This window comes from Topomyia yanbarensis, chromosome 3 (assembly GCF_030247195.1).
Source record: "Topomyia yanbarensis strain Yona2022 chromosome 3, ASM3024719v1, whole genome shotgun sequence".
Classification (NCBI taxonomy): domain Eukaryota; kingdom Metazoa; phylum Arthropoda; class Insecta; order Diptera; family Culicidae; genus Topomyia; species Topomyia yanbarensis.
The window spans coordinates 229109075-229253253 of NC_080672.1; the positions used below are offsets into that span (position 1 = coordinate 229109075).

A 144179-nucleotide genomic window follows, 5' to 3' on the forward strand; every position below is an offset into this window, starting at 1 on the left:
AATCTTAAACGACGCCGCCAAGGAAAGAAGAACGATAAGGTCGAAATAAAAAATGATGGAAACACTAGAAAGTGCGTTGTATATTAATTGTCATTTTCAAATAATGGAATTTTTCAAAATATTTTACAACTTTCCGAAGCAATGTTCGTACAATTCGTTTTACTTATTCATTTTATTTAGATCATTTTTTAAAATTCATTAATTTATTCATTTCATAGGTTTTATTTGTTTTGTTTATTTTATTCATTTTGAATACTTGGCCAATCTTGAATATATGTGATAATTTCATTTCAATCATTTATGTTATTTAGCATGCCTTTTGTTCATTTTGATCATTTGGGTTCATTTTATCAATTAATTCGCTTCCTTCTTTGGATTCATTCTGATCAGTTTATTCAATTCATGAGTTTATTCATATCATGCATTTAAATTATTTTATGCACTTTTTTATTCTATGTATTATATTTATTTTCGCCTTTTATTGATGAAACTATTTGTACAGTCGAACGATATTAGTGATTTCAGAATTTTAGTCACGGTTTTTTAATATTTTAGTCATGAGTATTGTGATTTATGTTCAATATTTCAGGGACTTTATCATTATTTTCATAATTTGTATTCACGTTGTCGTGATATTTTTGTCACGAGTAGAAATTTATCTTTATTAATATTCATGATTTCAGTATTTTAGTCATGATTTTTGATATTTTTGTCACGAGTGTGATTTATGTTCATGATTTCAGGATCTTAATCACAATTTCCGTAATTTCTGTTCACGTTATAGTGATATTTTCTTCCAGAGCTTAATTTCGAATTTGAACTCATGATATCAGCAGTTTTATCATGGTATTGGTAATTTTTCTTCGCCTTATCGCGATCTATTATTTTTTGGTTATCATCGGTTTTTTTACGCGGAGTAGCGTCACAATATGAACTGTCATAAAATTTCGACAGATTCGCGGTATCTTGTTCTGTGAACTATATTACGAATATGATTTGATGTGCTCAGCGCGTTTTCTATCCAGGCATCACACTGAACTTTATCAAATGAATATCGATGTTAGAGGTCTTAACAGTTTTCTTATATCTACTGCTTGTACCTATTACTGGTCGGTAGCAGCTGGACATTTCATGAAAAAGATCATTGATCAAAAATAATTCCACGAACAACACTCCAAATTTTGTAAAATAGTTCACGTGAAAATTTCATTATCATATTGCATGAAATTGAAAATAATTAGGGATACCTTCTAAATATCACAAGCACGCAAAATCAAATGTAAGTCATGTTTAAGGAATCACGGATCATGAATAATATTTCATGATTATGTGAGCTATTTCACGAGCTATTTTATAATCCGACGTGACTATTGTTCTAGGAATCAAGAACCAGTTCACGAATACATGAATACTATTTTAGGATTTCGTGAACAATTTAAAGGGAATGAATGGTATGTCATGGTTGTTATACTAAGTATCATGATCCAGCTCACGAGAAAAAATAATATTTCATGATTTTGTGAACTATTTCATGAGAACGGATATTAGATTATAACTCTTATACTAGGATGCATGAATCAGCTCACGATGATCCTATCCCGCCTCGACAATTGAATCGAAACAAATGGCTTACTGTCAGATACACAATTTGGCTTTCGCAAAGGCAAAGGGACGAACGATTGTCTTGCGTTGCTCTCAACCGAAATTCAAATGGCCTATGCTAGTAAAGAGCAGATGGCATCAGTGTTCCTAGATATAAAGGGGGCATTTGATTCAATTTCTATCTACATTCTTTCAGAGAAGCTGCACCAGCATGGTCTTTCAGCGACTTTAAAGAACTTTTTACTAAACTTGTTGTCGGAAAAGCACATGCATTTTTCGCATGGTGACTTATCGACATCACGATTTAGCTACATGGGCCTTCGCCAGGGCTCATGTCTAAGCCCCCTGTTATACAATTTCTACGTCAACGACATTGATGAATGTCTTGACAATTCCTGCACGTTAAGACAACTTGCAGACGATGGCGTGGTGTCTGTTACGGGACTCAAAGCTGTCGATCTACAAGGACCATTACAGAATACCTTGGACAATTTGTCTGCATGGCCTATTAAGCTGGGTATCGAGTTCTCCACGGAGAATACTGAGCTAGTTGTATTTTCTTGGAAGCGTGAACCAGCACAACTACAGCTTATATTAATGGGTCAAACTATAGCTCAGGTCTTCACAGTAAAATATCTAGGGGTCTGGTTCGACTCTAAAGGTATTTGGGGATGCCATATTCGGTATCTGAAACAGAAATGCCAGCAAAGGATCAACTTTCTTCGTACAATAACCGGAACATGGTGGGGTGCCCACCCAGGAGACCTAATTAGGTTGTATCAAACAACGATACTGTCGGTAATGGAATACAGATGCTTCTGCTTTCGATCCGCCGCGAACATACATTTCATCAAACTCGAAAGAATTCATTATCGTTGTTTGCGTATCGCCTTAGGGTGCATGCAGTCGACCCATACGATGAGTCTCGAAATCCTGTCGGGCGTTCTCCCGCTGAAAAATCGATTTTGAGAACTCTTATCGATTGCTCATTCTATGCGATATCTTGAACCCGTTGGTGATTGAAAACTTCGAAAGGCTTGTTGAGCTCGATTCTCCGACCCGTTTTATGTCCCTGTACTTTGACTACATGGCGCAAAATATTAATCCTTCTTCTTACAATCCCAACCGTGTGCATTTCATAAATACTTCTGAATCTACTGTTTTCTTCGACACATCCATGAAAAATGAGATCAATGGAATTCCGGACCACATACGCCCACAAGTGGTTCCAAATATTTTTTATAATAAATTCCGAGAAGTCGACTGTTCTAAGATGTTTTATACTGACGGATCAAACCTCGAAGGGTCCACTGGCTTCGGTATTTTTAATCAAAAGTTCACCGCTTCCTACAAACTCAGTGACCCCGCTTCAGTTTACGCCACAGAACTAGCTGCTATTCAGTATACCCTTCGAGTCATTGACACATTACCCGCAGACCATTACTTCATCGTCTCGGATAGTCTGAGTTCTATTGACGCTATTCGCTCGATGAAACATGAAAAGCATTCCTCGCATTTTTTGGGGAAAATACGGGAGCTACTGAGTGCTTTATCTGACAAATCTTTCCAGATTACCGTGGTGTGGGTCCCTTCTCATTGCTCCATTCCGGGCAATGAGTAGGCGGACTCCTTAGCAAAGGTGGGTGTCATTGAAGGTGACGTTTTTGAAAGACCAATTTGCTTCCACGAATTTTTCAGTATTACTCATCAGAGAACCCTCGAAAGTTGGCAAACCTCGTGGAGCAATGGGGTGCTAGGAAGGTGGCTACATTCGATAGTCCCTAAGGTATCGACGAAACCTTGGTTCAAGGGGATGGATGTGGGTCGTGACTTCATTCGTGTGATGTCCCGACTTATAGCGTACCATTACACGCTGGATGCACATCTCCGACGTATTGGGCTCGTGGAGAGTGGTATCTGCGCTTGTGGCGACAGTTGTCACGATATAGAGCACATAGTCTGGGCGTTCACCGAGTACAGTTCCGCCAGGTCTCGGCTTATGGACACCCTCCGGGCCCGAGGAAGCCAACCCAACGTCCCGGTTCGAGATGTGTTGGCAAGCCGCGATGTCCTCTGTATGTCCCTTATATACACCTTCATAAAAACCATCAATATCCAACTTTAACTGTCCCTTTTTCCTTATCATTCTCAGAAGCGCTCTCTTCCACCTGTACCATACACCCACCATGGTTTGATGCGACTCCAAGGCGACACAAAACATCCCTGTCGAATGAGCCAACAAACACGGGACCTAAAACACGAACATCACATGCACAACTCGAAATGTAGCCGATCAACATCTGAGCCGCACTACGAAATCGTCTGGAGAAACCCCTGCCATCTTGAGAACGACCACCCGGCGTCACAGTACATGATTCTTCCTGATGAAGGCCACCCTGATTCTGTAATCCATCCGTTGATCTCCCGAAGCCTGAAACTGAAATAATGTTCTCCCCCTGCCATCTTTGTCCACCCTATTTCCCCTGACTCTTATACACAAAAGTAACACCCTTGTCCTTCTTTACTGTGAAAACCGACGTGATATTTTATTCTTGTGACTTATGTTCATGACATCAGCAGTATTATAACGATATTCATAATTCTTCTTCGCTTTATTGTGGTATGTTATTTTTGGATTACTATTGGATGTTTAACTCGGGGCAACATATCAATATGAACTGGACCATAAAAGTGTAACCAATTCGCGGTAACATGTTTTGGGAAATGTGCTGCTAAAGCGATTTGTAGCTCAATAGTTTATTTTGACCGCTCAACTCAGTTTTCATTTTCCGCTCGGACACCTCATTGAACATTATCACGGGAATAACGATGTTAGAAGTCCTAATATATTTCTTACATTCACTACTCGTAAATATGGCTGGTCACTACCAGCTAGACACAACCATATTGTATTTCATCATAAACATTTTCGAATAGTTCACTCAATTTTTTTTTTTTTATTCATTTCGTTTATTTGATAGGCACAAACGCGTTAGCTTGGCGGTGCCGAATTCTTTTGATTTTACATTTTGAATACCTTAAAACTAGGAGGTTACAATGTTGAAATATTTTTTTTTATAAAAGAGAAAAAATTTACAGCTATCTTAAGACTAGAAAAAAAATTCTATATGTAAGAGAGGGGGCAAAAGATTTTTTTTTATGAAAAATTTTAAAACAAGGAATTCAATAGTAATAGTTTTTTAGGAAATATTTACAGTTATCTTAAAACTAACAATATAGTTTGGTACACAAAAGGGGGAACAAATATTTATGAAAAATTTCACAGATGTTTTAAAACTAGGGATACAATTCTATTTACAAGATGGGGGACAATAGTTTTAACAAAGAGTAGAAATTACAACTATCTTAAAACTAGGAATACGGAATACAAATTTGAATTTTTATCGGATACTTATGCTTGGTCATTTCCAAAATCGGTGTAGAAGTAGTTGTATCAAGGACAGGGGAGAGAAGGCGTAGATGGTGACCGAGAGAGAAGAGCAAAACTTGCAACTTTCGGGCAAACGGGAGATCAGCGAAACAAATTTGCGCCTCAGTCTAGTAGGTCGGATTGGCGGATGGTATTCTTCGGACCTCGAGTCGCTCTCGCTTCAGATTCCGTAGTGATAAGGGCGACGGCGGTTACATAGCGGCAGTCTGAAGCTTATCGGTTCCACACGGCATGAGGAAACTTCTAAAAACGAGAAATAAAAAGAGAGGGGCTAAATTGGGATATTTATCGTTTTTATGAAAGTATAAATAAGGGACATATAGGGGAAATCACGATTTGCGAGCATATCTCGGACTGGGACATTGGGTGGTCTACCTCGGGCCCGAAGGGAATTCTTTAACTGAGACCTGGCGTCCAAATACCCGGCGCATACCCAGACAACGTGCTCGATGTCATGATAGCCCTCGTCACAAGCGCACAGACTACTCTCCGCAAGCCCAATACGCCGCAAATGTGCATCTAAGGTGTAGTGGTTGGACATAAGTCGGGACATTACACGAATAAAATCCCGACCCACATCCATCCCCCTGAACCAAGGCTTCGTTGATACCTTTGGGATAATCGAATGTAGCCATCGTCCAAGTTCACCATTGCTCCACGAGGTTTGCCAACTGTTGAGTGTCCTCTGACGACAAATACTAAAAAATTCGTTGAAGCAGATTGATCTTTCGTATATGTCACCATTTAATGCGCCCACCTTTGCTAATGAGTCGGCCTTGTCATTGCCCGGAATAAAACAATGAGAGGGGACCCAAACAAAGGTAATCTGATAAGATTTTTCAGATAACGTACACAAGGACTCCTGTATCTTCCCCAGAAAATACGGGAATTGCTTTTTAGGCTTCAACGCACGAAGAGCCTCGATAGAGCTGAGGCTGTCCGAAATGATGAAGTAGTGATCTGTGGGCAGAGTGTCGATGATCCCAAGGGTGTACTGAATTGCAGCTAACTCTGCGACGTAAACTGAAGCAGAATCATTGAGCTTGAATGAAGCGGTGATAGTATTGTTGAAGATACCGAAGCCAGTGGACCCATCGAGATTTGATCCGTCAGTGTAGAACATTTTGTCACAGTCGACTTCTCGGAATTTATTATAAAATATATTGGGGATCACTTGAGGGCGTATATGGTCCGGGATTCCACGAATCTCTTCCTTCATGGATGTGTCGAAGAATACAGTAGAATCAGAAGTATCTAGGAAACGAACACGATTGGGAGTATACGTAGAAGGATTAATGCTCTGTGCCATGTAGTCGAAGTACAAGGACATAAATCGGGTTTGAGAATTAAGCTCGATGAGCCTCTCGAAGTTTTCAATCACCAACGGGTTCAGAATGTCGCATAGGATGAGCAATCGATATGAGAGTTCCCAAAATCGATTTTTTAGCGGAAGAACGCCCGCCAGCACTTCGAGACTCATCGTATGGGTCGAATGCATGCAACCCAAGGCAATGCGCAAGCAACGATACTGGATTCTCTCCAGTTTGATGAAGTGTATGTTCGCAGCGGAGCGGAAAGAGAAACACCCGTACTCCATCACCGACAATATCGTTGTTTTGTACAACCTGATCAGGTCTCCTGGGTGAGTACCCCACCATGTTCCAGTTATTGTTCGGAGAAAATTGATCCCTTGCTGGCATTTCTGTTTCAGATACCTAATGTGACATCCCCAGGTACCTTTAGAGTCGAACCAGACCCCGAGATATTTAAATGTGAAAACCTGGTTGATCGTTGCACCCATTAATAGAAGCTGGAGTTGCGCCGGCACACGCTTCCTAGAAAAAACAACCAACTCAGTTTTCTCCGTGGAGAACTCAATACCCAGCTGAAGAGCCCAAGCAGACAAATTGTCCAAGGTATTTTGTAATGGTCCTTGCAAGTCGGCAGTTTTGGACCCTGTAACAGAGACCACGCCGTCGTCTGCAAGTTGCCTTAGCGTGCATGAATTGGCAAGACAATCGTCAATGTCATTCACGTAAAAATTGTAGAGCAGGGGACTTAGACATGAGCCCTGGGGAAGACCCATGTAGCTAAATCGCGATGTTGTTAAATCGCCATGCGAAAAGTGCATGTGCTTTTCAGACAACAGGTTTAGCAAAAAGTTATTTAAAATTGGTGAAAGACCATGCTGGTGCAGCTTCTCTGACAGAATGTTGATAGAAACTGAGTCAAAAGCCCCCTTAATATCCAAGAAGACTGATGCCATCTGCTCTTTGTTAGCATAGGCCATTTGGATTTCTGTAGAAAGCAACGCAAGGCAATCGTTCGTCCCTTTGCCTTTGCGGAAGCCAAATTGTGTTCTGACAGTAAGTCATTTGCTTCAACCCAATTGTCGAGGCGAAACAAGATCATTTTCTCGAACAACTTCCGAATACAGGACAGCATTGCAATCGGACGATACGAGTTGTGGTCGGAGGCTGGTTTCCTGGATTTTGAATGGCGATGACCTTCACTTGCCTCCAGTCATGAGGGACAATGTTGCCCTCAAGAAACTTGTTAAATAAGTTCAGCAAGCGCCTTTTTGCAGTGTCAGGCAGATTCTTCAGCAAGTTGAATTTGATTCTGTCTAACCCTGGGGCGTTATTGTTGCATGACAAGAGAGCAAGTGAAAACTCCACCATCGAAAACGGTGTTTCGTTCGCGGTATCGGGAGGAGATGCGGCGCGGCACGTTTTCTGTACCGGGACAGAGTCCGGACAGATCTTCTTGGCGAAAGCGAATATCCAACGGTTTGAATATTCCACGTTCTCGTTGGTACTATTACGGTTACGCATACGTCGAGCCGTACCCCAAAGAGTGCTCATCGCTATTTCTCCCGTTAACCCATCGACGAACCGGCGCCAATAACTGCGTTTTTTGGCTTTCATTAGACTCTTCATTCGCCTTTCTAACGACGCGTACTGTAGATAGCTAGCGGGTAACCCGTCTTCCCGGAATGCCTTATACGCAGTGGACTTTTCCGCGTACAGCTCTGAGCACTCTTTATCCCACCACAGGGTGGGAGACCGTCCATGGGTATTCGCGCTGGGTACTGGTTTAGTCTGAGCTTGATTCGCACTGTCGTGAATCAAGCCAGCCAAAAACCTGTACTCTTCCTCCGGAGGAAGTTCTTGAGTGGATTCGATTTTAACGGATATCGCGGTCGCGTAACTCTTCCAATCAATGTTCCGTGTGAGGTCATACGAGGCATTGATTGTTTTCGATGGTCTTGAACCGTTAGCAATTGAAATCACGATAGGCAAATGATCGCTACCGTGGGGATCAGGGATCACCTTCCACATGCAATCTAACTGTAGCGATGTCGAGCAAAGCGATAAATCCAACGCGCTTGCGCGTGCTGGTGGTGTAGGAATCCGCGTCATTTCTCCCGTGTTTAAGATGGTCATGTTGAAATTGTCGCAAAGATCTTGGATTAATGTTGATCTATTATCATCATGAAGACAACCCCATACCGTACCGTGCGAGTTAAAGTCTCCCAGAACTAGCCGCGGTGCCGGTAAGGATTCCGTGATATTACAAAGCGTTCGGTGCCCTACCGAGGCTCTAGGAGGAATGTAGATGGAAGCAATGCAAAGGTCTTTACCTTTGATTAAAACTTGACAAACGACAATTTCAATGCCTGGTGTTGAAGGGAGGTTAATTCGGTTGAAAGAATAGCACTTTTTGATCCCCAAAAGTACTCCTCCATAGGGGTTTTCTCGATCCAGACGAATTATATTAAAGTCGTGGAAGTTGAGATTTATATCGGAAGTTAACCAAGTTTCACATAATGCGAAAGCATCACACTTTAAACTATTTAGTAAAAATTTAAAGGAATCGATTTTCGGGAGGATACTTCTGCTGTTCCACTGTAGAACAGTGATCGAATCGGTGACCTCGTTCGATGACTTAGCCATCGAAGGATACGATCGCTGCAAGGAGGGGCCATTTAGTAGTCAACTGCTTCAAAAATGTTTGCACTATAGGGAGAAAACGTATCAGAAGGCTTTTAAGAGGATCAGTAACATTGAAAGCTGTGAAAATTAAGTCCACTATGTCAGAAAATTTCATTAGTCCGCTACTGGACTGAGTATCTGTTTGAAAAAAGGGGACACTTGGGGTTTTTGATGTCCCTGGAAGTGGTGGGTACTCCTTGTTAGAATTAATATTTCCAAGTCCTGGAGCAAATTGCTTCGGCTGTAGTGCATCACTTCCGTTGGATTTATTGATTGTAGTTGGCGCATTCTGAGGGGACGACACCTTGGCACCCTTCAACAGATCTTCGCACTTTAGACCCGGTTCGGCGACTATTCCATCGATCTCCACTGCCCTACAAGGCACATACACTCTGAATTGTTTCGTAAAACGCTCGCTGCGAGCAATCTGGTTTGCCTGATCGAGGTCATTTACTATAACGCGTATCTTATTAGCTCGAACACGTGTTATCTGAGCTACGGCCGGGTAGTTAGCAGTCAGTTCCCGTGATATTTCTAGAATATTGGGCGATTTCATGTTGGGCCGGAAATACACCACCCAGGGTCCATTTGAACTGGCTGGGTATGTTTTAATACGAGGAGGACTGGGGGAATCAGGGGAGGGAGTAATATCGGGTTTATCCGGCAAATCCATGGGAATATCATTCCCATCCAATGTTCCTTCGCCCTCGGCCATTTAGGCACGAGGATAGCACGTGGTGTAAACGAGAGATGAAACTTGTATTCAGGGGAAGGGAAAAGTAGACCGATCGGGGAAAGGGAAACGAAAGAAAGAAAAATAATACTTAGCTTATATAGCGGCGTGTCCGGCAATTCTCGTATTCACTTCACCAGCCTGGGCACCGGCGAACAAAGACTGCCTCAAACAATAGTTGACCTTCACTGACAATATATATATATATATATATATATATATATATATATATATATATATATATATATATATATATATATATATATATATATATATATATATATATATATATATATATATATATATATATATATATATATATATATATATATATATATATATATATATATATATATATATATATATATATATACATATATATATATATATATATATATATATATATATATATATATATATATATATATATATATATATATATATATATATATATATATATATATATATATATAATATATATATATATATATATATATATATATATATATATATATATATATATATATATATATATATATATTCTTGTTCACTTTATGCACAGCACCAGAAAACGAATTGCTTCGATCGAGAGCTCGGAGAGTTATGCACTCAAAATTTTCAAAAGTTATATGAAAGTGAAAATGATTAGGGATATCTTCTAAATATTTTCAAGCATACAAGATAGATCGCGAATAATGTGCTATGAATCAAGAACCAGATCACGAATGCCTGTTAACTTATGATTTTGTGCACTATTCCACCAGGACATGGTGAGTCATGACTAATATACTAGGAATCACGAGTCTAAAAATAATATCTTGCGATTATGTGAACTATTCCACGAAAACAAATAGTGAATCGACGCTTATATATTAGGTATCATGAATATGTTCACGAGGCATGAGGAAAGTCATGAATATTATTCCACGTTGAGTGGAAGAGTTCAACTAAGTATATTCAGACTGTTTACTATGCCAAGTTTCTCCTTAACGAAAAACAATTTTGGTAAAAGAAACTATTTTTTTCTCCATATTCAAACTGTTTAGTTTTTGTGAACTAATGCATAATTCCGAAAACCAGATCATGATCAAGATGCATTAAATCATGAATTCGTTCACTGTCAGACTGTAAATGTTCCTTAATTCTAAAAAGAAAATAATCGACTAGACTTTTGTTTTATTAATGTTCATAAAGTTGTTAACTATTGCACTGTTTTTGTAATGTTAAAACCTAATTATTCCAAAATTCACTATTTTGGGAACCATTAGTTCCGTGTTGCATTTATGCCTCGAAGAAAACACCAATGAATTGGGTAAATACATCATTTCTCAATAGTTAGACATGAATCATTCCTATGAACGACATAATAAAATGTACGACTAAGTCGTGTTTGTCGTGTTTGAGTTGAATGTACTGCGAGCCCGCATTTATCCTCAGAAAATTGTGGATAACTAAATGTCGAATAAATGAAAATGAATTTTTGTATGTGTGTCCCAAACGCCTTACCGATTGCCATAAAAATGTATACGTAGTAGACATTTGTTATCTGCCCACCAGATGGCACTTCGGAACAAATTGTGTTTCACTCCTATTTCGTTGAAAGCCTCAGCAACGCGCGACTTGTATTAGCTAGTATCGAATAAAAAAGAAACAATACCGTTTTTAGCAAAGCTTCTTCATTCGACGAATATGTTATAACTTCATCAAATGAACACCTACATCAAACATTATTGCAGATTCGGAAAGAAGAAAAAATTTCACGAAAGATTCAATCAACATTAACTAAATATACTAGAATTTGATGATTTGACTTTTATTGAAATACGTTGAAAGTTCTAATTTGTCACGCGTTGAAACGTCACGTTCCATTATCGGTCATAAAACAATCCTCTTCCAGTATATTCAGTTAATGTTGATTGAATCTTTCGTGGAATTTTGTCTACTTTCTGAATCTGTAATAAGTTTTGACGTAGGCCTTCATTTGATAAAGTTATAACATATTTGTCGAATGAACATTCGTCAAATCGTTGTAACGTCACGAAAGAATGTGAGGAATACCACGAAGATCCATCCGAAAATATTTAAAATCGTGACCATCTTAGATTCCTATGAAACTTTAGGGGCCGTACACAAATGACGTAGCTTTGTTTCGGCGATTTTTGACCCCTCCCTCCCCCCTCGTAGCATTTGGTCACAAAATTCCAACCTCCCCCTCGTAAATAACGTAGCATTTACCTACCCCCTCCCCCTCGTCGGTGATGAATAAAAAATTACATATGTTTTTCAATTATTTTAAATACATGTCCTTTCAAAATGTTTGACGACTTTTATCAACATTTTCATTATAACAACAAATTGCGTGCAAAATAAACCCATTTCATGACAAATATAGTGTTGATAGTTTTGTTTTGAATTTTATATGTGAAGGAGAGCATGAAGACAAGTTCTCTCAGTTCACAATCGTGCAGCTGCTAATGATTCTAAGAACCATACGTTCATCTAAATTACTAAATTTTGTTTGGTTAAATCCGAAGTGAAAATTTAATTCAGCTTCCAAACTAAGTCTACTAGTTAGCAACATTAGCTAACTAATGCAGCAAGTTAAATCCGCATACAAAATCTTTTCGTATTATTGTAATTCCGCGAATCGTAAAATTTACCTCATGAAAAACCGCATCAAAAGTAACTTGTTTGAATTTAAATTCATTTCTTTTGAAAATGGAGGATCATTAAATTGTTTTCTCTAAACAATGGGTTTTAAACTTAATGCTACGTCGCACACCTTCTGACCCTACCCTCCCCCTCGTCACACTTCGTCACAAATTTGGTATACCCTCCCTACCCCCCAAAATGCTACGTCATTTATGCATGACCCCTTACATATTTCACCGGCATGGAGGACTAAAAATTTTCCACAATCAGTAAAATTATTTTGACTAAGGAATAATCTTTTAAAAGGGTGTAAACATTTCTACGTGCATTATTTTACAAATTTTTTTGTTCGATTATTGTATTTTATACAGCAAAACTTTCTAAGAGCGAGTTTCAGGGAATAAATATTTATGCATGAAAAAAAAAAATGCACTGAAAAAAATGTTGTGTCGTTTTTCACAAAAACAAAAATTTGTGTTAAAAATTTAAATTGCAAAAAAAAACATTTTTTTCTAATTTTTTATATTTTGTCAAGAAAAACCTAAAAAGAAAAGAAACATTTTGAATGTGATTGTATGATAGAGAACTTAACGGTAAAAAAGTTTTTCTAGCAATAATTTAATGTTCTTAAATTTCATACTAATTGACATACAAAACTGTAATTTTATTACAGACTATAATTCTATGTATCATTTTAAATCGAAATGCAATTAACAAAAATTTTCCAAAATGCGATAGTTTTTGAGATATTTGGAATTTTGTTCCAACAAAAACAGTTAATTCGTGTGATTATGCATTTTCTAAAGTTATTCGCGTTACGCTATCATACAATGTCAAAAATCATATGTTTATCGTTTTAAAGAAGTAAAAGAAACTTTTTTAGTGTATTTGGATCATGGAGAAGCTTTCAATAAAAGTTTTCCTAACAACAACTTTTGACATATATTTATAATTCATACTATTTGCAGTAAAAAAATACATTTTTTTCAATATGATTCTAAACGCTATTTTAATTCAAAATGCTCATAACAAAAAATTTCTGAAATGTAGTAGTTCTCGAGATATTTTAAATTTTGTTTTAACAACACATTTCTTTTGTTTTATTACGACCTTTTCATTTACGTATTTCAAAAACTTCGTATTCTGAGGTTTTTTTTAATACTTATATTTTTATGGTTCCGCCGAAAGATATCGTTGAATTAGGGTTTGACTGTATTCGCATTTTCAGACTAGAGGAAAATGTGGGGAATAGCCGGCTTAGTCATAATACACTGAATACCCGCTTTCTATAACTACAGTAGAAATTCGGACAGTATTGAGTAGCTTAAATCAAACTAAGAGTTAGTATTTATTGTGCATAATATAAATGTGCAAACAAATGTTCGATATTAGCAAACTTACCAAATTTTGTTGACAAGTGAAATTATCCGTCAAACTATATAAGTGTAATTTTACACATTCTAGTGATTTGTTTGTCGGAATGTAGACAAATATACGGATGCGCAGCACAATAGATGCTTTGAATATCATCATAAGGAAATGATATGAAATACTATGAAAACTACCAATAATTATATTACTTAGGGTTTTGACGTCAAGTAACTCAGACAAAATCGAAGAATCGAAGACCACTTGAGCAAGATGCCACAACAGGTACTTGTGATAAAATGTGAGAAAATCGACTTTTCTGAAACTGTGTTCCGAACTAAAAAGATATTTTTGCTAACCACGCTCCTATGATTGTTAGATGTTTAAAAGAAATCGTCTCATTCAATGTTCTAATTGAATTACAGCTATCTGCGTTATATCAGACAGTCAGTCGATATTCCGTTGAATATTTTGGAATGAGCAAATTTTCATTCACTTCCTCCGAGAAATCGAGCCGGCATCAGTGACCTTGTAGTAAATAAAACTATTTTTAATCTTCAATGTTCTAGACCACCAAATCAAAGTAATTTATGTCTATTCAAATAGGTTATGCAATTTATACTTACTCCTCATCCCATAATTATAATAAACAATGCTTACTCGAACACACGTGCCATATCTCGTCGAACTGAGTCGAATCGTACATCGTACTGAGTAATCCACACTTCGGATAGATGGTCAAAATGGTAGCCGGGTTGAATTGGTTTTATTGAACGTAATTATTCTCAATTTTTATAAAAAAAATCGTATTGTCATGAATTCGCATGCTTAACCCATAAAAAATCTTTTCTCAAAGTGCAATTGCGAAAAGTGTCGGGAAAGAATATCTTTACACGCCGTAAACTGGAACATATTAGAATACGCACAAGAAAATTGAATTTAGAGTCAATCTCAGGATTTCCTGAGTTGTTCAATAAACATCACCGCTTCCATTTTCGATCAATTTGAGTATTTTTTTTATATTTCAGATTAGAAAACATTTTCGCTATAGTCGCAGGATCGCGAATTAGTTGTGCGCCTCTTTTCAACATGTCAGCTAAGATATTAGTTTACAGTACTAAACATATTCCGAGAAAAGCTCATTTGAATATGTCCTCATTTGGTTATATCGCCACGAAAACCGATCAAGAGCTTTGCATCCGTACTAAGTACATTAGAGTTTCCGAAGATTTTCGCAGACAATGGCCTCCGGAAAATACAGATACAGAAAAAATTATAATGATGTCCTCTTTTAGCCTTTATATGGACGACAAATAACTTCCTAATACAGAACCTGTGCCTCAATATCTCAGGCGCAAATTGATACCTTGCGATATTGTGGAAAATCTGAACCTTTGAAACTTTTTGGAACTAGTATGAGAAGTTATTTTGGTAATTAGAAATAACAGTTTTCCATTTCACTCATTACTCCGATCATCCACGCGCTGCTATAGCTATAGATGTATCCACGTGCTATAGGTAGCAGCAAGGAAGCCGAGGTTGTCACATACACATGCACGTTGAGCCAGGCGCGCTAACAGTGGTGTAACTGCGTAGTAGCGCGCGCTTCCGCAAATAAAGAAATTCTCGATCAATAGATGTATTTGCAAGCGTTGAATGTATTTTATTCAACGCATAACAATGTAAAAATCGTATTCTGCATTTTTTGGTAAACTACATGATTACAAACAGTTATAATCCATAAATGAACTAGTAATATACTACGAAGGAATAGGACGGAATCCTTATTGATACAACACTGGTTTTGGTGGGGTGGAAACCAGAGAATGCAGAGAAATGGGAGAGGCAATTTTGTTTTCGGGAGAGGAATCATAAAGGATTCGAAATTTTCGCGATTTTTTCTACTAAAACCATCGATAACTTTGGAAGTAATTGGAAATTTGAAATAGATTTTTCACCAATGCCTTCGGTAATTATCCTAGTTTATTGGATACCATTTATTTTTTATAATGTTGGTTTATTTACAAAGATATTGCGAGATTAAGGCAAAAATGTACCGATTTGCTGCCCTATGGGCGCGGAAATGCAGACTCCCACGAATGTAGACAATATAACTAATTTGAAGTGATACGGCTGATTTTTATTTTTAAATTTGTAAACACCAAAATAAAAAGTGTGTTAAATAACAATTCACAAGACCAAAATTGTCAGCGCACTTGTAAATATGTATTATCGCTAAAATCAAAGTGCGCAGAAAAAGGTGTCAATTAGGCAAACCTAATTCCGCTCATATATATTGTAGTCACAGCCAACAAGAAAAGCATAGAATACACTCTAGAAAACGTCAAAAAGTATTGCTTATGGTCCGGCAAGGATATTCCACCAGAAGCAGATCCAGAAATTATGTTCGGGGAGAGTCTGAAATTTCGATTTTGAAATGAATATTATACAATTCGTAATACTTAATAACCATATTTAATTGAAATCGCTTTTTTTATCCCTTTACAGGCAGCTAGGGCCGAGGGTGGTGGCTAGCGGGTTTCATACATCCTTGACCTGACGGACAAAGCTATGGTGCCTTGAACACAGGCAACGCAGATTCAAGACCATCATTGAAATTAGAAGTTCTGCGTTTGAGATGTACTTCCCCCGGTTGCCAGACGAATACCTGTAATTATTACTTGTTGCTTTGTATGTATGAATCTAATGTTCAGTCCTGGGTGGTGTATGCGTGGAAGGTGTGGTTTTTCAGCGTTCGAGACCAGGAGTGCATATCTGTCTGGGTTAGCGTGGGCGTTTACCAATTGTGTAATAGTGTGATCACTAAAGGCTCGAAAATTTGAATGCTAGCGTGTCTCTAACTTTGCGTGCATAAATTCGATTTTAGATTCGTGTGGCCATTCGCATATTCACGTGTATTCTTGAACGATAGCGCGCGGACCGTGAATCTGATAATTAATTTTTAGTGTATGATAGAGGAACGTGTTGTCTGGTGAATATGAGCATCATTCTTGATTGGTCCAACTGAAGCCATGAGTTTAGGCTGATCGAGAGTAGAGAATTCCGAACGTAGCCGGTCTATGATCGCGCGAGTGGTGGGTTAATGCTTGAGACCGCGATTGTAAAGTTATAGGTGCTGAAAAGTTCACTTAAGTAAGAGGGTGTTTTAATGTTGGCGAAATTGCGAGCGTAGGTGTGTGTGGATGATTGAAATTGTAATGTAAGTTCGCGTTATTGGCCAGGTTTGTGTTATCGCGAAAGTTAGGGGCGTTTGTGTGTTTTGGATGTGAGTGTATATGGGAGAATATGCAATTGATTGTGTTAGTGAGCATTAGTATGAACCTAACTTAAGATATAGTAATAAAAGGAAAAATAACATGGCGAATTTTTTTTTAGGTCACTAACCGTGCATTGAAGAATGCCCAAAAAACTCTGAGCTAGGCCCCGTCGAGTCCAGTCTGTCCGTCTCGTCCTGTCGTGTCTGGGGTTTCCAGGTTACATGCATTCACCAGATAAGACTAGCTTGTCAGCTTACTTGTGCACTGGTTTCGTAGAATCGAGGCGATCATCGAAATGATAGATCCTACGAGTGAATGCACTTGGCCCAGTCACCTGTCAAGCATTTGTGTATTTGTGTGTGTTGAGATATGTGTGGAGCCTGTAAATAATATTTTAATACGAATAATATTTTATACGTTAAAATAAGAAATGTGTATATCTACTTGCAGTTTGTTGATCGTTCCTATTTATCTGATTCCATCGAGTATGAGAATACATCTCCATTGTTCTAAAACCTGGCGACGTCTGATGGCAGAGAAGAATCATTGTTGGCAGCAATGTTGCTCTTCTTGGATGTATGAGCTCGAAAAGGTCATCACAAGAATATAACGCATGAGACCGAAAATAAATAAAAATAAAATAAAGAGAAGAGTTAGTATTGTTATTGAGTATTAATAATATGCCGATTTTTTTTCGAGAGTTGTCCTACTGGAGCTGTCGAGCTAATCGATTCAATTAAGGCATGGACCTAGACTTCTGGAATCGAGGATAAAGACTCCCAGACGTGAACGATTCATGAACGCACGAGTGCGGGGGACTGTAGGTTCACGCTTAAGACCGCGTCCGAGTGATTACAAGTGCTGAGACGTTCATACTATCACCGGGATGTTATAATGTCTGGAAGAGCGGGAGTATAGATTGCGTGGATGGCCGCGAAGGGCTCAAGCATTTTTATATTTGTCTGTCGCGTGTATGTGACTTTGTGTGTATACATTCGATTTTTATGTAGTTTAGTGTATATGAGCACTATATCTTCGATTGATCCACCTGAAGGCATTGGACTTATGCCACTAGGGCCGAGAATAGGGGATTTCGGTCGAAACCGATTCATGATCGCGCAAACACGGGCATTCGAAGGTTCACTCTCGAGACCGGGATTGTTAATTTTTAAGTGCTAAACCATTCACTCAGTCACCGGGGTATTATACTTTTTACGAGATCGTGGGTGTGGTCGTGCGTGGATGATCGCGAAGGACTCGAGCGTTTGTATGTGGACGTTTTTGTCGCGTGTGCCAGTATGTATGCAACTTCGCGTGGACGCATTATTTTTATAAACGTGTGGCCATTCGCATATTCGCGTATTCTTCAATTATCGCGCGTGGACGGCTTGTCTAGTTTCTACCTCCATTGGTCCAACTAAAGACATGAATTTGGGCTGCTAGGATCAAGGGCGGAGACATCCGGACGTGACCGATTCATGATTGCGCGAGCTTAGGTTCTTAGGTTCAAACGTTTACCTAATCAATCGGGGAGTTTGAATATTGGCGAGATCGCGGGCGCTCGTACTTGTGAACAGGTTTGTGTTATCGCGTAGGCCACGTTTGTACGTTTGGAATGAGAGACTGTTAGTGTACATGAGCGAATAGGCAATTTGTGTTAGTGAATGTTAACATGGATCTAATTGAAAATACAGCAACAAAAGAAGGGCACCTGGATAATAAAGGTCGCCAAGTTAAGTACTAAAATTGATCACAGTGTAGCTTAACTAAAAAGAAAATAATCGTATCTCAAGTTTCTGTGATATAATCACTGTAATACTGCTTTGGTGGAAAAGCCCCCGGACCACACCAAGGTACAGTATCATGCCGAGGGCATATTTAATTGAAATCGCTTTTTGTGGTCAAATCTGGTTTGAAACGCTTTTGAGTTTGAGACTAATATAAAATTGAAACTAATTTTGAACTCTCATCAAGTTCGAAAATTTCGGGAGGGGTTCGGACCCCCAGGACTCTCCCCCTGGATCCACCACTGCATTCTACCCAAAAAACTGCAAAAATTCCGAGAAGGTAATGAATAAAAGTTTTCTTTCAGCGCCATCCAAACATATCTGGAAGATTACCAAACCTGTCTTCAAACATCGAGCCGTAGTTCTGGAAGATTCGAACTAAAGCGAGGATATAACAGAGTACGTGTACTTACCACGCACTCTTTTACGTCTTTCCAAAACTTCTACTACCAACGGATACTGGAAACAATTTCTGAACCTTCTAGAATTAACAATGTAAATGAGGCAGTAATCCGCCCAGTATCCAAGGACAGAGGTTGTTCTCATTAGTAATCTGTGATTGAATTTCAATACGTTATCAGATAAACTCAAATTTACAAATAGAACAAATTCTGGATGTTTTATTCTGAGTTGATTTCAACTTAATATTATTTGATTACAGAACGTGAAGACAAAAGATTAGCCCGTAAGATTTTCTAATGACCCTGCCACTTCTAGTTTTCCGATCTGTATATTTCACCTCCTTGTTCTCCCTTGAGTACTATGGCACTAAATTTTTATAACGTTCCCTACTCAGTAATCTCTTGCTTATTAAATGTCGCTAAATAGTAAAAAAGAAAATGTGACTACATGTTAGTAGAAATAAATAAAAGGAAAAACCATAAAATTCATTCAATATATTTTTGTGCCCTTGATGATTTTACAAACGTTTTAGAACTGCAGCTGGTACACCTTTCCGCCTTATTAATTCACTGCCCCTTGCGGAACTGATTCCCGCCAATGTTGATATATGCACTGGACTGGTACATATAATTCCCCCGATAAACCCCCTGCAGAGGATTGTTTTTGATAGGATCCGAGTTTTTCGTCGCTTCAGCGTATCCGGTCCGGCAATGGCACCCCGTCGACTGAATGGCGTCTGACCTGACGGCTTTACTGAGTGCGATTGGCCCGGAGGAGGTCGTTGCTGCTCTCGATAGCGTCAGTTCGATATCCTTGCTAGCGTATTTGGAATCTTCCGACTATGTGCCGAGCAGGGCTTCCGCTTCACCTAGCGAAGAAAATGAGAATTTTAATAAAATTAGGCCATTACAAATCTTTTTTAAAAATTATGTCACCCCCCCCCCCCCCCCCCCTTAAATTCGCTGGAAAAAATCAGGGTGCAAATAATTTTTTTAATAACCTGAATTAAAAAAATTGTCAATTTTTATAAAACAACAATAGCGTTCATAGAGTTTTGCTTTTCGTCATTAAAAACTATTCTAGTAGTTTTGGAAATTGCCATCCCATGATTTTTGTTTATTTTGACCAAGAATGGTCAACATGGTAGATAGGACGTCCGAATAAAATCGTCGATCCAGTCTAACATCAAACGAAACGTTTACTGTTCGCGGAACAACATCTCATGGCAAGGCTAACAGACCGACTTCTGAATCGATTCCATTATAAGGGGTTATACACAAAGTTAAGCCGAAAAAAGTTAAGTTCGTGATTTGGTTCTATGCAATTTTTTTTGAAAATGCGAAAGACAGCTCGTTGGTAATGCTATCGAAGTTCGAAAAAACAAGTTGAATTAAAAATAATATTGAAGGATGGCGGAGTTATGGGCCATACCCGGAGCGAGTTTTTTTGGCAGAGGTTTGCGGTGAACGCTCTCCAAGCCGAACCGCTCAACTGATATCAAAAAAGTAAAAAGACTATTGAAGAAAAATGTATTGTGGTGTACTTGAATGGATTGGTTTCACAATAATTTTTTATCCTGTAAATAAAATGTGTCGAGCTCAGGATCGCTTCACGGTACATATATGCATACGTTTGAAGTTGGCTGAAAGCCTTCATGTATCAACCAGTAAATTGCTCAAGGAAGCATATATTGAGAGTGGGCGAATTACCCAATAATAACAAAAGGCCTCATGATAGCCGTAATTACTCATCGACGCTCGTGTCCCAAGCTGCATTAATTGCACCATTCATACGGTGGTCTAAGCTTCCACTAGGGACGAGACTCCAGGTAACTGGTGAAATTTATGATAGTAAGTTACTTGGCAAGGACCATGAGGAAATGCGAAGAAAGCAATTATCGTCTAGAAGGGACGATAGTAATAAAACTCTCAGACGGTTGCCAAATAATACAGCATTGTGTACGTAGGCGATCCCGGCGAGGCGCAAGTACCGCCACGAAGGCCGTAAAAGAAAAAAATAATAATAAAGTGATCTAGCGACGGTCCTGAGAAAAAATCCAACGTAAAGGTATCCGGCCTAGACCGATACCAAATAGATAATTTTACCCGCGCCGAAAGATATAGAATTGATTTGTTTACCAGCGCAAAGGGTTTAGGATTTGAATTGTTTACCCACCCTAAAACAGTCTAGAAGGCAGGAACATAATTTGCCGGCCGTACCGAATGGACGGCGGAAGGGAATAAAAAACACATCACGGTAGGAGTGAGCGAAAAGGGTGGATAGCTAGAACTAAGTAGGTAGGTGAATAGTTAGATTAGGAATTTGTATATATAGTTTTAAGAATATGAAATTAAATCAGTCGTTCAGTCGCTTTTTCCCATAGCAGGTGTTTAGTCGTTTTTCTTTCTAAGTAGAAACCGATGACACGTTTTTCCTTTGTAGTGATTCGCAGTTAAAGAGGTCCCTACCAGCGCCCAGCAGACGTCAATCAAACCAACAGAGGAGTTGGTAGTGAAGTATACTTTATCATATAATCTATTTCTTTTTCTCCTTTCCAAGGTACAACCCGCTAGGAAAACCGTAGTCATCATAAGTCGTACTTCCGGCTTATGACCTGCTAGATTTCCCTCCGGGTAAAAGAAACTTTAAAAACCAAAAATAAAATAAATTCTTTATCAAATCCAATAAGGAAGTAAGTGCGAAGCTCAGTAACACGTCGTTGCTAAGCTAGAACCAAGTCGGTTCTAAATCCCAACGACATTTTGGTGGCTCCAGAGAGGAGCGGAGCACAATCTTCCTTAAAATTTTATTAAAAGTATTTTGAATAGTTTTCAACTATTTAAAATTGAGTATTTAAGTTACGTTTTCTACAATTGGAAAGATTGATTGATAAATACCTCTAAGCAAATATGGAATTCGTGTCGAATCCCAACGGCCATTGTCGGCTTTGCACAAGGAAAGATCGAGCAAAGGTCGACATGATAACCTGCTCCGATTGCGATAGATATTTTCATAAATATTGCGTAAAGATGAATAAACGACCCGCAATACCAGATGTTTGGTATTGTGTAAAATGCCAGCAGCGCAACCAAGAAGAGGTTAAGCTGAAGAAAGACATCGAGATGTTAAATATGGCCATCCAAGACAGCGAAATGATGATTGAGCTGATGAAGAAGAACGAGAGGAAAACATTATCCCTCGTGAACTCCCTTCTAAATAAGAATGGGATGGAAGACTTGAAGATGAATAATATTGCACTTCAAGCATTAGCATTAGATGGTAGCAAATCTATGTCTGAGCTGTGGAAAATTCATGAGAGGAATTTGTTATCCATCGTGAACTCTTTTCAGAATAAGATAAGAGCAAAAGACTTGGAGATGAAAAATGTGACACTCCAAGCGCAAGATAGAAACAGTGAAGCAATGGCTGAGCTGACGCAAATACGCGAGACGTTGATGCGAACAAGCGAGAGGACAGTATCACCTTTCGAACCTTCCTTTCAGAGTAGGAAGATAGTAAAAAGTTTACTTTCCACAGGGCATTTCGGAGCTACAGCAATTCCAAATACGCCTGAAACTAAAGAGCCTAAGTGCTCAAAGGAAATAATTCGAAGTTCTCTCCAAAAGAAGGAGAGCATTTATGAAATTGGACAGCTTTGGAAAAATGATGATGTCAAATTTCCAAAGAGTTATGCCTTGAACAAACTCAACATAATGAAACAAAATGTGAATGTTAACAAAAAGGAATGGGCAATGGCATCCTTTAATAACTATGAATCAAAGAGATTCATTAGAGAATTGAGTAAGGAGGAAATTGAGTATCCGTTTGAACGAGTACTTTGTATACCTCATTTTAGTAAAATTCCGCCAAAATTAAGATTAGATTTTGATGCGGCACAAAAGGTTCAAGGTATATTGTTTAACTCCAATTTGTTGTCGGGACTAGATGCTTCTCTGTACGAAGTATTATTGAAGGTGGCGGTTTGTGGAGACATTAAGAAAATGTTCCACCAAGGCCATATAAAATCGGTTGATCAGCAAGTTCAACGATTTTTATGGCAGAGATGCCGAACCGACAAAGAGCGTGATGTATACGAAATGCAAGTAATGATTTTCGAGTCGATTAGTTCGCCGTCACGCGCACAGATGGCAAATGTTCAAATAGAAGCATTTGCGAAAGAAATGAAAAGGATGCTAAAATATGACATCCAAAATGATGAAAAAATAAAGCAAATAAGGGACGATATGCCCAAAAATAATTATTTAAAAAAAGTATATCCCCTCATTGACATCAACACTGGAGTCATGAGAGCGCGAAGTGAATTAGAATACAGATGTACTCTGAAGATTTTATATTTAACAGTTCCAGGGATGACTCATATCCCGCTTATAAGAACTAATTTAAACGCGTTTCCGTTTGAATATAGCGGAATCGATTATTTTGGACCTTTCTATTTCCAAAAGGCTAGAAATGTCAAAGAAAATAAATGGAGAGTAATTTTCAATTGCTTAATTACTCATGAGATACATATTGAATTGGCAGGCATTATTAGTACCAATGCCTTTTTTGTATGTTTTAAGTGGCATAGAGGTAAAGTAACTCAGCTTTACAGCAACAACGAAACCAACTTCGTTGAGACCGAAGAAGATTTAGAGCGGCTTCCCCAATATCTCAATTCAACAGTGAAACGAGGAGAGCCGACGGAGTTTGAAATTTTCAACCCTCCAGCAGCTCCACATTTTAGAGCCGTCTGGGAAAGGTTGAGCAGAGCTATAAAGAAAGTGCTCTGTGCCAAGATAGACGATATGTCTAAAAAGACACCTATAAGTGAAGTGTTGCGATCAACCTTCATTCAAGCAGAGTGGTTTGTCAGTTTGCGACCACTAATCCATAAAACATTGAAGGATGTGAATGATCAATCTTTGACTTCCTTCTATGCGATTTTAGGAATGGCAGGCGTAGTTAGACAGGCTGAGATTCTTAGCAAAGGGGCAATCCGTGAACACGCGATTGCTGAACTAGCAGTTTTAGACGTCGAAGGAAAGGATTTAATCCCAAAATCGGCGAAGAATAGACAGGAATCAGAGCATGGTGTAATGCATGCATCTGAACTTGGATCCGTTGATCCTACTTTTAAAGATCGCCGAATTAAAATGAAACGAGAAGTTGTGAGAATTTCTCAGGCAGAGCAGAGAAAAAGTAGTATATTAAATGAGATAATTAGGCCATTCATTCGCTTTTCTACAATTTCTATATTCACAGCTATGGTAACTGCGGCAGCAGTTCTCAGTATGGCAAATTCATTGTTGGTCAGAGTCGTCCAGGATGGAGTATTTATCGACCACATAGACACGAGTCTGATGAAACAGGATAAATGGCGCACCAATATGAACACGATATATGCTTTATATTGCTCGCTTGTACATCCTATTGCCGAAATCGTCTCTCTAGTTTGGTGCCCGTACCAATTGACTTGGAGTCAAATAATTGAACGTGTCCAGAGAAGATTCATCCGGACGGTATTATGGAATCTTCCGTGGCGTGATCCGTTAAATCTTCAACCGTATCCTCACCGCTGCAAGCTTGATATGTTGAAGCGCCGCCGGCAAATACAACAGGCAACGTTTGTCGCAAAATTGAACAATGGAGAGATGGATTCTTCGTGTCTTTTATCAGTATTGGACTTCAGAGCCTCGCAAAGGCCACTGAGATCAGTTGCCCTACTACAGCCCAGATTTCACCGTACCGCAGTTGGATATAACGAACCAGTATCATACATGTTCCAGCACCGGAAGTTACTCTTCCACCAGCAATGGCAGCATCAACAATGGTAGTTCTCATCAACAAGAAAATTACCAGAAAATCGTGACAGAATGTGTCACGTGAAATACAAAAGGAGCTAGCAGAAGAAAAATTGACAGATACGTTCTTTCACTGTAGAAGAAGACGTTTTCGAATTTCGTGAAAATTCCTATTGATTTAAAAGAGAGATTATAAAACTTTGCTGTTTCAATTAAGTATTAAGACTTCGTCAGATGGATAGGTATCCCCACCTGATTGACAGAGCAAGATGTAGATCAACCTGTTTTGAAATATGTGATGAGTACAGGATTGATAAGTAGCATATTTGAAGTATGTAGAATTTATATTTATATATATTTGGAATGTTTATTAATGAATGGATAAGTATCATATTTTGGAGCATGTAGAATTGATAAGAATTATATTGTTGAAGTATGTAGGTTTGAAGAAAAAAAAAAATTGTTTTCATTTATTACGAGTTAAAAAAAAAAGAAAAAAAAAACTTGTGCTACAATCAGGGATTCCACATGTTTAGGTGACTATAGAAGAATAATTAAATGTATGTAGAAGTCTTTAGATGGTTATGTAAAGCCTTTATATCTTGGGACATTGCTATAAAAGTAGATTTAAACTAAAGAAATCAAAATATTCAAATGCAGTTATTCTAGTGTAAAATCCTGTAGATGTCTAGCCGCGTCTGTATCAGACTATCAAAAGTCTGTAGAATACAGCCATGTTTGTATATCTGGCACCACAATGTAAAACCAGAAGTACAGTGGATCATCTGTTTCCACTTCTAGAAATATTACAGAAAGCTCATTGTAAACAATAATAACGAGTTATAATTATTATAATTAACAAACAAATTAGACAAAAAAAAAAGTATAACTATTTTTATATTCTGCGACAGTCGCTCGATCATAAACAGTAGTAAACCTTCAGGAAGATTTACGGGGCCGGGAATGTCGAGCTCAGGATCGCTTCACGGTACATATATGCATACGTTTGAAGTTGGCTGAAAGCCTTCATGTATCAACCAGTAAATTGCTCAAGGAAGCATATATTGAGAGTGGGAGAATTACCCAATAATAACAAAAGGCCTCATGATAGCCGTAATTACTCATCGACGCTCGTGTCCCAAGCTGCATTAATTGCACCATTCATACGGTGGTCTAAGCTTCCACTAGGGACGAGACTCCAGGTAACTGGTGAAATTTATGATAGTAAGTTACTTGGCAAGGACCATGAGGAAATGCGAAGAAAGCAATTATCGTCTAGAAGGGACGATAGTAATAAAACTCTCAGACGGTTGCCAAATAATACAGCATTGTGTACGTAGGCGATCCCGGCGAGGCGCAAGTACCGCCACGAAGGCCGTAAAAGAAAAAAATAATAATAAAGTGATCTAGCGACGGTCCTGAGAAAAAATCCAACGTAAAGGTATCCGGCCTAGACCGATACCAAATAGATAATTTTACCCGCGCCGAAAGATATAGAATTGATTTGTTTACCAGCGCAAAGGGTTTAGGATTTGAATTGTTTACCCACCCTAAAACAGTCTAGAAGGCAGGAACATAATTTGCCGGCCGTACCGAATGGACGGCGGAAGGGAATAAAAAACACATCACGGTAGGAGTGAGCGAAAAGGGTGGATAGCTAGAACTAAGTAGGTAGGTGAATAGTTAGATTAGGAATTTGTATATATAGTTTTAAGAATATGAAATTAAATCAGTCGTTCAGTCGCTTTTTCCCATAGCAGGTGTTTAGTCGTTTTTCTTTCTAAGTAGAAACCGATGACACGTTTTTCCTTTGTAGTGATTCGCAGTTAAAGAGGTCCCTACCAGCGCCCAGCAGACGTCAATCAAACCAACAGAGGAGTTGGTAGTGAAGTATACTTTATCATATAATCTATTTCTTTTTCTCCTTTCCAAGGTACAACCCGCTAGGAAAACCGTAGTCATCATAAGTCGTACTTCCGGCTTATGACCTGCTAGATTTCCCTCCGGGTAAAAGAAACCTTAAAAACCAAAAATAAAATAAATTCTTTATCAAATCCAATAAGGAAGTAAGTGCGAAGCTCAGTAACACGTCGTTGCTAAGCTAGAACCAAGTCGGTTCTAAATCCCAACGACAAAATGTGTTAACCAAAAAAATGAGTTTTGGGGTGTTCAAAATTTTAAACAAAAATTCATCGCAAAGAATCAAAAAATTTTGGATAAAAAAGGAACCGTTCAAGTACACGAGAATGTAAATACAAACAATTAAAAAAAAATAATAAAAATCGGATGAATAGTTTTTGCTATATCACGTTCACCGTAACGGTACTTTTCAAACAACTTAGTTTCGAGATAATTGCGTTTAAAGTTATGTGTTAACTTCATACGTGGAAGAACCAGCGCGCTGCGAACGGCTATAGTTTGAAATCTAATGCTCCGATCTGGACGAAATTTCGCACAGATATTTTCAAAATCATGTACTTTCAGAATATTCAATAAAAAAAATTTCCGATTTTTTGAGTTCGAACTTTGTATATAACCCCTTAAACGCAACAGTCGATAGAGATCGGTTGTTGCATTCTAAAATAATTTCTATAAGGAAACAATCTGAATTCACATAAGACTCCTGACGATTTATATGTGGTTCAATATTCAATATGCATGAGATTTACCGAAAGGCTTTTGAAATTTAAAGATTTAATAGGGGATCGCAGTGTTCATAACATATTTTCGCACCGATATGTGCGATTCGTATGAACTTCACCAGATTAAAGTCTGCTACTAAACCTTCCATTTAAGACCAAGCGAAAATCGAATTAGCCGTTTATCAAGGAACGGAAGAGACTTTAATTCTGAAATATTTCAAGCACTAGGAACTTGCAAAATTGTCGAGAAGGACGCTGGAATTAAAAGGACTTTGTCTGACCATCAGCGATCAAGAAGGATCTAGCAAAACTAAATGTAGATCTTACAAACAAAGGTACCATCAGCACTTACCGCAGGGAGAGCGGGGAATCCATTATCCATGTTAATGTTTGTAGCATTGGAGTGACGGGAAAGATGGACTGAAAAGTGTGCGAGGATATACCCACAGCGACCATCAAGCGAACTGGTACAGCATTGGTAACTGGACACGGTTTGAATAACGAGTGAAAGTGGAAAACAGCGATCTTTGACAAGGACGTGTCCGTCGAAGAATTTAAATTTAGTTAATGGCAGTACTAACAAGGGCGTGTAATGCGACCATACCGAGAAATGGGAAACCAAGAAACGGTCGTCGGCTGCAATACGACGATTACTGATTTACGTATAAGTTATTCCGATCTTGGAGAAGAAGTTAGAGTGCTCGTAGTGACCACGAAAGAGGGAAATGAGCTGCATGAGGCGCTCTTAACAAAACAGTCGAGCTGAACAAGAAAGCTTGAAGTGATGAGGTTTGCCACAAAGCCAAAGCGAATGCGCCGTAAATGCTTACGCACCGTGGCGGAATTGAAGAGAAACACAAAAGATAGGTAGAAAAAAAACGATATATTTTCCCTACTTTTACTTACACTTTCTGAACTACCCTACTGCGCGAATTCTTTCGCACCTACGCAATCTATTACTCAAATTGATCTCGGTTGTTGGCAGCCAGAGGTACGCACAGTACATGGGGCCCAGCCTTGATCGAGTTAATTGAAAAAGGGAGAAAAGAAAAAAAAAGCCTCGATTCTAAATCTTCTGAAGTTTATATAGTAAATTTCTTGCTTACTTCAGCAAAATTTCAATTATTGACTATCTATCCCTGTTCATCATGCGATTGACATTATATTTGTATTAGTGTCGCATCGCTTTCTATCTTTCTCCTTCGTTTGTAATTTTTTATGTTAATGTATTCCTATTCTCCTCTATCTTAAAGTAACTCTTGCTGTCTTCTATTATTTTACGAAGGTTCCCCGAACGTGAGTACTTCCTAATTGGTTTAGTGTTAGTGAGCCTTCGGTTCTCGCTAGAACCTCGTGTTCTCTTGTTCTAACTAAAGCTATTCGTAAGTAGTTGAACGCTCTATTTCCCGAACATAATTATGCATTTGTATCGATGCGCTCACAATCATAAAAACGCCACGCCTATGTAAATAATTACGTTAATTAATATTGGCACAGCCAAATTCTATACAATCGTATAAACACCTGCAGCCGGTGTCATTGGAAATCGATTATTTACCGCGGATACCTATAAACAATCATTAATTCTTCGAGCAACACAGTGACTCACGTTTGTTGTGCTATGTGCACCGCGACTTAAGCCGCTGCGTTTGCAAATTCGCTAGTGGCGAGTTCATTCAGGTCAACCTTAGAATTGTTGGTTGCGCATTTTTAGGTGTTTACCATTGTGGGGCTGTTCATCTCCCCTTTGTTAATGAGTTGATAATTATCTTGAAGAGATCATTATCAATGTTACGTGTTGGTTTTATATTAAATTCTTTACTGTTCTCCTAAATATGTTACCATGCTGCCCTCCCAGAAGCCGTTGTAGTTGCTGTTGGTTGAAGTCTGCCTTGGGATGTCGTCTTCTGGGTTGTTTGTTCATATAGTACTGCCTGTACATATGTTCCGTGTATCATGGGACTTATCAATTGGTCGACTTCGGATATCGGGTGTGGGTGTTTCGACTGCCATCTCGTGAGTCCGGGGTTGGTTTTCCGTTCGTTTGCCTCAGCTTCCTTCATCTATGCTGCATCTGGGGCTTGGTTTGCGTCCTGTTCGAGTGGATTATGTGATTTCGTTACTTCGTTTCCTTCCTCTCCTTCTTCTCCGTTTGTTGTTGTCGTTTTTGTGGTTACCGAGGATAGGATATTTGACTTATCCTGCCTCGTGAATTGTAAAATGTTGCAGACGAAATGCGATGTGTAACTTATCTCAGTCGTCTTTGCAATGCGTAATCTGTAGCTGACTTGCTAGTGTTACGACCTTTCCTACTGGATTCTTTCTACTGACGTTTAATCTGCCTTGCTGATTTCCTGATGGCTACTTTATTCCTGCCATCTAGTTTGTAAAAATGCTTCCCACATGATGTGGTGTTGATGCGTTTCTTTAGTTCATTGTTTATATATTTTGTTGGTGTTTTAGCTCCAGCCAGAGTTTGACGGTTCTGACTGCGCTTTACTGAACACTACATAATGACTGGCAGTATGTCCAGCTTGAGTCAATTTTTTTTCAGTGGTTGCGACTCCGATTCTTTGCTATGGTTTTTCTTTTACTTGCTTCATATTGCGGCTTGTCTTGCGACCATTCTCTACCTTCGATTTATTTGCCCGCTCCGGTCTTGCCCTTTCGTTCGTTGGTCCAGTTCTCATCCTTCACTGTTGCTCCGCCCTTGCCGTCACAACCCAACACCTTCAACCCTCTGTCTTCCGCCTGATTCGTCCTTTGTCATCATAAATTTTCAGACCAAAAGTATGTGGTGATGTTGGCTTCCTGGGGGTGAAAAATTTCTTTTGTCCCTGATCTTCAGATTTCACTTGTTTGTTTGTTGCTTTTCAAAAAAAATTCTTTGTGGATAATAAATTGATATTAAATCGTGTAAAAAAAAAATTTTTTTTTTCGCTTATTAATGTTATTATGTAATTTTCATCGCTTATCAAATCATATATTGGCGTTTGGGCATTCAATCTAGTCTATCTTCACGTTCGGGTATTCTATCTGATCTATTTTTTTTCGAGCAAGTGGTTAGTAATGTTAGTTATGTTATGTTTTTTTTCATATGGAGAAATAACCGTTTGTTAGTACTATGCTGTTTTCTTTTTTTTTATATATATGAAGACATAGTAGTTTGTTAGTAATATGCTTCGAATTATTGTGATTAGCTTAGTTTGTTAGTGCGCTGTAAATGTGATTGAATGTTACCTATGTTTCCTTCTTTCGGCGAGATTGTGGTATCCTTTATTCGGATTGGTGTGGCCTTCTCCCCCCTTTCCAGTAAGGTGGTTGCAGGTGGGACCTGGTTTTACTGAAATTAGACTTAGATTCTTTCTTTATTATTTTGTTTTATTTATTTATTCATAATGCTCCACTTTATTTGTTTTTCTCTTGTTTCCCGTTTCCCGATATGTTGTCTGTTAGGTGTTTTTGTTATATTACTTAATTTCATCCTATGAAGTTCCCTGCTATAGGGCATGGGTTTCTGATTGATTCGTATCCAGTATTATTTATATATTTTACGTGTTTGTTGAAACATTCCTTCAACCATTGTTTTTCCATCTGTATCCTGTATGTCATTACTCCTTTAATTATTCCCCTCAGACGCTTTTCTTCATTTCATCTGTTACCTCTTAATTCATATTCTTCTCAATTTGACAACCCAGGGTGATCCTATAAAGATACCGTAAAAATATTATTCCCCGGAAGTATGTAAGCTTCCTATTATTAACCCTTCTATTTTGTTTTCTTTAGCCCCCCTTGAATACTTTCTTTGCTTTTTCATGATTGCATTGGTTTTTATCACTTTTGCCGTTTTTAGTTAAACGTTCCTCTTGTATAACCTTTTTTTCTCTTTATTGTATTATCTTCTCTGTAGGTCATGTTATATTTGTGTTTCTTCTTGTTGTGTCCTTCTGTCGCTGCGTTCATGTTTTACGTTTTTCTTTTTCGTGTATATTTTAATTCGACTGCGATTCTTAGTCGTCATGTAAATAGAATTTGTCATCACGTTCATAAAATAAAGACATTCATACTCATTCCGGGTTCCGGTTCCCTTGTCCGCTCATATGCTTTCATACTTGTATTAAGTGATATAAATGATTCTTAATCAATATTGCATATGTTTTATCCGCTGGCCAGCGTAGGGTGAGAAAAAATAATTCCAATTAAAAATTGTTCATTCTTTTCATATATTGTTGTCCATGTTTTCTTTGTGTCTAGGTTCTGCTTCATGATTTCCAGAGTGAGTCTCCATCTTTTATTATTTGTAAATCATGCATTGTAATTCTGCGTTACTCGCAGGCGTTTCCCGCTTCCTTTTATTGCAGCTTTTCTGATATGCTTTTTCATTCCAATGCTTTTAGCCTCTTATTTATATTGCGCCGCATGTGTCTTTATAATCTAAGAGTTTTCAATAAATTCTGTCTTTATCTTTTCATTCTTATATTGTAGTATGTTCTTTATTTCTTCCATACTTTTGCTTCTGGCTTTGCAAATATTACTTTCTTAGTTGCAAATAAATATTTTCGTCAATTATACTCCTTTTTTGTATTCGCATTTTAAAAGCTTTTCTTCATCTTATATCAAACGAACTATTACCCATTTCGTGGTAATTTTGTTCCTTTGTATCATATTTGTATACCTTTACCTTTATCTAATTTTTTTTTATGTTATGTTTATGTTTTTTATGTTCTCACTGTTGATTATTTACTCTTTATTTTCCTTTCACTTTCGCTTTTCCTCATATTGTAAATTGCTTATATCCATGTTAATTAATGACAACGATTATCATGTTTATTTAATTTGCATTGTGTCTCTTATTGCGTTTTGTTGCTCAATACGTTCTTATTCCTCCTTGCATTTTTTTAGTGCTGGTTTACTAGTATGCGCTGTCGTAATATTTTGCGTCCTTTGTTGATTGGGTTGCATTGTACCCCCTTCTTTAGTATTTGGCGTTGCCTTCTGAATTTTTTGTTGTTGTTTATTTAAGCGCATGTTCATGTCTGGTTGTTTCTCTTTTTTCTTCTCATTTATGGTCTGTAATTTCGTTTTGCTTATAATGTTCCTATCCAGTGTGTGTTTCGTTTGTCTTCTGTTTTCCCTCTGTCCTATATTTGGTATGTGTGGTTCTATAACGGTTTTCCGTGTGCAGCATGATATCTCCCCTTTGAAACATAGGAAGAATATGCCTAAAGCTCCTCCTATGACCAAGAAGACACTAAATGTCGTCCATGGGTTCTCTAGAGGGGCATATGCTAAATTTTCTAGCGTGGTTTATGGTTTTTTATTTCGTCGACTTCTACCCCTATGTCGAAAAGTTTCTTTGTGTCAAATAACGAAACTATCTTATTACGTTTTGAAAGAGACGGTATCCCCTTATCCTTCCATTTACTAGAAATATTTGGTATGTCCGTATGTGGTATGTGGTATGTTGATTTTGTTTCACCTTGTGTTTCACTGAAGTGTGTAATTCTTATACTATCCGTCTGTATCATCATGTCCGGCAGTAATTTTATATTTCCTTTGCCTTGTATTGTAGTTTCCGTAACGTTCTTTCCCGTGAAAACGGATACCTTCAATTTGTTAGGTGTAATATACGTCCATATGTTTCTATTTTCAGTTTCCAACCATATGTCGTGGTTCAACTGCAGCACTTTTGTTTTGCATGTCGTCGTTATGTTTCTAAAATATAGCGCGGCCATACATGTGTCCTCTTGTTTGAGGTCTCTTTCTATATTGCTTAATTTACAAAGCCTAGTGTCTCCTATTCTATCGCAGTTGTCATAATCTGCCTGGGTTAATACATATCCCCAGTTGTTTTCTTGTTTTATTATTATGTCTTCCTCTAAGTGCAATATTGTCAATATGGTTCCGGTTATGCTTGGCTCGATTGTGCCTTTATACGCATACCATTTGCTTTTTTTCACGAGCGGAATTTAAAGTGTCAAAATTATATCTAAGTCGTTGGTGAGGTTTACGTAGTAATGAAGTGTATTTAATATCTCTGGCATAATTGCCCCGTCTGCTCTTCTCGGGAAAGTAAGGTTGTCGTTCAGCGTTGCTTCCTCACTGTCTAATGTTCGGATTAGTTGTACTGGGTTTATTATTTCCGCTAGGTCGAGGCTCTTTGTGTTTTCTGCGTGTAATATTGCTATCAACGTTTTTTGTTTTAGTTTTAAGTTTTGTCTCATACTGTTATACCACATGCCTATCTCCATGAGTGTTGCTTCTAGGTATAGGTCTTTATCTCTGTCATGGGCTCTGTTAAGAGTGTTCCTGATTTCTGTTTTTGAAGATTCGAAATTTTTATTGTTGCTTTCGACTGCCTTATTCATGGTGATTGTTGAGTTGCTCACGAAATTGTATATTTTTTCGATTGCTGACGCTTGATGTTCTGTATTTTTGTTGAATCTTTCTTCGTTTCGTCTAAGTTTATCCATATTTTCGTCTATTCTAGTTCTGTCGTCGGAGTCCATTGCTCCAATTGCTGACCAAAACCCTCTTGGTGTTCTTGTTTTAAAGAAATACCTGATGTACGTATTTATGTTCGCAATGTCACTAGTGTCTTTGCTCCAAACCGAGGTTATGACCCCGCATTTCAAATTCGGAATTCTTTCTATTAGCGCTGTACAGGTTTCATTAAAAGCATTTAGTGCCAATTCTAATTCTGCTTGATCCTCTACAAGACTCTTATACGTTAGCGTTACCTTAAAATCGTAGACCCCTTGTGCCAGTAATACATCATTGAGTCTTTCCAGAATCAACGCTGCGTTCGCCATGGCCAAGAAAACTCCAGCGAAAATAGTTCTAAAATATGAAAGATAACGATACTTTCTTATGTATAGAGTCGTAAAATCAATTATTTTTCTATTGCTTTAAACCAATATGCATATGTATATATGGAACGAAAAATCAACGCAACGCGTTGATCTTGCATCATTGTCTTTAAACTTATATTGATTCAACTGGGGCAACAATTTTATGCCTTAAGTCTATGTATATGTAATTCATGTGACAAAAAACTTGTTACCTTAAATCTTTATTGATGCGTCTTGTTACCTTAGGAAAAAAACTTGCTATCTTGTATAAATCCTCGCGCGGCATATGGAAAAGCCCCGCAGAAAAAGGATGTCCAACAGTACAGTGTTGAGCCTATATCTATATAATGCTTATCTAGTAAAAATGTACGCTGCCAATAAAGATTGAACTCGAGTCTGGTTTTCCTTTTGTTTTACTCCTGTCTTAGCTAGATAAACTTGCTCTTATATGATTGCTGAGCAAAGCGGTGCGTATTCCGGTTACAATCGTATTCACTGTCAAAATGCCCTCATTACCCTAGCATAGTTACAATAACTCGCTTCATTAGATTTATAACCGTATTGCAAAACAAGAAATGCTGTGAACGTGAAACGTGAACCGCCTCCTGAATTTTCTTTCTCGTGCACTATTATGTGCAGTGTAAGTGGTATAGACTTTACTAACGCGCCTCTTGCACCTTTTTCTGTTCCGATTTCGGCATTTGATGTCAATCGTTTGCGACGAGAGCTACGGTTTAATAATGAGGTAAGTAGTGCGTTTTTATTTCTGATTGATTTTCGGTTCCAAAAACTTTTTCCTTTTTGTTCTTTTAGTGCCTTCGTTGTATATTCACCCAATGCCCGTGGCCTCCACAGGTCCCGCACCTGGTGTCCGGACACCAGGTTTTTGGCGTGCGTCATGCATTTCGGCCCATTGCCGTTGTACCCACTAGGAACCGCCCTGCCACGCGTAGTAGCCGAGATAGGTTTTTTTCGTTTACTGGTGACCCGCCCTTTGTTCCTCCACGGTGTGCGCCACGCGCTACATGAGGCCTGGATGTGGCTGGTCCGCCGCTACCAGGCGACCAGCACACCAGGGCCGGTTTTTCGGGAGGATTGGCTGGTTGTCAATTCCGCGTGCGAACTCGTAAGTGCCGTGTACGACGAGCCGATTACTTTCTGTGTGCCGTTGCGCGCCACTCCCTGGCGCATTGCTCGGCACATGGTGTGGAGACCCCGTTTAGCGTGGGTCTCCGATATTTCGGAAGTGGCGGGCGTGTGCGTGCCGCTGTTCCGTGCCTGTCTTCGCCATTTTTAGGTTAAGGTAAGTATCCTATTATTTTTATTTATTTTTCGATTATATATTTATATGTTTATTCTTTGCAGGGTCGGAAATATAAATTTGAAACGGATTCACTACTGCGTATTGTATGTTTCTAGGCTCTCCGAAAACCACCCTCCGAGACGTTTCTTTACTTTTTTTTCAGCTATGGTGTCATGTATGGTAAGTGTATTTCTTTTAATTGTTTTTTTTTTTCGTTTGTACTTTGTTCTTCCTCTTTTTAGGGTATTTTCTTCTTGCTCTGGTGCCTTCCCCCTCTCGACGGATACTGTAATAATTTACAGGATAATCTGGTGAGTGCTACCTTAGAAATAATTTTTTTGATTAGATTAGAGCTTTTTTTAAGGAGTGTTAAATCTGAGCTTAGGCTCGTTCGCCACTTGAAAAGCTGCTAGTTACTTTGTGTTAATACTTATCATCGGTGTTTTAGTTTCCTTTCACTCTTGCTCGCTTGCGAGATATAGGGTGGTGGATATATTTCCACCGTTGTCTACGTATTTTTCGATCGCGTTTAGTTTCCTCTACCATAGTGTTTAATATTTGAGTTTCGTAAAATGGAATATCTTTGATCATGGTCAATGGTCTCTCATTTTACGGGTAATGTACATACTTCGAAAAAAAATTCTTGTAATTTCACGTCATCTTACGCTGACATATCCCAGCGAACAAAATGACTGATTATTATGTTCATTCTTATTTTTACAAGACGCCAACTTATTCCAAAACCTAATTTTACATTTTGCAACGTGCAACATGTAAATTTACCAGAACGCTGTGAAATTACATTTGTCTAGTAAACTTTATATATGTATTTACAGTATATCTATTTACAATATGTACATTTCTCCTCCTAGAGTTCAATCCGTGTACTTCTTGAGACGGTTATTATGAACCTTCTCTAATCTGTTTCCGTTTTTAATCACGGTCGTGCATTCACTCGGGAGTTCTACGACCTCATATGGGCCTCTCCACAGGGCTTGCAGTTTTTGTCCTGTACCCGTGGGGACGGATTTTACAAGTACCATATCGCTCCACATAGGCTGCCACTCGTTGGCGTTTTTATCGTATAGGTCCTTCCTCTTTTCTTTTGACAATATTAGGTTTTCTCGTGCTTTTTTGTGCAGGTGTTTGAACGTGGACCGTATTTCGTTGACGTAGTCCTCGTAATATAGCCCATCATTGTTCCATTTATAAATTGAATTAGGAATGTTGGCGTTTTTACCATATACTAATTCAAATGGTATATAGCCCGTCGATGAGTTTGACGTGGTGTTGTATTCGAATGTAAAGAAAGGCAAATGTTGGTCCCAAGTTTTCGGGGCATTTCCAACATATTGTCTCAAGTACATTTTAAGTTCCCTGTTCGACCTCTCCACTAAATTTGCTTGTGGATGATAGGTGCTCGTAGTGATTTTCTTAATTTTTAGAATTTTACAGACGTTTTTCATTAGGGAGCTTACAAAATTTGCTCCATTATCTGTCACTAACTCCAAGGGAGCTCCAAATTTACAAATATAATTCTCAACAAATGTTTGCGCGACCGTTGCGCTTTCTTGATTCTCCATCGGTGCTACAATCAAGTATCTTGTTAGGTCGTCTTGCATAACTAGACCGTATTTGTTACCCCAATCGGATTCTGGTAATACCACAATGTCCATATATAACTTTTCGAATGGTTCGGACGATGTGGTTGTTATTTTCATTGGAATTTTGTTGGATCGTCCAATCTTGTTCTTTTGGCACGAATCACATTGTTTGACGTAGTTTTCTACATCTCGTCGCATATTTTTCCACTCGAATAGTGGGCTTATGCGTTTCAACATTCTTTTACTGCCGACATGTCCACCCAGCGGAGAGTCATGAAACTCTTTAAGAACGGTTTCTCTTTCTCCTACTGGTACATGCATTCGGTCTTTCTCTGGCGCAAAGAGGGTGAATACTTTATTGAATTTACCTGCTACAAATCGTAAAATGTTAGTTTCTGGTGGCGTTTGTATGTTTCTAAAGGAGATAATTTGAATATTCTTATCTTCTTTCATGTGTTCGGGGCATTTCCCGAACGCGTCAACTAATCCTTGGAAAAATACTTTTGTGTCAGCTCTTGATCGGCTTGACCCATTTAGAATCATACCCCATATTTTTCTGTTTGGGATGGCAAATATTCTACCATTTAGAAAATGTTTCAACCCATGAGGGAGGTCGACCAATTCGCTCAGCTCTTTATAGGCTGACCTACTATTAACGATAACGAATGTGGCGTCTGTTTCGCTCTCGTCGATCTTGCTTTTTGAAAACTTTAATAGTTTAAAATCTATACGTCCCTGTTCTAGATCATTTTCAAAATCTTCATGTGTTATTGTTACTTCTAGATCATCTTTTTCGTCCCATTCAAAATCGATATTTTCTAGCCCGTCCATGTGAGGGTTCCATTCGGATTGCTGTGTGTCCTTGAATAGCCCAAATCTTCCGGATGGGTCTGTAATCTGTTTCGTGGTCTTTGTTTCGGTTTGCTGGGCAAGTTTTTCGTCTTCTTCTTGCTGTTGTTGCAGTTTCTGTTGCCGTGTGACTACAGCGACCGTGTGAGTTTTTTCATCTATCTCCGCATCAGGATTAAGTCTAGATAGAAAATCTGCTACAACATTATCTTTTCCTTGTTTGTAGCGTATGTCCATTTCCAACCCTTGGAGCTTTAAACGAAGTCGTGTCAGGGTGGGTGATGTTTCTTTCAATCTCCAAATAGAGACTAAAGGTCTATGATCTGTGTAGACGATAAATTTCTGATTATAAATAAAATGTTTGAATCTGTTCACTGACCATACAATTGCGAGTAATTCTTTCTCTATCGTATGGTATCTTCTTTCTGCACCTACTAGACCTCTGCTCGCATAGGCTATGGGTCTATCGGTGGACTTTTCATTAGAAAGTACTGCACCAATGGCATACTCGCTTGCATCTGTTGTGATCACAAACGTATCTTTGTAGTTTGGTCTTACCAACAGAGTATTTGAAGTTAAAAAGTCTTTCAATTCTTCGAATGCTTTCTGACATTCATTGGTCCAAATAAATTTTACATTTTTCTTTAGCAGATCGTTCAATGGTTTACGTTTTTCTGCTATTTGTGATATGAATTTACCATAAAAATTAACCGTTCCTAAGAACGAACGGACTCCTTTAACTGTTTTTGGCACAGTCATTTCTTTGATGGCTTTTATATTATCCTCCATTGGCCGAATGCCTTCAGCATTAATTGCATGTCCGAGATATTTAATTTCGGTTCTTAAAATTTGGCATTTTCCTGCCTCAATTTTCAAATTGTGTCGGCGCATAGCCTTCAAAACTTTTATGAGGTTTTCATTGTGTTCCTCAATAGTTGACCCGTAAATGATAATATCGTCTAAGTAAACGATACCTTTCACACCTTCAATTTCATACAATATTGTGTTCATCAACTTCTGAAATGTTGATGGACTATTTCTAAGGCCCATAGGCATTCTTGTAAATTCAAAATGCCCTTTAGGGGTTGAAAAGGCTGTTTTAGCCGCATCTTTTGGGTTAATTGGGACTTGATAAAAACCTGATTTCAGGTCCAATGTTGAGAAATATTTAGCTCCTCCGAGATTATCAAGTATCTCGTCGATCAGTGGGATCGGATATACAAACGGTTTTGTTATTAAGTTTAGCGCTCTAAAGTCAACCACAATTCTATACTTTTTATTTCCGTTTTCATCGTCCTTTTTGGGTACGCACAAAACCGGTGCATTCCATGGACTTTTACTGGGCTTAATAATGCCTTGCTTCAACATTTCCTCGATTTCTGCATTTATATGCTTTTTTGTTGCTTCGGGAAATCTATATTGTCTTTTATTTATTGGTACGTTCGACGTCGTCTCTATTTCATGGACAGCCGCGTCTGTAGTTGTTAGATGGTCTCCCTTTTGGTAAAACACATCACTATATTCCGCCATAATTGATTCCATGGCTTGGAAATCGTTTCTTTTCAAATGATCCAAATTAAGGTTCTCTAATAATTTTTCAGTTCGTTCATTACCACGTAACTGATCGTACTTTTTATTGTCAACCAGACTATAGTCCTGGTTGTCATCCAAGTTTTCTAAAACCTGTTCTCCATAGTAGGAATCCATGTAATTTTTTTCGTTGGACTCATTCGTGTAATTCTTTTTATAGTAATCTTTCTTGTTTGTACCATAATCATTAAAATCTATCCTATATTCTGGTCCGCATTCCGGGATCATGCTAGTCATGCACTTTCTTCTGTGAGATGTGTCTGATTCAATAAAACTTTTCTTTGACGTTTTATTGTTATTTCTGTTTTCTATTAGTTTGGTCATATCTGTTATATGATTCATTTCTTCGTTATCATACTGTGTCTTATCATCAGTGTATTTTGTAATTGCCTCTGTCTGGCATGCCTTCTCAGCCAGAATTTCGCATTTTCGCGTCATGTTTGAGGGCATTTCATCATCCCTTGCTATTTTATTTTGATATCTATTATTCATCCCATCCTTTCCTCCGGGGATCTTGTTACGTACTTCTTCAATGTTTTTAGTTGAATTCATGTCACCCGCGTAGTTGGGAATATTTTCCTCTCTTGACGCAAAAGTATCAGGACTTTGTATTTTATCTCCATTTGGCTCATTGTCGCTCCTATTCGATTTACGGAGGGCGATGTAGTTCAATTGCTGAGATATAAAAATTGTACATTCCTTAAGAAATTTCGCTCCTATAATTCCCGGGACGCACAAATCCTTTACAATATAAAATTTTATTGGATACTTCGAGTTCCCAATTATTAATGTGGTTTCTACTGATCCAATAGTTTCTGATTGTGTCAGATTAAAACCTGTAATGTATAACTTATCCCGATAGTTAATAAATCTGGCTCCAATTTTCGCGACCGTATCCCATCTTATTACATTAAGAAACGCTCCTGTATCAAGCATATATTTAATCCTAATGTCAGGCCTTTCTATTGAGGCGATATTTACTAGTAATTGATGATTTCTGGTACATTCTATGTCCAATTTTTCATATGGAGGCATGGTTCCTTGGAATTGATTACTAGTGTTTTCTTGCAAAGTGGTGGGCCGTCCGTGGCCATTATATCGTATATTGAGCGACTTAGTACTCAGTCGTTGTCTAGTTGTATTATAATTTCTTAAATTCTTATTTGTGCTTGTTTTACTGTATGTACCACAATTTACGAATACTTGTCGGGGTTGTTTAAACGGTTTATCTTCTGGCCTGTTATTGTAGGGGGTCCTGCCATCTATCTGCCCGAACTCCCCATCGTTCAGTTTTTTCTTTGGTTTTCATCTCTTCTATGCTCCTGCTTGTATGGTGACTCGCCTCTTTTCCAGTCTGGTTGTTCCCTCCATTGCCTAGGGTTTGAGTCATTCTGTTTCCAGGGGGGTTGCTGCTCCCTCCACTGGTTTTGCCCAGGCTCGTTTTGCCTCCAACCTGCTTGTTGTGCTTCTCTCCATGGTCTCGGGCCAGATTCATTTTGCCTCCAGCCTGTTTGCTGCGTTTCCCTCCATGGTCTTGGGCCCGGTTCATTTTGCCTCCAATCGGTCCTGTTGTTTCCGTCTGGGCGCATGCTCCTCTGGTTGTTGTTATTCGTTTGGTAGTTGTAACTACCTCCTGGGCGCCCACTCTCTCCTTGTCTATTTTGTTGGTAGCTTCTATTGTTGTTTGTTCTTGGTGGCTGATAGCCGTTTCTGTATCTACCACGCTCGTTTTGGTTATCCTCGCGTCGAGGTCTATGGTCGTCGTTCCTAAACTGTCTTGGTGGATTGTTAAACCCCCCGTCTGTCGCCCATCTTCCTTTGAATTTGTTTGTATTTTGTACTAATTCCAATGATTCCAGTCTATTACCTATTTCCGTCAAATGCTCGCATTCTGCATGTCTTTCCTCTAAGTAGTTCAGTAGCTCGACTAGCGGCATTTCACGTTGACTCTGGGCTATTTGCTTAAGTTCTTTATTATATAAACCGCATATGCAGTGTAGCCTCAAGCTTTTTGTCATAGCCCTGTCTACTTCCCCTGGTCCTTCGTCATAATATTCGAGGTGGGTATTTATTTCCATCACTCGTTTTTTGTACTCTTTAAATGTTTCCTGTGGTTTTTGCCTTAGGGTTTCTATTTTGGTAATTATACCTTCGATGGATACATTATCCCCAAATTCTTTAATCAAGTTCGTCTTTGTTTCATTCCAAGTGTCGCCTTTGATTTTAGCGATTGCTGCTGCCGCTTTTCCTTTCAATTTCAGTAGTACCACATAGACTAGATCTGTATGCGGTTCGTCTGCTGGTATTTGTTCGGCAAAGTGATCGACGTGGTATAAAAACGCGTCTAATTCATCCCGAGACCCGTTAAACTCAGGGATACACTGAATAGCCTCTGTTTTAGGGAAGCGGTATTGCGCCTCTTGTGCATTACGCTGCATGGTGTTGCTTTTTATTTCGCATCCACTGTCTGATAAGCTTCTTTGTTTGGTTATTTTTGCTTCTGATAAGCGTATTTGTTTGGGTATAACTCCTTTTATATCTAACTTCTTTTCGAGTATTATTGTCCTATCAAGGATTTTTATTGACTGGTCGTATTTTTTCTATACTATGTCTAATTTGTCGGTTAGTTCATTCCAAACACTAACTTCGACTCTGTTTTCGTATTTACTTAATACTGCTTCGAACTCTTCGAAGGCTTCCTTAAGCAATTGTTTTTTGTGAGGATTCCTTGGAGCGTTCTGGCTCTTCCTTTGTTTTTGTTTAAATTCTCGTATTCGCGTAAGATGTATTCACTGATTTCATCTAGCCTAGACATTTAGGGATTAGTATGTGCATCCAATGATTTGGCCTCCTAGCTGTTTTTTCATTGCTTCGTGGTGTGTCATTACACCGTTTCTAGTGTTCATTATGAGATTTCCGCATATTGTTGGGAGAAAGGTTCTTACGTAGAATTTTAGCTGGTTCGCTGTCGCTTTAATGGGAGTATGTGGGGTTTGAATGAGTATTAGTTCTTCGTGTAGTTTTACTTGGACTATTTCACCCTGCTCTTTGATTATTTCAATAATTTTTTCCCTGCGTAGTAGTTCAACAACCTCATTGGTGTTAGCTACGCTAGTATTAATAAGTACAGTTTCCGATATGAATTGTATGTTCACTAATGCTTTCAATGTTCTTCCAGCCCTCATTATTTGTTCAATAACAGTTTAAGGTAATTTGTTTTATTTATCCAATCGTCTTCGTTTTTTCACTTTCCATGAGAAACGAACGTTTGAGGAAAAAAAAGAAAAAGATGAAATGTGTTTTAATTGCAATCGTATCGCCTCAGCGCGTTCAGTTCCTTGCACCCACCGATTGCGTCACGATTGTTGATATATCTTCTCCCGCTGTTTAATTATTTCGTCATCAACCACAGTCTCGGTCTCTTCGTCGGTACCAGCTGTTTCAGTACATGGCTGCTTGCTAACGTAAAATGCTTATTCTGCTAGTCCGTTCTCGCTTCATGGTGTAAGGTTTCATTTACTTCTCGTTCGTCGTGTTATGGTCGTCACTATATGTCATCATACATTGTCGAGTATATTCACCGTGTGTGGTGGATTAATTAATTAATTAATTAAGTAATGCAATGTACAAAATTAACCGTTTCTTCGAAAAAAACGAAAGTAGCCAGATGTAGTTCCTATGATCCTACTATCGCGGCGTAATAGCTCAATAAAGTTGATCTTTTTATATTGTCCCTGCGTAGTATAAAAGAAAATTTCTTTTTCTCACTTACCTGAGCTGCATTGTTGATCTACTCGTTAGTTCCTGTCGAGATGATGTAGATCGATAGTTTAGCTGGTGGTTGGTATAACCTCCCCCACCAAACTGAGGAACGACACTCTAAAGTGCCGAGGTAAGCGCCCGACTTTTTCTATCTCACCCTTTTTCGTCTGTTCTTTTTTTTCGTGTTATCCACCTGACACATCGAGAGACACTTATCAACTCACCAAATATATATTTTTACCTCTCACTTTATTTTACGCTTACTTTTGTAATTAGTTTTATTCGATAAAAATTAATTACTTCTCTTCTTTCAACTTTTTTTTCGAACAAGATTATCACTCGAGTTTGAGGCGGGTACGTCAAACTAGTCATTTGATTCCGACGATAGCTCGCATTGCTCGCTTATGGCTCCGTTTGCCGTTTCACTCTGCGCACAATTTTCTCAACCCACCAACGCCTGTCTCGATGTTTTTTTTTCTCTCTTTGACGATAGCAGTCGGTAAAATGCCAACTTATTCACATTTACAATTCCCACTTTTGTACTAATTGTCACTTTTTTCGACAGAGTTGCGTTTTATTCGTATACACTGATCTGAAGACATTGCTGATTTTAGGCTCCAGTCATAAATGCGTCCTGCAATCTCTCAGGATTGCTAAACCGCTGTCACCACATGCGCCGTAAATGCTTACGCACCGTGGCGGAATTGAAGAGAAACACAAAGGATAGGTAGAAAAAAAAACGATATATTTTCCCTACTTTTACTTACACTTTCTGAACTACCCTACTGCGCGAATTCTTTCGCACCTACGCAATCTATTACTCAAATTGATCTCGGTTGTTGGCAGCCAGAGGTACGCACAGTACATGGGGCCCAGCCTTGATCGAGTTAATTGAAAAAGGGAGAAAAGAAAAAAAAAGCCTCGATTAAAATCTTCTGAAGTTTATATAGTAAATTTCTTGCTTACTTCAGCAAAATTTCAATTATTGACTATCTATCCCTGTTCAGCATGCGATTGACATTATATTTGTATTAGTGTCGCATCGCTTTCTATCTTTCTCCTTCGTTTGTAATTTTTTATGTTAATGTATTCCTATTCTCCTCTATCTTAAAGTAACTCTTGCTGTCTTCTATTATTTTACGAAGGTTCCCCGAACGTGAGTACTTCCTAATTGGTTTAGTGTTAGTGAGCCTTCGGTTCTCGCTAGAACCTCGTGTTCTCTTGTTCTAACTAAAGCTATTCGTAAGTAGTTGAACGCTCTATTTCCCGAACATAATTATGCATTTGTATCGATGCGCTCACAATCATAAAAACGCCACGCCTATGTAAATAATTACGTTAATTAATATTGGCACAGCCAAATTCTATACAATCGTATAAACACCTGCAGCCGGTGTCATTGGAAATCGATTATTTACCGCGGATACCTATAAACAATCATTAATTCTTCGAGCAACACAGTGACTCACGTTTGTTGTGCTATGTGCACCGCGACTTAAGCCGCTGCGTTTGCAAATTCGCTAGTGGCGAGTTCTTTCAGGTCAACCTTAGAATTGTTGGTTGCGCATTTTTAGGTGTTTACCATTGTGGGGCTGTTCACGAATTCTCGAGGAGACGCCTACAAAGTTGGCATGGCAAAGATAAAAGGCCCAGCTGCACCACCTGAAAGGTGTCCGGAGAAGCTAGAGGTCACCATCGAAAGGTTTTCCCCGCAACTTGAACCAGTCTTCCGCCGTACAGTGAGGAGGATGATCACGAAGAAGAAGCTCGAATTACCGACAAGCAGCTGATCGAGATGGCGAAAGCCATGAGTAGAAGGACCAAGTACCAGCCTCTCATATATTGCTGAAAAAAGCGATATATGAGAACCCGAATATGTTCAGAATGATCCAATAACTGGAAGCGAAAGAAGCTGATGTTGCTTCCGATGCCGGGAAAACTTGGAGATCTTCCAGCGCATAGGTCAATATATCTCTTGGTACTGTTAGAGAGAGTAATTCTGAACAAGCTAACCAAGTACACGGACCGTGAGAACGGCATGTCATTCAATTCGACTTCGTTATAGGCAGATCTACAGTGAATTCCACCCGAACGGTTGTGGGAGCTGTGATGACAACAGAGAAAAGTATTATGCTATATTTCACCCTAAGGAGGAAAATTTGGTAAAAAACCAAAATTTCTCACTAGGGTGTAGGACAGTTAAAAGCTGAAAGAGACAGAGTCAAAGATTGCTTAACTGCATATGTTGTCACTTACGATGAGTGTAAGTGCACAGTGTGATTCCATAGATGTCCGATATGGGATGCACTGTATAATTAGAGCTCTTAAGTAACCCACCCAGTGTAGACTAGCAGCCGAAAGACAGCAACAGGCGAAAATCGCGGTCGGAGAACATATCATCGACTCGAACTTTTAAAGTCACGACAATTATGCTAAGGGGAAGACTATGAGAGTAACCACAGCTTTGGTTGATGCACCAGTGTATCGGGCACCACGAACCATCTGGAATCGCCGGACCGAAGCCCGTGAGCAGACTAGTTACACCGCCAGGAACTAGATCGAGTGAAGCGCTAGCGGTTCATCGTCGAGTTTTCAGCGAACCAGAAGCTACGCTCCATCCGGTATCGCCGAACCAACATCGCCAAGTACTGGTTGGCCATTTGAGTAGGATTTATGGATTATCTGAGTAGACAAAACTGGGAGCTAATTGACTCACGCAACGGGCATCGGTATCGGGAGAAATTCCGCCGCTGAGGAATAAATGACTAACTGAGATGACTCGCGAAAACAGGAACTAAATGGCTTACAGAAACGGGAGCCACATGGCTCACGAAAGTTCACCACGGCGATTAACCGAATAGGTGTTCGGAGCTAAACGGCTCAAAGTATGCTCTATTGTACCATTTTATCATAACTTGTCCTGGAAAATATATAATCATTTTTATACAAAGACATACCTTAAGTACCACCATTAAAGTTGAAATAGATTGTTAAAATCGTGTAAATGGAAAAAGCTAAATTGAAATTTCAACAAAAGAACATTCTATTCGATATATCTCGTGAGCTCGATATTGTACAGGGTATCTATCTACGGAAAACCTGTTCGGAAGATCAAGAGCTGTGGAATACCAAATAGTTTTCATCTCTACCACTAGGTTGTGCCAGTGATCATGCTATTTTTGAGTTCACTGTATCTCAAGACCGAATCAGCCTCCCCACGATATAACGCTTTGATGCAGTCTCGTGGGGCAGAAGGAAGAAAGAAATGTAAGGACTATTTTAAGTGGTTATGCACGAAAGTGGTTATGCAGTCATTGTCAATGCACTTTTAAAACTTTTCAACTTTATTATAATAAACACACACAGACATTTTCACATCTCGACGAACTGAATCTAGTGGTATATGACACTCGACACTCCGGGTCTAGCTTGACAAATCGAGTTTCAGAGTGATTGCATTCCTTATATGAAAAGTATTTTGAAGATGTACACGGATTATTCGTAACCGAACTTTGTACCGAGAAACAAGTGCTTTTTGTTCTCTCCGGTGTGGCTTAGTTTTTTCGGTAGTACGAAGGTGCTTGCTGTGGCAGAGGCTGCAGTACAGAATTACTAATAAACAGTCCCGCGAGTGATAATTATTACCTGCGATATCGGTGAAAGTAGTGCAGTGAAGTGCGTTACTAAACAGTTTTCTTGCCTGAAAGACGGCTTTGTTTAGACGAGCTATATCAGCTCTACTGTGTGAAGGTCACGCGGGTGACGGATAAAACAAACGAAGGATCAATTCACCTACCAGCTCGTCAGGAACCAACTGGTGAAGTGTTTCGTTTATTACCTTTCTTATCGATTTTTTTCTTTTTATTGCTTTTGATTTTTTATTTTGATTTAAGTTAAACAGTGCGGTCGAGCTTGTTGCTCCCGCAACAAAATTGAACAAACAGAAGGATCACCCTCCGAACACGAATCTTATGGGGAAGAGGAACGTATATCTGATTCGGAGACAGATAATGTTATGGTCGATCAACTTTCCCCCAATGTCTCCCAGCCCCCCCGAGTCAAGGTTTACCAGGATGGATCCGCTGGTCCTTGGGTGGTATACTTTCGGCCCAAAAATAAACCGTTAAACAGCATAACTGTTGCACGGGAGCTGACAAAACGTTACTCGGCCGTAACCGAGATTAAAAAGGTTCAGTCAGACAAACGGCGCGTAGTCGTTACTGACTTGAAACAGGCCAATGATATCGTTAGCAATAGCCTCTTTACGCTGGAGTATCGCATCTTCATCCCTTCTCGTGATGTGGAGATCGACGGTGTGGTAAGTGATGCGGGTCTAACTGTCGATGATCTGATGAATGATGGGGCTGGCCGCTTTAAGGACCCTAACCTTCAATCAGTTAAGATTTTGGAGTACAAGCAATTGCACTCAAAGTCCATCGAAGATGGGAATTACTATCCATCAGACTCGTTTCACGTAACCTTCGCCGGATCTGCACTTCCGAGCTACGTTGAAGTGGGAGGAGCTCGTCTACCTGTACGCCTGTTTGTACCGCGCGTCATGAATTGTTCCAATTGCAAGCAGCTAGGTCACACGGCTACCTACTATAGCAACAGACAACGGTGCGGTAAATGCGGGGAACGCCATGCGGATGATACTTGCAGTAGGCCCGCTGAGAAGTGTGTTTACTGTGGGGAGAATCCACATGCACTTTTGACATGCCTAACGTACAAACTTCGCGCGGATAAACTGAAGCGATCCGCAAAAGATCTCTCTAGACGCTCTTACGCAGAAATGCTTAAAAGAGCTGTTCCACTTATCTCCGAAAACCCATTCGCTCTCTTGCCAACTGACGATAACGCCTCTAACGACCCTTGCAAGGGGCATTCTTTGGCTCTGCTTGGAAACTCTAGGAAAAGACCTAATCAAAACTCACCTGAACTTCCTCGTAAGGGTCCTAGGTTGTCACAAACAAGGGTACAAAATAAAAATAATTCATCAACTGGAAGTGCTGGTACAAATCCGAAGATAACACCTCTTGGTTTTGGGAAATTAAGATACAACCAGGAGTTCCCAGCACTCCCCGGGGCACCAAAAATCCCAAGTGCTCCAATTTTACAGTCAGAAACTCAACCTAAAACGGGATTCCTTAAATTTTCTGACATTGTGGACTGGATATTCACAGCTTTCAACATTGCCGATCCTCTGAAAAGCTTGCTGGTTGCTATTCTACCAACAGTAAGAACATTTTTAAAACAGTTGACTGAACAATGGCCCTTCCTTACAGCGATCGTATCCTTCGATGGCTAACTTATTAGACGGAATCGAGGATCTGATCACTGTTTTACAGTGGAACTGCAGAAGTATTATTCCCAAAATTGATTCATTAAAACACTTGCTAAATTTCAATCATTGTGATGCATTTTACCTATGTGAAACATGGCTAACTTCTAATATAAACCTCAACTTCCACGATTTTAACATTATCCGCTTGGATCGAGAAGACTCATATGGAGGGGTACTTTTAGGAATCAAAAAGTGCTACTCCTTCAATCGAATCAACCTCCCTTCGACTCCAGGCATTGAAGTTGTCGCTTGTCAAACAACAATCAAAGGCAAAGATCTTTGCATTGCTTCTATTTACATTCCTCCTAGGGCCATGATGGAATATCGAAGATTCTCCAACGTGATTGAACACCTTCCCTCGCCCCGCCTGCTTCTTGGAGATATTAACTCTCACGGTACGGGGTGGGGCTGTCTATACGACGATAATCGATCTTCGACAATTCAAGACCTTTGTGACAACTTCAATATGACAATTCTGTACACAAGGGAAATGACACGGATTCCTAGACCACCTGCGCAAGCAAGTGCACTGGACATATCTTTATGCTCGACATCACTACGGTTAGATTGCAAGTGGAAGGTAATATCTGATCCCCACGGTAGTGACCACTTACCAATTGTAATTGCAATCACCACTGGTTCAAGACCATCGGCACCAATCAATGTTCCCTATGATCTTACACGAAACATTGATTGGAAGAGCAACGCTGCTGAGATATCCAAAGCTATCGATTCAACACAGGTACTTCCCCCGGAGGAAGAATATAAGTTTTTGTCCAACTCGATTCTCGATACCGCGATTCAAACTCAGACGAAACGAGTACCCGACGTGAACACCCAAAAACGTTCTCCCAACACGTGGTGGGACAAAGAGTGCTCGGACGTGTACGCGGAGAAAGCTGCCGCGTATAAAACCTTCCGGAACGACGGGTTAGTTGTTAGTTATCGAGTGTACGCGATATTAGAAAAGCGAATGAAAAATTTAATGAAAGCTAAGAAACGCAGTTGCTGGCGCCGGTTTGTCGATGGGTTAACAAGAGAAACATCGATGAGCACTCTTTGGGGCACGGCCCGACGTATGCGAAACCGAAACAGTACTAACGAGAGCGTGGAATATTCAAACCGTTGGATATTCGATTTCGCCAAGAAGGTTTGCCCGGATTCCACCCCGGCACAGAAAATCTACCGCGCCGCGTCGCCTTACAATACCGCGAACGAAACACCGTTTTCGATGGTGGAGTTCTCACTTGCTCTCTTATCATGTAACAATAAAGCTCCGGGGCCAGATAGAATCAAATTCAACACTGCAAGATACCTTGGACAATTTGCCTGCTTGGGCTCTCCAGCTGGGTATCGAGTTCTCCACGGAGAAAACTGAGCTAGTCGTATTTTCTAGAAAGCGTGAACCAGTGCAACTACAGCTTCAATTAATGGATCAAACTATTGCTCAGGCTTCAACATTCAAATATCTCGGGGTATGGTTCGACTCTAAAGGTACCTGGGGATGTCACATTAGGTATCTGAAACAGAAGTGCCAACAAAGGATCAACTTTTTCCGTACAATAACTGGAACATGGTGGAGTGCCCATCCAGGAGACCTAATCAGGCTGTACCAAACAACGATATTATCAGTGTTGGAGTACGGGTGTTTCTGCTTTCGCTCCGCTGCGAACATACATTTCAACAAACTGGAGCGAATCCAGTATCGTTGCTTACGTATTGTCTTGGGTTGCATGCACTCGACCCATACGATGAGTCTCGAAGTGCTGGCGGGCGTTCTTCCGCTGAAAAATCGATTCTGGGACCTCTCATATCGATATTCTGAACCCATTGGTGATTGCAAATTGCGAAAGGCTTGTCGAGCTTAATTCTCAGACCCGATTCATGTCCTTGTACTTCGATTACATGGCACAGAACATCAATTCATCTACGTATAACGTCAACCGTGCTCTTAGATACTTCTGATCCAACTGTATTTTTCGATACATCCATGAAGGAAGAGATTTGTGGAATTCCGGATCATATTCGTTCACAAGTGGTCCCAAATATTTTCTATAACAAATACAATGAAGTCGACTGCGCCAAAATGTTCTACACTGACGGATCAATTCTCGACGGGTCCACAGGCTTCGGTATCTTCAACAAAAATCTTGCTGCCTCATTCAAACTCAATGATCCTGCTTCAATTTACGTCGCAGAATTAGCTGCCATTCAGTATACTCTCGGGATCATTGACACCCTGCAATCTGACCATTACTTCATCGTTTCGGATAGTCTCAGCTCCATTGAGGCCATCCGTGCGGCGAAGCTTGGAAAGCACTCATCGTATTTCCTGGGGAAAATACGGGAATATCTGAGTGCTTTATCTGAAAAATCTTACCAGATTACCTTGGTTTGGGTCCCGTCGCATTGTTCTATTGCGGGCAATGAGAAGGCGGACTCTTTAGCCAAGGTGGGCGCATTAGAAGGCGACACTTACGAAAGACCAATTTGCTTCAACGAATTTTTCAGTATCTCTCGTCAGAGGACGCTCGATAGTTGGCAAACCTCATGGAGCAATGGGCATCTGGGACGGTGGCTACATTCCATTATCCTGAAGGTATCAACGAATGCTTGGTTTAAGGGGTTGGATGTGAACCGGGACTTTATTCGTACGATGTCAAGGATCATGTCCAACCATTACTCGTTTGACGCGCATCTCCGTCGTATAGGGCTTGCTGAAAGTAATCATTGTGTTTGTGAGAACGGCTATCACGACATCGAGCATGTTGTTTGGCTGTGCGCAGAGTACTGTGTTGCCAGGTCCCAACTAATAGATTCCCTTCGGGCCCGAGGTAGATCACCCTATGTGCCAGTCCGGGACGTCCTGGCAAGCCGTGACCACCCCTATATTTTTCTTATCTATATCTTTTTGAAAACTATTGATGTCCAAGTTTAATACATTTTCCCCTCTCTCATTCACAGTAGAATCTCACCTACCTATCCCTGTATCTACAAAATGGCATTGCTTCACGAGTCTTCGGTGCATACCCTTCTTGATAACCGTCTACCCAGAACATCATGACATACCTCACATGCAGATGATATAGAGAACATCATGACAGCATCAGAGTGCCAATAATTATCCGAAATATCGACCCTCCCCCCGCCCCTGCGATTACAGGCTGGAAACTACAACACTACAACAAAGTGTGCATATCCGCCACAATGATCAATCAGCAAACGACGATGTCAATTACACAATATGTATCCCACTTCCTACCTTTTTCCTTTACTTACATAAGAGGGGAGCAAGCCGCCCCTAAATACGGCTTTCCCTTCCCCCACTAACATGTGACATGTAATTTAAAAAGATGAATTATCGGCCTCGTTAAGCTAAAGCATTTGGGCCTAAATAAACGTATTTAAGATAAAAAAAAGTTGTACACGGAACAGAGCCAGCACATCGGAACACATCTACAAGTTTTCAAACACAAGCAATAAACCAAACCTGCCGTTTTCACTAGAGCTCCAAAAATTTTAGTATGCACAGAATGTACGTTCGCCAGCCCATATGTAAAATGCTACAATCCTTTTTCTATTATCAAACAGGGTCATCTTTGACCAATTTTCATGCTTTTTGTGTAAAGTCGGTCCATATGCCACCGTAACGGTACGAAAACTATCCAAGCAACCAAAAGTTCGGATAATACCTAAAAATACTCCTTTTTTTATTCATTTCGTTTATTTGATAGGCACAAATGCGTTAGCTTGGCGGTGCCAAATTCTTTTGTTTTTACATTTTGGATATTTTAAAACTAGGAGGTTACAATGTTGAAATATTTTTTTAAAGAGAAAAATTTTACAGCTATCTTAAGACTAGAAATAAGATTCTATATACAAGAGAGGGGGCAATAGATTTTTTTTATGAAAAATTTTTAAAACAAGGAATTCAATAGTAATAATTTTTAGGAAATATCTACAGTTATCTTAAAACTAACAATATAGTTTGGTACACAAAAGGGGGAACAAATATTTATGAGAAAATTCGCAGGTGTTTTAAGACTAGGGATAAAATTCTATTTACAAGATGGGGGACAATAGTTTTAACAAAGAGGTAAAAGTACAACTATCTTAAAACTAGGAATACAGAATACAAATTTGAACATTTTTAGCGGAGACTTATGCTTGGTCAAGATATTCAGAAGGTGGCTGTAGAAGCAGTTGTATCAAGGACAGGGGAGAGAAAGCGTAGATGGTGACCGGGAGAGAAGAGCAAAACTTGCAACTTTCGGGCAAACGGGAGATCAGCGAAACAAATTTGCGCCTCAGTCTAGTAGGTCGGATTGGCGGATGGTATTCTTCGGACCCGCGGGGAATCCTTCAAAAGTCATCGGAGCTTGAGTCGCTCTCGCTTCAGTTTCCGTAGTGGTAAGTGCGACGGCGGTTACATAGTTGCAGTCTGGAGCTGATCGGTCCCGCAAGGCAGGAGAAAGCTTCTAAAACGAGAAATAAAAAGAGAGGGGCTAAATTGGAATATTTATCGTTTTTATGAAAGTATAAATAAGGGACATATAGGGGAAACCACGATTTGCCAGTATATCTCGGACTGGGACATTGGGTGGTCTACCTCGGGCCCGAAGGGAATCCTTTAACTGAGACCTGGCGTCCAAGTACCCGGCGCATACCCAGACAACGTGCTCGATGTCGTGATAGCCCTCGTCACAAGCGCACAGACTACTCTCCGCAAGCCCAATACGCCGCAAATGCGCATCCAAGGTGTAGTGGTTGGACATAAGTCGGGACATTACACGAATAAAATCCCGACCCACATCCATCCCCCTGAACCAAGGCTTCGTTGATACCTTTGGGATAATCGAATGTAGCCATCGTCCAAGTTCACCATTGCTCCAGGAGGTTTGCCAACTGTTAAGTGTCCTCTGACGACAAATACTAAAAAATTCGTTGAAGCAGATTGGTCTTTCGTATATGTCACCATTTAATGCGCCCACCTTTGCTAATGAGTCGGCCTTTTCATTGCCCGGGATAGAGCAATGAGAAGGGACCCAAACAAAGGTAATTTGATAAGATTTTTCAGATAACGTACACAAGGACTCACGTATCTTCCCCAGGAAATATGGGAATTGCTTTTTGGGCTTCATCGCACGAAGAGCCTCGATGGAGCTGAGGCTGTCCGAAATGATGAAATAGTGATCTGTGGGCAGAGTGTCGATGATCCCAAGGGTGTAGTGAATTGCAGCTAACTCTGCGACGTAAACTGAAGCGGGATCATTGAGATTGAATGAAGCGGTGATAGTATTGTTGAAGATACCGAAGCCAGTGGACCCATCGAGATTTGATCCGTCAGTGTAGAACATTTTGTCATAGTCGACTTCTCGGAATTTATTATAAAATATATTGGGGATCACTTGCGGGCGTATATGGTCCGGGATTCCACGAATCTCTTCCTTCATGGATGTGTCGAAGAATACAGTAGAATCAGAAGTATCTAGGAAACGAACACGGTTGGGAGTATATGAAGAAGGATTAATGCTCTGTGCCATGTAGTCGAAGTACAAGGCCATTAATCGGGTTTGAGAATTAAGCTCGACGAGCCTCTCGAAGTTTTCAATCACCAACGGGTTCAGAATGTCGCATCGGATGAGCAATCGATATGAGAGTTCCCAAAATCGATTTTTTAGCGGAAGAACGCCCGCCAGCACTTCGAGACTCATCGTATGGGTCGAGTGCTTGCAACCCAAGGCAATGCGCAAGCTACGATACTAGATTCTCTCCAGTTTGATGAAGTGTATGTTCGCAGCGGAGCGGAAAGAGAAACACCCGTACTCCATCAACGACAATATCGTTGTTTGGTATAACCTGATCAGGTCTCCTGGGTGAGTACCCCACCATGTTCCAGTTATTGTTCGGAGAAAATTGATCCTTTGTTGGTATTTCTGTTTCAGATACCTAATGTGACATCCCCAGGTACCTTTAGAGTCGAACCAGACCCCGAGATATTTAAATGTGAAAACCTGGTTGATCGTTGCACCCATTAATAGACGCGGGAGTTGCGCCGGCTCACGCTTCCTAGAAAAAACAACCAACTCAGTTTTCTCCGTGGAGAACTCAATACCCAGCGGAAGAGCCCAAGCATACAAATTGTCCAAGGTATTTTGTAATGGTCCTTGCAAGTCGGCAGTTTTGGGCCCTGTAACAGAGACCACGCCGTCGTCTGCAAGTTGCCTTAGCGTGCATGAATTGGCAAGACAATCGTCAATGTCATTCACGTAGAAATTGTAGAGCAGGGGACTTAGACATGAGCCCTGGGGAAGACCCATGTAGCTAAATCGCGATGTTGTTAAATCGCCATGCGAAAAGTGCATGTGCTTATCAGACAACAGGCTTAGCAAAAAGTTATTTAAAATTGGCGAAAGACCATGCTGATGCAGCTTCTCTGACAGAATGTTGATAGAAACTGAGTCAAAAGCCCCCTTAATATCCAAGAAGACTGATGCCATCTGCTCTTTTTTAGCGTAGACCATTTGGATTTCTGTAGAAAGCAACGCAAGGCAATCGTTCGTCCCTTTGCCTTTGCGGAAGCCAAATTGTGTATCTGACAGTAAGCCATTTGCTTCAACCCAATTGTCGAGGCGAAACAAGATCATTTTCTCGAACAACTTCCGGATACAGGACAGCATTGCAATCGGCCGATACGAGTTGTGGTCGGAGGCTGGTTTACCTGGTTTTTGGATGGCGATGACCTTCACTTGCCTCCAGTCATGAGGGACAATGTTACCCTCAAGAAACTTGTTAAATAAATTTAACAAGCGCCTTTTTGCAGTGTCAGGTAGATTCTTCAGCAAGTTGAATTTGATTCTGTCTAACCCTGGGGCGTTATTGTTGCATGATAAGAGAGCAAGTGAGAACTCCACCATCGAAAACGGTGTTTCGTTCGCGGTATCGTGAAGAGACGCGGCGCGGCACGTTTTCTGTACCGGGACAGAGTCCGGACAGATCTTCTTGGCGAAAGCAAATATCCAACGGTTTGAATATTCCACGTTCTCGTTGGTACTATTACGGTTACGCATACGTCGAGCCGTACCCCAAAGAGTGCTCATCGCTATTTCTCTCGTTAACCCGTCGACGAACCGGCGCCAATAACTGCGTTTTTTGGCTTTCATTAGACTCTTCATTCGCCTTTCTAACGACGCGTACTGTAGATAGCTAGCGGGTAACCCGTCTTCCCGGAATGCCTTATACGCAGTGGACTTTTCCGCGTACAGCTCTGAGCACTCTTTATCCCACCACAGGGTGGAAGACCGTCCATGGGTATTCGCGCTGGGTACTGGTTTAGTCTGAGCTTGATTCGCACTTTCGAAAATCAAGCCAGCCAAAAACCTGTACTCTTCCTCCGGAGGAAGTTCTTGTGTGGATTCGATTTCAACGGATATCGCGATCGCGTAACTCTTCCAATCAATGTTCCGTGTGAAGTCATACGAGACATTGATTGTTTCCGATGGTCTTGAACCGTTAGCAATTGAAATCACGATAGGCAAATGATCGCTACCGTGGGGATCAGGGATCACCTTCCACCTGCAATCTAACTGTAGCGATGTCGAGCATAGCGATAAATCCAACGCGCTTGCGCGTGCTGGTGGTGTAGGAATCCGCGTCATTTCTCCCGTGTTTAAGATGGTCATGTTGAAATTGTCGCAAAGATCTTGGATTAATGTTGATCTATTATCATCATGAAGACAGCCCCATACCATACCGTGCGAGTTAAAGTCTCCCAGAACTAGCCGCGGAGCCGGTAAGGATTCCGTGATATTACAAAGCGTTCGGTGCCCTACCGAGGCTCTAGGAGGGATGTAGATGGAAGCAATGCAAAGACAACTTGACAAGCGACAATTTCAATGCCTGGTGTCGAAGGGAGGTTAATTCGGTTGAAAGAATAGCACTTTTTGATCCCCAAAAGTACTCCTCCATAAGGGTTTTCTCGATCCAGACGGATTATATTAAAGTCGTGGAAGTTGAAATTTATATCAGAAGTTAACCAGGTTTCACATAATGCGAAAGCATCACATTTTAAACTGTTTAGTAAGAATTTGAAGGAATCGATTTTCGGGAGGATACTTCTGCAATTCCACTGTAGGACAGTGATCGAATCAGTGACCTCGTTTGATGACTTAGCCATCGAAGGATACGATCGCTGCAAGGAGGGGCCATTTAGCAGTCAACTGTTTCAAAAATGTTTGCACTATAGGGAGAAAGTGTATCAGAATGCTTTTAAGAGGATCAGTAACATTGAAAGCTGTGAAAATTAAGTCCACTATGTCAGAAAATTTCATTGGTCCGCTACTGGACTGAGTATCTGTTTGAAAAAGGGAACACTTGGGGTTTTTGGTGTCCCTGGAAGTGGTGGATACTCCTTGTTAGAATTAAAATTTCCAAGTCCTGGAGCAAGTTGCTTCGGCTTTAGTGCATCACTTCCATTGGATTTATTGATTGTAATTGGCGCACTCTGAGTGGACGACACCTTGGCACCCTAACGAGGCAATCTAGGGGAAGCTAGATTGTTCCTCTTCCTGGACTCCCCTGAGTTAACCAAAGATGTTCCCTCTTGTGGGTCGTCAGATTCTTGCTCAACGCCAGCCAAAAGAGCAAAGGAATTTTCGGAAGGGACAGATGGCGAAGCATTCTTAAGAATTTCTGCATAAGAGCGCTTCGAGCGTTCCTTAAGGGAGCGCTTAATTTTATCCCCGCGCTGTTTGTACGCGGGGCATGATTTAAGATCATGCGGAAGGCCCCCGCAGTAAATACACTTTTCAGTTTCTCCACCGCAAGAGTCATCCTCATGTTCTCCCTCGCATTTGCCGCACCTTTTCTTATTGCCACAATAGGTGGCTGTGTGGCCCAGCTGCTTGCAATTGCTGCAGTTCATTACCCGCGGTACAAACAGGCGAACAGGTAGACGAACCTTATCCAGGAGGAGATAGTTGGGGAGGGAAGACCCGGAGAAAGTCACCCGAAGCGAGTCTGACAATGAATAAGTTGTCTTATTATTCTCAGTTTTTGCGGAATACAATTGCTTGCATTCCAGAATCTTCACATATTCAAGTGAGGGGTCTTTAAAGCAACCAACTCCGTACTTCAACACGTCTTCGCACTTCAAACCCGGCTCGGCGACGACCTTGTCGATCTCCACAGCTAAACAAGGTATATACGCTTTAAATTGCTTTGTAAAACGCTCGCTGCGTGCAATCTGGTTTGCCTGGTCGAGGTCATTCACTAATATGCGTATCTTATTAGCTCTAACACGTGTTATCTGAGCTACGGCCGGGTAGTTAGCAGTCAGCTCCCGTGAGATTTCTAAAATATTAAGCGATTTCGTGATGGGCCGGAAATAGACCACCCAGGGCCCAATTGAACTGGGTGGGTATGTTTTAATACGAGGAGGACTGGGGGAATCAGAGGAGAGAGTGATTTCGGGTTTATCCGGTAAATCCATGGGAACATCATTCCCATCCAATGTTACTTCGCCCTCGGCCATTTAGGCACGAGGATAGCACGTGGTGTAAACGAGAGATGAAACTTATATTCAGGGGAAAGGGATCTAAGAAGTAGCGACCGATCGGGGGAAAGGGAAATGAAAAAAAAAGATACTTAGCTTATTTAGCGGCTTGTCCGGTTATTCCACTATTCACTTCACCAACCTAGACACCGGCGAACAAAGCCAGCCTCAAACAATGGTTGACCTTCACAATGTATATATAGTGATTTACTCTATGCACAGCACAAGAAAAACGATCTGCTTCGATCGAGAGCTCAGACGATTGTGGAAAAATACTCCTTAACGTTCATATTAAGTTCTTAGTGATCAGTCAAGCTTTTATTGGGAATTTAGAAACAGATAAAACCGCTATTAGAAATTGTACTGTTCGGAAAATTATTTAAAACGAAAAACTTAACCATCTCTTTCTTATATGAACTTTTGATTGATTCAATACAATTTGCTTGAATTGCTAAAGTAAAACAACCCCGCTATCCGAAATCACCCTGCGGAAACGTCCACGAGAACGATCGCAGGAAAATGTAAAATGAAAAAAATATATTTTTTTTTGTTTTAATAAAAATAAATATTTATTTTTTGTTTGCCACCCCCTTCAGAAATAATGTACTTGGACATAATTTTTAAAAAAGATTTGTAATGGCCTTATATGTAAGAAAAAAAGTTCTTCGACAGATGAATTAACAAAAATAGAACTCACCCTAGTTAATGCACACTCTATTTCAACAGAATATTGGTCGCCGACACTGTACCTAGAAAATTGTCTACGCGCCATATGTTATTCGTGATAATCGTACCAGCCAACAGATATTTTCCTGAGAAGCCGGTCGACGCAAATCTAAACAACAGCCACTGAAGCCACTGCAGAGGAACACCGCAGTCAGTTGGAGTAAGAGCGTTAAGATTGTAAGACGTAGTATAGTATAAGTGTGTAGTATAAGTTTTTTTTAAATTGAAATAAATTAGTAATTTTTTTAACTGGCGCCGAATAGGGACCAGTAGTGAGTAAAAGTGAAAAAAGTGAAAGTGACTTGTGAGAAAGATCACGGATCTTTTTTCACACTCTTCCCATCGCATAAGCGGCCGCACGGAGAGGACGCCCAAGTAGACAACAGCATCAAAAAGGAACACGTCGCCGTGCTGAGAAGAAGAGTTTCTCTACTGGTGCCACGATCGGATACTCCGGAAAAGGATTAGTGTCCAAAATTAATAGAGCCAACCGTTAGAGGATTTGGAAAAAGTATCCTGTCAGAGGGATGCTGAGTAAAATACTGTAAGTAATAGAATTAACAAATTAATTTAAGAAAGTGAAAAAAATAAATATAAAAATTAATTAAGTGAAATAAAGTGATTTTTTTGTGAAAACAAATAGTGTAAATTGAAAAATTTGGATTAATTTAGTTTTTTTAAACTCAAATACTGGACGACCTAATAAATCAGCTTGCACAGTTACAGTTGAATCAGGAGAACATGGCAGAACAGCAACAAATTATAAATTTAATTAATCGCGTTAACGCAATTGAGGCAACTTTAGCGCCTCGTGAAGAGTTGGATTATTCCGATCCATCTCTAACATTAGTAAACGAAAATAATGTACCGGTAGACCCTTCAACTATTGAAGCGATACCAGATATTGTAAAAACTTTATCTGATTTTTTTGGAGATCCCAACGAATTGAGTTGTTGGATCTCTGATGCTGAAAGTTTAATTAATTTATATAAACCAAATGCTAACTCAACTACCAATCAGAAAAATAAATTTTACGTTGTTTGTAAAGCTATTAGAAGGAAAATAAAAGGTGAAGCTAATAACGCACTTGTGGCTTCAAATGTAAATACCAATTTTTTATTAATTAAAAATACATTACAAACTTACTATGGCGAAAAACGTGATCTAACAACGTTGGATCATCAACTTATGACATGTATACAAAAAGGTCAACCTCTTGACATTTATTATGATCAAATTAATAAATTACTCTCATTAATTGTTAATCATATAAAAACTGATAGCAGATTCTCTCACCCAGAGGTTATGCAAGCAATGATTAGTAATTATAATGATAAAGCAATTGATGCTTTTATGAGAGGTTTGGATGGGGAACTTTTGGGCCAATATTTGAAATATTTCAGGCCTACATCTTAAGCACAAGCATATGCATATTGCTTATCTTTTCAAAACATAGAATATAGGAAAACGATGACAAAGTCAAAAATCCCTGATTCTTTAAAACCACCATTACCCCCAAAATATATGTTTCCTCAAGTAAAACCACAACCACCTATTAATTATCAAAATTATTATTTTCCACAGAGACAAAATAATTTTCAGCAATATCATCAAATAAGAACACCACCAAGACCACAAGTAATACCACCAATGTTGCCACCAAGGATACCGCCAATGATGTTACCACGTCAACCAATGCAGCAATATCAGTACCAAAAACCTCCTAATCTTAACCAACAGAATGGCCCGTTTTCTAATCCTTTTATGAGAAAATCTGACAAACCAGTTCCTGTGGAAGTAGACCCTTCTATAAGAACCCATCAAGTGAATTATGCAAATAAACCCCCCGTGCCATTTAAACGACCAATAAATTTCAACATAGAATCAAATCCACAAATTAATGAAGATATAGATGCGAATCAATACTTTGATCAACTTTCGTATCTAGCTTCAGAAGATTACGCAGAAGGTACATCGTTCGATCGATACCTACTAGAAACTGATTACCAAGATAGAGATTTACCTACAACAGAAAATTTTGAAGATCAAGCTGAACTAAATTTTTTAGAATGAATTCGTCATTACCATATTTTCTATATTATGGTAATCGACAGGAACCATTGAGAATATTAATTGATACTGGCTCAAATAAGAATTTTATACATCCAAAATATGCAATAATTTCACATGAAGTTAACCCACCATTTTATGTCTGTACAGTAGGAGGCGATATTAAAATTGAAAAATATTCACAAACTAAATTTTTTAAACCATTTTCAGATGTAAATGTAAAATTATTTCATTTAAAAAATTTAAAAACATTCGACGCTATAATTGGGCATGACACTTTAAAAGAAATTAAAGCTGTCATAGATACTTCAAATGAAAAACTTTTTATTGACAAAAAGTTTTCGATTCCTTTATTACAGCACAAATTGGAAGAAATAAATAAAATAACCATTCGTGATAATCACTTATCGAAAATTGAAAAGGAAAGTGTTTACAATATATTAGGAAAATATCAAGACTTGTTTCAACCTCCTGACGAAAAATTAACATATATTTCTAAAGTTACTGCTGAAATACGAACCACTGATGAAAATCCAGTTTACTCAAAAACATATCCATATCCACAGGTTTTTAAAGAAGAAGTTTGTCAACAAATCGACAAAATGCTGAGTGATGCAATCATACGACCATCACGTTCTCCATATAATTCACCAGTATGGATTGTTCCAACAAAAGATGACGCTTCAGGAAAAAAGAAAAATCAGATTAGTGATCGATTATAGAAAAATTAACCAAAAAACTATTAGTGATCGTTATCCAATACCAGAAACGTCCTCAATTTTAGCGAATTTAGGTAAAATTAAATATTTTACTACCATTGATTTGACATCTGGTTTTCACCAAATTCCAATGAATGAGAAAGATATTGAAAAAACAGCATTTTCGGTTAACAATGGAAAATATGAATCTGTACGTTTACCGTTTGGGCTTAAAAATGCACCAGCAATTTTTCAGCGTGTAATGGATGATGTTTTACACGAACATATTGGTAAAATTTGTTATGTTTACATAGATGATATATTGATTTTCGGAGAAACTTTAGAAGAACATTTGAAAAATTTAGAAATCATACTTGAAACAATACGAAAGGCTAACTTCAAAATACAACCTGACAAATCTGAATGGTTGAAAACTGAAGTTGAATTTTTAGGATTTATAGTATCAAAAGGTGGTTTGAAACCAAATCCAAAAAAAATTGAAAGTGTTCCAAAATACCCAGAACCAACCAATTTGAGAGAACTTCGTGCGTTTTTAGGATTATCTGGATATTATAGACGCTTCGTGAAAAATTATGCTAAAATTGCCAAACCTTTAACAAAATTTTTGAAAGGTGAAAATGATCATCGTCAAATCCTTAAGAATGAGTCGAAAAACCATAAAATCACTTTGGATGACGAAGGTCGAAAAAGTTTCAAATTATTAAAAGATATTCTTTCTTCAAATGATGTTTTATCATTTCCAGATTTTAATAAACCTTTTTTATTAACAACTGATGCTTCCAACAAAGCAATTGGAGCAGTATTATCTCAAGAATTTCATGATGGAGAAAGACCTATAACTTTATTTCCAAAACACTTTCAAGTACGGAAAAAAATTATGCAACGAATGAAAAAGAAATGCTTGCAATAGTTTGGGCATTGCAATCGTTGAGAAATTTTATTTATGGTCACAAAATTAAAATTTTTACTGATCATCAACCATTAACTTTCACAATTTCACCAAAAAATAATAATGCCAAACTAAAAAGATGGAAAGCTTTTATTGAAGAGCATGACCACGAAATTCATTACAAACCAGGAAAGGCAAACATAGTAGCAGATGCTTTGTCACGAATTCAAATTAACTCAATGACGGCCACCCAACACTCAGCGGAAGATGATGACAGTTCCTATATTCCTTCCACCGAAGCTCCAGTAAATGTTTTTAAAAATCAATTAATTTTCAAAATTGGTAAAAATTCAAGTTGCGGTTTAGTAATTCCTTTTGATAATTATAAAAGACACATATTCATTGAAAGAAGATTTTCAAAAGAATTCCTAAAGGAAAAACTAAAAGAGTATTTTAATCCAGGAGTATTAAATGGGATTTATACAGATGAACCAATAATGGGAGTAATTCAAGAAATTTACCGAGAAACGTTTAATCCTAGACAAATAAGAGCTAGATTTTCACAAATCAAAGTACAAGATTTAAATAATGAAGAAAGGCAATTAGAAGAAATTAAAAAAATTCATCAGTTTGCGCATAGAAATTCTCAAGAAAATTCAAATCAATTATTGAAAAAATTTTACTTTCCAAAAATAAGAAAAATTGTTAGTCAATTCGTAAAAAAATGTGAAACTTGTAAAACAGAAAAGTATGAGCGTAATCCCCAAGAATTTATACCATTTTAAAACACCTATTCCAACGTATCCTGGAGAAATAATTCATATTGATATTTTTGTATATGATCAAAATAATTTGTTTTTAACTTCAATTGATAAATTTTCCAAATATTTAAAATTCAAACCAATTGAATCAAAATCACTTCTAGACATTGAAGAAGCTCTGTTAAATATTGTACATGAATGGAATATTCCAAAAATGATAGTATTAGATAACGAAAGTTCGTTTAGTTCAAATGTAATTGAACAAAGATTGAGAAATTTAGGTATAGAAATTTATAAAACTCCGATTCATAGATCCGAAACAAACGGTCAAATATAAAGAAGTCATTCAACATTGAGAGAAATTTCACGATGTGTTAAAAAAGAATCACCACAAATTACTATTCCAGAATTTCAAGTACGGAAAAAAATTATGCAACGAATGAAAAAGAAATGCTTGCAATAGTTTGGGCATTGCAATCGTTGAGAAATTTTATTTATGGTCACAAAATTAAAATTTTTACTGATCATCAACCATTAACTTTCACAATTTCACCAAAAAATAATAATGCCAAACTAAAAAGATGGAAAGCTTTTATTGAAGAGCATGACCACGAAATTCATTACAAACCAGGAAAGGCAAACATAGTAGCAGATGCTTTGTCACGAATTCAAATTAACTCAATGACGGCCACCCAACACTCAGCGGAAGATGATGACAGTTCCTATATTCCTTCCACCGAAGCTCCAGTAAATGTTTTTAAAAATCAATTAATTTTCAAAATTGGTAAAAATTCAAGTTGCGGTTTAGTAATTCCTTTTGATAATTATAAAAGACACATATTCATTGAAAGAAGATTTTCAAAAGAATTCCTAAAGGAAAAACTAAAAGAGTATTTTAATCCAGGAGTATTAAATGGGATTTATACAGATGAACCAATAATGGGAGTAATTCAAGAAATTTACCGAGAAACGTTTAATCCTAGACAAATAAGAGCTAGATTTTCACAAATCAAAGTACAAGATTTAAATAATGAAGAAATGCAATTAGAAGAAATTAAAAAAAATCATCAGTTTGCGCATAGAAATTCTCAAGAAAATTCAAATCAATTATTGAAAAAATTTTACTTTCCAAAAATAAGAAAAATTGTTAGTCAATTCGTAAAAAAATGTGAAACTTGTAAAACAGAAAAGTATGCGCGTAATCCCCAAGAATTTATACCATTTTAAAACACCTATTCCAACGTATCCTGGAGAAATAATTCATATTGATATTTTTGTATATGATCAAAATAATTTGTTTTTAACTTCAATTGATAAATTTTCCAAATATTTAAAATTCAAACCAATTGAATCAAAATCACTTCTAGACATTGAAGAAGCTCTGTTAAATATTGTACATGAATGGAATATTCCAAAAATGATAGTATTAGATAACGAAAGTTCGTTTAGTTCAAATGTAATTGAACAAAGATTGAGAAATTTAGGTATAGAAATTTATAAAACTCCGATTCATAGATCCGAAACAAACGGTCAAATATAAAGAAGTCATTCAACATTGAGAGAAATTTCACGATGTGTTAAAAAAGAATCAAAAGAAAAAAAAAGAAAAAAGAATGTGCGTTGCACATCTAGATTTTTTGAAATGGTTCGAAATTTCGAGTGGGTAATTACCCACTCGGTTATTTTTGAGTGGGTAGTACTACCCATACTACCCACGCTTTCCGCCAGCCCTGCGCATTGACTCAAATGGTATTGCGTTAATGGAGGTACTCGATTAGAGATTTTGTTGCGCTCAAACAGAAGATTTTTACCATTCTCAAGACAATTTTGTTATTATATTGGCTCTTAATAAGAGGCGAATGACCTTAACGTTAAAACCTCTATAATCGAAATAAAAAATGGACCTTAATAACAAATCAAAGAAGCTGAAATAATAAAATTATTGTAGTAATAATGTGGTACCCTTCTTAATAGGGCAAAACGGGTACATTACCCCATTCAATTTTATAAATGGATTGTAGTATTGACACAGAGAACAGACATACAAGCTAGAACAAACTTTCCCGAAAACGTGTGTAAACATTTAAATGAAAATACGTTGAAAATCACCATCGCATACAGGTTTGCATGCGTGAGTCACCATTGTATCCAAGTTTGCATACAAGTTCCGTATAGCGATTGCTGTCCGATCGAAGCGCCGACCAGTGGCAAGTTGCTACTTGCTGTTATCATTTCAAAGCGACAGTTTAATTTCTTACACAAGTTGAAAACTTTACTTGTATGTCAGTTCTCAGTGGTATTGATTAAATTGTTATGATTAGATATTGTTATTTTTGTTACTACATATTACCCATCTCTCACCTGATTTTTTTACAAATTCCCCAAATCTCCGTGCAATTATTTGAAAGCTGTCTTTATTATGGTTGAGGAACGTCAAATGTGGGATGAATACGTATACTGTAGTAAACAATTACAGTTATGTTTCTTTACGATGAAGCGTTCATTTTTGACATTTTTTTATGACAACAATGACTTCAATTGTTCTGGTGTGAATTTGGTTATTTTCAGTGGTGTGTATGAAGTATGGCGAAGGGGATCAAATCTCCACGAATTTGAAGGGATCAAGTGAACCTATAGCATCTATTTCAGCAAACTTTAGTAAAAATATAGTTGAACAAACGAATCAGCTCAATCATAACGTATTCATATAATTGACATTCTCCTGTAATTCTGTATGCAAAAGTAGAGTATGTAGCGGGTGATTTTATCAATTTTATAAAGGTTTGAAAATTTGAAAAATAAATCTTCTTCTTCTGAGACTTTTTTTTAAATCGGCAAAAATTCGGTTACACAAAAGTCCAATTTCTTTTTTCTGTGTTAATGAAGTTTATGTTTAGATAAAACTACGCAACATTATAGTATATTCGATTAATGTATTCTGATCCGCCTTTGAGTTACAATGATGGGATCAAGTCTCCCCGGGGATCAAGTCTCCTCAGTCTCCCCTATTACAAAATAAGTACTTACTATTGACTCATACATATTATAAATTGTTTCCTCACACACATCGCCAAAAGAGATGGGACAGCATTGGAAAAGTACTGAAATGGGTAGCTGGAACTCCTGATGCAGAAGGTTTGAAAACAATCAACAACACCATGAATGACCTCATCGAAAGTAACAATCAACAAGTATTAATCAACCAGGCGATTAATTCCAGAATGCAGCATTTAAATAAAATGGCGAATGATCTATTACAATTGGATTTTAAATCAAAAGAACAACAAGTCGTTGAGATGAATTTACTGCAGATAATTTTGAATATAGATGCAACACAACATCAAATCGAAATACTTGAAGATGCTGTACTCCTTGCCAAACATGGAATTCCCAGTAGTCGAATTTTATCAGTTAAAGATTTCTTAAAGATTAAGACATTTTTGATCGAACAAAACATCCCAGTCACTTCATTTGAAAATATGCTGACAAAAGCTACAGCGCGAGTTGCTATGAATACAACTCATGTGATCTATATGCTAAAAATTCCACAGTTATCAAACGAAACATATGATTATGAATATATAGATGCCTTAACTCACAATCAAAAAAAAATTTCCCTTCAATCAAATTATGTTCTCGTCAATAAGTCACAAGTATATGAAATACAAAAACAATGTTCGCAAGATTTAGATTACTTCTTGTGCGATCCTGATCTGTTAAAAATAACAAGTCAATGTGTCAATAATTTGATACAACTACAGCATGCTAATTGTACTTACGAAAAGGTTTATGCAAACGGAATGGTGAAAAGAATCAATGATGCAACAATTCTTCTGAATAATATAAATACAACATTACAATCAAATTGTAGCAATCATACCCGAGCTTTGGAAGGATCGTACCTAATACAATTTGATGAAAGCGTTCTACATTTGGAAGACAATTATTACTCAAATGCTATTATTGAGACACCACAAAAAGAATTCAGACTAAGAACAGGATTAATAGTAAACGAGAATGATATTGTCGATATTCCATCTCCTGAGTATTTGGGAAATCTTACTTTAAAGCATAGATCTATGTTACAACACGTTTATCTTCAAAATAAGTCACTTCAATGGAGATTCAATCTCTTCAGCACGATAAGTGTTTCCACTATTACACTAATGATAATAGCAATTGGAATATATATGATAATTCAATTGAAAACTGGAAATACAGATATTAAGATTAATGTACAAAAAGAAGAAATATCTCCTACAGCACCTCCAGAAATCATTGTACATTCAATTCCTGAAAAGAATTTGTATCCAGATATCTCAACTGAGAGATTCATTGAAATACAACAATATTTGAATATGCCCACACAAGAACGTTCTTCGAGACTTTGAGGACAAAGTCTTTTGAAGAAGGGAGAAGTTAATGCACACTCTATTTCAACAGAATATTGGTCGCCGACACTGTACCTAGAAAATTGTCTACGCGCCATATGTTATTCGTGATAATCGTACCAGCCAACAGATGTTTTCCTGAGAAGCCGGTCGACGCAAATCTAAACAACAGCCACTGCAGAGGAACACCACAGTCAGTTGGAGTAGGAACGTTAAGATTGTAAGACGTAGTATAGTATAAGTGTGTAGTATAAGTTTTTTTTAAAATTGAAATAAATTAGTAATTTTTTAACTCCCTTCGACGCCGATGCCGTAGTAGTTTTGAACAAAATCATCAGGATAGTTGTTTAACGCCCGCTGCGAGAGCGATTGATTGCTCTGCGATCCTGCAACGTGACTAGGTGGGATATATTGCTGTTGTACATAACAGTTTTTGCAACCGGCTGAGACGGTTGTGCCTCCAGGTGGAAGGTTTTGTTCTCGAGAGAGCGACAGAGTGCGAGACGCTGTATGCGTTTTTGTGGGAGAGAGAGACCAGTTTGTTAAGTGTGAGTCGACAGTTGATACGTCGGAGGCGTGGTCAACGGCATCCTCGACAAGTGGTGTTTTGACAGCAAACCACGGGTAGACGAATTTGCCTACCGCGGTGGCAGAAATCGACAGCGATCGTGCCTGTACACACAGAAAAAATATATTGTATTGGTGTCGTCGGGCAATTCTAATCGACGAGAGAGGAAGCGTCACATTTGCTCTATTTGTCTACCGCAGAAGCGGTACGACGAATAAGGAAAACAAGTGGCACCGAAAAGTGCCGCATCGACAGTATGGTTTTCGCAGCAAGCCACAGGTAGCCACATTTGCCTACCGAGGTGGTGGAAACGGAGAGAGCGCGCTTATGGTGGTGATACCGACGAGCAGCTTAACCGCAGAGAGTTTTGAAGTGTTGCAGGTAGGCCTAGTTCTCTACTGAAGAAGCAACGCGACGAAGAAGGACAGCAAGTGTCACATTGTCAAACAACGGGCACCGAGTTTACAACGTAACACATGAGGTGTGTTCTACCGGTGTCTTCGTCACCTAAGAGATAGCAGATAACAGGTATATTTTTCATTCCTTTTTGTAATAGTTTTTCTTGCTAGGTAAAATGAATGACGAGATGGGAGAACGAGTAACAGACCCTCCCCCTAAGCCTTCTGCTGAAAATGTAAACCCGATTAGAATTAAAATTTACCCAGAGTCGTCAACGGGACCATGGATTGTATTTATTAGGCGTAAAGTAAAGGCGCTAAATATCATTCAAATTTAAGATACTTGAATGCAAGCAATTGCATTCAGTATCACACGAAGGAGATAAAAAAGTTTATCGACTGTCTGACTCGCTTCGAGTGACTTTCGCTGGGTCTGCGCTGCCCAACTATGTCATTATCGATGAGATTCGTCTCTCTGAAAATTCAGAAAAATGTTTAATGTGCGAAGAAAACTCGCATGAGCTGCTTGAATGCCCCATTTATAAATTGCGCGAGGATAATATTAAACGATCCTTGAAGGGGAGGTCTAAGCGCTCCTATGCAGAAATGTTGAAAAATGCTACCCCTAAACCCATCTTCTTAGAAAACACTTACACATCTCTATTTTCGGAACAGTCTGACTCTGACGGAGGGTGCGAAGGTACATCATTTGTTTTACACGGAAATTCCAGAAAAAAGAAAACAGTCTTCTTTTCCCAAGCTGCCAAGAAAAGGGCCTTAAAATTTCTCCACCAATAGATAAACTGCGCCCAAAACCGAAAAATTCCGATTCAAAACCGAAGTCAATTCCCGGTTTTGGGAATGTACAATCCAAACAAAACACCAGTACTGGAAATAATAAAATTTCGACTTCCTCTGAGCCTCAGCCGGGGGTAGGATTGTTGAAGTTTTCTGAAATTGTTGATTGGATTTTTAAAGCATTCAACATTTCTGAACCACTAAAGAGTATACTTTCAGCTTTCCTCCCAACAATTAGAACATTTTTAAAGCAGCTGATTGCTCAATGGCCCATCCTTGCAGCAATTATATCTTTCGATGGATAATTCAACTCCTAAGGTAAAAGACTCCATCACTGCTTTACAGTGGAATTGCAGAAGTACCATACCAAAAATTGATCCCTTAAAAATTTTACTGCATAATTTAAAATGCGATGCTTTTGCTCTATGTGAAACATGGCTTACCTCAAACATTAATTTCAATTTAAATGATTTCAACATTATTCGCCTAGACCGAGACACCCCGTATGGAGGAGTGCTGCTTGGAATTAAAAAGTGCTATTCTTTCTATAGAATTACCATCCCCATGATTGCTGGCATTGAGGCTGTAGCAGTCCAAACGAATATTAAAGGCAAAGACATGTCTATCGCTTCTATATATACCTCCCAAAGTTCAAATTGGACAACGTAAAATTTTTGAGGTAGTGGAATCCATGGCTGCTCCGCGTCTGATACTGGGAGACTTCAACTCGCACGGAGTATTGTGGGGTTCCCTCTACAATGATAATCGATCCTCTTTGATATACAATGTTTGTGACGAATTTAATATGACACTTTTAAATACTGGCGAAACAACACGCATCCAAAGACCTCCTGCACGTCCAAGTGCATTAGATCTATCTCTGTGCTCGACATCACTTCGGTTAGATTGCACGTGGAAGGATGTACTTGATCCACACGGTAGCGATCATTTGCCAATCGTTGTTTCAATTAACAGTGAATTAGGCCTTACGAATTCAATCAATGTTCCTTATGACTTAACACGAAATATTGATTGGAAAACATACGAAACATTAATTTCCACTTCTCTTGCTTCGACAGAAGAGCTACCCCCTACCGAAGAATATGAACTCCTAGCGGGTTTAATTATTGAAGCAGCAGAACAAGCCCAAACGAAATGCAATCCTGGAATGACAATAAATAGACGGCCCCCTAATCCTTGGTGGGACAAAGAGTGCTCTGATGCATATGAAGCTAAACAAGTTGCCTACAAAGAAATTATGAAACAGAAAGGGGGTATACGTGAGAACTTTTAAAATTATTTCATTTTGCAAAACAAATTTGACAGTATACGTCGTGCCAAAAAGTCTAGTTATTGGAGACGCTTCGTTGATGGCTTGTCAAGAGAAACATCAATGAGTACTCTTTGGAACACAGCCAGAAGAATGAGGATTCGAAACGTGACTAATGAAAGCGAAGATTTTTCGAATCGTTGGATATTTAATTTTGCCAAGAAAATTTGTCCAGATTCTACTCCTGCGCAGAAAATCATTCGCGATGCTCCCACAAGTAACGATTTCATAGATTCGCCTTTGATAATGATGGAATTTTCAATTGCACTCCTCTAATGCAACAATAATGCTCCGGGACTAGATAGAATTAAATTCAACTTAGTGAAGAATCTGCCTGACCTAGCAAAAAGACACTTGTTGAATTTATTTAACAAGTTTCTTGAGCAGAACATTGTCCCGCGTGACTGGAGGTAAGTGAGAGTTATCGCCATTCCAAAACCGGGAAAACCAGCCTCCGATCATAACTCGTATCGACCGATTGCAATGCTATCCTGCATCAGAAAATAAAAATCTCATACGTCTTCTGGTCTGCTGAGTTTCTCGACCAGCTAAAACATAGTTATATTCGCAGGAATGGTATTTTTTATATATTATTTTCTATTTGATTATATTGTTTTGTTTGCATTGCATTTCTAATTTAGTATATTGGGTGTTCAGCAACAAGTGGTGACTCTTCATCCCTATTGTTTACATGATTCAGTTAATTATTATTAAGATAAAATATGCTTTCGTAGTTAAGTATTTTTTTCAGTAGGATGTTTTAAACCTACCTGTCTTGTGAATAAGGAGCTAAACAAATCTTATAAACTAACTTATAAACTATAAAGAGAGCTGTAATTGAAGATTGCAACGATTTTTGTCGGAAGTTGCTTATAATACTGTTCGTCATAATTTCTAATGTTTCTATGTTTGTGAGTCTGTGGAACTCATTTGTGCTAAACCAGGAAGGACGCTTCAAAATCATTTTCAGAATTTTATTCTGAATCCTTTGAAGCGTTTTCTTCCTAGTAGTACAACAACTTGCTCAGATTGGCACTGCATATAGCATTGCCGGTCTAAATATTTGTTTATAAATTAATAGTTTGTTCTTTATGTAGAGCCCAGAATTCCTATTTATAAGAGGGTATAAACAATTTATATATTTGTTGTATTTTGTTTGGATTCCTTCAATGTGATCCTTAAAAATGAGTTTTTTATCGTAAATCAAACCCAACTTGATCGGATTACGTTAAATTCAAACCATTAAATTTAATAATATGGTTATTATTTGGTTTAAGAGAAGAAGCTCTTGGCTTATGCGGAAACACAATCAATTGTGTTTTGCCGCATTAGTGGAAATTTTCCATTTTTTCAGGTAATCATTGAAAATATTCAAGCTTCGTTGCAGTCGACTGCAAATAATACGAAGACTCCTACCAGTGGCTGATATGCTAGTATCATCACAGAAAAGTGACTTTTTACAGCCTGTAGGTAGATTTGGAAGATCAGAGGTAAAAATATTGTATAGGATTGATGCGACGCTTGATTCTTGAGGGACGCCTGCTTTAACGGGTAGCTTATTAGATTTACAATTCTGATAAGAAACCTGTAGGGTACGGTTAGTAAGATAATTTTTAATTATCTTTATTACTTAAATTGAAAAATTGGAATCCCACATTTTGGCAATTAATCCTTTGTGCCAAACACTGTCGAAAACCTTTTCGATGTCTAGAAGAGCAACTCCAGTGGAATAGCCCTCTGAGATATTCGCCTTTATCATGTTAGTTACTCTCACAAGTTGATGAGTAGTTGAATGTCCAATACGAAATCCAAACTGCTCAGGAAGAAAAATAGAATTCTCATTGATATGTGACATCATTCTAGTTAGGATGATTTTTTCAACTAATTTACTAATAGAATAGAGTAAACTAATTAGTCGATAGATAAATGCTTCTGCTGGGTTTTTATCTGGCTTCAAAATAGGAATAACCTTGGCATTTTTCCATTTTTATTTCAAAATAGGAATAACCTTGGCACCAAGTATCTCATGGTGATTTCGGGAAGGTTTTTAAGAAGAATGTAAAAAATTCCATCATAACCTAGAGCTTTTATAATTTTTAACCTTTTCATGATGGATTTTATCTTATCATAGTTTGTTTCATCAATATCGTCTAGAGACAATACTTGATTTGAAACGTTTTCATAAAATTATTCTCAATATAAGTTTGGTACCTTTCCCAATTCGCTTTGTGATAATTGAACACTGAGCTAATGGGATTGGAAACAGCTTCTTGAGAAAGTGAAAAAGTTACTTGAAGATGATCAGAATCAAAGTCAGTATGTGTAATCAATTCGCTACAAAGGTAACTTTGATCTGTCAAAACCAAATCAATTGTTGATGGATTCCTTACAGACGAATAGCACGTAGTACCATTCGGGAACATAATTGAATAATAACCAGCAGAGCAATCATTAAAAAGTAGTTTACCGTTGGAATTGCTTTGAGCATTATTCCAGACTCGGTGTTTGGCGTTAAAATCGCCGATTATAAAGAATTTCGTCCGATTTCTTGTAAGTTTTTGTAAGTCTCCTTTCAAGAAATTAATTTGCTCGCCAGTGCACTGAAAAGGCAAATAGGCTGCAGCAATAAAAACGATACCAAGATCAGTTTCAACTTCGATACCCAAACTCTCGATCACCTTGGTGTTTGATCCTGCGATTAACCGCTGTTGCGATTCCTCCGCCGAATCCAACAATTCGATCAAATCGATGAATAACTAAATTAGAGTTACTCTTTAATTCAATCTTTGGTTTTAAAAAAGTTTCGGTCACAACGGCTATATGCACATTGTGTATCCTCAAGAAGTTGAAAAATTCGTCTTCGCACGTTTTTATCGAACGAGCATTCCAGTTTAATAAATTTAAATGATTATTTAAAGTCATTGTTAAACTTTAATTTCATTACAATTTTGTTAGCAAATTCCCACCCCGCTTGAAAAGCTTCAAACATGGAGGTAGAAATTAACATAGCGATCATCATAGGTAACATAGAGTTTTGCAAGTATTTTAATTTTTCTTCCGTTACGCTACCTAGATCCATTGGACTAAAGGAAGCGTTGGGTGCAAACGAGTTTGTAGGCGTGGTAACGGTAGCCGTTCTTTTGGCCTTGTTAACTGCCACTGAAGCATAAGATGACACACCATTGTAGGATGGTGTGACGGAGGTAGAAGAAGTTGTTAATCTATTTTGAATCGGATTAACACGTTTGGACGTGTTTTCTTGAAGTGTACCTGAAGAAGCAGGTACATTTTTAATTTGATGTTTTTGTTGTCTAGAACGAGAATTTATAATTTTTTCTCGAACAGGACAACCCCAGAGATTCGATTTATGATTTTCGCCACAATTAGCGCATTTGAAACTTTTTGTGGTTTTTTTTTCACTGGACAAGTATCTTTCATATGCGATTTATCACCACAGATCATACATTTGGAATCCAAATGACAATTTTTGTGCCGTGCCTAAAGCCTTGGCATCTACGACACTGGGTCAGATTTTGAATTCTGCCCCCATGTCGTCTATAATGTTCCCACTTTACTCGCACGTGGAACATAAAACGTGCTTTTTCAAATACTTTCAAATTATTAACCTCATTACGGTTAAAATGAATTAAATAAAGCTCCTGGATAATTCCAGAGCGCACTGGCGCGTTACCACCGCTAGCCTTTCTCTTCATAAGAATAACTTGTGAAGGAGAAAAGCCAAGTAAATTTTTCAATTCGTTGGATATTTCATCCAAACTTTGACCTTGTGGTAGCCCTTTCAAGACTGCCTTGAATGGTCTAGCTGTCTTGAAATCATATGAATAAAATTTATATAACTTCTCCGTAAGATACTGGAGTAGTCGTTTGTGGCCAATCAATTCTTTCGCTGTAACTCGACATTCTCCTCTTCGGCCAATCTGAAAAGAGACTTTCACGTCGAAAGCTCAGTTCGAAAGGCTTTGAAGTCGGAGATCATCACTGTTATAAACGGAGGTGATTGCGTTATCTTCTCATTGGCATTATGCGCAATGCGAGGCGTTCATCAACTTCACATTCGGATAAAACATCGAATGAGTTGCTACAGTCAATTGAATTTTCAGGTGGAGAAGATACCCTTTTCCGCTTAGCTTTAATTTTTGGCACACGGCCTTTCTGGGAGGACCCACACACCAAAAAAATCTGAATTTTATCGGTGACGTAATTGCAAACATGACACAATTTAACAAACCGTAATTTACGAAATGACGGAACATTACCGTGTTCCGTTTAATTTTACATGAAACGTATACTTTACATGCGCAATAACATAAAATTACACTTCCTACCATTCAGAACAAACGCTGTATGTGGAGTAAAATTATACGATTTACGAAATTAAACGTCATGTGAAATTAAAATCAAACGTAAAACTAAGTCATTTTTGATGCTCGTATATGTCAGGGGTCAGGAGACGTAAATTTACACTATTTTTTCTAGGTGTGCAGGCATGTTGGAAGAATTAAATATTTGTTTAGGATGAATTGTTCTTGAAAAGTGTTTTAGTCTTTTTTTTATCTTAAATACGTTTATTTAGGCCCAAATGCTTTAGCTTAACGAGGCCGATAATTCATTTTTTTTATTACATGTCACATGTTAGTGGAGGAAGGGAAAGCCGTATTTAGGGGCGGCTTGCTCCCCTCTTACGTAAGTAAAGGAAAAAGGTAGAAAGTGGGATATATATTGTGTAATTGACATCGTCGTTTGCTGATTGATCATTGTGGCGGATATGCACACTTTGTTGTAGTGTTGTAGTTTCCAGCCTGTAATCGCAGGGGCGAGGGGAGGGTCGATATTTCGGATAATTATTGGCACTCTATATCATCTGCATGTGAGGTATGTCATGATGTTCTGGATAGACGGTATGCACCGAAGACTCGTGAAGCAATGCCATATTGTAGATACAGGGATAGGTTGGTGAGATTCTACTGTGAATGAGAGAGGGGAAAATGTATTAAACTTGGACATCAATAGTTTTCAAAAAGATATAGATAAGAAAAATATAGGGGTGGTCACGGCTTGCTAGGACGTCCCGGACTGGCACATAGGGTGATCTACCTCGGGCCCGAAGGGAATCTATTAGTTGGGACCTGGCAACACAGTACTCTGCGCAAAGCCAAACAACATGCTCGATGTCGTGATAGCTGTTCTCACAAACACAATGATTACTTTCAGCAAGCCCTATACGACGGAGATGCGCGTCAAACGAGTAATGGTTGGACATGATCCTTGACATCGTACGAATAAAGTCCCGGTTCACATCCAACCCCTTAAACCAAGCATTCGTTGATACCTTCGGGATAATGGAATGTAGCCACCGTCCCAGATGCCCATTGCTCCATGAGGTTTGCCAACGATCGAGCGTCCTCTGACGAGAGTTACTGAAAATTTCATTGAAGCAAATTGGTCTTTCGTAAGTGTCGCCTTCTAATGCGCCCACCTTGGCTAAAGAGTCCACCTTCTCATTGCCCGCAATAGAACAATGTGACGGGACCCAAACCAAGGTAATCTGGTAAGATTTTTCAGATAAAGCACTCCGATATTCTCGTATTTTCCCCAGGAAATACGATGAGTGCTTTCCAGGCTTCGCCGCACGGATGGCCTCAATGGAGCTGAGACTATCCGAAACGATGAAGTAATGGTCTGAGGGCAGGGTGTCAATGATCCCGAGAGTATACTGAATGGCAGCTAATTCTGCGACGTAAGCAAGCAAGATTTTCGTTGAAGATACCGAAACCTGTGGACCCGTCGAGAATTGATCCGTCAGTATAGAACATTTTGGCGCAGTCGACTTGATGGTATTTGTTATAGAAAATATTTGGGACACTTGTGGGCGAATATGATCCGGAATTCCACAAATCTCTTCCTTCATGGATGTATCGAAAAATACAGTTGGATCAGAAGTATCTAAGAGATGAGCACGGTTGACGTTATACGTAGATGAATTGATGTTCTGTGCCATGTAATCGAAGTACAAGAACATGAATCGGGTCTGAGAATTAAGCTCGACAAGCCTTTCGCAATTTGCAATCACCAATGGGTTCAGAATATCGCATCGAATGAGCAATCGATATGAGAGGTCCCAGAATCGATTTTTCAGCGGAAGAACGCCCACCAGCACTTCGAGACTCATCGTATGGGTCGAGTGCATGCAACCCAAGGCAATACGCAAGCAACGATACTGGATTCGCTCCAGTTTGATGAAGTGTATGTTCGCAGCGGAGCGAAAGCAGAAACATCCGTACTCCAACACTGATAATATCGTTGTTTGGTACAGCCTGATTAGGTCTCCTGGATGGGTACTCCATCATGTTCCAGTTATTGTACGGAAAAAGTTGATCCTTTGTTGGCACTTCTGTTTCAGATACCTAATGTGACATCCCCATGTACCTTTAGAGTCGAACCATACCCCGAAATATTTGAATGTTGAAGCCTGAGCAATAGTTTGATCCATTAATTGAAGCTGTAGTTGCGCTGGTTCACGCTTTCTAGAAAATACGACTAGCTCAGTTTTCTCCGTGGAGAACTCGATACCCAGCTGGAGAGCCCAAGCAGACAAATTGTCCAAGGTATCTTGCAATGGTCCTTGCAAGTCGACGGCTTTAGGACCTGTAATAGAGACCACACCGTCATCTGCAAGCTGCCTTAGCGTGCAGGAATTGACAAGACATTCGTCAATGTCATTCACGTAAAAATTGTAGAGGAGAGGGCTTAGACATGAGCCCTGGGGAAGGCCCATGTAGCTAAATCGTGATGTTGATAAATCGCCATGCGAGAAATGCATTTGTTTTTCAGACAACAGGTTTAGCAAAAAGTTATTTAACATTGGCGAAAGACCATGCTGGTGCAACTTCTCATAAAGAATGTTGATCGAAACTGAATCGAAAGCCCCCTTAATATCCAAGAATACTGATGCCATCTGCTCTTCGTTGGCATATGCCATTTGAATTTCTGTTGAGAGCAACGCAAGGCAATCGTTCGTCCCTTTGCCTTTGCGGAAGCCAAATTGTGTATCTGACAGTAAGCCATTTGTTTCGACGCAATTATCGAGGCGAAACAAGATCATTTTTTCGAATAACTTCCGGATACAGGACAGCATTGCAATCGGACGATACGAATTGTGGTCGGAGGCTGGTTTTCCTGGTTTTTGGATGGCGATGACCCCCACCTGTCTCCAGTCATGTGGGACAATGTTACCCTCAAGAAACCTATTAAATAAATTCAACAAGCGTCTTTTGGCAGAGTCTGGCATATTCTTCAACAAGTTGAATTTGATTCTATCTGGCCCCGGGGCTTTATTGTTACATGATAAGAGAGCAAGTGAGAACTCCACCATCGTAAACGGTGTATCGTTCGCAGTATTGTAAGGCGACGCGGCGCGGTAGATTTTCTGTGCCGGGGCGGAATCCGGACAAACCTTCTTGGCGAAATCGAATATCCAACGGTTTGAATATTCCACGCTCTCGTTAGTACTGTTTCGGTTTCGCATACGTCGGGCCGTGCCCCAAAGAGTGCTCATCGATGTTTCTCTTGTTAACCTGTCGACAAACCGGCACCAGTAACTGCGTTTCTTAGCTTTCATTAAATTTTTCATTCGCTTTTCTAATATCGCGTACACTCGATAACTAGCAACTAACCCGTCGTTCCGGAAGGTTTTATACGCGGCAGCTTTCTCCGCGTACACGTCTGAGAACTCTTTGTCTCACCACGGGTTGGGAGAACGTTTTTGAGTGTTCACGTCAGGTACTCGTTTCGTCTGAGTTTGAATCGCGGTATCGAGAATCGAGTTGGACAAAAACTTATACTCTTCCTCCGGGGGAAGTACCTGTGTTGAATCGATAGTTTTGGATATCTCGGCAGCGTAGCTCTTCCAAAAAAAAAAGAAAGAAAAGACAGCCCCACCCCGTACCGTGAGAGTTAAAATCTCCAAGAAGCAGGCGGGGCGAGGGAAGGTGTTCAATCACGTTGGAGAATCTTCGATATCCCATCATGGCCCTAGGAGGAATGTAAATAGAAGCAATGCAAAGATCTTCGCCTTTGATTGTTGTTTGACAAACGACAACTTCAATGCCTGGCGTCGAAGGGAGGTTGATTCGATTGAAGGAGTAGCACTTTTTGATCCATAAAAGTACCCCTCCATATGAGTCTTCTCGATCCAAGCGGATAATGTTAAAATCGTGGAAGTTGAGGTTTATATTAGAAATTAGCCATGTTTCACATAGGGAAAATGCATCACAATGATTGTAATTTAGCAAGTGTTTTAATGAATCAATTTTGGGGATAATACTTCTGCAGTTCCACTGTAAAACAGTGATCAGATCCCTGATTCCGTCTAATAAGTTAGCTATCGAAGGATACGATCACTGTAAGGAGGGGCCATTGTTCAGTCAACTGTCTTAAAAATGTTCTTACTGTTGGTAGAATAGCAACCAGCAAGCTTTTCAGAGGATCGGTAATGTTGAAAGCTGTGAATATCCAGTCCACAATGTCAGAAAATTTAAGGAATCCCGTTTTAGGTTGAGTTTCTGACTGTAAAATTGGAGCACTTGGGATTTTTGGTGCCCCGGGGAGTGCTGGGAACTCCTGGTTGTATCTCAATTTCCCAAAACCAGGAGGTATTATCTTCGGATTTGTACCAGCACTTCCAGTTGATGAATTATTTTTATTTTGTACCCTTGTTTGTGACAACCTAGGACCCTTACGAGGAAGTTCAGGTGAGTTTTGATTAGGTCTTTTCCTAAAGTTTCCAAGCAGAGCCAAAGAATGCCCCTCGCAAGGGTCGTTAGAGGCGTCATCGTCAGTTGGCAAGAGAGCGAATGGGTTTTCGGAGATAAGTAGAACAGCTCTTTTAAGCATTTCTGCATAAGAGCGTCTGGAGCGATCTTTGGCGGATCGCTTCAGTTTATCCGCGAAAGTTTGTACGTTGGACATGTCAAAAGTCCATGTGGATTCTCCCCACAGTAAACACACTTCTCAGTGGGCCTACTGCAAGTATCATCCGCATGGCGTTCCCCACATTTACCGCACCGTTGCTTGTTGCTACAGTAGGTGCCCGTGTGACCTAGCTGCTTGCAATTGGAACAATTCATGACCCGCGGTACAAACAGGCGTACAGGTAGACGAGCTCCTCCCACTTCAACGTAGCTCGGAAGTGCAGATCCGGCGAAGGTTACGCGAAACGAGTCTGATGGATAGTAATTACCATCTTCGATGGACTTTGAGTGCAATTGCTTGCACTCCAAAATCTTAACTGATTGAAGGTTAGGGTCCTTAAAGCGGCAAGCCCCATCATTCATCAAATCATCGACAGTTAGACCCGCATCACTTACCACACCGTCGATCTCCACATCACGAGAAGGGATGTAGACGCGATACTCCAGCGTAAAGAGGCTATTGCTAACGATTTCATTGGCCTGTTTCAAGTCAGAAACGACTACGCGCAGTTTATCTGACTGAACCTTTTTAATCTCGGTTACGGCCAAGTAACGTTTTGTCAGCTCCCGTGCAACAGTTATGCTGTTTAACGGTTTATTTTTGGGCCGAAAGTATACCACCCAAGGACCAGCGGATCCATCCTGGTAAACCTTGGTTCGGGGGGGCTGTGAGACATTGGGGGAAAGTGGGGGAAGTGGATCGACCATAACATCATCTGTCTCCGAATGAGATATACGTTCTTCTTCCCCATAATATTTGTCTTCGGAGGGTGATCCTTCTGTTTGTTCCATTTTGTTGCGGGAGCAACACGCTCGACCGCACTGTTTAACTTAAATCAAAAGCAATAAAAAGAAAAAATCGATAAGAAAAGTAAAAAACGAAACACTTCACCAGTTGGTTCCTGACGAGCTGGTAGGTGAATTGATCCTTCGTTTGTTTTATTCGTCACCCGCGTGACCTTCACACAGTAGAGCTGATATAGCTCGTCTAAACAAAGCCGTCTTTCAGGCAAGAAAACTGTTTAGTAACGCACTTCACTGATATCGCAGGTAATAATTATCACTCGCGGGACTGTTTATTAGTAATATTTTACTGCAGCCTCTGCCACAGCAAGCACCTTCGTACTACCGAAAAAACTAAACCACACCGGAGAGAACAAAAAGCACTTGTTTCCCGGTACAAAGTTGGGTTACGAATGTGTTTTAGTCTTGAAAAAGACTGATTGAGTAGAAAAAGTAGGTAGTCTTGAGAAAGACTAATTGTCGAAAAAATATAGGTAGTCTTGAGAAAGACTGATCGAGCGAAAATATAAGTAGCGTTGAGAAAGACTGTTGCTGTTGAAAAACTCTAGGTAAACCAGGAGCTATCAAGATTTGTGACCGGTTCGAACGAAGGTTCAAGCCGGCATGATCGCAGGAATGGTAGTTTGCAACAGCAAAATCATATTAGACCAAAATTAATTGTTTGCATAATTTGGTATTCGTTACCCTCGTGCTGTATTTCGTCCCATCAAACCAAGCCATTTTTTCTTTAGCTTTTTTAAACACGATGGTATTATAACAAACTTGGTTTGAGGATATAATTTTTATCTTTAAAATATTTAGTAATTTTAATAAAACAATACTTCCTTAAAACCAATGCCACATAATGCTAAAAATTTACGATTGACAACTCACTTGTTCGTTTGAAATGACATTGACAGTTAAATTGGAATTCCAAACGGAACATGGTGTCTCTTTGTTATTCTAGTCATTTAATGTGTGGTTGCTGCTGCTACTGGTGATGACATGTTGTCGTTGCGGTGGAAGTGGTGAACGTTGTGGTAGTATGCTGTACACAAGGCGGTAGTTGGAGTTAATTTCGTCGCCCTGACTACGACAAAGCAGTTCCTGGCGACTGAATATGGTACTGGATTGTTATTGCATTTGGCTTATCGTGTTGAGATTCCGTTGGAGAAGATTTTTCTGTGGTTGATCGGAAGCAATAGTGGGGGCATGTGTACTACTTCCACTGCTTCCGATGATGGTAATTCCGGAAGTGGCCACTGAAGGAGAGAGACTATCTAAACCGGTTTATACAAGAACGATTACAACATTATTGGAATTAAAACTATTATTATTGAGGTTTTGATTTCGAATTCTTCAATTATTGGGTCTTCCGAACTCCCTTCTCAGGCGAGTATTTTGCTTTACATGACAGTTCGCTTTCTGAAAACCACTCGGTTTCCAGTGTACCATGGTAAAACTCGTTCGAGCAATTTGCCGTTACTTGAACAAAGCATAATTTCCTTACCATCGCCAAGAACACATCTATTAACTCACGCTGCGCTGCCATCACCGGGACGCCCGTTATACAGTACTACGGAAGCCCCCGAGCGCTTCGACGCAGTCGCGCTACCACCCAGCGACCAGCTTAGTCATCCTGGTCCTGCGGTCGGATGTCGTGAGGGAGTCGTCCGAACTCCCTTCTCAGGCGAGTATTTTGCATTAAATGATAATACACTCCCTAAAAACCTCCTGGTTCATAGCATGCCGTTATGTACAACACCTGATTTCCTGTCTGTCTACTACCAGAACGTTTGTGGAATGAGAACAAGAACGCAGGCTTTCTTGCTTGCGGCCACTTCCTGCGACTACGACATTATCGTTCTCACCGAAACCTGGCTACGTGATGATATATTAAACACCGAGCTAACGACAAACTACGCAATCTACCGATGCGATCGCAACTTCTACCAGTCATCTACGTCGCGGAAGGGGTCTTCCAATAACGATAAAGAAACATCTAATTGGGACTATACTAAAATGCCTGGATGTGAATGTTTGGAGCAAGTTGTTGCACGCGTTTCACTGGCAGGACGATAGTTATTTATTTGCTGCATTTATCTAAGGCCGAACAGTGATCCTGACTTGTATAACGTTCACTCATCTGCAGTCCAAAGCATCCTGGACAAACCCAACAAACATTTCGTGGTTTTATAAACGTTTTAACAGTTGCTTTATTCAGCTCTAGCTGAACTTTGGAAGTATACGTGTAATCATATATCGTTTATTCCACCCTTAAACATCCGGGATTTGGAGAATTTATTCAGCTTGTCTGATTAAGACACATGAAAGAACAATTCTTCAGCACGTATACAGCCTGAAGAAAACCACAGTTCAGCTTTATCAATAAACCTTTTCGTTACCGCTATTCAGCTGAGAGAATTATCATAGGAAAATTGTTAGAAAAGACATTTATTTCAAGGTACACAACACGCCATCAATCTCTTTGGAAGCCATATTCTTTTATTAGTGTTACGTTACAGTTAGAGAAAAATTGTATTACCTTGTTGAATATCATATCACGTACCTGGATCCGAACCAGCAACCTGTTGAATACTAAGCAATTACCTTACTGTCTGCACCAATCTTGCATACATCGAATGCTTAAGATTTCACCGATGTACCGACAAGTCTAGGCTGCTGAAAAGAGTCTGTACAAAGGCTACAGTAGCCTTCCATAGATTTGAGTGAACCTAGTTGGCTTGGGTTCGAATCCCAACCTACGATATTTTTTTATTTCAATTTTTTTTATTTAATAATTTTTAGAACATTCGGGAATTTTAAATTAGATAATTTATTTATTTCAAAAATGATGGTTATAGTCGTTTTTGTTTCCAAGGTGAGGATTTATGGTTGTCATAAAACATTTAGATAAGTAAAAATGGGTGTTATATGAAAGTGGTGGTAACTGAATGATGGATTGAAGTCATTTATAATTCTAAGATGGCAATCTCCTCAATTTATTTACCACTTCCTGCCAAATGATTTTCTTTCCATTGTGATTTTTTCGGTAAGCGGAAGTCGCTGTTCGAATTCAATAGTTTATTTATTTATAAATATATATAAATATCAATTAAGTTCGCCAGCGTAAATAATCATTTCATTGTACCTTTGTTTGCAAGTCGATGGATAGAAAAAATCATGGTAACAATGCTGGTGTCCAAAATTTTTAGCAACGTTGGAACAAAAAGTTTGTCTTGTGTTCAATATGAGAATATTCATGTTTCACAAGTAAACAGACCGTTTCGAATTAAAAGGTAAATTTACATAAACGAGGGCGCGTGTGATTTGGTAAGCTTGTACATTGAAAAACTGTAAATCGTGTATTTCCCGTGGTGAAAATTCAGTAGATATAAAAAACTAAATAAACTTTCTTTATTTCTTTATTCATTTATTGATCTATTGCTCCTTAACTGTAATATATGCAAAACATCTCAATTGGAATATACCGAAATAATAAAAAAAATCCTTCACTTAATAGTATAGGTCGGTTGCCATTCCTCATGATTTGCTAATCGCGCCAATTTTTGTAGTAGTTACAATTACCTTTGTTAAACACATAATTCAGCTAAAAGTCAAAGGTGGTTTAACGGCAAATGTAAAGGTAGAAACAACCTCTTGAAGACATGTAGTGCAGCTTAATGATTAAAGGTAATACTATTGGTAACAGCATCGTTTATTCAACTCGCAATTCAGTCTAATTAAGATGGTTGAATAAAAGCTTTAATATTGTCGCTATTACATTTATTAGCAGTATAGCTCAGCCTAGTTGGAACTGGCGAATACTGGATTTTAAATAGGCTGAATAAACTGTTAATGTTTAAATAGTTCAGCGAAAGTTTTATTCAGCTTACATAACCTTTAATCTGCTTTAAATCAACGCGTAGTCTTATAGTTCAGCTCCTAATGTTTGTTGGGAATGTAATAGGCGCGACAATGTACTTGTTGTAGGTGATTACAATCTTCCTAATCTTCGGTGGATTTTTGATGACGATTATAAGTGCTACCTTCCTGAAAATGAAAACACGGAACAAGAGACGGCCATCACAGAAACGTTGGTCGCTGGTATCAAATCTGCTCTCTTGGCAACGTGAATGGACAGAACCTCGATTTATCCTTCGTTAATGACACGGACGTGTTCGAACTAATTGAGCCTCCCACATCTATACAGAAGGTTGACCCTCACCATAAACCCTTCGTTTTAAGATTTGATATGCGTTCTGATGACGGTGAAGCTGTTGATACAATTAACGACGACTTCAACTTTGACTTTACTCGATGTAACTTCAATGAAGTCTCAATGGCCATTGGTGCACTCAATTGGCGTGAGATGCTGGTTGGAAATGACTTAGATCAGGCAGTTGTGGCGTTCTATGATGCCATATATGAGATTCTTCGCCGTAATGTTCCTAAAAACGTATCAGTAGAAAAGCAGAATATGAATTTCCGTGATCGAACGCTGAGCTTGGTCGCCTACGCAACGTACCCCGGAAACAATAAAAGCGATATTTACATCATAGGACCGACGACAACAAAACTATTCTTCGTCAAACTGAACTGCAATCCGGAACAGTGCATTCGGTGAATATCTGAACCAAGTTCAGCGCATCCTTCAAAATAATCCTTCGTTCCGTTCCGGGGGTGTACCAGAAAATGTTTAAGTTCGAGACAAAAATTCACAGTCCGCTGCCGAGTCGGTGAACCTTTTTGCAGATCACATCCGAGATGTATTTACCAACCGTCCTGTCTATCCATCGCAACAGTATCTTGAAACATTGCCAACGCATAATATCAAGTAGATGATTCTGATGTAGCGAGCGCTCTGCTCAGCGTTGATCCTTTGAAAGGGCCTGGTCCGGATTGCTTGCCTCCTGTGTTTAAAAAGTATTGTGCCCGAGCACTTGCTGCACCAGCAAGTATTATTCTCATTCGTAACCGAACGTTGTACCGAGAAACAAGTGCTTTTTGTTCTCTCCGGTGTGGTTTAGTTTTTTCGGCAGTACGAAGGTGCTTATTGTGGCAGAGGCTACAGTAAAGCACTACTAACAAACAGTCCCGCGAGTGATAATTATTCCCTGCGCAATCGGTGAAGGTGTTATCCCAGCAAGGGCTGGAGTATAAACATTATGAACGTTAAATTGTGTCAGGTTGTAACCAATTGATTTGTTCCATCTCAATTAACAAAACTACCTTACTGTATACCAGTTATAAATTTGACACCCTAGCGGACGATAGCTGAACTAGAATATAGAAAGCTCGATTATGGCAACTCTTACACAAAAAAGCCTACTTGTCTGCGTAAAATTATTCTCACTTACGCTAATCGCGGGAAAAGTGGAACAAATGAAAAGTCCGAACAAATGGAAATGATCAAAAGAGAACAAAAGGGATTTATTCAAAAGCCAATCAGAACAAATTACGCGCGAACACACGATACCGCCAAAGTGTACGCATGAACAGATTCCCGATAAGCTCGTCACTTTGGTGGAGACCGTTCTGGAGATTAGTTGCGTTTGAGTAAAAGTTTAAAGTTCGCATTGCGCGTGTAGAGTGTGAGGCAAAATACTGTGTGCCTTTAATTTGAAATTTAAAAAATGTTCTTAATAGTTTTTCTAACTAATTTTAGATTCTAGGTGCGAAAACCGTTTAATTGGTTTAGTGAATTGTGTGAACCAAGCTTTGTGCTAATCAGGTAAGCCATTTGCGAATAAAATGAGTGCGTTAGTAATGTGAATGCGCGTTGAACAGGTGACGCTACCCATTCAACGTGGGTGCTAGTTCTGGGTGAAGAACGCAACATCGTGGTCGAATCGCTAGTTGGCAAGCCGTTGGATCTCCACCAAAACCTACACGGGGACACATCTACCCCAAGGACTTGGCCGTCGTCATTTCTGGCCTACGGTGCGGCCTCCTAGCCTGATCGACCCGACAACAGCGAACTACACTACTGCCACCCGAAGATCCTCGAAAACCCAAGCTCCGAGGGATTGTCATCGTCACCCTGCCGGCCGGCATAACAAGTAAGCTCGTTCCGTTACGGTTGTGCGCACTCACTAGAGAGAACAGAATAAAGTGTTAGCGGTAGTAGATTGGCCAATCGTATAGCACGATTTTTCGTTCACATCCGGTAGTCTTGGTTCGTTGTGATTTACAGAATAAACGCGGTATTGGTTTGGGAAGCTATTAAGAAGCGTTTGGTTTCTTGCTATTTTGTTTCGTTTTTTACTCAAGCTAGACTGATCTATCATGCGCGTTCCATGTGGTATCGTGGTTTCGAGATTTCTTCCTGATTCGCGTGATCGAAGAATATACTGAACTACCGTAGGTTAGAGTAAGATCGGGAATACCTTACCCGCCCGAGTTAAGAGTCTTTGGCCAGACACCATCTGGTACAGTGATCCTTCTTAGGAAGGTGGCGCTTAAATCACGGTAACCGTGTTACTTCAATTTCGGTAGTGAAGTCGCGAGGTTATGCGTTCAGTTGAGAGGAAGAAAGAAGCCGGTTACAAGGTAGTTCAGTGAAGTGCGCTACTAAACAGTTTACTTACCTGAAAGACGGCTTTGTTTAGACGAGCTATATCAGCTCTCTACTGTGTGAAGGTCACGCGGGAGACGGATAAAACAAACGAAGGATCAATTCACCTACCAGCTCGTCAGAAACCAACTGGTGAAGTGTTTCGTTTTTTCCTTTTCTTATCGATTTTTTTATTATTGTTTTTGATTTTTTATTTTGATTTAAATTCAATAGTGCGGTCGAGCGTGTGGAACAAACAGAAGGATCACCCTCCGAAGACGAATATTATGGAGAAGAAGAACGTGTATCTCATTCGGAGACAGATGATGTTATGGTCGATCCACTTCCCCCAATGTCTCACAGCCCCCCCGAACCAAGGTTTACCAGGATGGATCCGCTGGTCCTTGGGTGGTATACTTACGGCCCAAAAATAAACCGTTAAACAGCATAACTGTTGCACGGGAGCTGACAAAACGTTACTCGGCCGTAACCGAGATTAAAAAGGTTCCGTCAGATAAACTGCGCGTAGTCGTTTCTGACTTGAAACAGGCCAATGAAATCGTTAGCAATAGCCTCTTTACGCTGGAGTATCGCGTCTACATCCCTTCTCATTCGTTATCGAGCACTCAGTCGAGATAGAAGTCTTTTGTCATCGGTCCGTACACTCTATAGCGACAAATAGTGTTAATCCGCGTTCAAGGTTATTTACACACTCTGCGCCTAGTTGAGGTTTTTTTTCCCTTCTTTTGTGTTTCTGTTTCTGAGTACCGTTAGCCGGTCAGTGAAGTGAAACAGTGTTCTTCTAGTAAGCCGTCTGGATACCGTTACATACACAAGCTAAGTATTAGTTTTCGTTTCCCCTTCTTGGTTGTCTTAATAACGTGCACTGGGCAATAGGCCCGTGCAAAAATGACTTCCCCTGACGGCGGTTCATCTCAAGGTGAGATGGACGTCGAAATAAAATCGGCTCCCCGGCTCAAGGTATATCCGAGCTCGGCCACCGGGCCATTTGTGATCTTCTTTCGGACCAAAGAAAAAAAGTGTTTGAATCTGTTACAGATTTCTCGAGTTCTGACGGATCGGTATTCGGCCGTGACAGAAATATCGAAAATTCGGCCTGATAAGCTTCGGGTGGTGGTTAACAGTTCAACTCAGGCAAACGATATTGCTGGATACGAGCCCTTTACGAGGGAGTACAGGGTGTATATTCCAGCTAGCAGGGTTGAAGTCAGTGGGGTCGTTTCCGATTCGAGTCTGAATTGCGAGGACCTGCTAAAATATGGGACTGGCTGTTTCAAAGACCCCATGCTTAAGCCAGTGAAGATACTGGAATGCAAACGTTTGCATTCAGCATCAGTCGCAGCTGACGGGAAGAAAACATACGTCAACTCAGACTCTTATCGGGTGACCTTCGCTGGCTCTGCCCTGCCTAATTACCTCCTTTTTGACAAGGTTCGTCTACCTGTTCGCCTCTTTGTGCCGCGGGTCATGAACTGTACTAATTGCAAACAATTGGGACACACAGCCTCCCATTGTAGCAATAAAGCCCGCTGTAGGAAATGCGGTGGGAATCATGCGGATGATTCCTGTGGTAGAGATGTCGAAAAGTGCCTCTACTGTGGGGGAAACCCACATGATCTCCCTTCATGTCCCGCGTACAAACAGCGCGAGGAAAATCTTAAGCGTTCCCTTCAGGGACGCTCTAAGCGATCTTTTGCAGAAATGCTTAAGATAGCTACGCCACCTGTCTCTACGAACATCTTTACCAACTTGTCTACTGACGAAGGCGACTGTGATGAACCCCAGGAGAGAACATCTTCTGCTGTGCCTAGAAGTAGTAGAAAAAGGAAGAACATTTCCTCTTCCAAGCTTCGTCGTAAAGGCCAGAAGGTGTCTCTTCATGGTCCCCCTAAAATAACTACTCAAGGAAGTACTGGTGCAAAACCGAAGCAAGTCGCTCCCGGTCTCAGTAACCTGAGCTCAGAAAAGGAGTTCCCAGCACTTCCAGGAACATCAAAAACCCCAAGTGTTCCCATATCTCAGCCAGAGAAAGAAAACAGTGCTGGCTTAATAAATTTCTCTGACATTGTGGACCGTATTCTTACAGCGTTAAACATTTCTGACCCCCTTAAAAGTATTTTGATAAGCTTTCTCCCCGCAGTAAAAACATTCTTGATGCAGTTCACTGCGAAATGGCCCCTCCTTTCAGCGATTGTATCCTTCGATGGCTAATTCATCGAACGAGGTCAAGGATTTAATCACTGTTCTACAGTGGAATTGCAGAAGCATTATCCCGAAAATCGATTCGTTTAAAATCTTACTAAATAATTTGAAATGCGATGCATTTGCCCTATGCGAGACATGGCTCACTTCAGAAATAACCCTACACTTCCACGATTTTAATATTATTCGCTTGGATTGAGAAGACTCTTACGGAGGAGTACTTTTGGGGATCAAAAAGTGCTATTCTTTCAATCGGATCGACCTCCCCTCGACACCAGGCATTGAAGTTGTCGCTTGCCAAACCAGAATTAAAGGCAAAGACCTTTGCATTGCTTCCACCTACATCCCCCCTAGATCCTCAGTAAGCCACCGACGGCTTTGCGATATTGCGGAACTCCTCCCCGCACCGAGGCTAGTTTTAGGTGACTTTAACTCCCACGGCACGGCATGGGGTTGCCTTCATGACGATAATCGATCTACCCTACTCCATGAGCTTTGCGACAACTTCAATATGACTATTTTGAATACCGGTGAAATGACACGGATTCCTGTCCCTCCAGCGCGACCGAGCGCCTTAGATCTGTCCCTCTGCTCGACATCGCTGCGGTTAGATTGCATGTGGAAGGTAGTCTCTGATCCCCACGGCAGCGACCATCTGCCAATCGTAATTAATATTGCTAACGGTTCAGGGCCACCGAATACAATCAATGTTTCGTATGACCTCACACGAAATATTGATTGGAAGAGCTACGCGTCCGCGATATCCGAAAAAGTAGAATCGACACAAGAGCTTGCTCCGGAGGAAGAGTACGGGTTCCTGGCTGGCTTGATTCTCGATACCGCGATTCAAGCTCAGACTAAACGCGTACCAGACACGAATTCACGCGGGCGGCCTCCCAATCCATGGTGGGACAAAGAGTGCTCAGACGTGTACGCGGAGAAGGCCGCTGCGTATAAGACCTTCCGGGACGACGGGCTGCCAGCTAGCTACCGACAGTACGCGATGGCGGAAACGCGCATGAAGGGTTTGATAAAAGCCAAAAAACGTAGCTACTGGCGCCGGTTCGTCGACGGACTAACGAGAGAAACATCGATGAGCACTCTTTGGAGTACGGCCCGGCGCTTACGAAACCGAAACAGTACCAATGAGAGCGTGGAATATTCAAACCGTTGGATATTCGATTTTGCCAAGAAGGTTTGTCCGGATTCCGCCCCGGCACAGAAGATCTACCGCGCCGCGTCTCCTCACAATAACGCGAACGAAATACCGTTTTCGATGGTGGAGTTCTCACTTGCTCTCTTATCATGTAACAATAAAGCCCCAGGGCCAGACAGAATCAAATTTAACTTGTTAAAGAATCTGCCAGACTCTGCCAAGAGACGCTTGTTGAATTTATTTAATAAGTTTCTTGAGGATAATATTGTCCCTCATGACTGGAGGCAAGTGAAGGTCATTGCCATTCAAAAACCAGGAAAACCAGCCTCCGACCATAACTCGTATCGACCGATTGCGATGCTGTCCTGTATCCGAAAGTTGTTCGAGAAAATGATCTTGTTTCGCCTCGATAATTGGGTTGAAGCAAATGGCTTACTGTCAGATACACAATTTGGTTTCCGCAAAGGCAAAGGGACGAACGATTGTCTTGCGTTGCTCTCAACAGAAATTCAAATGGCTTATGCTAGCAAAGAGCAGATGGCATCAGTTTTCCTAGATATAAAGGGGGCTTTTGACTCAGTTTCTATCAAAATTCTTTCTGAGAAGCTGCACCAGCATGGTCTTTCACCGACTCTAAACAACTTTTTGCTAAACTTGCTGTCTGAAAAACATATGCATTTTTCGCATGGTGATTTATCGACATCACGAATTAGCTACATGGGTCTTCCCCAGGGCTCATGTCTAAGCCCCCTTCTCTATAACTTTTACGTGAATGACATTGACGAATGTCTTGTCAATTCCTGCACGCTAAGGCAGCTTGCAGATGACGGTGTGGTCTCTATTACAGGTCCCAAAGCCGTCGATCTGCAAGGACCATTGTAAGATACCTTGGACAATTTGTCTGCTTGGGCCCTCCAGCTAGGTATCGAGTTCTCCACGGAGAAAACTGAGCTAGTCGTATTTTCAAGGAAGCGTGAACCAGCGCAACTACAGCTTCAATTAATGGGTCAAACTATTGCTCAGGTTTCAACTTTCAAATATCTCGGGGTCTGGTTCGACTCTAAAGGGACCTGGGGATGTCACATTAGGTATCTGAAACAGAAGTGCCAGCAAAGGATCAACTTTCTCCGTACAATAACCGGAACATGGTGGGGTGCCCACCCAGGAGACCTGATCAGGCTGTACCAAACAACAATATTGTCGGTGATGGAGTACGGGAGTTTCTGTTTCCGCTCCGCTGCGAACATACATTTCATCAAACTAGAGCGAATCCAATATTGTTGTTTGTGTATTGCTTTGGGTTGTATGCACTCGACACATACGATGAGTTTAGAAGTGCTGGCGGGCGTCCTTCCGCTGAAAAATCGATTTTGGGAACTCTCCTATCGATTGCTCATCCGATGCGATATCTTGAACCCGTTAGTAATTGCAAATTTCGAAAGGCTTATCGAGCTCAATTCTCAAACCCGATTTATGTCCTTGTACTTCTATTACATGGCACAAAATATCAATCCTTCTTCATACTATCCCAACCGTGTCAATCTCTTTCATGCTTCTAATTCAACTGTTTTCTTTGACACATCCATGAAAGACGAGATTCGTGGAATCCCGGATCACATACGCCCGCAAGTGATCCCAAACATCTTTCATAGTAAATTTCGAGAAGTCGACTGCAACAAGATGTTTTACACCGACGGGTCAAGCCTCGACGGCTCCACTGGCTTCGGTATATTCAATCAAAACCTCACCGCCTCATTCAAACTCAATGATCCTGCTTCAGTTTACGTCGCAGAACTTGCTGCTATTCAGTATACCCTTGGGATTGATACTTTGCCCACCGATCATTACTTTATTGTCTCGGATAGCCTCAGCTCAATCGAGGCTCTCCGTTCAATGAAACCTAGAAAGCACATTCCATATTTTCTGGGGAAAATCTGGGAGCGCCTGCGTGCTTTGTCTGCAAGATCGTACAAGATTACCTTAGTTTGGGTTCCCTCGCATTGCTCCATTCCAGGTAATGAAGAAGCGGACTCTTTAGCTAAGGCGGGCGCTTTGCAAGGTGACATATATGAAAGACCAATTAGCTTCAGCGAATTTTTCAGTATTACTCATCAGAGAACCCTCGAAAGTTGGCAAACATCATGGAGCAATGGTGAACTGGGAAGGTGGCTACATTCGATAATCCCTAAGGTATCGACGAAACCTTGGTTCAGAGGGATGGATGTGGGTCGGGATTTCATTCGCGTGATGTCTCGGCTCATGTCCAATCACTACACGCTGGACGCACATCTCCGGCGTATTGGGCTCGTGGATAGCGGTATCTGCGCTTGTGGCAACGGTTATCACGAAATCGAACATGTTGTCTGGGCATGCGCCGAGTACTGTTCTGCCAGATCTCAACTATTCGATTCCCTTCGGGCCCGAGGAAGATCACCCAATGTCCACTAGCAAGCCGCGATATTCTCTACATGTCCCTTATATACACGTTCCTCAAAACCATCAATATCCAAATTTATCCTATCTTTTCTCTTATCATTCCCAGAAGTGCCCTCTTCCGCCTACCGTACCCCAACGATGGTTTGATACGACTCCAAGACGAGACAAAACATCTGTGGAATGAACCAACAACACGAGATCTACAGTACAACATCACACGCGCAGCGCGGTGTGTTCCCGATCCGTATCTGAGCCGTACTACGAAATCGTCTGGAGGAACCCCTGCCGGCTCGAGGAAAACCGCCCGGCGTCCCAATACTTGATACATCCGTTCGAATCTGTAATCCTGGCCGTTGATTCCTGATGCCGGAAACTGAAGTTTATATTCCCCCCCCCCCTTCAGTCTTGTCCACCCTCTCTCCCATGTCTCTGATACACAGATGTATGTCTTCACCCCCTTCTCCCCTTGAATATCTTCCCAAAATTTATGTGCCCCCCTATCTTCTAGTTTTAGTTGAACAATATTAAATCTCGTTAAGAAATGCGCAACAGTACCACTACTTTAAAATAGTCCTAATTAATTCCCCTTAATCTTGAACCACTCTTTCTAGTTATCTCTAGTTAATAAGCTTGTAAAATGTTCCGCTTAGTTAATAATTATTTTTTCTACAATCTCCCTTCTAAAAATCATAAAGTGAATTACTATACAAAGAACACACAAATGACCCGTCCCCCAAATCTTACGAATATTATATTATACCCTCTTTTATATGTATAAGTTAGCTGTAGTTTTTTTTTAGTTTTATTATATAAAACAAAATAATATTGAAATGTGTATCCCCCTAGTTTTAAGAAATTCAAAATGTAAAACAATGAAAAAATGGCACTTTTAAGCTAACGCATACGTGCCTTATCAAATAAACAAATTGAAAAAAAAAATACATCCCTTCTCGTGATGTGGAGATCGACAGTGTGGTAAGTGATGCGGGTCTAACTGTCGATGATCTGATGAATGATGGGGCTTGCCGCTTTAAGGACCCTAACCTTCAATTAGTTAAGATTTTGGAGTGCAAGCAATTGCACTCAAAGTCCATCGAAGATGGGAATTACTATCCATCAGACTCGTTTCGCGTAACCTTCGCCGGATCTGCACTTCCGAGCTACGTTGAAGTGGGAGGAGCTCGTCTACCTGTACGCCTGTTTGTACCGCGGGTCATGAATTGTTCCAATTGCAAGCAGCCAGGTCTCACGGCCACCTACTGTAGCAACAAGCAACGGTGCGGTAAATGTAGGGAACGCCATGCGGATGATACTTGCAGTAGGCCCGCTGAGAAGTGTGTTTACTGTGGGGAGAGTCCGCATGCACTTTTGACATGCCCAAAGATCTGCCAAAGATCGCTCCAGACGCTTTTATGTAGAAATGCTTAAAAGAGCTGTTCCACTTATCTCCGAAAACCCATTCCCTCTCTTGCCAACTGACGATAACGCCTCTAACGACCCTTGCGAGGGGCATTCTTTGGCTCTGCTTGGAAACTTTAGGAAAAGACCTAATCAAAACTCACCTGAACTTCCTCGTAAGGGTCCTAGGTTGTCACAAACAAGGGTACAAAATAAAAATAATTCATCAACTGGAAGTGCTGGTACAAATCCGAAGATAATACCTCCTGGTTTTGGGAAATTGAGATACAACCAGGAGTTCCCAGCACTCCCCGGGGCACCAAAAATCACAAGTGCTCCAATTTTACAGTCAGAAACTCAACCTAAAACGGGATTCCTTAAATTTTCTGACATTGTGGACTGGATATTCACAGCTTTCAACATTACCGATCCTCTGAAAAGCTTGCTGGTTGCTATTCTACCAACTGTAAGAACATTTTTAAAACAGTTGACTGAACAATGGCCCCTCCTTACAGTGATCGTATCCTTCGATGGCTAACTTATTAGACGGAATCAGGGATCACTGTTTTACAGTGGAACTGCAGAAGTATTATCCCCAAAATTGATTCATTAAAACACTTGCTAAATTACAATCATTGTGATGCATTTTCCCTATGTGAAACATGGCTAACTTCTAATATAAACCTCAACTTCCACGATTTTAACATTATCCGCTTGGATCGAGAAGACTCATATGGAGGGGTACTTTTATGGATCAAAAAATGCTACTCCTTCAATCGAATCAACCTCCCTTCGACGCCAGGCATTGAAGTTGTTGCTTGTCAAACAACAATCAAAGGCAAAGATCTTTGCATTGCTTCTATTTACATTCCTCCTAGGGCCATGATGGGATATCGAAGATTCTCCAACGTGATTGAACACCTTCCCTCGCCCCGTCTGCTTCTTGGAGACTTTAACTCCCACTGTACGGTGTGGCGCTGTCTGTACGACGATAATCGATCTTCGACAATTCAAGACCTTTGTGACAACTTCAATATGACAATTCTGAACACAGGGGAAATGGCACGGATTCCTAGACCACCTGCGCAAGCAAGTGCACTGGACATATCTTTATGCTCGACATCACTACGGTTAGATTGCAAGTGGAAGGTGATATCTGATCCCCACGGTAGTGACCACCTACCAATTGTAATTGCAATCACCACTGGTTCAAGACCATCGGCACCAATCGTTGTTCCCTATGACCTCACACGAAACATTGATTGGAAGAGCAACGCTGCTGAGATATCCAAAACTATCGATTCAACACAGGTACTTCCCCCGGAGGAAGAATATAAGTTTTTGTCCAACTCGATTCTCGCTACCGCGATTCGAACTTAGACGAAACGAGTACCCGACGTGAACACCCAAAAATGTTCTCCCAACCCGTGGTGAGACAAAGAGTTCTCAGACGTGTACGTGGAGAAAGCTGCCGCGTATAAAACCTTCCGGAACGACGGGTTAGTTGCTAGTTATCGAGTGTACGCGATATTAGAAAAGCGAATGTAAAAATTTAATAAAAGCTAAGAAACGGCGCCGGTTTGTCGACGGGTTAACAAGAGAAACATCGATGAGCACTCTTTGGGGCACGGCCCGACGTATGCGAAACCGAAACAGTGCTAACGAGAGCGTGGAATATTCAAACCGTTGGATATTCGATTTCGCCATGAAGGTTTGTCCGGATTCCGCCCCGGCACAGAAAATCTACCGCGCCGCGTCGCCTTACAATACCGCGAACGAAACACCGTTTACGATGGTGGAGTTCTCACTTGCTCTCTTATCATGTAACAATAAAGCCCTGGGGCCAGATAGAATCAAATTCAACTTTTTGAAGAATCTTCCAGACTCTGCCAAAAGACGCTTGTTGAATTTATTTAATAGGTTTCTTGAGGGTAGGATTGTCCCACATGACTGGAGACAGGTGAGGGTCATCGCCATCCAAAAACCAGAAAAACCAGCCTCCGACCACAACTCGTATCGTCCGATTGCAATGCTGTCCTGTATCCGGAAGTTATTCAAAAAAATGATCTTGTTTCGCCTCGATAATTGCGTCGAAACAAATGGCTTACTGTCAGATACACAATTTGGCATCCGAAAAGGCAAAGGGACGAACGATTGCCTTGCGTTGCTCTCAACAGAAATTCAAATGGCATTTGCTAACAAAGAGCAGATGGCATCAGTATTCTTGGATATTAAGGGGGCTTTCGATTTAGTTTCTATCAACATTCTTTATGAGAAGTTGCACAAGCATGGTCTTTCACCAATTTTAAATAACTTTTTGCTAAACCTGTTGTCACGATTTAGCTACATGGGCCTTCCCCAGGGCTCATGTGGTCTCTATTAAAGGTACATACCTTGGACAATTTGTCTGCTTGGGCTCTCCAGCTGGGTATCGAGTTCTCCACGGAGAAAACTGAGCTAGTCGTATTTTCTAGAAAGCGTGAACCAGTGTAACTACAGCTTCAATTAATGGATCAAACTATTGCTCAGGCTTCAACATTCAAATATCTCGGGGTATGGTTCGACTCTAAAGGTACCTGGGGATGTCACATTAGGTATCTGAAACAGAAGTGCCAACAAAGGATCAACTTTTTCCGTACAATAACTGGAACATGGTGGAGTGCCCATCCAGGAGACCTAATCAGGCTGTACCAAACAACGATATTATCAGTGTTGGAGTACGGATGTTTCTGCTTTCGCTCCGCTGCGAACATACACTTCATCAAACTGGAGCGAATCCAGTATCGTTGCTTGCGTATTGCCTTGGGTTGCATGCACTCGACCCATACGATGAGTCTCGAAGTGCTGGTGGGCGTTCTTCCGCTGAAAAATCGATTCTGGGACCTCTCATATCGTTTGCTCATTCGATGCGATATTCTGAACCCATTGGTGATTGCAAATTGCGAAAGGCTTATCGAGCTTAATTCTCAGACCCGATTCGTGTCCTTGTACTTCGATTACATGGCACAGAACATCAATTCATCTACGTATAACGTCAACCGTGCTCATCTCTTAGATACTTCTGATCCAACTGTATTTTTCAATACATCCATGAAGGAAGAGATTTGTGGAATTCTGGATCATATTCGCCCACAAGTGGTCCAAATATTTTCTATAACAAATACCATCAAGTCGATTGCGCTAAAATGTTCTACACTGACGGATCAATTCTCGACGGGTTCGCAGGCTTCGGTATCTTCAACGAAAATATCGCTGCCTCATTCAAACTCAATGATCCTGCTTCAATTTACGTCGCAGAATTAGCTGCCATTCAGTATACTCTCGGGATCATTGACACCCTGCCCTCAGACCATTACTTCATCGTTTCGGATAGTCTCAGCTCCATTGAGGCCATCCGTGCGGCGAAGCCTGGAAAGCACTCACCGTATTTCCTGGGGAAAATACGAGAATAACTGAGTGCTTTATCTGAAAAATCTTACCAGATTACCTTGGTTTGGGTCCCGTCACGTTGTTCTATTGCGGGCAATGAGAAGGCGGACTCTTTAACCAAGGTGGGCGCATTAGAAGGCGACACTTACGAAAGACCAAATCTGCTTCAATGAATTTTTCAGTATCTCTCGTCAGAGGACGCTCGATAGTTGGCAAACCTCATGGAGCAATGGGCATCTGGGACGGTGGATACATTCCATTATCCCGAAGGTATCAACGAATGCTTGGTTTAAGGGGTTGGATGTGAACCGAGACTTTATTCGTACGATGTCAAGGATCATATGTCCAACCATTACTGTTTTGACGCGCATCTCCGTCGTATAAGGCTTGCTGAAAGTAATCATTGTGTTTGTGAGAACGGCTACCACGACATCGAGCATGTTATTTGGCTGTGCGCAGAATACTGTGTTGCCAGGTCCCAACTAATAGATTCCCTTCGGGCCCGAGGTAGATCACCCTATGTGCCAGTCCGGGACGTCCTGGCAAAATGTGACCACCCCTATATTTTTCTTATCTATATCTTTTTGAAAACTATTGATGTCCAAGTTTAATACATTTTTCCCTCTCTCATTCACAGTAGAATCTCACCAACCTATCCCTGTATCTACAATATGGCATTGCTTCACGAGTCTTCGGTGCATACCCTTCTTGATAACCGTCTATCCAGAACTTTATGACATACCTCACATGCAGATGATATAGAGAACATCATGACAGCATCAGAGTGCCAATAATTATCCGAAATATCGACCCTCCCCTCGCCCCTGCGATTATAGGCTGGAAACTACAACACTACAACAAAGTGTGCATATCCGCCACAATGATCAATCAGCAAACGACGATGTCAATTACACAATATGTATCCCACTTCCTACCTTTTTCCTTTACTTACATAAGAGGGGAGCAAGCCGCCCCTAAATACGGCTTCGCTTCCCCCACTAACATGTGACATATAATTAAAAAAATGAATTATCAGCCTCGTTAAGCTACAGCATTTGGGCGTATTTTAGATTAAAAAAGTATTATTCTCCAGCGTTCAATCTCGGAAAATATTTTCCCAATTGCATGGAAAGAAGCTGCTATAGTTCCTATGCTGAACTGCCTAGCTAAAGTTCTGGAAAAGTTTGTCTACAATGCGAGCTGCTTCTTCCAACATAATCGACGAATGACAACACGGATTTGTGAAAAAACGCTCCTCCACTTCGAACTTGATGACGTACACAAGCTTTCAAGTTTCAGCTGTAGAGAAGCGTCAACAAGTGGACGCTATATATTTTGATTTCGCGAAAGCATTCGACAAGGTGCCACATAACATTGCTGTTTTGAAACTTGAGCGACTATGTTTTCCTGAGTGGGTTACCAGATGGCTGCATTCTTACCTCTCACACACCTCCGCCTTCGTTAGAATGGGCACTACACGCTCAAGCGCATTCGTAATGCCAACCGGTGCGCCTCAAGGAAGTCACCTAGGGTCACTGATCTTTCTCAAATTCATCAACGACCTCTGCACCCGCATCAACTGTGAAAAACTACTCTATGCTCATGATCTGAAAATCTTTCGTTCAATTGCCTCAGCACTCGACTCTGCTGTGCTCCAAGGCGATATAGCCAATATAGAGGAATGATGCTTGCTGAACGGTATGCAGATCAACGTTGATAAATGTAAGATGATAAGTTTCGCTCGGCAAATATAAAGCGTTGCGAATATACTCTTCAAGCCTGTGTCATCGAGCGGGTGGATTCTATCCGTGACCTGGGAGTGGTATTCGACAGAAAACTTCGTTTCGCCAACCCCATCACTGCAACAACGGCGAAAGCTTTTGCAACATTGGGTTTCCTAAAACGGAACACAATCGATTTCGTGGATACGCACTGAAATCCTTATACTGCGCACTGGTCCGGAGCACCTTTTTTACATTTCTTACAAAAGAAATGTATAGGATTCGCTCAAACTTTGAAAACTTTTTCCGAGACCCGGAGGGCCGAGTTTCATATACCAATCGATTCAGCTCGACAAATTGAGACAATATCTGTATGTGTGTGTATGTGTGTATGTGTGTATGTACAAAATGTCATGTAATTATCTCAGCAATGGCTGAACCGATCTTAATGAAACTAGTTTCAAATGAAAGGTCTAACGTTGTCTTTTGACACTATTATTTTTGATTTTCGATATGTTGTTTACTTTCTGAGATTTTATCAAAACACAGCAGGTTTTTCGCAAATAATTTCCGAGCAATATAATATTGTCCCACAAACTATACATAAATAGAAAGCTTGTAAAAATACCTTTCCAACAAGCTATAGATTGTCAAAATCCGTGCACGAGCGGCGGAGATATTAAACATTTTGTATTTTTAGTCCTCGCTTACCAATTTCCACTAATTAAAAATTAGATTGTTTCATACAGAGTATTGCTTTACTGGTGTTTTAGGGGCAAAACTAAACCGATTCTGAATATCGAGGTATGAAAACACATCTACGCGATTCAAGGAATTCGATGTTGAGAACATTTTGTGAATTACCTCTATAAATGAACTATTTCTCAAAAATCAATATACAAGTTCACTTGAAAGACAAAAAAATGTGTTGATAGTGAAACAGCGAGTTCTAGTATTTATCCCTTGGATTAGGCGTTGCGTTCAATCATGAGGTAAATGTTGGATGGTATATCAATACACAGATCAAAAAGTAATTCACCTAGTAGTGAGATAAAAGATTTCTCATATAATTATACTCCAGGCGTCACCGAAAACAACTGTATGTTTGAAGCCCAAAACTCTAGCGAAAATTTATCTCTTTTGCAAGATTTAGATTATACTGGTTATAGCGCAAAAATTACTACTTACATTATTTATGATAATAATGTAAGGAATCAATATATCGCATAATATAACTATAAATATAAGGTCACTGCCTTAACCATCATTTGCCATTCCTCACACGCCCCCCCCATCTCTCGCTCTCCTCTCTCTCTCTCTCTCTTTCTCTCTCTCTCTCTCTTTCTCTCTCTCTTTCTCTCTCTGTCTCCCTTCTATCGCATCTATCTAGCTATTTCTGTATCCATTTCTAAGTTATGTGATAAGATCTTCTGCCAATCTGAAAAATTTATTCATATCCAAGCCAATTTCATGTGTGCGATGTAATTGTGAAGGTTTGAGAAAACAAAACTATTTTTTGTCTGCTGCTACATCAACTCAAATTTAATTCAGTTGTATTCAAAGCCTGTATCTACACTATAATTAAGGAAATTCATGGCTATATCAGAAAAATATTTGGCTTAACTGGGTAATATGGATGTTTGACGATGAAAATTTTCAAAAGAGACATTCCACGTGCGCTATTTAAACTATTCGTATCTCTATTGAATTTTGAATGAAACATATGCTCAAAGACTGAAAGCTGAAGCCAGCAGGATTGGACTTGCCATCAACGTTTCGAAGACAAAATACATGAGAGGAAGAGGTTCTAGAGACGATAATGTGAACCTCCCATCCCGAGTTCGGATTGACGGTGACGAAATCGAGATGGTCGACGAATTCATGTATTTGAGTAACCGAAGACAATGATAACAGCAGAGAAATTCAGAGACGGATCTTGGCGGGAAATCGTGCCTACTTTGGACTCCGGAGGACGCACCGGACAAACAAAATTCGCCGCCGCACGAAGTTGATTATCTACAAGACGCTGATTAGATCGGTGGTCCTCTACGGATACGAGACCTGGACTATGCTCGTGGAGGACCAACACGCCCTTGGAGTTTTCGAACGAAAGGTGTTGCGTACCATCTATGGTGGCGTGCTGATGGAAGAGGAACGTGGCGCAGGCGAATGAACAATGAGTTGTATCAGGTGCTGGAAGAACCATCCATCGCGCATACCGCAAAAATAGGACGTTTGCGGTGGGCTGTACACGTCGTGAGAATGTCAGACGACGACCCGGTGAAGATGGATCTTGAGGGCGACCCTACAGGAACAAGAAGACGGGGCGCACAGCGAGCACGGTGGATCGACCAGATAGAGGACGACCTGCGGACCCTTCGAAGACTGCGACTCATTCACGAATCGCATTCTCCCTCTCTCGTTCTCTGTTCAAGGGGCTTGAAAGCACATGTGACCTTGTCTCACTTTACTATATTCAATTGCGCGTTAAAATACTGGACCAGTAAATTCTGTTCTGCACATAAATCTTTTTTCGGGAATATGTGACCAAAAAGTAAACTTCGAATTCCAAAGCAAATTGAACGTTCCAGGTTCCTGATAACTAATTAAGGTCCAACAATAAAGTAGATACACCAGATAATCTTAAAACGACGCCGTCAAGTAAAGAAGCATGAAAACAAAAAGAATAAAACCAAAAAAAGACGGAAGCCCTAGAAAGTCCATTGCATATTTATTAGCCTTTTCTCAGAAGATGGGATTTTCAAAAACATTTCAAAAATTACTGATGCAATGGTTCTCAAATTCGTACAATCCGGTTTATTCATTTTCTTTATTCAAAAATGTTGTTTAACTTTAAATATATGATCATTTCATTTTAATTACTTATTCCAATCAGCATATTTTTATTCGTTTTGTTCATCTGCGTCATTTTACTTATTTTATTAATTTCATTCTTTGGATTCACTCTGATCAGTTTAGTTTTGTTTAGTTGTGCATTTTACTCATATTATTCATTTAACTTATTTTACTCGTTGCATGCATTCTATTAATTTTTTCCAGTTTATTCATTTTGTTCAGGTTGTTCATTTTGTTAATCTGAATACTTTTTCATTTTTAAACGTTTATTTGATACAATTAAATTTAAATAATATTATTTTATAACCTTTTCCCATCGATTAATTTTTCATTTTAATCAATGCAATTTATTCTGCTCATTTTCTTCTTTTTATTCATTTTATCACTTAAGCTCATTTTGTTTATTTGATTCCTTTGTTTATTTATGCATTTGATTTATTTTTTACTTTATTCATTTTGTTCATCCATTCAGTTTATTCATTTGATCCATTTCATTCATTTGATTCATTGTATTCACTGGATGCACTAAATCAGTTTGATTCATTTGATTAATTTGATTCATTTGATTTATTTGATTTATTTGATTCATTTGATTCATTTGATTCATTTGATTCATTTGATTCATTTGATTCATTTGATTCATTTGATTCATTTGATTCATTTGATTCATTTGATTCATTTGATTCATTGTTCATGTTCAACCATTCCTTTTATTTCATTCAATTTGTTAGTATGAGTCAATTTATTCTATTAATCTTATAACTATTTCTAAATACAACCTTAATTTTTATTAAATAACCATCTAATTTGATTCGTGTATTTTATAATTTTGATTTACATTAATTTTTCTACTTATTTTATGAATTTAAAACCTATTATTTCATTTTTTGCTTTACTTTCCATATCGTTCGTTTTGTTGATTTTCGATAACTTATTCAGTTTATTCGAGATTTTATTCGTGCAAGACTATAAACTGTTTTCATCCCACCTCTAGTTGGGTGCCTACTTCTCATGAGTTCTGCAAACTAATCCAATAGTGATATGTGTAAGAAATGTCTCATCTCACTGCTAGGTGGATTAAATATGTTTTTTATCTTAAATACGTTTATTTAGGCTCAAATGCTGTAGCTTAACGAGGCCGATAATTCATTTTTTTTAATTACATGTCACATGTTAGTGGGGGAAGGGAAAGCCGTATTTAGGGGCGGCTTGCTTCCCTCTTATGTAAGTAAAGGAAAAAGGTAGGAAGTGGGATACATATTGTGTAATTGACATCGTCGTTTGCTGATTGATCATTGTGGCGGATATGCACACTTTGTTGTAGTGTTGTAGTTTCCAGCCTGTAATCGCAGGGGCGAAGGGAGGGTCGATATATCGGATAATTATTGGCACTCTGATGCTGTCATGATGTTCTCTATATCATCTGCATGTGAGGTATGTCATGATGTTCTAGATAGAAGGTTATCAAGAAGGGTATGCACCGAAGACTCGTGAAGCAATGCCATATTGTAGATACAGGGATAGGTTTGTGAGATTCTACTGTGAATGAGAGAGGGAAAAATGTATTAAACTTGGACATCAATAGTTTTCAAAAAGATATAGATAAGAAAAATATAGGGGTGGTCACGTCTTGCCAGGACGTCCCGGACTGGCACATAGGGTGATCTACCTCGGGCCCGAAGGGAATCTATTAGTTGGGACCTGGCAACACAGTACTCTGCGCACAGCCAAACAACATGCTCGATGTCGTGATAGCCGTTCTCACAAACATAATGATTACTTTTAGCAAGCCCTATACGACGGAGATACGCGTCAAAAGAGTAATGGTTGGACATGATCCTTGACATCGTACGAATAAAGTCTCGGTTCACATCCAACCCCTTAACCCTTAAAGGCGCAAACCAATTTTTTTCAAATTTTCTGAAAATTGTCTCACAGTTTTAATACGTTGCCACAATAATTTTGAGATGGTTTTTGCAATGTTGTTTTAAAACAACATTGCGCATTTAAGGGTTAAACGAAGCATTCGTTGATACCTTCGGGATAATGGAATGTAGCCACCGTCCCAGATGCCCATTGCTCCATGAGGTTTGCCAACTATCGAGCGTCTTCTGACGAGAGATACTGAAAAATTCATTGAAGCAGATTTGGTCTTTCATAAGTGTCGCCTTCTAATGCGCCCACCTTGGTTAAAGAGTCCGCCTTCTCATTGCCCGCAATAGAACAACGTGACGGGACCCAAACCAAGGTAATCTGGTAAGATTTTTCAGATAAAGCACTCAGATATTCCCGTATTTTCCCCAGGAAATACGGTGAGTGCTTTCCAGGCTTCGCCGCACGGATGGCCTCAATGGAGCTGAGACTATCCGAAACGATGAAGTAGTGGTCTGAGGGCAGGGTGTCAATGATCCCGAGAGTATACTGAATGGCAGCTAATTCTGCGACGTAAATTGAAGCAGGATCATTGAGTTTGAATGAGGCAGCAATATTTTCGTTGAAGATACCGAAGCCTGTGGACCCGTCGAGAATTGATCCGTCAGTGTAGAACATTTTAGCGCAATCGACTTGATGGTATTTGTTATAGAAAATATTTGGACCACTTGTGGGCGAATATGATCCGGAATTCATGGATGTATCGAAAAATACAGTTGAATCAGAAGTATCTAAGAGATGAGCACGGTTGACATTATACGTAGAGGAATTGATGTTCTGTGCCATGTAATCGAAGTACAAGGACATGAATCGGGTCTGAGAATTAAGCTCGACAAGCCTTTCGCAATTCGCAATCACCAATGGGTTCAGAATATCGCATCGAATGAGCAATCGATATGAGAGGTCCCAGAATCGATTTTTCAGCGGAAGAACGCCCGCCAGCACTTCGAGACTCATCGTATGGGTCGAGTGCATGCAACCCAAGGCAATACGCAAGCAACGATACTGGATTCGCTCCAGTTTGATGAAGTGTATGTTCGCAGCGGAGCGAAAGCAGAAACATCCGTACTCCAACACTGATAATCTCGTTGTTTGGTACAGCATGATTAGGTCTCCTGGATGGGCACCCCACCATGTTCCAGTTATTATACGGAAAAAGTTGATCCTTTGTTGGCACTTCTGTTTCAGATACCTAATGTGACATCCCCAGGTACCTTTAGAGTCGAACCATACCCCGAGATATTTGAATGTTGAAGCCTGAGCAATAGTTTGATCCATTAATTGAAGCTGTAGTTACACTGGTTCACGCTTTCTAGAAAATACGACTAGCTTAGTTTTCTCCGTGGAGAACTCGATACCCAGCTGGAGAGCCCAAGCAGACAAATTGTCCAAGGTATCTTGCAGTGGTTGCCTTTGCGGAAGCCAAATTGTGTATCTGACAGTAAGCCATTTGTTTCGACCCAATTATCGAGGCGAAACAAGATCATTTTTTCGAATAACTTCCGGATACAGGACAGCATTGCAATCGGCTGGTTTTTCTGGTTTTTGGATGGCGATGACCCTCACCTGTCTCCAGTCATGTGGGACAATGTTACCCTCAAGAAACCTATTAAAAAAATTCAACAAGCGTCTTTTGGCAGAGTCAGGCAGATTCTTCAACAAGTTGAATTTGATTCTATCTGGCCCCGGGGCTTTATTGTTACATGATAAGAGAGCAAGTGAGAACTCCACCATCGTAAACGGTGTATCGTTCGCGGTATTGTAAGGCGACGCGGCGCGGTAGATTTTCTGTGTCGGGGCGGAATCCGGACAAACCTTCATGGCGAAATCGAATATCCAACGGTTTGAATATTCCACGCTCTCGTTAGTACTGTTTCGGTTTCGCATACGTCGGGCCGTGCCCCAAAGAGTGCTCATCAATGTTTCTCTTGTTAACCCGTCGACAAACCGGCGCCAGTAACTGCGTTTCTTAGCTTTCATTAAATTTTTCATTTGCTTTTCTAACATCACGTACACTCGATAACTAGCAACTAACCCGTCGTTCCGGAAGGTTTTATACGCGGCAGCTTTCTCCGCGTACACGTCTGAGAACTCTTTGTCCCACCACGGGTTGAGAGATCGTTTTTGGGTGTTCACGTCGGGTACTCGTTTCGTCTGAGCTTGAATCGCGGTATCGAGAATCGAGTTGGACAAAAACTTATATTCTTCCTCCGGGGGAAGTACCTGTATTGAATCGATAGCTTTGGATATCTCAGCAGCGTTGCTCTTCCAATCAATGTTTCGTGTGAGGTCATAGGGAACATTGATTGGTGCCGATGGTCTTGAACCAGTGGTGATTGCAATTACAATTGGTAAGTTGTCACTACCGTGGGGATCAGATATTACCTTCCACTTGCAATCTAACCGTAGTGATATCGACCATAAAGATATGTCCAGTGCACTTGCTTGCGCAGGTGGTCTAGGAATCCGTGTCATTTCCCCTGTGTTCAGAATTGTCATATTGAAGTTGTCACAAAGGTCTTGAATTGTCGAAGATCGATTATCGTCGTATAGACAGCCCCACCCCGTACCGTGAGAGTTAAAGTCTCCAAGAAGCAGACGGGGCGAGGGAAGGTGTTCAATCACGTTGGAGAATCTTCGATATCCCATCATGGCCCTAGGAGGAATGTAAATAGAAGCAATGCAACGATCTTTGCCTTCGATTGTTGTTTGACAAGCGACAACTTCAATGCCTGGCGTCGCAGGGAGGTTGATTCGATTGAAGGAGTAGCACTTTTTGATCCCTAAAAGTACCCTCCCCCCATATGAGTCTTCTCGATCCAAGCGGATAATGTTAAAATCGTGGAAGTTGAGGTTTATATTAGAAGTTAGCCATGTTTCACATAGGGAAAATGCATCACAATGATTGTAATTTAGCAAGTGTTTTAGTGAATCAATTTTGGGGATAATACTTCTGCAGTTCCACTGTAAAACAGTGATCAGATCCCTGATTCCGTCTAATAAGTTAGCCATCGAAGGATACAATCGCTGTAAGGAGGGGCCATTGTTCAGTCAACTGTTTTAAAAATGTTCTTACTGTTGGTAGAATAGCAACCAGCAAGCTTTTCAGAGGATCGGTAATGTTGAAAGCTGTGAATATCCAGTCCACAATGTCAGAAAATTTAAGGAATCCCGTTTTAGGTTCAGTTTATGACTGTGAAATTGGAGCACTTGTGATTTTTGGTGCCCCGGGGAGTGCTGGGAACTCCTGGTTGTATCTCAATTTCCCAAAACCAGGAGGTATTATCTTCGGATTTGTACCAGCACTTCCAGTTGATGAATTATTTTTATTTTGTACCCTTGTTTGGGACAACCTAGGACCCTTACGAGGAAGTTCAGGTGAGTTTTGATTAGGTCTTTTCCTAAAGTTTCCAAGCAGAGCCAAAGAATGCCCCTCGCAAGGGTCGTTAAAGGCGTTATCGTCAGTTGGCAAGAGAGCAAATGGGTTTTTGGAGATAAGTGGAACAGCTCTTTTAAGCATTTCTGCATAAGAGCGTCTGGAGCGATCTTTGGCAGATCGCTTCAGTTTATCCGCGCGAAGTTTGTACGTTGGGCATGTCAAAAGTGCATGCGGATTCTCCCCATAGTAAACACACTTCTCAGCGGGCCTACTGCAAGTATCATCCGCATGGCGTTCCCTACATTTACCGCACCGTTGCTTGTTGCTACAGTAGGTGCCCGTGAGACCTGGCTGCTTGCAATTGGAACAATTCATGACCCGCGGTACAAACAGGCGTACAGGTAGACGAGCTCCTCCCACTTCAACGTAGCTCAGAAGTGCAGATCCGGCGAAGGTTACGCGAAACGAGTCTGATGGATAGTAATTCCCATCTTCGATGGAATTTGAGTGCAATTGCTTGCACTCCAAAATCTTAACTAATTGAAGGTTAGGGTCCTTAAAGCGGCAAGCCCCATCATTCATCAGATCATCGACAGTTAGACTCGCATCACTTACCACACCGTCGATCTCCACATCACGAGAAGGGATGTAGACGCGATACTCCAGCGAAAAGAAGCTATTGCTTACGATATCATTGGCCTGTTTCAAGTCAGAAACGACTACGCGCAGTTTATCTGACTGAACCTTTTTAATCTCGGTTACGGCCGAGTAACGTTTTGTCAGCTCCCGTGCAACAGTTATGCTGTTTAACGGTTTATTTTTGGGCCGAAAGTATACCACCCAAGGACCAGCGGATCCATCCTGGTAAACCTTGGTTCGGGGGGGCTGTGAGACATTGGGGGAAAGTGGGGGAAGTGGATCGACCATAACATCATCTGTCTCCGAATGAGATACACGTTCTTCTTCCCCATAATATTTGTCTTCGGAGGGTGATCCTTCTGTTTGTTCCATTTTGTTGCGGGAGCAACACGCTCGACTGCACTGTTTAATTTAAATCAAAGGGGCCGTACACAAATGACGTAGCTTTGTTTCGGCGATTTTTGACCCCTCCCTCCCCCCTCGTAGCATTTGGTCACAAAATTCCAACCTCCCCCTCGTAAATAACGTAGCATTTACCTACCCCCTCCCCCTCGTCGGTGATGAATAAAAAATTACATATGTTTTTCAATTATTTTAAATACATGTCCTTTCAAAATGTTTGACGACTTTTATCAACATTTTCATTATAACAACAAATTGCGTGCAAAATAAACCCATTTCATGACAAATATAGTGTTGATAGTTTTGTTTTGAATTTTATATGTGAAGGAGAGCATGAAGACAAGTTCTCTCAGTTCACAATCGTGCAGCTGCTAATGATTCTAAGAACCATACGTTCATCTAAATTACTAAATTTTGTTTGGTTAAATCCGAAGTGAAAATTTAATTCAGCTTCCAAACTAAGTCTACTAGTTAGCAACATTAGCTAACTAATGCAGCAAGTTAAATCCGCATACAAAATCTTTTCGTATTATTGTAATTCCGCGAATCGTAAAATTTACCTCATGAAAAACCGCATCAAAAGTAACTTGTTTGAATTTAAATTCATTTCTTTTGAAAATGGAGGATCATTAAATTGTTTTCTCTAAACAATGGGTTTTAAACTTAATGCTACGTCGCACACCTTCTGACCCTACCCTCCCCCTCGTCACACTTCGTCACAAATTTGGTATACCCTCCCTACCCCCCAAAATGCTACGTCATTTATGCATGACCCCAAAATAAAAAAATCAAAAGCAATAAAAAGAAAAAATCGATAAGAAATGTAAAAAAAGAAACACTTCACCAGTTGGTTCCTGACGAGCTGGTAGGTGAATTGATCCTTCGTTTGTTTTATTCGTCACCCGCGTGACCTTCACACAGTAGAGAGCTGATATAGCTCGTCTAAACAAAGCCGTCTTTCAGGCAAGAAAACTGTTTAGTAACGCACTTCACTGCACTACCTTCACCGATATCGCAGGTAATAATTATCACTCGCGGGACTGTTCATTAGTAATGCTGTACTGCAGTCTCTGCCACAGCAAGCACCTTCGTACTACCGAAAAAACTAAACCACACCGGAGAGAACAAAAAGCACTTGTTTCTCGGTACAACGTTCGGTTACGAATGAGGTCCGGAGCACCTTGGAGTATGCTGTACAAGTATGGGCGCCGTTCAAAGTAGCCGACTGGAGCGCGTTTAGATAAGTTTTGTACGATTTGCTCTCAAAAAATTGCCTTGGAACGACCATATCCGCCGTATAATAATAGATGCATGTTGCTAGATTTGCCATTAGAATTTGTGATTAGGGTTTTTGTACCGGTAATACTGGTACCGAAAATCCCGGGAATACCGACCCATTATTGGTACCGTAGTACCAATACTGAAAAAAGCCAGTACCGGTATTTTCGGTACCATACCATTTTTATGAAAAATATGCAGACTCTATAGCGGGACCCGTTTCCAAATATCGATCTGCAAGGTGGCTTTTAATTATCTATATAAATATTACCTTCTAAATGAATCGTTCAGCTTACGCCTTTGTGTGGAAATAAGGTGGGGCCATTATCATAATAATCCTGGGAGTTAAATATTAATGATTCCCGTTGTACTGAACGATATCTCTAAATTCCTGCATTACTTGATCGAAATAAAATGTCAACTATTTTCTACCAAATTTCAAAGTATTCACATCTAGCATAAGAGTAAAAAAATGTTTTCTTTATTAGCGACATTATGATTGGTTCCAATTATTCACTGAGTGGCGCGTAATAGGGCTGTGGCCCAAGTCAAGTCTGTATTTGATTTCGCGCCTGAATCTTTATCTATAAAAGAACGAACAGTTATTTAGTAGCGTACAATTTTATAGTTGATGAACTGCTTCGAATGGAGCGATTCGTAATTTTTGGTAATCGGAAAGGCAGCAAACCTCCATAGTTTACAGGAAAGTAGCCTCAGTATGCATAAAAGTCGATACCAATTTACAGAAAAGCGATAATGTAGAGCGAGAGGAAATGCGACCAACGTACACGTATTTACATTCTCGCTTCGATTTACTGTTTCTTAGAGTTTCTTACATTTACCATCTGTTGAAGTCGACAAAAGTCGCACCGTTTAGCAGTTATTGGATTCAAAGTGGCCTAGATCCCGAAATAAAAAACCTGTTTTAATCCACCTAGCGGTGCAATTGTGCCTTTCTCAATCATGAACACGAGAATTTTTTAGTTGCTTATATTTATTAAAAGCTTTCAAATGTATACATTACAATTTTATAATGCATGACTTGACAACTATATACAAGAAAAAAAATCATTATTCGAGTTCTAAATCTTTGCAAAAGAAAAACCAGCCATGGTAATATTGAATTGAAAAAGGAGCGAAATCGGATAAGTCCCAAAAAGTCGATTTTTATTAAAAAAAAAACCTGTTTTAATCCACCTAGAGGTGCAATTGTGCCTTTCTCATTTCTCCAAACTATGATTTAATAGCTGGTTCGTTCAATATAACATTATGGAAATGTCTTTCATTCTTATTACACTTGGTAGGTATATATAAGAGCACATTTTTGCATTCATCGCGGTATCGGTTTGAATCGGAGTTTTCTATGTGATCGCACTCCACAACCCGTAACTCCGGAGCTGGAAGTCTAATGGAGATGGAATTTAATATCAGTTTCCGGGGACGCAACACCTTTCATTTGAGACTAAGTTGATCAAATCGGTCTAGCCATTTTCGAGAAACCAATATAACCGTTATTCTGAATTTGGATGCTTCCGGATCCGTCGATGGTGGCCAGTGTGGCCAAAGGGACTTTGAATGACTGTTGGTGACCTAGATCTACAAATTGAACAGTTGTGTTTACATTTTGTAAAAAAATTCACCTTGTTACAGTCATCGCAGAATTTGTTAGAATCGGGATTTGCTGCGTGATCGTACGTATCACCCTGTAATTCAGAAACCAGAACTCGGATCCACACAAAATTCAACAGCAGCTGATGGACCTTTCATTTAAAATCAAGTTTGTCAAAATCGGTTCAGAAAATTCCGAGAAGCCGATGTGGACAAATCAACAAATTTTGTTTTGTAACCATACTCTTCAACTCGTAATCCAGAACAAGATGTCGGTTGAAAATGAAATTCAATAGCAACCTATGGGAATATTATACCTTTCATTTGAATCTTAGTTTGTAAAAATCGGTTCAGCCATATCCGAGAAACCGATGTGGACATTTTGTTAACAAATCCGCACATACACACATACATACATACATACATACATACATACATACATACATACATACATACATACATACATACATACATACATACATACATACATACATACATACATACATACATACATACATACATACATACATACATACATACATACATACATACATACATACATACATACATACATACATACATACATACATACATACATACATACATACATACATACATACATACATACATACATACATACATACATACATACATACATACATACATACATACATACATACATACATACATACATACATACATACATACATACATACATACATACATACATACATACATACATACATACATACATACATACATACATACATACATACATACATACATACATACATACATACATACATACATATATACACACATACATACGCACATACATACACACATAAATACACACAGATATTTTGCGATCTCGGCGAACTGAGTCGAATGTTATATGAGACTCGGCCCTCTGGGCCTCGGTTAGAAAGTGGGTTTTTGGAGCAATTGCATAACCTTTCTATATGAGAAAGGCAAACGAATAATATTTAATTAGCTTAATTAGCATGAGTTCAATGTTATCTTCATGTGATTATATTATGAAATGTTGGTGGAATAGGTTTGAAAGTGGAGGGAATGGGGGGTTAGTAGAGTGGGAGTGGAGGATGCGTCAGAAATCCTTCATCTTATTTCGGTATACGGGGTGAATGTAGGAAATGCGGGCGTGAGGGTGATCCAAGGGGAGGGGAGTGATGAAAGAGGGAGGTGTAAGGGCAAGGAGGGGGGGAGGGGCGGCGACGCAATACTCAACTGCATATTTTGCCTTCCATTTGAGACTTGGTTTGAGAAAATCGGTTCAGTCATCACCGAAGAACCGATGTGACGTTAATTGTGGAATATGCCCGGAATTCCGGACTTCCGGAATCGTCGATAGTGGACAATATATTCAAAGAATGTTTGATTGGCAATCAGTGATCTAGATCTGCGATTAGAAGTAATTTGGTGACCATTTCAATAGCTTTTAGCCTCTGAGGCATTACGATTGTACCGATTTATATGGGAAATTCCAGTTTATACTTACTAACACCCCTGTAACTCCGGAAGCAAGAGTCAGAACCGAGTGAAATTCAGCAGCAGTCAATGGCATTACTGTATCTTTCATTTGAAATCAAGTTTGTAAAAATCGGTAGTGAATTCGTTGGGGAATGGGTGTGATATTAGCTTAGGAACTTGGCGGGTTCCCCGGGGGCGTCATGAACCGTCATAGGTGGCCAATGCGGTCAAAGCTGCTTTGATTGATCATTAGTGATCCAGACCCGCAAACTAGAGTAATGTTACATCAATTTTAATATGTTTTACATCATTTGAACATCATGGTGGTACCAGTTTATATGGGAATTTGCTGTGTGACCGGACTCTTCAACTCGTAACTCCGGAACCGGAAGTCGGATCAACAAAAAATTCAATAGCAGCTTATGGGAGCGTTATACCTTTCAGATGAAACTAAGTTTGCAAAAATCGGTTCAGCCATCTCTGAGAAAATTGTGTGAGTTTAAATGACACACACACATACACACACATACACACACATACACACACACATACACACACATACACACACATGCACACACACATACATACACACACAGACATTTGCCGATCTCGACGAACTGAATCGAATGGTGTATGACACTCGGCCCTCCGGGCCTCGGTTAAAAAGTCGATTTTTACAGTGATTGCGTAGCCTTTCTTTATATGAGAAAGGCAAAAACGCTTTTAATCCACCTAACAGTGTGATGAGACATTTCTTATAACTCTTATCACTCTCTTCGGATATTATATCGTTTGAGAACATTTAGAACTTGATGCTTCGCGATGTTTTTGATAACACATACTACATGGGATAGTGGCAGGACTCAGAGAATCGCTCAAATCAGCATAGGACAACATCAGTGCTAGAAATATCAAACCAAATCAATGGGAAAGCGAAAAAATGGCCCATAAAATAGACATACAAACGAATTATTGCTAATGCTCTGTTAATAAAATATCTAAATTCCTCAATCAATGCATTGTGGTGGGAAAACTGAATTTTCCTAAAGGGGTTATATATTGTACTGAGCCAAAAAAATCGAAATTTTTTTTGAATCGATTTGAAGTTAATACTTTACTCAAATTTCCAACGCGACTGAGAACTAAGAAATCAACGCTTTTTCTTGAAAAAAGCGATACTAGCAGTGACACTATTCAAAGAAAATCAACAGTGAATATTTCCAGGCTTGGTTTTATTTCCTATTTAAGAACTATTGTGTTTTTTACATCCTAGATTGCATGATTCAGTGATCGAAACCCAAAACTGCATACAGTATTTGAAATTTTTAAATAAAAATTTGTTTATGCTATTGAAATTGACAAAATGATAGTATCGCCCCTTTGGCGATTGTTTACTTTTTCGGTCCCACCTATCAGCATTGAAGTATCGCCCATACGTTTTTTTACAATAACTACCGTTTACACCACCGATTTCGTACGGGTTTTTTCAATAGCGACCATTGTTACTATTTACAGCTGGTATCAGCTTGATAATCCTTAAAAAAAATACGAAAATAACAGTTTCGCCTCTAAACTGCTATCAAAAAAAAGTATCGCCCTGTTTGTTTGCATGGAGCGTAGAGGGCGAAACTTTAAATAAACAAACAAAAATACAGTTTCGTCCGTTGTATTTTTTGCTGTAGTTTAAGAAAGCAATATCGTAGAATCCAAATTTTTAGGTTATTTTGTTGCATTTCAAAGCCCTCATTCGCATCAATGAAAAAAGCCTTATGTTTACATTTGTAAGTATCGCCCTTTTCATAAAAACACGTTGAAATGAAATCGCAGCTCCTGATATCACGCTATCTCTGAAGTGCATGCGTGCATAGTTCCAAATTTTTCTTCGACATCGACTTTTTCTAAAGGTGACTTCCCAGTAGTATCCTTGATTTGAATTATTATCGCTAATCCTAATGCCAAAGAACAAATAAAAACCTCTCGAAAACGAACCGTTTGGGAAAATCATCCTCATTACTGGAATTTTCATTTTCACGAATCTTTTCGATAACCTTCCGTCACTTGCGTTAATGCACTGGGTGCACAGTGCTCTGAAAATCTAGCGAAATCGTCTTAGGGCACCAGCGGGTCTAATTCAGAGCTATCTGCGCGGCGAGTTAAATCTGTAAAGAATACTAAAAATTAATTTCAATTCCATAATTTTCAGTTCAGCAATTCGAGAGATCGTGCTCACCGCAAGCTACGTTATGAAGCGATGGTCACTATTTATTAAAAAATCACGGTTAAATAAAAAATAAAACTATTAAAAAATTTCAAATAGTTTATAATTTTCACAAACTTATTAGGAAAAATGTTTTAATAAGCTTTCGTAATATTGTGTAGGAAAAAAGCTGAAAATTTCAGTATTTTCTCTATCTACAACATATAAACCCTTAAGTACACCAATTAATTGGTCTACGAATTAGGAAAAGGTTCGCCAAATTTTGGAAGAAGTCTATAAAATAACCCCTTGAAAGCTACCTAAAAATTGTTGTAGTTCGATGCAATAAAAAAATCCCCAAAAATGAAATGAACCTATTAATGTGAAACACAGTGAATAATACATACAATAAAGACTCATTTTTATCAGTCTCATGGTGTATTTTAGGCTGACAAAATGGGGACATTGACTAAATCGGGCAATTTTTTTTTCTTTATAATAAACTGAAGCTGCTAAAATATTCTTCCCGTCCCTTGATGTAGTCTGATAACTATTTCTGATTATGATGAACTTTTTATTTTTGCATATTTCCATCTTCATGATAAGGAAAACATGCTCAAGAAAGGATTTACTCGAATTCAGTCTTGTTCGTCTGCTAGAGCCCATCAAACATATGTTCATATTTGGCTGATAAAATCGGGGTTTCAATGTATTATAATAGATATTCAGCATTCGAAGAAGATTCTTGTGAACGAGTGTAGAACGACTTTGTTTTTACTTACTTGAAGTCAGCGGCGTAGCCAGAAATTCGGTTTGGTGAAAATCGATCTTACTGTCCAAACGGCATAATTCCGAAACCGTAATTTTTGAACTTTTAAAATTATGCAGAATTAATTTTTCAGAAAATAGTAACAGAGTTCGTGTCTTTACCGAATTCGTTGAGACTTTATTGTAGTCATGAATATTAACCTGAGAAAATTCACCATAAATACTTCTTGGACGATATACCGTCAAAATTATTTTATCAAATGATGCACTGTTTAACGTTTGTAAAACTCATCGAAGATACTAAACCTCCGAAATTGGCGGTTTCAAAATGATGCTATCTTGACCTTAAATTACTGTTTTTAAACATTTGGCCTATACATGTAATTGGTCATACAACAAAAATCAAATGCTCATCAAAATCGATCAGGACCTGCTAGAGTCCTGTTTTAATCCACCTAGTGGTGCAATTGTGCTTATCTCATTTGTCCAGACTACGATTCCATGGCTGGTTATGTTCAATACAACGGTGGAAATGAATATTACATGTTCAGTACGATTTGCACATACATACAACGGATCGACAGCCACGATCTTGAGATACTATGTGATACTGAAACATCGCTTGAAACCAGCTGCGGATCATGGAGAAAGATCCAGGTCCTGCCGAAAATTTTCAACTTGTTAAGAAATTTTAAACTAGTTTTAATTTTAAAGTAGCAACCCCTCACTGCATACTCCCTCCGGGCCGGTATGATTGACGATTTTTAGAGTGATTGCATAACCTTTCTATATGAAAAGAGCAAAAATGTACCAAAGCCCAAAAAAGTCAATTTTCGTCAAACATCTCAATGTTTCATGCATTTTAAAGTCATTTGGCATCAAAAATACAAATTTGATTTTGAAAATTTTTCATTTCAGTTTATATGGGAATTTGCTGTGTGATTGCACTCTTCAACTCGTTACTCCGGAACCGGAAGTCCAATCAATAAAAAATCAATAGCAGCCGATGGGAAGGTTGTACCTTTCATTTGAGACTAACTTTGTGCAAATCAGTCCAGCCATCTCTGAGAAACAGATGTCACATTTTTTCACATACACACATACATACACACAGACATTTTCCGATCTCGACGAACTCAGTCGATTGGCATATGACACTCGGCCCTCCGGGTCGGGATTAGATTGACGAATTTTAGAGTGAATGAGAAAGGCAAAAACATTTTTAGCAAATGTTGAAAGTTATGCATTTTTTGGGTGAGCAGCTCTATGTTCCATAGACATTAAATCAATTTTAACTTCGCTTCCTATTAAATTAAGACCCTTATTACAGTACATCTCTTAAAAAGCGAGCTCAATTTGAAAATAAATCTGAGGATTATGATTGAATACAGAACTCTGGAATTTTCTATTGGAATGTTTTCAGACAGGAATTTGATATTGATGCAATTAGACAACTGTGAACTCAAGACCAATAGATCAGTTACATATCAGGACCCCATTCCGACAATTTATCATAAGTCCTCATGATGTTTACAACAACAGGTTATCAATGTACGGATCAGATAATTGTTATTGTAATATTGAATTAAATCAGTCTGCATCAATAAATTTTCAACTTCAATCCTATTTTTTTTTGGGTTTGGTGGGGGGGTTGTATGGTGTTAAACCCCAAAACCTTCTCTTGGCTACGCCGTTGCTTGGAGTTATTTATTTCGCTTTTCATTTTCCAATATGTTTCAGATCGATCCGATGGTCATAAGTTAGAAAAATTGCAGTCAGAAGGTTCGCACAAATGAACATTTTTGCACTGATAGGTTATTAAGTTCCTTCCAGATAACTTGGAAGTGTTGGGTGATTATTTCTAGCGGTTGTTGATAGAAAAATGAAATACAAAATTCGTTTTGTCGAAATAATGTTTGGCTTATTTCAATGGATTATTACTATATTGAACAATAAATAGGCGACAAAGAGTAATCCACAAACAACAAGCCATAACTTTTAAAGTATTCAAAATAGATATTTAAAGTCTTCAGTAAAGTTATTCGCAAATTTCAATGGATTATTACTATATTGAACCATAAATAGGCAACAAAGAGTAATCCACAAACAACAAGCCATAACTTTTAAAGTGTTCAAAATAGTATTTAAAGTCTTCAGTAAAGTTATTCGCAAAAATAAGAGCTACAAATTTGCTGAAGGCATCATTTCGATATAATCACTTCCAAGAAAATTTGTGAAAATATCTCACTCATAGGGGGATTAATCAGCAAAACCACAATACCAAAAGAAAGGGCATATTGCCTTCATTAAATTCTCCGAAGATACTATTGACCTAAAATAAGCTGTTTTGGCGTTAATAATAGATTACATGTTTTTGGTCATATTTCTGGCAATGGGAAATGATAAAAACCTTTGGTCTGTGTTTAATGTTAAATATCTCTTTTGATAATAGTCCGATTTCAACAATCTATAGCTTGTTCGAAAGGTATTCGTTAAAGCTGCCTCAAACATATAAATTGTTAATCTATATTGTCAATTTCGGCAGATAATTCAAAAAAACTGCAAGAAACGCCATTTTTACGCATTCAAACATTCATATCTTGGAAACTAAACATCAGAATCAAAAACAAATTAATAGCGTTCTTAGTTCTTTCATTTAAAGTTAGTTTGGATAAGATCGGTTCAGCCATTGCTGAGAAACACGAATGAGAATTTGTCCGTTACATACACACACAGACAGACATTGTCCCAAATCGTCGAGCTGAGTCGATTGGAATATAAGACTCGGCCCTCCGGGCCTCGGAAAAAGTTTGGGCGAATTCTATACATTTCTTTTATAAGAAATGTAAAAAGTTTCGAGATAACATAAATACCCAATTGAAAAAATACATGAATGCTCGTTTTATCGACATAAACAATGGTTTAATGTTTACTCTAAATAGTGAAGCAAGTTCGAAGTTTCCATTGCGATGGATCATTTTGTTTAGATATATAGTTTGCATTATAAATCAACACTCGTTGATTTATAATTTATAAACCAACGCTCGATGGATTGAGAATGGCAGCCCTAAGTTTTCGCCGCTAAAAAACAAAAATGATCCATAAAAATTGAAAAACGATCCATAAAAAGTTGTCCATGTTTGTAACCTCCATGATCGGTTACATTATAAATCTCAAATAAATGTGTAAATAATAAATAACTTAAATATATAATATGTACATATACCCTCGATAAGTTTTGATTTGTTTACCTTTTTATAATATTTTGAATTATTTTTATTTTTTTCTTAATTAATAATCATTAGTATCACCCTATTGAAAATATTTATTTAAAATTTGAATTTGCTATAAATATACCGAATGCCCCTCGATCCTTTGCTTGTCCCAATTATCCCACCAAAACAAATGGCGCCCAACGCTAAATAATTATAAAAAGGTTTTCAATTTTAAACAAAATTGCAACCCTTTTTTACCAGGCTCTGGGAGGAATTGCAACCAATATAAAATTGTTTGAAATATTTTTACCATTTTCAGGTTATATTTATATGATTATATTTGTGATTCAAGTGATTCATATAAAGTGCAAAAAAATCTTTCCGGGTGATGATAGTTACTATAGTGATACATTTTACCGTCTCTATTGTTTGACCATTTACCAGAATTCAGCCTTTTTCATTTAGACTGACGGTTGAGATTAATTTCCGGGGATTGAGTGATCGTAACCTAGTTCTTTTGTTCTCATTTGAACGCTTTGTTTCGAAACCAATTGTTGTTTTAATCTAAATTTTGATCAAGCAGTGGAATGGATGAACACGTGGTACTACGAAATGAGGATAGATCACTTAGAACAAGATGAAATAGTTTTTGAAACTACAGTTAGAGCCATCGTAATTCGCGAGGATCCCACGTTTTCCCGAAGAAAACGTAGCTTACGGGACCACCTAAAAATTGAAAAAGAAGAAAATAGGTTATACGATGCTCAACTGTCAGTTGACATTGAAGAAGAAATTCTTTTATGTCAGCAAAAATGTGCTGAAATTTGCGGTAGGCTAAAACGAAACGATAGTACCATAATGAGCCGGTGTAAAACACGATTGTCACATTACGCTCACCGTAGTTATCAGCTCCTTAACCAAACAAATAAGACTTCGGAACTAGAAAATACACTTAAAACATTATTTTTTCAAATCGTAAATACAATTAAATCAGAATTTCACCCTGAACTGGAACGCGACGGGAACGCAGACAGTGATCATGGAGATTTACTCGATGATGATACACCAGCTGGCGATGAGTCCGAAAATTCTTCGTCACCTGATGAATCGCAAGATCGAAAAAAGCAACGTAAATCGGTAGATATTGAAATGATAAATTCTCTCCAAGGTCGAATCGAGCAATTAGAAAACGAATTGGCAAGTATGCAGTGCCCGCGTAATACAGCCCCACCAGGGCCCTCAAAAAAGCAACCCTCCGTTTTGAAATCGAATGCAAATAATAACGCATGTCTTGACCAAGCCGGTACATCATCCAACACAGCTAGAAATGCCACTTTTCATCCAACCCTCGATAACAATAACCCATTCTTCTTTTACGCGAACCCGTACCAATACTGGCAACAGTCAAGCAATCACAACCCAGTTCCAACCGATCCTCGGGCATGTAATCACGGTAGCAATAATTGGCAAGAAGTAATTAATAACCATAGGCAACCTTACAATCATTCTACGACAGAGTTTATTCCCACTCCTCCGAGTAATCACTCTCAGCAAAGGTTACCGGTGTCGAAATGGCCCATTTCTCAATATGATGGCGATGATCAGAGACTTAAACTTAACGAATTCTTAGAAATTAAGAAAAGCATTATCTGTGGCGGAACACGTTTCCGAAACCGAGTTATTTGAGTCGGCGGTGCACTTATTCTCAGGTCCAGCACTCAAATGGTACATGACTATGCGTAGTACCGGTCGCCTTTTATACTGGCAACATTTGGTGCTAGAATTACGACGATCATTTATGCATCCAGACTTAGACGCACTTATTAAAATAAAAGTCTACCAACGTAGACAACAAAGAAATGAAACTTTCCTTGAATTTTACCACGAAATGGAAAGATAATTCCGTACAATGAGCACACAATTGCCTGACTACGAGAAAGTTCAAATTCTATTGCAGAATATTAGAATTGATTACAAAAAACAAATAAATTTTATTCCCATCGCAGACTTAGCAACCTTAGTAGCCGCAGGCCGAAAGGTGGACGCGTTAAATTTTTCACCCTATAATAAAGTTTTTGGAAACGAAAAATCACTAGCTTCGCTAGAAAATTCCAACTCCACCAAACAAACGAGAAAAGACAGACAGCAATCTCAGCCTTCACAACAGCAATCGAGTTCGCGTAACGCGCCCAAACCTATTACCAGTCAGTCATTAAACCACGCGTCCCAACGCAATGAATCTCACACTCAATCTCTCAATGCCAATGCCGCTAGGAATTCTAACAGGACTTTACTTACCCTCGAGACCCTAATAGATGGCCATCGTCCACCGCCCTCCAACAATTGTTTCAACTGTGGTAAATGGGGTCACAAGATCCAAACCTGCAGACTACCGAGAGGTGTGTTGTGTGAAAACTGTGGTTTTCGCGGATACCCTTCTAATAACTGTCCTTTCTGCATAAAAAACGGCATGGCTGCGAACGACAATCGCCGTCCGCAAAGCCCGTAAATGCGTATAAATTCCAATCCACATTTTTGTCTAATTTCCAAATTGCTCCAGAAAATGTTTATGAAACTACTCCATCAACATTCTCCATTTCATACCCTTATCCCAACGATAACCGACCGTATACCACCGTGAGTTTGTACGGTAATAAGGTTCGCGCATTATTAGATATTGGCAGCAATTTAACCATAATTAATAAATCGGTATATGGTCAAAGCTCCGAAAATGGCAACCACAGGCGAAATTATTTTTTATCAAATTTTGCGTCAAACTGTTTATTTTCCGTATGTATATAACCTCTAATATTAAAAAATATGAATGCTCATCCCAGAAAAAAATTTCATGTCTGTCATTTATGAAAGTTTGTTGATGCTACTTGCATGCAGTTTTTTCGGCATTTAATTAGCAAGGGACTGGAAGGTGAAGTATATTTTTCAATATTTAGAGCCATAGTACTCAAGGGAGAGCAAGGTGTTGAAAGGAGAAAGTTTAGAAAAGCGTGGAAGGATCATATATGCAAGCTCAGAGCTCACCGGCGACTTAACCTTTTGTCTGCTACCGTAGGAGTCAGGGTCTTTTGGCATTAGAAATGCGAATCACCTGAGTCTACGGCATGTCCGAACAAGCGTAAAGTAACTTGTTACTTCATGCTGTCGGAACCGACAAAAAGTTAAGTCACGGTAAACTTCCACACTAAGCATTTGCGACGTTGAAACTCATTGAATGAGCCAGTTTTGTTTGTTCCCTCACCAATTGCCTGCCTGAGTGATTTTATTTTATCGACTATTGTGACTGTCTCAGCGTGTGTGACAATATGGTCACATGTGTAGCTGATTTGCACGGTGTCGGCAGCTTTCACCCAACGCTGCAACGATGAATCCCCATCACGGTAAGTTCTATTTTTACCATTTTTTTGTTAACCATTTTTGTTATCGACCTATTGAGTCAATTTGTCAACAGTTTTTTCGGCATTTAATTAGCAAGGGTCTGGAAGGTGAAGTATATTTTTCAATATTTAGAGCCATAATACTCAAGGGAGAGCAAGGTGTTGAAAGGAGAAAGTTTAGAAAAGCGTGGAAGGATCATATATGCAAGCTTAGAGCTCACCGGCGACTTAACCTTTTGTCTGCTACCGTAGGAGTCAGGGTCTTTTGGCATTAGAAATGCAAATCACCTGAGTCTACGGCATGTCCGAACAAGTGTAAAGTAACTTGTTACTGCATGCTGTCGGAACCGACAAAAAGTTAAGTCACGGTAAACTTCCACACTAAGCATTTGCGACGTTGAAACTCATTGAATGAGCCAGTTTTGTTTGTTCCCTCACCAATTGCCTGCCTGAGTGATTTTATTTTATCGACTATTGTGACTGTCTCACCGTGTGTGACAATATGGTCACATGTGTTGCTGATTTGCACGGTGTCGGCAGCTTTCATCCAACGCTGCAACGATGAATCCCCATCAGGGTAAGTTCTATTTTTACCATTTTTTTGTTAACCATTTTTGTTAACGACCTATTGAGTCAATTTGTCAACAGTTTTTTCGGCATTTAATTAGCAAGGGACTGGAAGGTGAAGTATATTTTTCAATATTTAGAGCCATAGTACTCAAGGGAGAGCAAGGTGTTGAAAGGAGAAAGTTTAGAAAAGCGTGGAAGGATCATATATGCAAGCTTAGAGCTCACCGGCGACTTAACCTTTTGTCTGCTACCGTAGGAGTCAGGGTCTTTTGGCATTAGAAATGCGAATCACCTGAGTCTACGTGCAAATCAGCAACACATGTGACCATATTGTCACACACGCTGAGACAGTCACAATAGTCGATAAAATAAAATCACTCAGGCAGGCAATTGGTGAGGGAATAAACAAAACTGGCTCATTCAATGAGTTTCAACGTCGCAAATGCTTAGTGTGGAAGTTTACCGTGACTTAACTTTTTGTCGGTTCCGACAAGCCGTGTGGTGTCCGGCGGGCTGAAATCTTTTTGCACTATTTCAGCCAAGAATAGAACCTCTGGGAACTGCTCCCATGTCGTAAGAGGCGACTAACAACATGCTAGAAGTTCCTAGGACGAGGTATTGCTCCGTACCGAAGACTTAACCTGGGCGGACCTTAAGGTTCAGGGTTGTTAATCGATAATTAATCGTCATCGTCGATAACGTTAACCACCCGTCAACGTCATCGGAAACTCCGTTAATGATAATGTATCGTCGGATTCATCGTCATCGTCGATAATTCATCGGTGGTTATCGCGATACATTTTGCGTTACTTTCCCGTTTATTGGAGTTGAAGTTGATGCGGTTAAATTTCAATTGTTTAGAAATAAATAACTATTGAAGGACATGTTGTTGGCAGTTGAAAATCAATAGTTTGGACATTTTCTATGCACAGGGTGGGGGGGGTCCGACGATGTGTCAAAATCGAATTTTTTGTCAACTTTTCGAGAGTGTTTTATATTGACGGGAAAGTTATTGGCAGTTGACAATCAATAGTTTTGGACATTTTCAATACACAGGAGGTTCGACGATGTGTGAAAATAGATTTTGTTCAACTTTTGGGGAAAGTTTATTATATTGAAAAAGCTATTGGTAAGTGAATAATCAGTTCCAATAAGACTTTAATTTGACTAGTATCGATGAACGCGGATCAATACGTACTGAAAATTCGCCGCGTCTGTTTTAATGAATCTAATTTCAAGTTCCGTTTTTGGTAACAAGCCCGGCCATCAGGTTAACGATCCTTTGTATTTCCCTTCAATGTTCAATATAATCGTTCGTATACATGTATGTCACAAACAATCCGATATTAGAAATAGGAAACACTTTCGCTGATTTATAACATCTAGAGCTATCATAACTCTTTGTCTGTATAACGTGTTATCACTCGATGGTTTGCAACCCAAAAAATATATCGAAGAGAAGGAATAGCGAAGTTAGTCTAAATAATGTCGCAATAAATAGTGATCCGGCTCATTAAGCAGATAAGATTAGTTTTTCTGGGCAATACTCCCACGATCGGCTGTGTGGAGTTGAAATTGCTTTTGTTTAGAAAACATAGGATACTCTCGGTAGCCGGCTACCCAGATTTTAAAAGAACAAAAAACTAAACAAGATCTTTTTCGAGCGATCTTGTTTTCGAAAACTAACTGAACTACAAACTAAGGGATCATCCATGAATGACGTAGCATTGTATGGGGGAGGGGGGAGTTTTGCGTTTTGTGGCGATGTGTGACGACGGGAGGGTGGGGGGTCGTGTCAGGCTGTGTTGCTTTTTCAGAGGGGAATGACTAACATCGGTTTTTATTTAAAAAAAATCACGGGGACAGGGGGGAGAGAGTTACCGTCAAGCTACGTAATTACCAAGGGGTGTTTGGAGGTTTGTGACGGAATGCTGCGATGGGGGAGGGGGTGGTGGGAATTACTCAGGGAATGCTACGTCATTTATGGATGATCCCTAATAAACAATGCTTTACAGGTCGCATCGCTTGCTTGGAGCGAATCCTAAACCCTATTTCCTTCCAAACCACCAACTCCGCGACACCTATGGAAGAGTCTGATGAACCTTCGGTACAAGATTCCTCATTTTATTCAAACGATCGCCGGGTAAAATCAGCACCGACACGATAGAAACCACGAATATATTCGTCGCGTGATTGAATATTAATAAAAAATATAAGCAGTGCTCCTTATAGCCGGCTATCCGGAGTTCAAGTTGCTTATTTTGCTAATCGTATTAATACAACAAATGATAAATTTCCCAAATTCTCGGCAGCCGGCTGCCCAGAGCAATTATTACATGATAACGCTATTGGCACACTTACTAACAACTCTCCCATTCCCGTAATACATGTGGAGATGCAGAGGATTCCTCGGTCTCTAGAAGCAACATGTATCGGACTAACATTCCTTCCTTTCCCAGAAGATCTGCATTCGGACGTGGCCGGCGTCGGTATTGATCAGCATGCAGGGATCGGAATAGATTGTACAATGTGGCTCATCATGTTATTCCCAAGCATGTTGTTCCAATCAACATTTTGCAACCTTATTTTGGTTCTGGTCAATAACGGAGTAGCAACTACGGGCGATCTCTTATGCTTATGCTTATGCTTATGCTTAACTTTTTGTCGGTTCCGACAGCATGAAGTAACAAGTTACTTTACGCTTGTTCGGACATGCCGTAGACTCAGGTGATTCGCATTTCTAATGCCAAAAGACCCTGACTCCTACGGTAGCAGACAAAAGGTTAAGTCGCCGGTGAGCTCTAAGCTTGCATATATGATCCTTCCACGCTTTTCTAAACTTTCTCCTTTCAACACCTTGCTCTCCCTTGAGTACTATGGCTCTAAATATTGAAAAATATACTTCACCTTCCAGTCCCTTGCTAATTAAATGCCGAAAAAACTGTTGACAAATTGACTCAATAGGTCGTTAACAAAAATGGTTAACAAAAAAATGGTAAAAATAGAACTTACCGTGATGGGGATTCATCGTTGCAGCGTTGGGTGAAAGCTGCCGACACCGTGCAAATCAGCAACACATGTGACCATATTGTCACACACGCTGAGACAGTCACAATAGTCGATAAAATAAAATCACTCAGGCAGGCAATTGGTGAGGGAACAAACAAAACTGGCTCATTCAATGAGTTTCAACGTCGCAAATGCTAAGTGTGGAAGTTTACCGTGACTTAACTTTTTGTCGGTTCCGACAGCATGAAGTAACAAGTTACTTTACGCTTGTTCGGACATGCCGTAGACTCAGGTGATTCGCATTTCTAATGCCAAAAGACCCTGACTCCTACGGTAGCAGACAAAAGGTTAAGTCGCCGGTGAGCTCTAAGCTTGCATATATGATCCTTCCACGCTTTTCTAAACTTGCTCCTTTCAACACCTTGCTCTCCCTTGAGTACTAGTCCAGTCCCTTGCTAATTAAATGCCGAAAAAACTGTTGACAAATTGACTCAATAGGTCGTTAACAAAAATGGTTAACAAAAAAATGGTAAAAATAAATGCTACTTGCATGACCTGAAAGTGACTAAAAGACAGTAAGGAGATAAAAAGGTAAACAAAATCAATATTTTCAACTTTTTGCTTGCAACCACATTTTTCTATCGTAGTCTAATTTAAATTTGATAATATTGCTTGAAAAATTTTGATGAATATGGATTATTGCTTATTTTCAGTTGTGAAGTAATAGAAACCAAATAACTTGTAACGTGACAGATCAAAAATTCAAAAAAGTTTTGTGGACCACACCAACAGCATGCATACAATGTCTAACCTGCATTGTTTCTTACTAATTTGAGTCTACTTTATGAAACTGTGTTGTGAAAACTTTAAAGTTTTATTAATTTTTAAGAAAACACAGTTTATCTTATGTAACGTGACAGATTTTTTCTGCTGTAAAGCAATTCTATCAAGTTTGATTCAATAGCGTCAATATTGGTGACCATCTTTGATTCTGATGAATCCTTTTACGTTTCATATATATGGGACACTAAGTATTTTTCAATATTAAACAAACATTTTTATTCAAGAGTAATATTTGAAAAGGGCGTATGGGATCTTGAATGCACTACTTTCAACATATATTTTTCGAAAATCGATATTTGTGCAGCAAAACTATATGTTAGCGAGCTCTAGGGAATTAATTGTTCTGTGTGAATATTTTTTGGTGAAACTTTTCAAAAAAAGCAAAAGAATGTTAAAAATACAAATAGATTGTTAAAAAAACAAAAAAAAATGAAAATACAATTACAGAAAAACAATGTTTTTTTTGTTAACGAAAGCCTGTAAACTGATGAAACTATAATTGCACTATTAGGAAGTTATTAGTAAGAAAACATTTTTAGCTTCAAGTATTTTCCCAAATTTCTTAGTATTTGCCAGTCATAAATATAATTTTCTTATACAATATTAATGCTAAATATAATTTCGAAGCAAAATGCTCTGAAGAATTTTTTTCGAAATATTTTGATTTTTTTTTTCAACAAAAATATCTAGTAGTGAAAATACGCCTTTTTAATAAATTACTCACAAATACCAAACGCAAAAAACATAACACGTTTAAAATTTAATTGCAAATAAAAAAAGATGGGTGGGTAATGTCTGTCACATAACCGGAGCGTCGTGATTTCAATTCGAGACGTTAATTTAAATCTAATAATATTCAACAGAATCACGTTTGAATGGAAAATTTTCAAATAATTCTCTATGGTAATAATGGTGGTTCTGAAAAGAACCTTTGGTATCGGCGTTGGTGTTGATGGTGATGCGCTGGATCGTTGGATATATTTGGCATGATAGTTACGTGCCTGGCGAACTGTTTTGTAGCCTCGAACAAAACGACAAGACTGGCTTCTTCGGGTACCATTACGGCTGAACTTTATAAGCTTAGCTCGACTTTGAAATCCTGCACAATCTCACGAATCAGACACTGGTAGGGCCATTTTGTTTGCTACTAGCACGGAGCTGCACAAAAAAATCATTTAATACAGTTAGTTCACAGAGGCTGCCAAAAAGCTCGAATAGAAGCATGCGACTTCAACATTTCTCTTAAACACATGCAACAACACATTCGTTTTGGTAATACTGATAATAACAGTAGAAAGGAATGGAAAAGCAGTGCACGAAACGAGCGAGAGGATAATTTAAATTTTTGTTCCGTGTGCAAGCTACTTCTTTCCACACAACGTATTATATGTAAGCCGTGATTAGCAGCAGAAAGGAATGGAAAAGCAGTGCACGAAAACGAACGAGAGAGGATAATTTAAATTCTCTTTCTTTCTTTCCACACATCGTATTTCTTATATAGCTTTCTGAAAATTATTTGTTATACACCATAAAATGTAAATTTCAGTTTAACACTTATTAGAACACAATTAATTGGCCCTGTAAAGAACCGTTTTATTGCGGGAGCATAATTCAGACGCACTCCCCGCGGACACGGTGAGCCAGTTTAACTCTTATTAGAACACAGATTAGTTTCTCTGTTGCCCTTTAGTTGGGGCGAAATTCTTGCAGGGCGACAGTTCCTGATCGGGTTGCGATGAGTCACCAGTAGCTGGGGCACTTTTTCCGACCGTCGTCATCGCCAACTGCTTTCCTCCGGTGGACTGGCTGCTTGCTAGTGCTTGAACGAATACGAATGATGCGAAATACCGACCGACCAATATTCATATATAAACACACGAGAAAGCACTACTATCGCTCTCTCGCTCGTTTTCGTGCCATTCTTGTGCCTTTCCTTTCCGTTCGGCTACCAATACTAGCATAACCAAATCATTTAATACAGTTAGTTCACAGAGGCTGCCAAAAAGCTCGAATAGAAGCATGCGACTTCAACATTTCTCTTAAAACCATGCAACAACACATTCGTTTTGGTAATACTGATAATAACAGTAGAAAGGAATGGAAAAGCAGTGCACGAAACGAGCGAGAGGATAATTTAAATTTTTGTTCCGTGTGCAAGCTACTTCTTTCCACACAACGTATTATGTTGATTGTTGAAAATTGTTACACACCTTAAAATGAAAGTTTTAATTTAACTCTCACTAGAACACAATTGATTGGTCCTGAAAAGAACCGTTGCTTTTATTGGAATTTACGCCCGCCCACACGGACACTGTGAGCCAGTTTGATTTCTTTTGCGAGAAAGTTACGTACTTGGCGCACTATTTTGTATCCTCAAACAAACCGACCAAGTAGGCATCACTGGCTTCGTTACGGCTGAGTTTTGTAAGCGTAGCTCGACTTCGAAGTAATACACAACCTTACGAACCAGACGCTGGAATGTTAGCCAGCGGATTAGTTGCTCCGTTGCCCTTTATTTGGGGCGAAATACTGGCATGGCGACAGTTCCTGATCGGTAGTTGGTTGCGATGGGCCACCAGTAACTGGGGAACTTTTGCGGACCGTCATCATTGCCAACTGCTTTCCTCCGGTGGACTGGCTGCTCGCTAGCAGGGATGCCACATTGAAATCTATGTTCCGGCCAAAAAAATCTTTTTACCATCTGCGATGACTAAAACGGGAAAAAATCTGTGAAAACCTGTGATAAATTGCCAAAAAATCTGTGAAAAATTACAATATTTCCAAAAATCTGTGAAAATCTGTGAAATTTTTATCAAAATGCCAAAAATCTGTCATCTGTGAAAAAGAATCTGCGATCGAAAATTGTAAAAAAAATCTGTGACATTACAGAAAAATCTGTGAATATGGTAACCCTGCTCGCTAGTGCATCAACGAATACGAATGATGAGAAAAACCGACCGACCAATATTCATATATGAAAACACGAGAAAGCACTGCTATCGCTCTCTCGCTCGTTTTCGTGCCATTCCTGTGCCTTTCCTTTCCGTTCGGCTACCAATACTAGCATAATCAAAACGAATATTCTGTCTTTCCATTGCCTTCAATCTAGTGGCCAGTGCTAGCAAACTTGCATGTTCAGTTTTTCAATAACAACATTCCAACAATATTTTCAAAGAATGTTGCAGATTTGAAAAGAAGGAAGGAAAAGATTTTCACAAATTTAAATTCTTTTGTCTTATTTGTTAGCGCTGATACTGGCCATGGGATGGTGGGGGAACACCCACATTCGTTTGTTATGATGGTATTAGCAGCAGAAAGGAATGGAAAAGCAGTGCACGAAAACGAGCGAGAGAGGATAATTTAAATTCTCTTTCTTTCCACACATCGTATTTCTTATATAGCTTTCTGAAAATTATTTGTTATACACCATAAAATGTAAATTTCAGTTTAACTCTTATTAGAACACAATTAATTGGTCATGTAAAGAACTGTTTATTGTTTTATTGCGGGAGCATAATTCAGACGCACTCCCTGTGGACACGGTGAGCCAGTTTAACTCTCATTAGAACACAGATTAGTTTCTCTGCTGCCCTTTAGTTGGGGCGAAATTCTTGCAGGGCGACAGTTCCTGATCGGGTTGCGATGAGTCACCAGTAGCTGGGGCACTTTTTCCGACCGTCGTCATCGCCAACTGCTTTCCTTCGGTGGACTGGCTGCTTGCTAGTGCTTGAACTTGAACGAATACGAATGATGAGAAAAACCGACCGACAGATATTTTTAAAATCGCGCTAATATGCACTACTATCGCTTTCTCGCTCGTGCCGTGCATGAGCCTTTCCTTTCCGTCCGGCTTCTAATGGCCTAACCAAAGGAATATGCCGTCTTTCCCCCACCAACTGCTCACGTCAAGCAACCCAATGCGAATAATCATAGGAACAAACATGTAGTGGACCTATATATAAACTTTTCATTATTTTATTGTTCGGTTGGTCTACCAAAGTGACGGCTCTGTGCGGGATGGGCTGAAAATTTTCACTTTTCCGGGTCGTTTTCGAAAGATTTTTCAAAACACAATTTTTTGTTATTAGTGCATTTTATACATACTTCAAATTTTAATACAGCATAGAGGAACATATTTTCAACAAATTGGCCTAAAAATCAAATCATTCTGTTAAGTATGATAAAAGTTATTAACGTTCAAAATCTGACGCGGCGCCGCAGCCGATATTTTGAAACGGGACCCCTATAATGAAAGCTTAAATGTATTCTACATTAAAAATCCAGTTAACAATTTTTTTATTGCGATTAGAGCTATGTTCACCTGTTAAAACATGTTCAGATATGTGTAAGGAACAACCTTTGATAATATGTGGGCATGTAGGGTCTATCAAATCAGAGTGTAAGTGATCTTCCCATGGAAACATAGCAAAAACACGATTTTTGATTGGAGACACCTCTAAATCATGTCCAAATTAAGCCATTTTTGGCAAAAGTTCTTAAATTCACACCTAGAACAAAAATTTGAGACCAGGGGGGGGGGGGGGCGTAGCGTATTGGTAAATCGATTGCCTTGTACGCAGCGCACCTGGGTTCGAATCCCAACCCCGCACATAGGGTTAGAAATTTTTCATAAGAGACTTTTCTAACCCGAAGAGGCGAATGACCTTAAGGTTAAAACCTCTATAATCGAAATAAAAAAAAATTGAGCTGACCCATGTATATTTCGAAACTTTTTCAAAATGTGGAGAGGTCTAATGTACATGTATGACAGGTGGGAGTGTTCTGAAATGGTTTTAGTGGTGGTAACAACATAAAATCATGTATTGGATATTTTACAATGATTCTCCTTAACCCTGCAAAACCACGGGGTTGGCAGCAGAGGGTTAAGTTGTTTCGAAGAGATGACAGTTAATATATGATAACTAAAAATATAAAATTGTTCTATAAATTGTAAAGTTATTGCCGCGTTGACCTGAAAATTTGTCATTTCATTCATAAAGGAACAATCATTGAAATTATGTCAATTTATGCTTTGCAAGATTTGAAATAACTTCGAAGTGTGGTCACGATACCCCTGTTATGTCATATACATTACCAACCCATCTTTTTCCATTTTGCCTTCGTCCTGATAAGGACGGTTTGTCTATGTTGATACAAGACGGGAATCTTTTAAAACAATTCAAACCTAGCCGACGATTGTTTTTACTGCGTACATACATACGATCTTTCCCCTTTCGCAGCTCACACCGAATGAGCACGGTTTTCATCATGGTGTTCCTATTTATTGACTTTACAATGCAGATGGAAGGCCGTCCTTTTGTTCGATAAATGAAAATATTTTCATCATTCGTTTTGGTGTAGCTTTCGCTTAGTGGCAGAGTTGCCACATTCACTGATTTTCTTGGAAGGATTTGCAAAAACATTCGGGTTTGTAGATTAGAAAAACATTTTCTTGTGATTCACTGGTAAAAGTACAGAATTACCAAGCGCAAACTTAATACTAGTTAATAAAAGAAACTTTCTAATTAAATTCTTTTTCCATTTTTCCATTCGTCCTGATAAGGACGGTTTGTCTATGTTGATACAAGACGGGAATCTTTTAAAACAATTCAAACCTTGCCGACGATTGTTTTTACTGCGTACATACATACGATCTTTCCCCTTTCGCTGCTCACACCGAATGAGCACGGTTTTCATCATGGTGTTCCTATTTATTGACTTTACAATGCAGATGGAAGGCCGTCCTTTTGTTCGATAAATGAAAATATTTTCATCATTCGTTTTGGTGTAGCTTTCGCTTAGTGGCAGAAATGCCACATTCACTGATTTTCTTGGAAGGATTTGCAAAAACATTCGGGTTTGTAGATTAGAAAAACATTTTCTTGTGATTCACTGGTAAAAGTACAGAATTACCAAGCGCAAACTTAATACTAGTTAATAAAAGAAACTTTCTAATTAAATTCTTTTTCCATTTTTCCATTCGTCCTGATAAGGACGGTTTGTCTATGTTGATACAAGACGGGAATCTTTTAAAACAATTCAAACCTAGCCGACGATTGTTTTTACTGCGTACATACATACGAACTTTCCCCTTTCGCAGCTCACACCGAATGAGCAAGGTTTTCATCATGGTGTTCCTATTTATTGACTTTACAATGCAGATGGAAGGCCGTCCTTTCGTTCGATAAATGAAAATATTTTCATCATTCGTTTTGGTGTAGCTTTCGCTTAGTGGCAGAGTTGCCACATTCACTGATTTTCTTGGAAGGATTTGCAAAAACATTCGGGTTTGTAGATTAGAAAAACATTTTCTTGTGATTCACTGGTAAAAGTACAGAATTACCAAGCGCAAACTTAATACTAGTTAATAAAAGAAACTTTCTAATTAAATTCTTTTTCCATTTTGCCTTCGTCCTGATAAGGACGGTTTGTCTATGTTGATACAAGACGGGATACTTTTAAAACAATTCAAACCTTGCCGACGATTGTTTTTACTGCGTACATCCATATGATCTTTCCCCTTTCGCAGATCACACCGAATGAGTACGCTTTGCAGCCTTCGATGTTTTGGTGGCATTTTCAGTGGCAGTTACTACTGCCTTTTCAGTGACTGCACTGCGTTTTTTAGCCTTTGGCTTTTTGGCCTTCTCACCACCACCACCTCCACCAACGTTTTTCTTCTCTACGGTGGTAGCCGATTTGATTGGTCGTCCGATGCAGCTTCTCACGACCACGCACGTCTCTTATGCGCTACGTTTTACACACGCTTTGAGAAAAGCTGCGACACCCCTATTTATAGGTTTTATCATTAATGTTGATTCTCATTTAAAGTAGTTTTTGAACTATTTAAACAAATTTTATATAGCAAACAACGTATCGGTAGCAAGCGTTGAGCGTTTTCCTTCCGATTTATGAAACAAGATTGGCAATCCGATTAGTAGAAGAAAAGTTATTAAGGTTCAAAATGTACGTAACGCTTTCGCTAATATGCACTACTATCGCTTTCTCGCTCGTTCTTGTGGCGTGCATGAGCCTTTCCTTTCCGTCCGGCTTCTAATGGCCTAACCAAAACTAATATGCCGGCTTTCCCCCACCAACTGCTCTCGTCAAGCAACCCAATACGAATAATCATAGAAACAAACATGTAGTGGACCTATATATAAACTTTTCATTATTTTATTGTTCATTTGCTGCACCATTTTGACGGCTCTGTGCGGGATGGGCTGAAAATTTTCACTTTTCCGAGTCGTTTTCGAAAGATTTTTCAAAACACTATTTTTCCGTTGATGATGAATGTCCTACATATTCCAAAATTTAATACAACATTGGTTCAAATATTTTCGACAAAATGCCGAAGAAATTAATTAAATCCATTCAGTACAACAAAAGATATAAGCGTTCAAAATCTTACATCATTTTTCTTCCGAAATTTTGAAAAGGGATCCCTATATTGAAAGGTAAGTCGTTAGTCACGACAAAACTTGAAAATATAATTGCATCGTAGAGAAAATAACAATAAAAAGTTATAACATATTTCAATAATTCTTTTAATTTTGAACTTTTATTTAATTTTTTTCTTCAAATAGTTTAGTTATAGAATGTATTTTAAAATGGGTTTTCAATTCAAAATGTTCACGAATCCTTCAAAATGCAGATGTTTTCAAGTTATTTTGGATTTTCTTTCGACTTAATATGTTACTTCGTGAAGTTACGACCTTTTCAAAAGTTTTTCACGTTTGTTCATCAAAACCAATATGTTCTTCAAAATAAACATGAAATTTCTCGTTAATACTCAGTTCCTAGATTAAGGATGATTTGTGCACGATTGTCTTGATATTCTTGCTTCAATGAAAATGCAGAACTGTAACGTGACAGATTCTGGTTGTAACGTGACAGATCATTGAGAGTACTCCATAAAATCGAAAACAAAGTTTTTCTTCAGGAAAACTATATTTCAAACTCTTCCTTGCTTTCTAAGCTTCAACTTAAAACTGTTTTCATGCAAATTTGGGGGCCAACGGAACAGACTTTTTCTATTTAGTCGGGCAACTGCGAAAATTGTGTAACGTGACAGACGTATCAAAATGACAATAAAGTGAAAACGGTTCATGATAGAAAAAAACTTTCTGTAGAAAAAATGTGCGGTTTAGTAACCTTAATAATGTGCAGTTGTGATAGAATATGGTTTTATTGTTTTTGCTGACTTATCTTATGAAATATGCGTAAAAATGTAACGTGACAGACAGAAGCCTTGACCATATACACAATTAAAGTCTCCCAAAGTATCACCCCTACAAAACGCTATTTTACTACGCACGGCGAGCGGAGAGCAGCTTGATATTTTGGGACAATTATATCTCCCATTCTGTTTTAACGGGATGATGAAAGTTATTCCTACGCTGGTAGTCCCCAACCTTGCCATAAACTGTATTTGTGGCATGGACTTTTGGAAAAAATTCAACATTCAACCCCAGATTCACGAATGTCTCTCAGTGGAAGCCGATGACGAGTCGGCTATCAGTAACCATATGCCCCCATCAACAGTTCTCAATGCCGAGAAAGAAAATTGTATTGCAGAGATAAAAACCTTATTCTTATCGGCAAAACAGGGCGAACCACTTACATTGACTCCCCTAGCTGTTCACCGCATCGAAATCCAAGATGAGTGGAAGCGAAAACCTCCGATTAGACAGTTCCCCTACGTAATGTCTCCTCGAACTCAAGGGCTAGTTGCGGGAGAATTACAGCGGCTGCTTAAAGCAGGCATAATTGAACGTAGCAATTCTGAATGGTCTTTAAACTGCGTACCCGTTATCAAACCGAACAAAGTCCGACTTTGCCTGGACGCACGCAAAATAAACGAGCGCACTATTCGTGATGCATATCCTTTACCACACCCTTGTCGCATATTGGGGCAGCTTCCGAAAGCGAGATATTTATCTACTATCGACCTATCGGAAGCTTTCCTTCAAATACCTCTCGACCCACACTCCAGAAAATTTACGGCATTCAGTGTGCAAGGAAAGGGTCTATTCCAATACACCCGAATGTCATTTGGTTTAGTTAACAGTCCGCCACGCTTGCCAGACTGATGGACCAGGTTCTTGGCCACGGCATTTTCGAGCCAAATGCCTTCGTATACCTCGATGATATGACATTTGAGCAACACATGCGCTTACTGCGAGAAATTGCCAAGCGCCTGAGGCAAGCAAATCTAAGCATTAATATTGAAAAGTCCCAGTTCGGAGTCTCTGAAATCCCATTCCTAGGTTATCTCCTTGGTACGAAAGGTCTGCGTACTAACCCTGACAAAATCAGGCCAATTGTCGAATACGCAAGACCGGATACCGTAACCAAACTGAGGAGATTTCTAGGAATGGCGAACTATTACCGTCGATTTATACCAGGATTCAGTGGCATTACCTCTGCACTGACAGACCTTTTAAAAACTAAAACAAAAAAGATTATATGGAACGATCATGCCGAGAAAGCATTCTGTGGCATCAAAGAATTACTGATCTCCACTCCTATTCTCGGCTGTCCAAATTTCAACTTACCTTTTTTAATCCAAACTGATGCCAGTGACGTAGCTGTCGCTGGGATTCTCACCCAAAAACACGAAGAGGGGGAGAAAGTTATATCTTACTTCTCTCACAAGCTCACTACTCCTCAGAAAAATTATCATGCTGCTGAGAAGGAGCACTAGCCGCTCTTCTAGCAATAGGGCTATATTGAAGGCTATCATTTTACATTAGTCACTGATTCGTCAGCTTTGACACACATTCTCAACACTAAATGGAAAGTTGGGTCCCGATGCAGTAGGTGGAGTTTGGTTCTGCAACAGTACGACATGACGGTGGCACACCGGAAAGGTAAAGACCATATCGTTCCAGATGCCTTGTCCCGAAGCACTGCTGCGATCCAGCCTTCACCTGCCGCATCGTGGCGCAATTCACTAATAGCAAAAGTACAACTTAAACCAGACGACTACATAGATTTTAAAGTTGACAACGGTCAACTCTACAAGTTTGTGACATCAAAAGACGAACCCTACGACAGTCGCTTTGGGTGGAAACTAATTCCCGAACTGGATGAGGTCACTCAAATCATCAGGGAGAATCATAATGATGTATTTCACCCAGGCTTTGAAAAAACCCGCTCTAGAATTCAAAAGCGATACTACTGGCCCCAAATGGCCACAAACATTCGGTCTTACATTCAAAATTGTCAAATCTGCAAAGAAGTTAAACCAGCCTCCGTACCGGTGGCGCCCGAAATGGGTAAATTTAGGGAGGCCTCTCGACCGTGGCAAATAATATCTTTAGATTTTGTCGGTCATTTGCCACGCATTCGCAAAGGTAATCAACATATGTTAGTTATAACCGACTATTTTTCTAAGTGGGTTATGATATATCCCTTACGAAAGCTTGAGAGCTCAGCCATGTGTGCGATCCTTCGCGACCACTGGTTCTTTCGAAATTCCGTCCCAGAGATAGTAATTTCCGATAATGGAAATCCTTTTATCTCTTAGAAATTTAAGAACTTGGTGGATCGTTTCGGAATAACACACTGGCTGAACTCCAAGTATCATTCTCAAGCAAACCCGGTCGAGAGGGTGAATCCAACGATAAACGCTGCCATTCGGACATACGTTCAAGATGATCAGCGCCTATGGGATACAAAACTACCTGAAATAGAATTAATCTTAAACACCAGCATTCACTCTGCTACTGGGTTTACTCCGTATTTTGTGACACACGGCCACGAACTATCGGAAAGGGGGACCGAACATCACCTATTTCGTCACGGGAAAAATTGCTCAGAGGAGGAAAGGGAATCAAAGCGTAAACAAATGTTTACAAAAATCTACGATTTGGTCATCAAAAACCTGGCCAAAGCACACGGAACCGCGCGAAGGCATTATAACCTCCGACACAGACGGTTTTCCAAATCCTTCTGCCAAGGTCAACTCGTTTTCAGAAAAAACACTAAACTGTCGAGCGCATTCGAGCACTACAACGCGAAGTACGGCCGACAATATCTACCGTGTAAAATATCTGCGAAAGTCGGATCCAACTCATACCGACTGGAAGACCTATCACCTTAAAAAACATTTCCTCACCTAAAAAAAGCAAACATACTTTCGGTCATCCATTCTTCAACATAATGTTTTGTATTGTATTTGTTGATTCTCTGCTGTCATTATCGTTTTGACGTCTGACATTCTCCTCCGTTCAAGAGTTGACCTAACGGGTGGCACAAAAGTGGGTTCTATGAAAAAGAAAGGCTACCCGGTGCATTCGATGTTATATGTGAGGGAACACGGAGCACAGTGCACAGTGGTCCCAAAGAGCAAAAAAGGGGGTTTTTTAGATTGCGTCAAAACGATTCACTTTAGCAATATGGTGTCTTTGAGAAAGTTTCTTGGAGTAGAACTCCCCTTCCTTCAGTCTTATCAGATTAATGATTAATTCCCCTAATAGTGAGTTACGGAATTTATTTTCTCCAATAATTCAGATAGACAAATACTTCCTTCAGCAAAGTTGTAAAGAAACTCGTTACAAACATTTTACCCGAAGACTTCAACTCTCTATCTTTTAAGATTTTTAGGATATGGGACATTATTTGTAAAAGGCCCCTTAAAAACAGTTTTTTCATCATAAGTTTTCTTCTAGATTTTTTCCATTATATAAATGTTCTAGAACGTTGTTTGGACTATTAAACTGCATTACTTTGCCGAAGACGGAAACTTGCTATCGCTAGTATGTGTGGAGATATTCACGTTTTTTGATTGAAAATAGCTCTTTTTCCAATGCCGATAACTTTTAAACGGGCAAAAACGGGCAAACCACTTTGTAAACAAATTAAAGTGCAAGAAAAGCACAACAAATGCTGGAAAAATTAGATCTCCCCAAGGCGGCCCTCTATGGAAATACTAGAGCCTAAGTTCATCCATACTAGAGCTGTTCCGGCATTAAATACACCACCATATATTACTGTTAGTTTTTTTATTTCGATTATAGATGTTTTAACCTTAAGGTCATTCGCCTCTTCGGGTTAGAAAAATCTCTTATGAAAAAATTCTAACCCTATGTGCGGGGTCGGGACTCGAACCCAGGTGCGCTGCGTACAAGGCAATCCATTTGCCAACTACGCTACACCCATCCCCTACTGTTAGTTCTGAAATAAAGGGTTAAAGTCGTAATAATTATCCTTTCTTACTTTTGTAAGCACGTCTTGAGTAAATACCCAAGCAACCAAAAGTTGATATAAAGGGACTACATAAGCTTCTCGTTTTAAGTAATTTTGCAAGACGTTTTATGTTCTAATAGCGGGTTAAGCAGTTCTATTAAAGCTTGAGCAGCTTGAAAGTTCGCTAAGAACTTTTTGTGAATTTTAAAGTGTGCTTTTTAAGTATTATCCGAACTTCTTGGGTCAAAAGTTACAGTTGTTCAAAAACTCAATGCATACGCCTGACACCGGAAACTGACAATTCCCTTGCGCCTACTTCATAACAATGGCGCAAGTGCAACCAAACGGCGAGTAATCAATTGCATTTGATGACGGGATGAGACTAACTTCAGCTCAAGTATTTCCTTGGGGAGATCTGATTTTTCCAGCATTTGTTGTGCTTTTCTTGCACTTTAATTTGTTTACAAAGTGGTTTGCCCGTTTTTGCCCGTTTAAAAGTTATCGGCATTGGAAAAAGAGCTATTTTCAATCAAAAAACGTGAATATCTCCACACATACTAGCGATAGCAAGTTTCCGTCTTCGGCAAAGTAATGCAGTTTAATAGTCCAAACAATGTTCTAAAACATTTATATAATGGAAAAAATCTAGAAGAAAACTTATGAAGAAAAAACTGTTTTAAGGGGCCTTTTACAAATAATGTCCCATATCTCAAAAACCTTAAAAGATAGAGAGTTGAAGTCTTCGGGTAAAATGTTTGTAACGAGTTTCTCTACAACTTTGCTGAAGTAAGTATTTGTCTATCTGAATTATTGGATAATATAAATTTCGTAACTCACTATTAGAGGGATTAATCATTAATCTGATAAGACAGAAAGAAGGGGAGTTCTACTCCAAGAAACTTTCTCAAAGACACCATATTGCTAAAGTGAATCGTTTTGACGCAATCTAAAAAAACCCCTTTTTTGCTCTTTGGGACAACTGTGCAGTGGGTCAAACCTGATCGACTATGGAAATTCATTATTAATCTAAATTCGATCAGTTCGTCGACAAACTAAAATGATCATAATTGAGAAAGCCTATAGAATAGGTATAATATTAGGGCGCCCTAAAGTAGAGATAGATTTTTAGTTAAGGAATGAATGTCTGAGGAAAGGATTGCGTGATGTGAAGCATGAGAGATAAGTGATTGATGTGAATGAAATGCCTGAATGTAAGATGCGAATGTGATATGATTGAAAGCGGACGAATGTACGAATGAGCGAGAAAAAAAGAACAAGTGGGTTTTAATAATACTTAGAAACTTTTGGTCTTAGTTTACATGCTAATGACCGGATAAAAAGAGAAGGAAGATGTTTTCTCGATATCTTTGAAATCTCCTTCCATGAGTAATTCACCTAGTCAATCTAGTCAACCTTTCTTGGCAGGAATTTGGATGAGTTCTGGTATTATGGTCAAATGAGGGAGTGGTATGAAATACTATAACTATAACGGTTTGTAACCTCCATGATCGGTTACATTATAAATCTCGACCGACGGTGTTGTAACTTGCGTATCGCTACTGCCTAGCAAATATGAGACTCCCTTTCTCAACGCCTCAGGGTCGGCATACGCTCGTGGCTAATCGCGGTCAAGAAAACACCTGATCTTTATCCTCAAGCAAACACAACTTTTATTTCCCTTTTCGTCGACACTTTTATTCTTTTTCTCCCACTTTCTTACTGGCTATCTCCTACCTTAGCACTTCTTTATTCTTCGGTTTTCCTCGGGGCCCCTTTTCCACTCCAGTCGTTGTCGCTGCCACTCCACCACCGTACTCCACTGCTTCACTCCGTTGATTCTGCGGTTCCACACGGTGTTCTACCGCTGCCGCACGTCGCTCGCTACCGGTCGTCTACGCGGCCTCGAGTGTTTGACGATCTCGAGCTTCGACGAGGGGTTCTATTCGTCGGCTATGCCTGATTTCCCGCGTGAGTATTCGACGGTCGGACACGGTAGGGCTTTCTGGGTTTACAGGGGTTATACATTAAAACCACGGCTTCAAGGTATGAACTACGGGGTCCTGCGAACACAATGGGGGATGTCAAAATGGCGGATTGGCTTTGGGGGGACGGTCGAGGCGTCACATGGGTTAGTTTAGGGGACGGTCAATTACCTGGAAGTCTGGATTCTCCGGTTAACTATCCAGTTCCTTATTTCTGCTTTTTTTACTTCACTTCACTCTTTTGTAATTTAACACTCAGCTTCACTTCTCTTTACTTCGACTTTAATTGCCTCTTCTGGCTTGACTTGAAAATTCTAACTTTCCTCGTCGATAGTTACCGGGCAATTGAACTCCGGTTTTGGTGGTTATTGACCTCATACCCTCGACCGTTGACCCTTTGGTTCGCCTATTATCGCCACCCCCAATGGCCGCCTGTTTGCTGAATCCGGCACCTGGTGGTAGTTTACGGAAATTGTGGCGAGTTTTCCTGGCTGTGCTCTGGCCTTCTGACGGTGTTCGCCTTTTAGACACTTCACAGATCTTTTCTCGACATACACAGATTTAATAAACGTAAACTAAACGCGACAATCTCACAAATCTTATCCAGAAACAAATACACTGGTTACACTCTCCCCCTGCTCGGGTAAAAAATATTAGTGAAGCTAATATTTTTTTAAATATTTTAATACAAAACAAATACACAAGAAAAATCAAAAACACGCCGCGTAGCTCTGAACCTGAATTATCACAAATAAAAATTAACCACATATCACACTTCATCATTATTTTTTTTAAATTTATGAATGCTGTTAAATTATCAGAAATCCAGAAATAAGCGGGGCAAGGGGTAGCATTTCAAACAGAGCTAAGATGAGTCGGGGTCATAAGGCTTCACCGTCGGTTACCCAACTCCGCGCTATTTAAAGGATAAACCCGTACTGACCATCAATATCTTTCGATTCCGGTCTCCAACGAACGCATAACACTGTTTTAATAAACCAACATTGATGAGAAACAAATTAAAATTTTATGAATGACATTATATACAGTTAAATTTACAATAATAGAATTAAAAATAATGAAATAAGTTTGCATGCATTTTCTTATACATGCATAATACTATATAGTTTAAAATAATTTCCGGAAATATATACACATAATTATCAAATTACAAATTAGCGCTCGCGTACGGTACATGATTTATTTCATCACGCGTGAAACGTTTCGTTTGTCGGAGTTGACCATTTAATCTACTACTGCACTCTGATAGCGTTATCATCTTTCATCGGTGTGTGCGAGATACGAAAGATCGAGCTGTCACTATCTTGTCAAAAGTGGCTATTGTAAAACGTGGTAAGTGTGCAATGGGGTTTTATTTAGGAAAAATTTTGGAAAATTGTGCATTTAAGAAGAATTTTATCAATTTTGGTGACTTTTCGTCGACGAAGTCTGGCCAGATGATCATTATTATTATTTTAGTTCTCTTCGGATTGCATTTTTTTCTTGATTTTCCTAAATAGAAGTCCATTGGGCAAAACATGAGGAATATATGCGGCTATGCAGGTAAGTAGCCTATTCACAAAAGGTTTTTTTTCTATCCTGTTCTGTATTTCTAATTTCTCTTCTGCTTCCGTGTTGTTGATTTATTGAATGTATGATCGTTCAAGGTCTGAACTCAATCTTGTGCCTTGCTTTCTATCTCCGCCTACACACAACCTCATACTTGCGGTACCTTGCAATAACCAATTGAACTGCAACCTCAAAGACTTGTTTACAACGTTGCATTCAAGTTGATCAATTGCACCCGAATGCATTTGAGTGTTGGGCTCTAGATAAATCAACTCCTCAATTCTCCCTGGATTTAGGGTTAAAACCTTTTGAAATCTTCTTAATTCACTATTCTCCTCTGATGTTATTCTAAATTTTCTTTGCATTACATTTGTATGTTGTTTCTGAGAATCCGTTCTCTTCTTGTTCCAGAATTATGCAAACGAGAGCTAATGAGTGTTCTAGACATGGATATTAACGGAACACTATCGTCACCCTATTTGACCTCCCTTCACTCAAGAACAGAACCCTTTCTTCTATTTTTAGAGCTCTACGCCTTCAAATCAGCCGCAGAAAATACTCCAAGAGATTTGCCATTCAAGTCGGAGACCTCATATGAGCTTGTCCCTTTCTTGGCGACGATAATACACTGAGTATACGGAGGACCAAGCTTTGCATTAAAAGCATTGCCCGCCGATGATTGTCGGAATGATCGTTTGTAAACAAGTTGTTCACTCAAGAACAGAACCCTTTCTTCTATTTTTAGAGCTCTACGCCTTCAAATCAGCCGCAGAAAATACTCCAAGAGATTTGCCATTCAAGTCGGAGACCTCATATGAGCTTGTCCCTTTCTTGGCGACGATAATACACTGAGTATACGGAGGACCAAGCTTTGCATTAAAAGCATTGCCCGCCGATGATTGTCGGAATGATCGTTTGTAAACAAGTTGTCCGACATTAAACGTGGGT

The 144179-nt window shown here is 39.4% G+C and overlaps 1 long non-coding RNA gene across 1 annotated transcript; it reads left to right on the forward strand.

Annotated features, from left to right (window-relative positions):
• Positions 1-35275: 35275 nt before the first annotated feature.
• LOC131693095 (uncharacterized) lies at positions 35276-36046 on the forward strand. Its single transcript, XR_009306155.1, has 3 exons — positions 35276-35307; positions 35786-35865; positions 35928-36046. It is a non-coding gene; the product is annotated as an uncharacterized LOC131693095 (long non-coding RNA).
• Positions 36047-144179: the final 108133 nt, after the last annotated feature.